This window comes from Amia ocellicauda, chromosome 17 (genome assembly GCF_036373705.1).
Source record: "Amia ocellicauda isolate fAmiCal2 chromosome 17, fAmiCal2.hap1, whole genome shotgun sequence".
NCBI classification, from domain to species: domain Eukaryota; kingdom Metazoa; phylum Chordata; class Actinopteri; order Amiiformes; family Amiidae; genus Amia; species Amia ocellicauda.
This window is the reverse complement of record NC_089866.1, coordinates 12,037,943-12,182,121: the sequence shown is the minus strand read 5'-3', so window position 1 is coordinate 12,182,121 and position 144,179 is coordinate 12,037,943. Positions and strand designations below refer to the sequence as shown.

At 42.1% G+C, this 144,179-nt stretch overlaps 6 protein-coding genes across 9 annotated transcripts; 4 read left to right on the top strand and 2 right to left on the bottom strand.

Moving 5' to 3' along the window:
* Positions 1-13,336: 13,336 nt before the first annotated feature.
* rbbp6 (retinoblastoma binding protein 6) lies at positions 13,337-31,319 on the bottom strand. Of its 4 annotated transcripts, none has more exons than XM_066689685.1 (17): positions 30,229-31,319; positions 28,829-28,928; positions 28,167-28,203; positions 25,107-25,151; positions 22,134-22,222; positions 21,939-22,038; positions 21,326-21,465; positions 20,851-21,023; positions 20,514-20,617; positions 19,854-20,254; positions 19,620-19,710; positions 19,452-19,512; positions 19,287-19,344; positions 18,633-19,001; positions 17,993-18,112; positions 15,880-17,778; positions 13,337-15,085 (listed from the first exon to the last, which is right to left on the bottom strand). In XM_066689685.1, exons 1-17 carry the CDS (start codon positions 30,392-30,394, stop codon positions 13,489-13,491), a joined length of 5,550 nt encoding a protein of 1,849 aa, XP_066545782.1. In that variant the 5' UTR covers positions 30,395-31,319; the 3' UTR covers positions 13,337-13,488. The 4 variants fall into 4 exon arrangements, with proteins under 4 accessions (XP_066545782.1, XP_066545784.1, XP_066545783.1 ...); XM_066689687.1 differs by having other exon boundaries at positions 17,993-18,088; XM_066689686.1 differs by having other exon boundaries at positions 21,939-22,035.
* Positions 31,320-45,678: 14,359 nt separating this feature from the next.
* LOC136713035 (probable helicase with zinc finger domain) lies at positions 45,679-47,690 on the top strand. Its single transcript, XM_066689926.1, has 4 exons — positions 45,679-45,687; positions 45,880-45,987; positions 46,592-46,889; positions 47,413-47,690. Exons 1-4 carry the CDS (start codon positions 45,679-45,681, stop codon positions 47,688-47,690), a joined length of 693 nt encoding a protein of 230 aa, XP_066546023.1.
* Positions 47,691-49,757: 2,067 nt separating this feature from the next.
* Positions 49,758-52,234, top strand: LOC136713034 (probable helicase with zinc finger domain). Its single transcript, XM_066689925.1, has 4 exons — positions 49,758-49,970; positions 50,763-50,890; positions 51,283-51,462; positions 52,132-52,234. Exons 1-4 carry the CDS (start codon positions 49,758-49,760, stop codon positions 52,232-52,234), a joined length of 624 nt encoding a protein of 207 aa, XP_066546022.1.
* Positions 52,235-55,049: 2,815 nt separating this feature from the next.
* On the top strand, positions 55,050-78,728 carry LOC136713033 (probable helicase with zinc finger domain). Its single transcript, XM_066689924.1, has 13 exons — positions 55,050-55,088; positions 55,181-55,326; positions 56,045-56,183; positions 56,832-57,015; positions 59,233-59,470; positions 59,820-60,003; positions 69,222-69,276; positions 70,349-70,521; positions 70,949-71,147; positions 73,271-73,338; positions 73,966-74,233; positions 74,504-74,672; positions 78,668-78,728. The coding sequence occupies exons 1-13, from the start codon at positions 55,050-55,052 to the stop codon at positions 78,726-78,728; spliced, it is 1,923 nt and encodes a 640-aa protein (XP_066546021.1).
* Positions 78,729-80,824: 2,096 nt separating this feature from the next.
* On the top strand, positions 80,825-92,612 carry LOC136712539 (uncharacterized). Its single transcript, XM_066689180.1, has 3 exons — positions 80,825-81,158; positions 89,591-89,762; positions 91,586-92,612. Exons 1-3 carry the CDS (start codon positions 80,847-80,849, stop codon positions 91,780-91,782), a joined length of 681 nt encoding a protein of 226 aa, XP_066545277.1. The 5' UTR covers positions 80,825-80,846; the 3' UTR covers positions 91,783-92,612.
* A 919-nt stretch (positions 92,613-93,531) lies between these two features.
* On the bottom strand, positions 93,532-142,444 carry LOC136712830 (voltage-dependent calcium channel gamma-3 subunit). The gene is made up of 4 exons (XM_066689623.1): positions 141,173-142,444; positions 108,674-108,757; positions 100,535-100,675; positions 93,532-98,837 (listed from the first exon to the last, which is right to left on the bottom strand). Exons 1-4 carry the CDS (start codon positions 141,381-141,383, stop codon positions 98,332-98,334), a joined length of 942 nt encoding a protein of 313 aa, XP_066545720.1. The 5' UTR covers positions 141,384-142,444; the 3' UTR covers positions 93,532-98,331.
* Positions 142,445-144,179: the final 1,735 nt, after the last annotated feature.

Here is a 144,179-nt window from a genome sequence, read left to right as displayed (position 1 = left end):
CACTCTGTGATGATGCACAAGTTTGTTCACAAATGGACTTTCCAGTACGAAAGCATTCTGAGGCAAATACCCACATTTACAAGCAATTGATTAAGGGAGAACACAATCAACACTCTTGACTGGCCATTATCATCTCCAGACCTCCGTCCAATATAGCATATATGAGGTATGATATGACATCACACAACCTGGGAGAGCTGCAGAGGTTTTACATTGAAGAGTGGAGTCCAATATCCAATAAGATGAGAAACCTTTTAAAAATACTAAAGGAATCACCTCCTCCAAACCCAATGGAGGATACATAAAATATCGATTGCCAGGGAATACACATATTTGAACATTGTTTAAATAGACATAATACTATTTTTGACAGATATGCTATTTATGAACACAATATTAATAGGCATTCAATTCTTTACATTTGTAGATCTTTGTATTGAAAAACATATCATGTAGACTGCATGTCTTTGCAAAAACAACTTTTAATTACACTTCATCAAATGTACATACAAACTCCCACACGTGCACGTTTTTGCAGTTTATATGATTTAGAAACACCAGTGAACACCAGCATTCACACAATTATACCAGAGTTAATACTTTTAAAAATTCAATCATTAACTCGTACCCTATAAGGAGGGTTATTACAGCTGAACCAAGAATTAACATCTGCAGAGACAAACCAACAATCCAACAAATAATCAAGGTGCACCGGGGATGGTTTAAATCCAGTGCAGATGACATCTGCCCAGGCCACGGTGTCTGTCCTGCCCAGTGGACAAACGGCAATGTTGCAAGGCTTTTCTCAAGGGTTCGTGAGAATCCTCTCCTCAGGCTGGCATGTCTGGACGGGTGCCAGCCTTTATACAGGGGTGCAGTGCATTTCTGCATGCAGACCCAAAAAGGGCTGTAAGGGGAACTGTGGGGTCAGAATCCCCCCTGCTGCCGCCTCTTGTTTTTGGCATGGTAACCACTGGGGGGCGGGGGTGGGGGGGGCGCCAAGCTTGGGCGACATGGGACGCATTTTGTTCCTCCGAGGCGCCAATACAACACACATCCCAAAAAGCCAGCTGGGAAAAACAAACAAATCGGACAAAACAAGCTGAAACTAAAACAACTGCACACAAAAAAACAATGACACAAAAACAAACCCGACTGTACGACTTTAGGGAACACCCCGCGGCTGTCGCAGTGCCCCCCCTCACCGCCTCCATGTCCGTACATTGAGAATAAAACCCTAACCACTGCCTCATGATGCCAAAAACACACTGTGCCTAACGCACGCACACCCCCACACAGGAGGGCGTTAGCTCAGCCGCCTTTGGCAAATAATCTTCTCCCTTTCTCCTCCTCCTCCTCTTGTCTCAAGGTAACAGAAGATGACAAAATAAAATGCATTTACAGCGGTCATGTCTCTATTAAAAACCCCGTACCGCAGCAAATAGAGAGCCAAAAAACACATACACACGCAAACACACTTGCACACACACGCACAAACACACACTCGCATACACCAGCCTGAGAAAGACCCGAATTCTCCCATGGCTATCCCCCTTCACCAATCAACAATCAGCAAGCATGACAAATAATTGTTTGCAGCTGTCATTAGCTGAAAACAAGGCAAATCTGCATATGCTTAATCTTAATTAGACAGACTTGGCACAAAGCCTCAGCGACAGTACCAAACAACATTCTCACAAAAGGGGACGAAGCTCAGACTGAGAGGAGAGAAAAAAGGAAAAAAAAGAACACCACCGAAACTCCGCCAGGCTCCAAACGAAGGGCAACAAAGGATACGTGAAAAAAAGGGGCAACGCTTTAAAGAAAAAAATAAATAACGAAAGCAATGCCAGAAAAGATGCCAAGGTTTCCTTACAGCAACATCCATTTGCACTCTCTCTGGCTCTCCCTTTGTGCCGTGTCCCAGCCCTCAGAGCTCCTCGGATAGCTGCCTGGGCCAGATGCAATGCCGCAACAGTGGAATTAATAGAAATTAAAAGCACAGGATTTTTTTTCTTTTTTTTCACCTCACATAATGCCTCCGATACTAATTAATCAACTCTTGTTTACCTCTCAAATGAGCAGGCACTGATCGACTTCTTTGAGAAATTTCCATTCAGGACGAAGAAGGACAAAAAGAAAGAGGAAAAAAGGGATGGCAAAAAAGGGAAATGAAAAGAGGAATAACTGTTTTATTCGTTTTTTGATTTTTTCCTATCTTTTTTAATAGCTGCAGCTTGTCACTGGTAAGCTGGTATGACTGTGATATGAATTAGGATTTATGATGTGAGGTAACAAAACAAACCCAAACAAGCTTTTCTGTTTCCTGCTGCACAGGGAGGGAAAAGAAAAAAAACAGGTCACAGGCTCTGCAGTAAATGCTCTGCAAAAAACTGCAAGCTGCAAAACGTGTTCGCTGCTGCCCCAGACGGCTGTGACGTCACCCAGCCAGCCAGTGCCACTTCACACGGTGCCCCCCGCTCATCGGCGCACTTTAGTGAAAGAACAACGACAACAACAAACAAAAGTCGAGGAGGAGGAGGAGGAGTAAGAGAAGGAGGACGAGGCGGGGGGGGAAGGGACACAAATGCCAATCTGCCCCCCATCCCCACCCCCCTCGAGTCTTTACCGACAGGTGGAGGTGAAGCTAAATGACGCTGGAGGGCTGAGGAGTGTTTGCCAGCCCTCCTTTGATTTCCTGGTTTTGCCTGTTGCTCCCAGGCTGTCACTAGGCACCTCTGACACAACGCAACGCGTCTCTATTTCCACACACACCACCATACAAAACAAAACAACTCACCACAAAAAAAAAACAACAACACGAGAGATGATGTTGGAACCCTGCCACCACGACGGCACCCTGAGCCAGCGCTTGGACAGCCTTCAAGGACTAGCACAGACTACGCAGCATCTGTACCTACTGGCACACTGGCATGCCTGCTTGTTTGTCTTGTTTTGTTTTTTTCCTCATACCCCCCCACCCCCTTGTCTACCACAGCGTCTGTCTACAGCCCTAAAACAGTGCCAACTGCACAACAATGAACCCTGACACGAGAAATCACAACCGCATAGATGCCCATGCCCGTTGTGTGTGTGTGTGTGGAAGGGTGCCGATCTCTTCCTTACCTGGCACGCAGCACAGAGGAATGCCAGACTGAAGCATGTGGCAGCAGCCTTTTGCACACCAGCACACTCAGCTCACGCAGGGAGAGAGGAACCAGACATGGCGGAAGGGGGAGATTGGAGGCGAATTAAAATGTCGGCACACAGATTGGGGGTAAACGTAGCTTCCGACGGGGAGCACGCCTCAATTTCCGAGGAACGCGAGCGATCTGAGCAGCCAGCTTGGCCAACCCTGGCAATGCATTCATTTTGCAGGATGTTCTTTCTTTCTTTATTTTTTTAATATATGTTATATTACATATATATATATATATATATATATTTGTAAGGGGAAAAATATAATAATAAAATAAGGATTTTTAAAAATAAATTTATGAATTAACATTGAAACTCAGTTTACTTTTGCACAATGGTTAAAATATTCCCCTTGGGTTTGTTTTCTTCTATAGTAATCAATATCTTCTAAGTTCTGGATTTCAAAACCATTTGCAAGGTAAATTGATATTCTGTATTGTAATATTTACAATCTATGCCCACAAGCGATGATGACCACGTTTTTAATTCAGCTTTAATCGCATCGGAAATGTTGCCTTCATTCATGGTTAAGTATGAGCACAATGTTTGTCGCTCTCCACTTTTAAGGTAGGAATTGTATTTATATTGTTTTATGATAGCTCTGCAGTGATAAAGCAAAGTGTTTTATGCATGTAAGAAAACATCTCACTATTTAAAGCTAAAAACGAAAAAGGAAAGCAGAAATAAAGTGCAAGCTGATATTGTTAGTCTTCCTTTAAATTAATAGCCTATATTATTAAGGTTACAATAGACTTTGCAGAGGACGTTTGTTACAATTTTATGACATGTAACAATTTGTATGCTAGATAATTGTGTCTTTAATATTTGATATGGTATACATAGATTTAATTTTATAATTTGTATTATAATTTATTAATTAAATCTTTAAATGCCATGGCACTCTTAATCCATTCAAATTATCAAGACAAATTTTTACACCTTCATGGATTATTGAAATTATATAGTTGATTTAAAATGTACGTCAATACTAAGAGTTATGTGGAACTCATGTTATTTTAAGCAAAACAAAAAATATTAATTATAAATACATTAACCAAAGTTTTCAGTTTTTATGGATGTCTTATACTTAATCAGGTTATTTTGAAACATGCTAGAACAAAATTATGTATTATACACATTTATCTGTAATATTGCAAAACAAATAACAAATAGAAGGCAAAGATATTAAAAAAATACAATTATATATTTAAGGTAGTGTGAAAATAATGTCTTTAGTCAAAGAAGCATTCTAGGGAAATATGTTGTTGATAATGGAACAATTTGAAAAACACAGTATATGGCTTTTTTATTCATGGAGTGAAATTTAACTATCTGTGCCAAGAGGGTTAAGGTTTGGGATATTTACAATTTTAAAGTTAAAATATTTCCACAAAGATCCATAACCTCTACAGTTGCACCTCTGTCTTTATATAGACTTGATCGCAAAACTACTGGGGTTACAAAATGCAACAGACAGTTGTGCACAATGCATTGAACTGCGTTTTCTATGGGACTGAGGTCAGGTTTCTGAGCAGACTGTGAAATCCTAAGCTATTCTCCACTCTGAGCCTCCCGCTCTGTGACACTGTGTCGGTGACAGTAGGAGCTCTTACTATAAACACACGATGAGAATGGCCAAAGAGTGTTTTCCAAAATGACACAACATTGAAATTTGGCCACGGTTCCCTTATAAACCCGCATAAAATAACAGAATATGACCTCTGGTAAAATCTATTACAGACTGATGGAAATCCAAATTCCTACATAGGACAGCATTTGCATAAACCAGTATATTCAGTTTGCTTTACTCTTCAAACACCAATATCTATTATGGAAGACTAACATAAACAGTTACCAATACTTAGGATAACATCCTTAGATATGGGATTGTGTATTTTCCAAAATGAGTGTTAATCTTGCTCAGGTCACAGATATGTGAACCGTCCTTGCGGCATTTGAGCAAGATGCCACGATTCCTTCAAAACAAATGCTTCAAAAAGTTATAGAGGCCAGAGTTTGAAAGATCAAGAGAGTGTCTTTAATGTCCTTTAGCAGAATGTCTTAAGTGTAATAACAAAAAGATGATGATCAAAGTTAGAACAACCTTCTTTATTTATTTTTAGCTTATTACAAATAACAGCTTTTCCCACTGAGGACTGTAGCAGTGCGTGCACTCATCTGGAGTATATTTAAATACCAATTAAATCAAACAGGCCTTTTACATCAATGGAAAAAAGAGAGAGGGAGAGGTGGCACTGACTATATTATCTTGTGATTAATGTAAGAGAATAGGCTTTTCAATGGGGGTCGGCTTCACAGACTGTCTGGAGGAAAACACTGGCTGAACAATAGGAAGGCTGAGCAGCCCTGAGTGAATAATGCACACTACGTGACATCAGTAGGGGGAATTTCCAAACACGCCACAAAATTGTGTAATTAAACAGCACCGGCATTAATTAAATCAGGCCGAACGAGGCGGGCCACTGTTTATATAGAGCGTCAGTAAAAGATGGAGAAAAAAACAAACAAACAAGCAAACAAACAAACAAACAAAAAACGTAACATGACTGCTGCACTGCGTGTCATTTGATTGGGATTATTTTTCCTATGTTTATTTTGTAATGGAGCCATTTCTTTTGAATTGGTGATGTTCCAAGTGAAGTCCCGGAGTTCAGTAAATACCCACGTCAAGGTAATGTAAAACAGTATCTATTTTTATGGTATGTGCAAAGAACGCAGCGGGATCACACAGAACACATTCAAAGTGTCCAGCGAGGAGCTCTGGGTAGTTATGCGTTAGAGACACAGCCGAACAGCTCCAACATTACCTCCAACGCTTGACTTTTTGAGGTGGTAGTCACAGGGTATTTAGTTCAGTCTGCTTGCCTTTGTAAACCCCAACTAAATATCCTGCTGATTAACCATACAGCACAATCTGGAGACTGAAGTTAGATCTCTTTACTCTGGTGTAATAAAACGATTCTGACAGAAAATAATTGGGCCAATGGGGTTTTCTGTTGTTTTTACGTATGCGACTTCACTGTTTTTACTAAACACATACATTTGGTAAAAAATGTTACTTTTCTTTTTCCATAAAATAAATATACAATAAAAAACACATACAGCATACATTGTTTTTGGAATGTGCAGGTCTAATACCACTATACAAAATGTAAATGCCTTTAACATATCCTAGAGCAGTACTTCTGTCATTAGGACATTTACTGAGGAGGTAGCCTATATACCACGAATTGTAAGATCCAAAAAATTATCAATTTATTTTGTTGTTTTCTTGAATCCTCTATTGCATATTCTACCACAACGGTAACAAGTGTTTTATGGGCTTTCGAGTATAGTAGCTTGGTCAAAAAGTGTTCAGAGGTGTGGCAATTGCGGTAAATGTGTTCATTTGGCCAAAATACCTATTCTGAGAAAATGTGATGTATTATAAATGTTTTAGCAATTACACAATGTTACCTCCAGGACACATACCTAGAACTGAGTTCCCAAAATATTTGTGGGAAAAAAATATATATATATTTTGCAGTATAGCAATAGACCTATTTAAATAAAAAAATAAAATATATGAAAACATTGTCTTCCATCGTGTTTTTTACCTACATATTACAAGGTCATCATTCCTCTCCAGATCTCTGTGCTGCCTTCTTGCCCACCATCCTCCACTTTAGACCCTGTGTGTGTGAGGAACAACATAGCAAAGTGAGTTCTCCAACATGGTCTATACAGGAAGTTGTGCAACTGGCCTACAATAAAATAATTGAAATGAATGCGTCTGTTTGTGCCCTGCAAAGAACCAGTTATGGGGTGTGCATTTGTGTTGGGTGAGTGTTCCCATGTGCCACTTGGGAAGAGACTTAACTTTAATGACGAAATTCCAAATATGTTCACTTCACTTGACTTGCATGTAGACTGTTTTGGGAAAAAAAGCTTTGAACAAACACACGAAGCATTCCTGCGTATCAAGTGATGGAAAAGGAGGGATATCCCAACTACTAAGAGTGCCGTCAGAGCTGGAAAAAGCCTCTCCCACAGGTTCCTCAGAAGTGTAACTAACCCACTCACAACAGGATTAGTGTTTGTGAAGAGGGGGCGAGGAGGGGGGCCCTCCCACCCTCACAAATAAGCTTGCCAATCAACAGCTGCTTCACACACAATACAGTCCTTTGCAGAGACAGAAGGCAATTTATTTAGACACAAATGGAAATTCCATCGAGGGCGATTAACCCAATTAGGCAGAGAGTTAAAAGGGGGGGGTATATCCCACACTCCCACACCTCAATGACCTAACAAAATTAAGTATGGATATCATCCAGCTTCCTGACAGACATTCCCAGGCCTCACAAAAAGCCACTCTCTCACCGAGACACCGGTACGAGCAAAGTGCGGAATACTAAGGGGAAAGTCGTCTGGTTAACAAAAAAACGCTTTTCTTCAAAATCATGCACATGCTTACAAACTTTACGTGCAATGCTCCCTTGATAAGTACAAAAGCCTATGAACACACTGGGAATGTCTCTTCCAAGGAGAGCGATGCCAAAATAAACAGAATTTAAGGTGGAACAATTGTTAAAGGTCATTATGTTGCCGTGATGCATGTACTGTGTGCTGTGGGCGTGGGGCGTGTGATCGGTAGGTAGCTTTAGACGGACAAAAGGTAATTGTTATGCGAGCGTATGATCGCAGCATGCCTCTGTGCTAGCAAAGCCAGCCACTATGCCATTCCTGTACCGATGCCAATGTCTTCGTTCCTTCGTCTTGCGTAAAGTGGGAATTTTAACCCACACTTCAGTGGGTTTTCTCCCTGAGAGGCAGTAAACTCCGCCATCTTGTGCCGAGCTCAGCAGCGACTCTGGCATGCAGTCAGTCTGAACAAAGGACGCTTTCTCAATACTGGCAATGAGCGCCTGACGTCATTCACTAAACAACATGGTGCACAAGCCCACAGGAATACGCCGTTTTTCGCAGTGTCAAACAATTTAAAATTATACATTTAATTTCATGTATAAATACTCAAGCACCTATGAAAGGAGCCTGCAGAGTCTCCTCTTCCACACTCACAGAAATTCTAAAAAGAAAATAGATAAATCAGCTGACACAAAGCTATATCTGCTTTCACTACATTGTAAATACAAGAAAGCTACATAACAGGTGACCCAGACCATAAGTTGTTAGTCTGACAATCTTTGTCACTGATTCAGGTACACCATATTTGGTTGAGCTGGTCTTTTGTTGGAAGTGTAGTGAGAAGCATACTGCAGTGTGTATACATACATCATATATACAGTTCATTTCAAGTCTTGCCTGTGTCACACAAAAGTGATTCCACACCATAAAAATAGGGTGGTCTAGAGGTCTAAGAGATAGATGTGGCATTGATGCAAAGAGCTGAGATTCCAGTGTAGGTTTTGTGCATGTATGTCTGTCAAGCCATGGAGGCTGTAGCTTTATAATCTGCTTCATGAATATAGATAAGAAAAGATACAGAATGGTGGATGGCGATGTCATCCAATTTAACTGCAAGGTTGAGGTAAATACATTAATAATATCCCTCCACCCTCTGGACTCCCACAGGTCAAATACAAAGTTGAGCATTTGCAAAAATAAACTTAAAAACAGTGACAATACAGTGACATGAAAAAATCTACTGGTAATTAACAAAAATACAGAGCTTGGATATGTCTCTTTGTCTCCTCTTTGTGAGACACTAACAAAGTTCTGCAATATTACAAAAATCCTATAACTTCCAGAGTGGCACATGGGTCGAGTGCGATGAGCATGTCACGCACTTTTCATCACCGGCGTCAGTTCATCACCATTTTGCATATTCATCAGCAATATGCATATTCAGTTACAAATTACACACAGTCTGTCTCTTTTGATTTAGATTGAAAATTCCTTAATGTCCTCGATTCCAAAACAGACTTTTAGACCGGCAGTTGTAGTCGTTTTTTCAAAGTACAGATTCAATTCATTAAATAAATACAGAGGGTAATTTGTGCAATCGTAAGTACATAAATAAATAACGAAATACATAGGCCTGCATGAATGAATAAATTAAAAATGAAATAAATACATAGATGATGTATATATTTTGATGTATTTCAGTTTTATTTAATCTATGTATTTTTTTATTTTGTTCTATATGGGACTACATAGATGAATACAATGTTGGATATAAGTGAGTGAACAAAAAAAACAAATATTCACCTGGTGTACTGCGCATTATGTATTCATGCTGGTTCATATGTAAGTATTCCTCCCAATATGTACTGTAATATTAGGTCAGACTGCAGAAAGTCTGTGTGATGTGAACACACCCGTGTAAACAAGCTGACTGAGTGATGCATTAATCCATAAAAAGGGGAGAATTCAAGTGTTGGAAAACATGAGAACTAAGAAGTGGGTGAAATGAAATAGTTGAAAAGCAGACTTCAACTGCTGTCACTGTAGGATTTGACAAGTCTGTTTTGAAATTGTAAGCCATTAAAGAATATTCAATCTACATCAAAAGATAGTTTTGTGTGTAGTTTGTAACTGAATATGCAAAGTGTTGATGAATATCCAAATTGGTGATGAACTGACGCTGGTGATTAAATGTACCCAGTGATGAAGTGTGCGTGATGAAAAGACGTAGACCTGTGTAGCGCAGATGTCCACAGGTCTGCGCAGATCTGCGGTACTCCACCAATGAGGTCGGTGCAGAACTGCGGAAATCTGCGCTACATGAACACAACCATGATTTCAATTTCGATTAGTTTGTTCAATTGGTGCCACTGTTTTTTCCTTGTTACTATAAATGAATGACTTTACATTGATATTTAACAGACTGATATGTGCATATATGTGTCTTTCATCAATTATTAAGTATGGAAAGATACTGAAATTAAATAACTGAAATATAATGAAATGACGAAGTGTTTTGCGCATTGTAGGGTACGCTTACCTTATGTCACGTGTTCCCATCCGCAGTTTATTTTAGTTCAATGACGTCACGATGCGCAAACTGACAATGTAAAAAAAAGGCTAAATTCATTAATACAAGGCATTACTTAAATAGTAGCTACAGTAAACGAAAGCGCTCATATTTAAAAAAAAAATACATTTTCGAGGGCATTATTTTAAACCTAACCGTGCACCGTAAACCATCCAATGCAAAAGCTCGCGTCAAGAGTAAACAGTTAAACGATGAACCCAGAATAATGTTAATGTTGCCGTATGCAGGAATAAAACCTCATTGTTTTTAACCATTTTAAATGGTATATAGTATAAGATCAATCATTCATCAGGTAAATTAACAAGGTAATGGCGTATATCAACCGCGCTGACCACAATAAGTGTGTGCGCAACGCCTGCGAGGTCCGTGCCAAGAATTAAACTACCAGAATTAAAGTTTATATATATATATATATATAATCTGAAATCATCCGGGTTTTTTCTCTCTCTCAAATTGCAGGTAGTACCGTAGGGAGAAAGAGCAGAGTATTCATCCGGGATAAGTGGCTCTGCGTGAACGCATCTGCTAAGACATAAGTAATACCTCATTGCAGGATGGCAGGAGTGCGGTAAACACAGGGGGTCGTAGTTGTGCAGAAAGCATGGAGTACCGGCTGCCTGGTCTCACCCTAACCTGACAGAAGTGTTTTAACTCTAGTCTGCTGCTGTAGTATTAGGCTACGACCGTCTGTCTGATTGGGGCATTTACCGCATAGCTAGATGTAGTTGTGTGGAAGTGAATGCCACTCCTGCTTCTTTACCTTTTCATCCCCTTCAGCATGTGACAGCAGACTAGGCAAATCTCCTCCGCAGTCACCGCTCCCTATCAGAAAACTGTGCCTGTCAATTTTACTTTTTTTTTTTCTCAATCCTGTAATTTTGGGGGGTGCAAAATAACCCTGCCACTCTCTGTGCTAAGTGCATGGACAAGTCAAATCTATGCAAATTAAAATGCCCCGATTAAATGTCTGCCATGTGCTGAGGCCTTTATTGATTCCCAGACAACTTAAGACACCAAATGCCAGGAATTAACCCGGGGTTATTTATCTATTTATTACGCAGTGTCAAAGAGCCTGCTGAGGATGAAAAACTCAAATTTTCCATGTGACTGCTTGTGGCTGGCAGCCATTGTTCACCCCCATAGTCCATGCAAATATGCCTGCATTGTGCAAAACCACAGGATGCTCCTGTCCTGGTGTGCCACAGAGCCTGTAACAGTAACTACTTCTGGCTGAAGGTGACCGATTAAAATTCTGTGCATGGTTGAAGTAATCAGTGTAATTCACCCAGTTGGGGAAATCAGAGACCTGTCCAAGGACATCTCAGCCTATTCAATACAGTAATGTGTCAGGATTTTACCTTTTAAGACTTCACACTGCTCAGGAGTGTGTGCTCCCTATCCATTAGGCACTAAATCTCACACTTACATTGAAAAGTGTGTGTGTGGGTGGAGGGGGGCAAGTGAAGGACTCCATTGCATTTTACTTTGCTTTAAAATCATTGTGACCACCTTTCATTTAAGGAGTAGTTTCCTGCAGGGTTACAAGCATTCAGTATTATAAATCATCCTGAAAGGGGGGTCTTGAGCTCCTCATAGGCAGCCATAGGGTTATCTGCTCTTCATTCTCACAGGATTAACTAATTGAAGCATTTGCCTTACATGACTAATTAAAGCATTAGCAGCGGCCTTATGGTGTTGACAAAACCTGCCCTTAAGGACTCCACATTCCTTTACTCTGAATAATGCCAAATCCCCCACCACAACTGATATCAATGCTTAAGGACAGGACTAGTTCTGCACTTCAAAAATATCACAGGATTGTTTCATTCTAAATAAACTGAATGATGTGGCGAAAAATGTCTTCAAATAGTATTAGCACAAGCTACCATTCTTTCCTGATCTCTCTCTCCTGACCAACTGAAGCTCATTTAAAAATTGCAGGACCATAGCAGCCGACTCTGTGATGCTATACTTTCAATGCAACAAGCAGGGAAAACACTCCTAGTATGCAACACTCTCTGTAAAGTTATAGGCACATAAACCCAACCTTATAAGTGATGGGTTTCCTCGTAGACAAAATTAACAAAGAATAAATGCAAAGAGGTGAAAACGAATTATAATCTTGGGCAATGTGAGGAAAATAAATCTATGAAACCATAGATGCTTGTACGTGTATATCTGAGTAGGATGGTGGCATCAAGTGGCAAAATTCAGCACTGCAGCCTACTGGCACAATTGTTTTAATCCCACCACCAAATTTTTTTTATATATACACACATTTTAAATAATGTCACAAAAAAGCATTACATTCTACACTGAGGAACAAAACACCAGAGTACAGCAGTGAAAACAGCAGAAACCACATGTTCTGAATTTTGTGCATGTGGATGTTGAAATTAGGAACAAAAGAGACAGGAGACATTCTTGATTTTGCTGAATTTTTTTTTTTTTATTACAATCAAAAATGACATAGAAAGGCTGTTTCTCTATATAATCCAGCTGATACAATTTAAATTCAAGCCCTTCTGCCAAGGCAATACAAAATAAAAGAAAAAGGGCTAAATGAACAAAAATTCACAGTACAGTAAATCCCACTTTGGTGTATCCTAGGGATGTTATACCAGTATTCTATTAAAACAAACAATTCCAGTCCTGCAAGCAAGATTATTGCCATAATTGTACAGGTATGACAATGCATTCAAAAACTCTGCAAGACATGAGGTACATAAATGCCTTAGTTCCATCAGGCTGCAAAATAACACCGTACTCCATGTCCATAAAGTGCTTCACTATGCTATGAATATTCATTGTTTAACTGGAGAACAAGTGTATACGGTGTTAAAAATAGAATTTAATTTTGGAGAAGAGACCTCTTTAAAGGGATTTTTTTTAAAAGGATTCACTTGTATATGACCAGAAATAGCTGGATTAACATTAAATTAAAAAAAATTAAAATAAAACAAAACCCCCCAAAAATGCATAACTCTCAGCTTTCAAGTGGGTAACCTCTCAAATACTACAGTTATTTATTAGTTTGTAACCTTTGCATTGTAGAACGAATGTTACTGTACAGTTATAATCCCCATTTTACAAAATAAAGATGAAAAACAAATAAAAATAGTCGGCTGAGCAGCAATATTTATTTGTTTATTTTACATGCAGAGCATTTATCCATCAGAATACTCTGTTCAATATACTGACATTGTTACAAAAATGACTTGAGTAAATTAAGTCAAATGCTCCCCCCCACTCCCACCATCCATGTCTGCCTGATCTCAAATAGTCACTTTAGGTTTTTGGTCATCCTTCTCTTTGTCCTTCTCCTTGTCCTTGCTCTTTTTGGACTTCTTTTTCTTATGCTTGTGTTTTTGTCCCTTCATCTCAGAGTCAGACTCATTGGCCGCATGCTTCTTGTGTTTCTTGTGTTTCTTATGCTTCTTGTGCTTCTTCTTATCCTTCTTATTCTTTTTCTTTTTCTTGCTGTCCTGGCTGCCACCCGAGCTGGCACTGCTGCTGCGCGCCTGGCTGCCGGAGGGGCTCTGGCTGCGGCTGTGGCTGGCGCTGGGGCTGCTGTCGGCTCCCTTCTCCCTGACCCGCTGCTCTGCCTTGCTGTTGGGCTCCGAGACATCGCTGTCGCTCTCGCTCTCACTGTAGTCCGGGACGAAGGCCGCCTCGTCCGTCTCCCGGGCCAGGTCTGAAGAGAGACGAGTAGAACGCACCAGGGGGGTCTTGCTCTTGTTGTGATCGCGCTCCCCTCGGCCTGCCACCCTCTCGCCCTCTTTCCTAACATCTGGGGATGCTGGCCTGTGGGGCGGCTTGTGAGTGTTGTGCTCACCCCGGTCCTTCGTGCCTCTCGTGTCCGGGCGGATCAAGTCCTTAGTGGACGGACGGTCGGTCCTGTGGTCCTCCAGTGCAGCTCTCTTGGGTTCGGAAGCACTCTTGTGCTCAGAGTGAGGGCGCTTGTCCCTGGCAGGACTATGCTCTGGCCTTTTGGGCTCAGACCCTCCTTTCTTCACCGTGTCGGGGTACACATCCCGGTCTCGGCTCTTTGGAGGCTGGGCGTGGTCCTTGGAAAGGCCCGGAGAGTCTCTCCTCTTGGAGTGGTCTCGGGACTTATCGTCCTTGCGTTTGGTGCCGGAATGGTCTCTGGACGTTGCTGGGTGCTCCGGCTTTCTGTCGGAAACTACCCCGCCATCCTTGCTGGCTGGCTTCCGAGCGACGGTGTCGGATTTGTCGGAAGTCCGGTCTTTCGTAGAGGCGTTCGAGGCAGAGGAAGTGCTCTTCTCGCTGCCGTGTTCACTGCTACGCTCCGGGATCCTCTCTTTCTCCGGATGGATGGCGGGAGGCTTCCTCTTCTCTACCGCCTCTCTGTCTGAAGCACTGCGCTCTTTCTCCTTTGCCCTCTCTCGATCCCTCTCTTTCTCTTTCTCCTTGTCCTTTTCCCGCTCCTTTTCCTTTTCTTTGTCAGACACGGTTGAGGTCTTTGCAGGTTTGTGCTCAGGCTGGGGCTCAGGGATTGCAGTCTCTTTAGTGGGCTGGGGGGCCTTGTCGAGCTGTGGCGAGTCCTTATCGGCCGGCTTCACAGTGGTGGGCGGCTTCACGGCCACGTCCTTCACAGTAACAGGAGCAGCAGGGCTGGCTTGAGCAGCAGACTCCGGCTCTGCAGTGGGCGCAGACGCCTTGGCCTCCTCGTCCTCCGATTCGTAGTCCTCCTTCTCCCACTTTGAGCGGGGGACCTGGATCATGACGATCTCATCCTCCGCGGGGGTCGAGCTGTCATTGGTGTACTCCTCCAGGGTCTTCACAACCGTCTTCTTCATATCGATCTTCTCGTCCAGCTTCTTAATGGGGCTGCCACCGGTGGAACTCGTGCTGAAATGCAGACACACAAACCATTGACAAGCATTAGAAAGACTGGTCTGCCCTGGCCTTTAAATAAGACCAATGTCATAGCCCTGAACACATGTAATATTTCTGGCTGGACTAGTGTATTACAGAAAAGTCATTTGGGGCTTGTCCTACTGTCTACACAACACCTCAATTATCAATGTAAGCAGGTGCATAGAGATTTCAATTCAGAAGTGCGTTTCATTTACAATATATTGTCTGCCGAAGACATTGGTGGTACAGCACTGTTGTATTGGAGTAGGTTATTAATGCAGGGGCAGATCAAGGCACATCAGTGAGTGATTCTTCATAACAATAGATATTTGTTTATGATATATTGAACAAAGCACCGACTTACTGTTATAGGTGGACAACAATTTCAAACTAAATCGTTCTGTATATAATATATATAAGGCCTAGTAACGTTACAGGATAATTTATTATTTTGTAATAAGAAGGAAAGTTACATATTTTACTGACTTTCTCATACACATATATTCCAGTAATGCATTTTCTACAAGTATGGAAAGGTTCCGTTTAACCTCAAAATGGTCTTACTGACTATGTAAGATCCTGGCAACCCATGACTAGAGGCCGATTGGATAAGTTGAATCCACTGTATAAGCAAGAAACCTACCAAACAGAATTATTTTTTTTCTTACATACTTTAAGAAACAAATATCCTAATGACATTCCTAATCAAAGAATACAATTTAAAAAAAATTCTAATAACAGGCTACTAGACTGTCTGAACAGGCAATTAAGGAGGCAAACTTCACCTGGTGTAATCCACCAACAGGGAGGCAGTTCCATCCGCTGACTGGACTTTCCTGCGGACCTTGGTTTTCACCCTCTCGGGCTTGGCCTTCCCCGCCGGCTCGGCAGGCTCCTCCACTGGCACCACGCCCTCGCCACTCACGATCTTCTTCCCCATCTCGCGGTTGATTTTGATCTTTCTGGAGGGGGCGGGCTTCTCCTCTTTCTCCATCAGGGGCCTGATGACGGGTTTCTCTTTCTCGGGCTGCTTCTCGGGCTCAGGCTCAGGCTTAGGCCTCGGAGACTGTTTCACCACCTCTGCCACATCCGCCCGGGGGGACTTTATCGAGAGCGCGCTCTGGTCTTTTTCAGCACTCTTCTCGTCTTTCCTTTTCCGCTTCTCGGGCTTGACCTCCGGGACCTTGCTGGGGGGTTTGTCCTCAGGCTTGGTAGTCTTCTCAGTGTCTCTCTTGGGCTTCTCCTCCTTGGCAGGGGCCTTGTCGTGCTTGGTAGTCTCCTTGACATACTCTTTTTTCTGCTTCACCTCCTCTTTTACAGCTTTGGTCTCCTGATGGTGTTTGGTTGGTTTTGGGGCCGGCCTGCGGGGGGCCTTGTCATCTCGCTGGGACGTGTGCTGTTTGGAGGGCTCTGCCTTCTGAGATGATTCCTCCTTAGCCTTTTTGGCTGCAGGCTCCAAACGGGGTGATTTTTCACGGTCGGTCTCTGCTGGCTTCTCTCTGGATGATTTAGTCACTTTAACTGAAGACTCTTTTTTAACGGTGGTAGTTTCCGGCTTACGCTTCAATTTCTCACTTTTTCCTTTGGCCTTCTCCCTCCTGTCCTTGTCAGAGGAGGACTTGTAAGAAAGAGAGGAGCTGTCCATGGGCTCATCTCTGACAGGCGTGGCGTCATCTCGACTTGGGGGCATCAGAATGGACTCTTTCCCATCATCCCCAGCCTTCCTGGTGCCCTCCAGGGGCTCCGAGTGGGAAAACAGGTCCCCCTCCTCACCTTTCCTCTTCTTCCTATGTTTTTTGTGTTTCAGGCCTTTGGAATCTGCTGCCAAGTTGACAGCGGTCTCTTTCTCCTTTGACGCTTTGCGAGGCTCTTTGCTACATCCTCTGCCAGGCCCTGCGTTGGCACCAATCAGGTTGTGCGCTTCTTTAAATGCGAACTTCTCTTGGTAAGTAAGGGGCATATTGCGGCCCCTCTGCAGGGGGCCGTGACTCTGACCAGGAGGGGGGTACTCCTCTCTACGACCACGGCTGTACGGCGAGTTGTCCCTGGGCCTGGGTGGGGCGAACCGTTCTGGTGTGAAGGGCTCTCGGTTGGGTTGGGGGGCACGCACCCTGGGTATGTTGCCTGGAGGGTTGTTGTAGTTCTTAAAGTATTTGTCATACCACTCACGGTACTCCCTCTCCCACTCCCGGTATCTATCCCTCTCGAAAGGGTCTCTCTGGTCCACAGGACGGCCATACACAGCCTTGGCATCATAGGCAGGGGGCTCTCTGTATCGACCCATGTATTTTCGATCTCCTTCAGCCTGTGGGGGTGGAGCTGGCTTCTTGCTGGGGGTGTGACCCCTGTAACCCCCAGGGGATCTGGAGCGGGACCGGTACCCACCACTGGCACCCCCCCCTCCACCACTTCCCCCAACCCTGTAGGCGGGAGAGCGTGTGCGGGACCGGTGGTAGCCGTGGGAGCGTGATCTAGACCGGTAGCTGCGACTGCGGCCCCGGGCCGGGCGGCGGGAGTACACGGGTGAGCGGGAGTAGGAGCGCGAGCGCGACCGGGACCGCGAGCGTGAGCGGGTGCGGGTCATGGAGCGGGAGTAGGAGCGGGAGGAGCGAGACCGAGACCGGGATTTGGAGTAGGAGTAGGAGCTTCCACTGTAGGATGAGCCACTGTATGGAGATTTGGATCTGAGAAACAGAAAAGACATGGAGTAAGACTGAAGCCATCAATCTGTGAAATTGACACTAGGTTAAAGGTTGTAACATCTGGAGAAAACTACATGTACAAAAACTCAGGTTTAGACATCTGGGAAAATGAGAAGTATCTTACCAATAGGCAAAGATCAAGAAACAAAGTGTGAAAATTCAAACTGATATCAGGTATGTCATTGCTGTTATTTACCTGGAGTATGATCGCCTCCTTTCCTTTTGCATCTTTCTGTACTCCAGTAGCTCTTTGGCAAAGTCATTAGTAAACTCCTCAAGCTTGGACTTCTCCCTGGCAACGAATCGACAGTGGGAACTATTTATTGAAAACAGGAAGGAGATAAAACTGAACGGTTAAAACATCTCATACAAGTGCATCATTTCAACATTCATAATTTCTATACCATACTGCTGACATATGCTAAACAATTACTGGACTAAGTGTGTGACAGGTAACAGAGGAAAACATGAAAAATATTGTGTGTGGGAAGCCTTGCAAATTAAGGATAACAAAAAAATGAGAGTCTATAATTGCAATTGTACGTGCTCTCATGCTTGACAGATATCGTATTTACATGCATGTTTTACAAAATACACAAAAAGCCTTAAACAAAACTTTTTGGGAAAAAACAACTGCATTGTGCCCCAGTGAAGTGGCAGCATGGCAATCATATGGGGCTAAACCAGGGGTGCATAACCAGTCTATATAACAGAATTTGGAACTCTGGTGAAAAGGTGGAACAAGAGCCTTGTAGATGGTGTGGCCCTCCAGGAAAAATGCAGCCCTGGATTAACCGAACAGATTTCGATTTTAAGAGCAATTAATTCAAACTCACTCCTCTTTCAGTCTGCGCTGCTGCCGGTAGAACTCCTCCTTAGAGAGGAAGGGCGTGGGTGTGAGGGAGGGGATGGTGCTGGTGATTGCCGTCGGGTTTCCAGGAGGCACCCAGGTGGCAGGCACCGTCGCAGGAACTGGGGGGTACACCGGCGGGGGCACAGGGTAGCCAGCCGGAGGTGGCTGCCCGGCGTTGTACTGCATTGAGAACTGCTGTGGGGCAACTCCAGGCGGCTGAGGCATCACGTGGGGTGGCGGGGGGAAGGGAGGTGGCACATACACCTGGGCTGCCGTAGGGAGTGTTGCAGTGGCAGCCACCGGCGGAACCCGGGGAGGACGGTCGTTGTGTGGCCTGCCTCTGCCAGGAGGCCTGGAAGAACCACAGACACAGGCCGGTCAATCTCAGCAGAAACCAGGAACCTTATGTTAGCCCAAAAGCAAGGTTGAAAATGTACTTTGAACAGTGAAAGTATCACTGCACAGTTTCTAGTTTACACTGCACTACACTAATGACGAAAGATTAAAAATATACAACTATAAAAACTACAGTTACAATGCTTTTAATAGGAACTCTGTGTACAAATACAGTTTATATATGTATAGAAATACATTTAAACGCTTTCCTATAACAACGGTATAACAATAGTGTACTCACGTATCCCAGACTGGTCTACTGCCTCCAGGTCGGGGTGGGTTGGATCGCAATGGTTGTCCTGGAGGAAACACAACGCACAGTGTTAGCACAAAAACATCTACTGCTTCCCAACTCTGTGTACAGGTCCAGAACATTTTAGTCATGGTGCAAGACATGGTACTTCACCTGTTGTGGGAATGGAGTGCCCAAGGGAGTGAGGCTGGCCAATCACAGGCACGTGATATCCCTGTTAAAGACATAAGGTAGAGAAGTCAACATACATACCATATATGGTGAGGAAAATTATAATGAAAACCACTTCTTTCTTTACATATAAATTTAATTAATCCTTACTTTAGGCATGAGAGGAGGAGGAGGCAGAGACGCATCCGATGAAGCCATAAGAGATGGTGGGGCAGAGGTGACGACCACCTTCTCTAGCTCTCTGAAAAAAAGAGTTCACACTGAATAAGAAACCTGAATCCAAACAAACTGCTTTATCATTTTTTTTCCTTTTGAAGATTTTAACCGAACATTAACATATGAAAGATGTCCACTGGGGAAAAGTGACCATGGCTTTCGACTTACTTAGGCACGATCACCTCTTCCTGCTTCATGAGGGGTTGAGGGGAGGGCATGGAGGTGGAGACCTCAGCTGGGACGGCCCCACTACTGACTTGGTTGACCTGAAGAGAGGGGGTGGCAGCAGTGCTGGCAGGGGCAGAAGAGGTGGTGGCTGAAGGCTGCTGGGTTACTGGAGGTGGTATCGGGGCTGGCACCACAGGAGGAGAGGAGGCAGCTGGAACCGGTCGAGCGACATTGGCCATAAGGGGGTCCTGCTGCCTGGAGGCAGGTGGGCGGAGCGGCAGCTGAACCGGGCGCTGCACCACCGGCCTTGGCTGGGTTGGCATGATCGGAGTAGCCACCTGGGCTTGACCCTTACGCAGCCGCTTGGTGTAGCCAGTCTCGTTCTTGAAGTTATTGACAGCCTGAAAGGAGAGCAAATGTTCAATTTCCTGATTCAGCAATTTAAAAAAATGGGTGCATGGTACTAAATGAGAAACCCAAAGTGATACTAAATTAATAAAACCTAAGCTTTAGGATTTGATTTAACTACAACAGACTTTAAAGAGCATTTTTAATAATAAAAACAAGTAACAATGAAAATGGCTTCCTCCTGTTAAAGGAATTGTATGTGTAAACTATTTTAAATACCCTGCTATAATTCTGACCCAAGAAGAGTCATACCTGGCGAAGGAACTTGTTTGCAATCAGGGCATCGGGGGAAACATCAGACTGATGGCAGGTAGGACACACGTGCTCGTCTGACTCCAGGAGAAATGTCCTAATACCTGTACAGGAAAAGTTTCCAGTATTACAAAAAGAAAGGCTATATAATATTAACTTATACATTTACTGGACTTGAAAATGCAGCTAAAGCACTCCTGTTGCAGATGATGATTAGGCATAAATACAAATTCACATGCAAAAATATTTTCTTCAGTTCAGGGAATCACAGATAATAGAAATCCTGAAAGAAACTGTTTTTGGATTACCATACTACTACTCTTCCAACTGCACTTACAATCATCACAGTAACTGTTCCCGCAGCAGGGGATGACCACGGCGTCCGTCATCAGGTCCTTACAGAGCAGACAGAGCAGCTCGTCTGGCACCGGGTCCTCCTCTTCAGATGACGAAGACTGCTCCTGCGGGAGGAATGGGGGCTTCTCCTTCTTCCCAATTGCATACGCCTCCCTGAGAAGACCACAAAACAAGGATAACCAATACACATGAGTTATTTTGGATTAAGTTACAACAGCCTGAATTTTGTCCTTTTAACTAATTAACCAAGTATTATGATGCTGGAAAGCTGCGAAATTGGAAATCCTAAACGTTTCATCTTCCACAACAAAAAACGTCTGTGCATGGCATAATTCAGTAGTGAGTCATTATAAAAGCTTAGTTTCCTCCAGTGCAACTTATGTCTAAAATTGTAACAAAATGTTAGAGACAGCTTAAAAAGACTTGGGTCAAATGATCTCTTGTAATGCACTTACGCATCAATGGTTGGAATGGCATATTTGCCTGTGTTGGTAAGCATGGCTCCTTTCATGCTGGGGTCGTCTACCTCCACCATGAAGCTGCGGGGAATGCCCGTGCTCTTCTTTATCCTTGGGGGTGCTTCGAAGCTTTTGTCCTGGAAACGCATCAAGAAGTTTGAGCGAGAGAGAAAATGGACACATTGATTACCTGGACCCTGAAGTCTTTTGATCGAGGTACTGAATACGAATAACGACCTGGACTAGACAACAAACAAGACTGTACTATGACCCCATCCCCCATATCACGGATTGTATCCACAAGACTGATACGTTCCCTAAACCGTTTAACCGGAAAACCGAGTAGCAGCCTGGGCAGAGATCAAGATAAATATATAGTGTTAGCAAGGGTACATTCCCAGGCTGGGTTTTTCATTACTTCGGAGAGCCGGTCAGAAGCCTCCTTCGTTTTGTTTTGCCCATGCGGCTGGACAAGCCTGACCAGTTTGTCCACCACTTTTACCCTGATCCCCCGAACAAGAAAAGCTCACAGCGCCACAAATCCAATACGTATGCTGACCCATTATTTAGCAAGAGATTCACAAATGCACAGTAAACAATTTCTACCTACCCCATTGGTTGGGCAGTTTTTAATGTAGTGTCCGTTCTTTCCACAGCGGAAGCACGTGTAGTTGGGTGGGGGAGGTCCTACGAGTTTCTTCATGTAACTGCTCAAAAACACAAAGTTTACAATAAGTCGACTACTTTGGCACAATTAAAATACTTTATTAAAAAAAAAAAAAATGTAAAGCTTTGAAATACTTACTGGATGGGATCGTATTCATGGTTAGACTGTGACATCATTGCTCTAATTTTATCTTCCTCTGATGCGTTTGCTTCAGCCAGATTGGCGGTCTGTGCAACAGGCAATAATTGTTTTGATATACAAATTAGGATTAGACTCTAAACAGATTCCACACAGCCAGAGACGAGTGCACGAGTGCATCCTGTAAAGAGCAGTGGACAGCCTGCATGTGTGTCCAATCTAAACAGATGGGTCAGTGCTGTGTGCTGGAATGGATATGAACTGGGGAGTCCCTTAAGCCATCAACTATGCATGCCTTGCAATGTGGTTTGGATTGGCACCAATGCCACCTGTGTGTTGAGTGGTTCCTGCTAAGAATCCATTAGGCCCTGTTCATACCTGATTGAACATAACAGTGTTGGGTATGCCATCTGAACTATCATTACAGATTTCTCTTCATTTCAAGCTTGAATCAAAGTACATTTATGGCTTCTACTGAACAGCAAACAACTAATATAAAATCAATTACCATTACCAACTTAGATCACTGTGAAGGTATCTATATCAAATAATAGTTTAAAAAGTTTTAGAAAATGGTTACAATTATTTTCAAGGTGAAAGTGGTTTCTTTCACCACAATTTTACATATATTTCCCTGTTGGCTTACTTAAAATATAAGGTAACAAGACAGGGATTGCTGAGCAGGTCAGAGAATTTTAGATTCATAAACAGGAAGTCATACAAACAGCTCTCATTCATCAGGGGCATTTTATAATGGAACAGGTTAACCCATTCGTTTTTTTAATGGTTAAAATGATACAAAGTGGGGTTTCAGATCAATTGCAGGAAGAAAAAAAAACGTAACTAAATTACATTAAGAACGGTGAGGACTGAGAAAAAAATGCATTTCACTAAAAATAGTTCAGTGAATGTAGGATCGGGATAATATCAACCGTTTTCTTAACAATTCAATAAACACTTTCAAAACACAAGCATTAGATGGTTATGCCCAGGGCCTAAAAGATGTGCAAAATGTTTCCAAACATGACCTACAACTGACATGCAGTCAATTAACACTTTTCTGGAACCAGAACCCAGTTAACCACTCATTCATAAACCAGGCAAACTGTTCAAACAGTTTATTAAGATAGACCTACAGACAACTTTGCTTTGATTACAAACTGTGATTAAAGCTAAAAACAGCTGTTAAAGTTAACACTGATAACAGCAATGTATTCATGGAGGTTTGTTTGAACAGACAATTCTTTAATACAATTTCCATTACAGCTACCAGTTACCTGCTGATCAATAGACCTGTTTTTTTGTTTAAGAGCTAACATCCCATTTTAGCAAGGACGTTAATGTACTATTTCTTATGAAGTCTTTCCAGTTGGTCCCTGATCAAACAAACCCTTGGCACACATTCAAAGACTTCTATTCAAGTACCATACAATGTACAAGTTTACATGGCAGAAAAAACAAAACAGATGCATAGAAGAGTCCTTAAATAAAAAATAAATAAAAAAAATGAACAAAAATTGTCATCACCAAAAACAAAAAGGGTCCACGGGTATGCGGCAGTGGTTCTTCATTCGTAAAAGTGTTGTGAAACAAAATAAAAATAATTAAAAGCGAACTGTCGAGTTACGGAAAACGAATGCACGGCTCTTCATGGAGCTGGTAACGATTTTCTTGAGGGTGTCTTGACAGGTGCGACCACACTGTATAATATCAGGCAACAGGCTCTTAAGGTACTCCCCCGACATCCCCACATCAGGACCCAACTAACTCTTTACAGGATGACATGCACACGGGCAGCTCACAAGCAAGCTGCTGACACATTTAATCCAACACCATTTACAAGGACTCTTATATGAGGAACTACACAGGATACTGATTAGCAAAAAGCTAACGCCAACAACAACAAAAAAATAATTAAGGGCAGCAGATTGGAAAGTAAGGGAATAAGAATATTTAAAAAGCAATTCATAATGAATGCCTACAATTCAGAGCCACTAAGGATGAATACAACCCTACTGAATTGTATGTTTTTCAGTTTGGCAGGACATGCGTTCACTCACATATCCATCTGTATGTCAGTGAAGTGCACAGATCCTCACACTTGCTCACAGTGCTCTGGAGGTGCAGCCATTCAGATTAGTGGAATTTAAACATCAAGCACCTCCCAAACGTACCACTACATAAACTTCTTTCCTTTCACAGACTACAGCGGCACGTCTCTGGTCATACTCATCTCATTGCTAGTCAGTACCCTTTTCAATATCACTATAGACATTACTTCAAAATGTTGAATACTTCATTAAGGAATGGCCTGAACATCTATTCTGCCATGTGTGAAACATTACCCAGTTTTTCTCAAGGTATTTTTTTTTTGTCTCCTCTTAAGAGACATCTCAATAAGGTACAGTGGCTTAAATTAAGGACTGCATTTCAAAGGCAGAGCAGCAGTCAAAGCACATCCAGTCTCCAATGATTTTAATTCATTTGGTGTACAGATCGAAGGTATTTGAGACTTATGCGATTGTAAATGTCCCCTAGTTCAAAAGAAAAGCTTGTCAAGGAAGTGTCAATTTGACCTCATTACATGGCAGAATACAGGTCAATACACCATGTGGGTAGGACTGTTGTATAGTTCACTTCTAATCAGAGCTGCCCAACCCTGGTAATGCAGAGCTGTAATAAAACTAACTGAGTCTAGGAGAGCACTGGAATTCTTCACAATGCCTATTCTATCCCGGTAAAGGAAGTCCAATTGTGATTCAATATATTTTTAAGTAAAGTCAGCTCTTGAGAACCTCTGCTGGACAAGCCTGATACAATTAATGACTGACAAATCTTTGAAATGACAAATTACCAGGAACAATTTCTGTGGATTGAAAATTGGATTTTTAGAAACACCACAATCAACATTCAAACATGTGCTACGTTAATCAAGAATAACAAACAAAATAAAAACAAAAAAAGATCATATACCTTGGAAAGCTGGGCCAGTGTAATAGAAGTTGCAGAATCATCAATCTGTTTGTGGAAAATTAAAAAGACATTCAGGTTTAATGCTATGATAAGAATTTAAAAACCCTGTGTAGTAGTAATCCTTAAAGACTTCATGTATAACACTACTGCATTAATAAACCAAGGCATATCATCAACATCTAAGTTTGAAAAAAACACTCATATTTAGGTATAATGACCACAAAGATGTTATAGGTTAGTGGGGAGAACATATTGTAAATGCAGGTTTTGAAAGGAAAAATAATAATTGGACAAATCTATATAAATCAATCTAGAGATTTATTTCAACTTCCAAGTAATATTTCTATTACTAGGTCTTCATCTAATCAAATAACCATCACAGGAAATATCCTTAAGAGGAAATACAACAGTACAGCTTAATAGCTTCTTGAACTTAGAACAGAAATTAAGATATAAATGAACAGCTGCAGAACAGGGATTTACACTATTCGGGATTCTTCTCAGCATTTTACTGCTCAATTCAGAAAACGAGAAACCATGCTCACTGTTTTCATTTATATATAAAAAAATAAATAAAAAAAAATTGAAGACATGGCAATATAGATTTTTTTTTCCAAGACTATAGTCTATATAAAGTGCTTTTAAAAGATGTTCAAGCTAAAAGGTATTGTTTTATTAGTTTTAGGTATGAACTTCAAAAATGCATTTAGGTTTTAACAAATCTCATTAAATACTTCCCCACTACATATATAATTATTAATGATTTCCAAGATTTTCCAATAATTAACAATTGCCCACAAGACATGTTCCTCCTGTTGCAGGTAAAAAAAAAAGTTTAATTTACTCTCAAGGCCACATCAATATATTAGCATTAATATATTAGCAATAATTGGCATTAGATGCAACATTGTATTCTTTTTTTTATAATTGAAAACTACTGTGTATATACATACATACATATACATATATATATATATATATATATATATAATTATAAAAAAAAAAATATCACTACAAGATCAATTACTTCTAATTAAGTCTTCTCAATGTCAACATTTCAACACAAGGAGGTGCATTGTAATTTCCACCGATGTTGTAGTGCTGGCTGAGCTTGGAAAGAATGCATAAACTGTTCAAAACCTTGAAGCATAACATTCCAAATTCTGAAAATTGTTCAGATTTAAACTTTTTGAAATGCAACTTATCAGAAGCCAGTTGAGACTCTTGTGATGAACCATGCTTTAAAAAACTAATAGAAACTGTAAAATATTATTTTTAACTATATATAATGCATAAATTACTGTGGTTTAAAATAAATAGGAATTCCCAGGTTTACTGCTCCCTGTGGGAACTAAATGATTAAGAAAAATTGAAAAATATATACTACAAATAAACAATCATGAATCTGCTGTGGTTTCAGAGTATCCTGTACAGTCATACAACTCTCACAGCTACTTGTCGCAATCTATTATCCAACAAAGGATAATGCGACCTTGAGAAACACATTAAGGACGCAGGACAGAGCAACACTGCTGCCGATTCCATCTTCAGATTCAGATGAATGCATTACTGCTCATACTCACCAGGCAGGTGACCTGAGAGAGAGACCGCATGCTTTCTATCTGACTTGTGTCATGAAAGTGAACACACAAGGCCATGTAAGAGGTGCTCAAAATGGACAGATATATTTTATTGACAAAGGATGTGTTCTGCATCATACAGGGTATTAAAGAGTTAGTCTGATGGTATAGTGTAAACAGTACACATCTGAATTACTCAGATACTTTACTAGAAAAGGACTAAAATCTTGCAGTCTGTAAAGTGTCAGTGTGCCCGGGGCTGCAGTGTGTCATATCCACTTCCAATATTGAAGAATAGTTACCCATGTATCAGTGATGAAATTAACCATTTTAAATGTGAAAGTACATTTTTCGTGTTGGTTTTACTAAATGCTCTACAGTCATAAAAATGTAACTATGTATTATTCTGATGATTTATAAACCACCCTTTATTTTAAACATCTGGTAAAAAAGGGGGGGAAGCTAAGGCTCAAACAATCAGGCATTACACATTTTTTTCAATTAACCAACAACAAAGCATTCCAGAACCAAATCTTTCAAACCCCTTTCACCTGCAAACAAAATTGTCCCCCTCATAGTAACACCTGTAAGGCTGTCACTGCACTGTAATCTTTGAGTTACAAAGAGGGAGATATAGTTAATATAGATAGTTAACTTACAATGCTGGAATTAGTCTAACTTATAAAGACCAATTTAATGTATTAGACCAATTAGTTTGCTTTTATAAAAGCACTGTGCTTTTCCATATAAGGGATTTGTTTGGATTTTGGTATTCTTAATATGAACATTCATAGACTGATTCATTCCCCACACATGAGGAATTGCCCCCTATTCAGAGGGGTCTGCTTAGTTGTTAGAGCCTTTGCCAATACGGATTACCCATTTTGCATTAAAAAAAAAAAAAAAAATACAGTACACAATTTTAATCCTTCTCATTTTAAAGACTTGTGCCTTATAATAGAGAGGTCCTTTAACAAGGACAATAGTCAGAAACCAAAGCTGTGTGATACAATGTCAAATGAAAGATATGACGCTTAAAACATTTTTATTAAAAACCAAAAGGAAAGAAATTAACACACAACAGCTTTTACACAGATTAAAAGACAGACAAGCTTTGAACATGCCGTCATGTTCACTTCATTGCCAACATGATCAAAATGATCATACATTCATCTGTACAACAGTTTTAAGGGGAAAACCTCACCCGGTTTTTCAATATGAAATACAGTGCATTATCTTGCACAAATACCAATTTACACAAGAGTAACAAATGTGCATTTTTTTGGTAAACCTTTCCACAAAATACATTGTTACAATGTACTACCACATGAAGTTGACCACTTCACAGCAAAGGGTGTTTAAAAATGTTATATACTGAATATATAAATATATATATTCCAAGAAAGCACATACGTGTGTGCTTAAGTTACTAAACTATACTTAATGAAAAGAAAAGATTGTGAGTGTTTGTTTTACATACTGCTTTTGAAGATCCACTTGAAGGTTCGGTACGATCACTGGAAAGCAAATTAAAAAGAAAAAAAAAAAAACATTAACTTCAGCTGCTTTCTACCAGAGACTACTACAGTATTACTAACAGTTTAAAAATGTACTAAAAGTGCATTTTGAAGATCTGATGAATGTTTCTTGAAGACTGATTTCAATCCTGGGGCAAAAGCAGAACAGGACTATTTGTGAAGGACTTATAGAAGATTGGAAGTATACAGAGTATTATTTCATTTTTAAGCCATTCAATTTAGACAAAGGTATTAGGAAACAAAACAAAAAAATAATCAGTGATCCTGTTCAACTAGTCTCACAGTAATACCCAGCTTAACCTAAGATCACCTCCACAAGATTCAGTAAATCAGTCTGAACTTAGACCTTTAATACATTTTCCACTTGTTTTGATAAATGTAATCCTTTTATCTTAGACTGTTTATCCCTTGCATATTCATAAATAAAAACACTAAAATGTACATACACCAAGCTATGCAGTAAAAACTTTGTTTTTCTTGTGAAAAAGATGTCCTGGGTAAAGGGGTCTAAGAAATAAGGAAACTTGGTAAGCTTTAATAAGAGGAATGTCTGACATGAATGCAACAGAAGATCATACAACCTTAAAAAGAGAATTATACTTACATGACATAGGTTTTGCTAGTAGTTTTGACTCCTCCAATGGGAATTCGTCTGATAATGACCGACGAATTTTTGGGAATAAGGGCGCCATCATCAGTGTACTCTGATAAAAGAAATTAAAGGATATGGTTAGTATTCTTTATGGTGCAGATGCATTCAGCATAGATTTACTAAGAAATGTGTGTGACAATGATAATCTTTGATTTGAGAGTGGTTTAATCAAATCACAAATAGTAGTTTAGGAGGGCCTATATTGTGTGGCTGTAGTAAATCTAAATGTACAAAATAGATACATGGCAGCAAATTTAGAAATTGAGTATTTTGTTTCACAGATTGCATTTGGATTTAAGTACCACACGTCTCAAAATATACTTTTAGTTGCAAATGTTTTCACTCAAACATTAACGGGGCAAGTTTTAAACCTAAAGCATGCAATGGGAACAGACCCTTCAGCGAATTAGACTTGACTAAAAACAATGCAACAAATGTGCCAACACTGCGTAACATTGTGACACTGTTCTTATATAGTTAATGTGCCATTTCAAATGTGAATAAGTAGATCATTCAACTTATGCTCAATATAGTGTTGATTGCACATTACAGCACGGAAGCGATTGTCAAATCCTGACTGGTTTCTTTAGGAAACATGCAATAAGAATTAAGGTTATTGGACGAGACTGGACAAACAAAATGGATGCCCAGTACAGACCAGGTGAAAATGACCAAGGCGGTCAGTGACTGAAGCACACACCCTGTCCAGCAAATGCAAAAATGATCGAGTATACATAAACAAATGTGTAATTCACCAAGCAAGCCGCCTTTCATTTTCACAGGCACATTAAGATAAATCACATGATCACTATATGGACGGATGCCTAGCTGCACAGCCATCAGCCCTAAAACACACCAATTTAAAAACGCTGAAAATAACATCGAATACAAGCAATCGAAAAAATACAAGAAAGTCCTACATTTTAGAAACAAACGTAACTACTCTGGCTACTAATACAGGGGTTCACTGCGCAAGTGCAAGACATCATGAAAACCGTGAGGCAGTGTGTGGTGGGGGTACTTTCAATATTGAACGAAGTGAGCCCTTGATACAGTATGTTTCAGTGCGGTGTGTGAATGAACATGGCTGTCTGGGTCACGTTACTGCCATTGATTTCTACACGTGCTGCCTACGGATAACACAGCCAATCGACACGGTCTCGTACTTTAAGATGCGTGTTCCCGACTGATCATTCATTACGACCATTTCAACGAGCGATCAGAAAATACGTGCCCAAACCCACATTACCCTGCAAGTTACATTTGTAAGCAACAATGTTTCGCAGTGCAGGTCTCGCAAAGCAGCACAGACATTCAAAGACCGGATCCATTACAAGATAATACAGTCTTACCTTCTTTAGTCTGAGCATTGGTGATCTGCAGGTCGCAGTCCGCCGCCTTGAGCTTTTCGCGACCCATGATCTGGCGCTTTAAATCGCTCAGCGTGATGTGCAGGCCATCAAACGTGACCGTGTCATAGTTCAGTTTGGAAGAGAATTTATAATGCACACAGGACATATTGAAATCAGGTTACACTATACGAGTCAGATAATTCAACAATCAGGCAAATGTACAATCAAGGATATGTGTTTTGATAGGCATCCTCTCTGTTAGCTAGCTAGGTATTGCATTGTTAAATGAAGGCTTAGTCTGACATCTAATGCCACAAAACCTAGCACAAAAAAATCAACTGAAATCAGAACGTTAGCAACACTACGTTAGAATAGGAACTTTAACCTGATTGTACAACAACAACCATAAGAAATAGCTCAAAGTACTTATAATACGGCATTATTCAAAGTCCACCATAGTTTAGAAGACCCCGTGTGCTTCCCGATCCTCAAAAGACAAAACGTCCAACCGTATTTTCTTTAGCGACGGATTCGCTTTAAAAAAATACCAAAAAATATTAAACCGTACGGCCAGTGTCCCGGCCTGCGTTGTGCTAGGCCTCGCCGTGTCGTGCTTTTTTCAATGTCCGGGCTGAGAGATCATCAACAACGCAAGTCTCTTCTTCTCCGAATTGATCCAGGAGGAAGTCCAGTCAGTGGCGAAAAGCAATGAACACTTGATCCAGGATAAATAACCGAACGAGGTCCTTTTGCCCGACAACGATCCCTCGAGTCCAACTCGGAAAAATAATGAAAACAATAGGGGGGGGAGAAAAACAAAGAGAGTGGGGCCTAAAATGGCCTCCCTCCTCTCCGCCAAAACAAAGACAGCTACCCAGAGTACCGACTCTGTGTGGCAATACAAACTCTACCTTAACCTCCGAAATGCCACCAAACCAAACGAACACCTATCACTACAAACAAATCCTCTTTCTCGTAGTTCACATCTGCCGTCCGTCTCTGTGCGAAGAAACGTCTTCCAGCTTTCCGCTCCTCTCTGTACCACTATGGCGGCGCCTCCGGCCACTCAGGGGTTTCCAGGAGTAAACGCAGGGGGCACGTACCGCGACGTTATGAACTGTCGTGCGTCGCGACGTGTTGGCTAGGTCACATGTTAGTAGCCTGTGAATAGACAAATAAACTATCTAGGAAACATTTGAACATTTAGTTAGTTGTAGTTAGCTTTAGATATAAAAATAATAATATAAAAAGTAGCATTAGCATTGCATTGTTACCATACCAGGAAGGCTCCCCTGCAGCTGCACTCTGCAACCTTTAAACTAATAGACCCCTATGCACACTGACAGATGATGACGAGAACTTGGGTACAACTAGGCATCATTTAATGCTTAGTTACATTTGAGTTGGTTTTACCGTTAACCGTTTTGCTTAACATATTTTGTATTGTGTTGCCGGTCACTAAGCCACTCCACATTGTGTAACTCTTGCACACTGTAAATGTAGCGTGATGTATTTTGTAATGTGCATCCCCTTGAATTGAGAAGGCAGTTCAGTGAATAAGCTTAGTTTAGCATCATCTAAGACTACAACATGTCAAATAAATAAATAACGAGGATTATCTAGTATTTGGCACCTCAGGACTAGACTAAATCGGATTAAACTGTACCAGGGTTACAACTGGGATTTCTTTGTTTGCCTAGTTTCTGCTTTTTGGTTTTATTTTATTCACTTTCATTTATGGCATGGTTTCTTTTGTGTTCAATGCTATTTCACGAGATGAACTCCTCAGTCTAGCAAACCTTTTAGTTGATAATCGGATAATTGGGAACAGTTTCTGCTCTGGTATAAAAGTATTTTAGTTTGTTGCAGGATGGCCATCCTGGAGTGATTGTGTCTGATGTAGTGCAGGGGTGCAGTTGTACAGAAAATAAAGAGATATACTATACTTTTACTGGTAGTTTTATGGAGAAAAATTGTATTTTAAAGAGAGCCTTTAGTTTTGTGTGTGCTAGTAGTTTTAGGTTTCTGCTCTTTCCTGCACTGCATGTGTAACTGTGAGTATAAGATTATTTTAAGTCTTTTTCTAATAACGGCTATCTTGGTACATTTCTATAAGGCCCTTTTTTAAAATTGTTTTAATATAAAGTGCTCTGAAATCCTTGCATGCTCCCATACATGATTGCATTATATTTAGCCCTGGGTGCAGTTGTGTGGGGGTGTGCTGTAGATGTGCTCTCTGTGCAGGTGAGCAGCAGTGTGGATGGGGTCAGAGTGAACTGTTCCCCTGCCCTGCACCAGACCATCACAGAGAAGGACTGCTCTCTCAGCTGGACGCTGCACCTGCACTGCAATGTGAGTCCCCAAGCGTCGTCCTCTCCCGTCTGAAATCAGTTCAGCAACCTCCAATAGAGTGCGGTGATGGATACAAGACTCCCACTGCACAGCGCTTTGATCAATCTGAGGCTGTTCAGCCTGCAAGCCCTGGTGCAAAGTGTATTAAAGAACCAGAAAAACAAATCAATTGCACTATTTGAACCAAGGCCTTATTTGTAAAAACACCAAGAGCAAGGAAGTCAGCAACTGAGTATTCACTTCCACCCCCTTTCTTTCAGTTTCATAGTTTCCAGTAAAGTTTTTCAGTTTTATCTCTTCTGCCCAATGGTGGTTTAAAATTTTTTAATAATAAAAAATATATCTACTTATATTTAAAGCCTACATTTTGATAGTTAGGATAGGAAATCCTTTGAAAGTACACATCTGTACACCCATGAGTACACCCCTCAGACAAATTGACGCTGGGTCAGACTTCATGACACTTTTACACCTGCTCTCCTCAGATTTTGAATCTTCAACAGCCTGCTTGGAGATCAATGTGCTGCTCAGACACGCAGCTTGTGAACAAGCAAGGCAGGCAACTGCCTGGGGCCCCAGGCCGTTAGGGGCCCCCCGAGGTTATTTATAACGCTGGTTGGAGGGGCCCCTTGGGAATTTTTGCCTAGGGCCCCAACAGACTCTAGAATCACCACTGGTGCTGCTGATGGTGGCATGAAGGTGTACGAGGCAAGGGTGGAGACCAGGAGCCCCGAGCACATGCTACTGCGGCTGTCGGAGTAGTGTTAAGAATCCATAGTTGGGGAACCTTTAACTTCCAACTTTGATCAACCTTAAAACCTGTTTGAGGAAAAACGTTCTTATATTGTGCATTGATCCTTTTCCATCACTTAGGATGCTGACAGACTTCCTCCTGATGTTATATACTGCAGCAGGTGTTGTGTGCTCTGTCTGCCACCAGGTGGAGCTGCAGTTCCAGCTCAACAGGATGCCCCTGTGTGAGATGCATTTTGCCCTGGACTCCTTGCAGGACTGCACCCTGCTCTTCCCAGAACCCCCTGCTGTTGGAGTCCCCCTGCCTCTCAACAGGTACAGCACTCCAAGGCTGGGGTTGCCTAGTTGAATGATCAGTTGACAGGACAGTTTAGTCTTTGTAATTGAGTTGTAAGGATTGCTTGTATCGGTTTGTGCAAAGCAAAGTAAAACTGCTAAACCAAATCATAAAAGAAAGTGGATAATTTCCTCTTAAAATACATTTATTAATGTATTTATTTGTATCCTTATCAGTCACAAAACTGTGAGATTCAAATAGTCCCTATCAACAGGTTTAATATCTAGGGCCCTGAGATTGAAGTGTGCTGCAATCTTAGACTGCTCTTCATTCCTCCCTCTGCATGGTGGTCATGATCGTAAATGGGTTGGGCTGGGGGGCACGCACCCTGGGTAGGTTGCCTGGAGGGTTGTTGTAGTTCGTAAAGTATTTGTCATACCACTCGCGGTACTTGAGAGTTAGTGAGGACGAAGGATTTTGCAATACACCAATGGTCCCTGATCAAACAAACCCTTGGCACACATTCAAAGTACCATACAATGTACAAGTTTACATGGCAGAAAAAACAAAACAGACACACACAGACCACACTGTATAATATCAGGCAACAGGCTCTTAAGGTACTCCCCCGACATCCCCACATCAGGACCCAACTAACTCTTTACAGGATGACATGCACACGGGCAGCTCACAAGCAAGCTGCTGACACATTTAATCCACCATTATAAGGACTTTCTTATATGAGGAATGACACAGGATACCGATGAACAAAATGATAACACTGACACAAATAAAAAAACTAAAAAGAAATAAATGCTAACCCCCCAAATGTAAGGTTGCAGATCTTGAACCTCAACTGGACAAGCCTGATACAATGAATAATTTCCAATCTTTGAAATTACAAACTACCAGGAACACTTTCTGTGGATTGAAAATAGATTTTTAGAAACGTCACAGTAAACATTAAAATATGTGCTCAAGAATAACAAACAAAATAAAAACAAAAAGATCGTATACCTTGGAAAGCTGGGCCAGTGTAATAGAAGTTGTAGAATCGTCATAATCCTTAAAGACTTTAACACTATTGCATTATTAAACCAAGGTGTGTTATCAACATCTTCTGTAAGAATAAAAAAACAATTTCACATGTAGGTACAATCACCACAAAGATGTTCTTGCTTAGAGAGGAGAGCAGTTTGAAAAAGCAGGATTTGAAAGGAGAAAAAAAATTGACCAAAATCTAAATCTCAATCTAGAGGTTTATTTCAGCTTTCAAGAACAAAGTAATATTTTGATTACTAGGTCTTCATCTAATCAAATAACCATCACAAGATATCCTTAAGAGGAATGCATACAACAGTATTGGCATTTAATGGTTTATTAGACTTAAAGCAGAAATGAATAAGATATAAATGAACAGCTGCAGAACAGGGTTTCACACACTTATTCAGGATAACTTTCTTAACACGTTACTGCTCACATCACAAATAAAGGTATTTGGAATACAAACAAAAGCTGCTCAAATCAGACATTACCTGTGGGAAGATATGGCAGTATAGACAAACTTTTAAAGCTAAAGTTATAATTAGGGGGCCAAGCAACAAAGTGGCTGGATCACCTTTTGTAATTGTTCGTATTATTATTATTATTATTATTATTATTATTATTATTATTATTATTACACCATATATTTCAAATGGCCATAAAATGAAAACTACTGGACAGAAACTCACCACACTTGGTATGCTGGTAGATACATATATGACGTTGTTCCTCAAGGAATGTGGTCATATGTCATATGGTGTGGTGCCAATATTGGATTAAGTGACAATTATAAGACAATAATCTAACCTCTTCTCCTTCCAAACCGCTAATGGGACAGATGTGAAACTTGGTGCATGACACTTCATGTATTGACCTATATTCAGATTTGTAAATGTAAATTCATAAAAAGATTGATAAAACCACATATATTTTTATAATCTTTATGTAATCCAATTACATCCTACCAGACTGAATGTACAGCTACTCCTGAGACAGAACACATGCTCTATCAATCACAGACAATGCCACTACTTGCAGGGGACTTCCAGTACAGACCACATACGCTGAAACTCAACCATCATGCCACACATGCAGGGAGATTCCATCACAGGAACTCAGACACATGAAGGTGTTGACATACAAGACACGAGAATATTTCTTAGTTTTGTATTTCATGCCTTTACCCACTGCACCACTGGGGAGCTATACATTCATGTGGAGCTGAAAAAGAGAGGGAACGGTACTACCAATACAAATTTAACTAATAGTAATCTTTACACATATTGAAATAGTTAACAATTGTATATTGTCTATGTATTCATTGTAAGAATACAAAACACTTTAGTTAATGTATATTGCAGTGTACAAAAATATCTTGTAATATATATGAATAACATATCACACTCATAATATACATAGTGACTCATATTACAAATGATGATGTTATGTTCTAATCATTCCATTCTCACAGGCATAGGATAGTTTGGTGACACATTGATAAAGCTGGATATGGCACAGATGTTAAGGTCATTGCACCATAATATAGGAGACCTAGGTTTGAGTCCTGCCATGGCCAGATCTGAAAAGTATGTGAAATATCCCTACAAATATGTTTGGCAGCTTATAACGTTATTAGTTTCAATATTCATGTACTAGAATTATCAGATTGTAGCAGTTCTGAAGGCACAATTTGAGGGCTGGGCCATTTAGTGTTGTGGTTAGATCACTGTACTGTGGTGTGTAACACCTGGGTTTGAGTCTCATCATGGCTGAAACCCTAAAGTATCTTAAGAATGCCATATGCTTACCCCCCTACATTGCTGCTTGCAACTATATTTACTACTATTATTTCTAACTTAGTTAAGAGGTATGAACCTCAGATTTGAAACAATCTCTTGAACAAATCTAAATAGTGCCCCGCTAACAAACACACACCAGCCTCAAACCAAAAACATCAACCTATATATATATATATATATATATAAAATAAAGATATCCAAGATTTTCCAATAAGTAAACCAAATATTTTCTTCTTGTTTAAGGGAAATGGTGTATTTACAGGCCACACCAATATGCACAGAGATCATTAGCATTCGACATCAGTTCTGTGACCACTCAGATGTGCGTCCTTTTTTTTTTGAAATCTTGAGGTTTGTTTTATCTTTCCCTTCGCTGAGTTTTTACCTGTCCCCCCTCCCCCCAGTATATCCCCAAACAGGTGCTCCTCGCTCTGTGACGTCACCCAGAATGGAGATTTGTGTGAACTCGACCTCTCCCCGATTCCAAGATGGCGTTGCCGAGAGCTGAGGTGGGTTGCGCTTGCAAAGTTTCGCTGTGTATTTATGGCTTTTCGGATGCAACTGAAAGCCCGTCTCCCGAGGGCTGCTGTCCGGGGTGAGCTGGGGAGGGCTTGGGGGGCGATTAGCTGGCGGTATGGAGCATGCACGGCTCGCTGTTCGCGCTAGTAAACGGCAAAAAAAAAAAATAATAAAAATAAAAAAATAAATCCCAGTCTGTGCACGCGCCTCAACATCCATCCCCCTGCTAGCCAGGCGCGTGCCAGTGAAGCACAGTTCTGTCCTGGAGGCAAAAACTACAGCAGACCAGCATCAGCACCAGACCGGCCTCACTCCCAGCCAGGCCAGGCTAATGCTACGAGTCTTTTGCGTCAAAATGAAGACTTGGCATGAAAAGTTAGCATCCTCACCCCCCAGGCTAACTTAGAATGGAAGTCTATCTTTCCCTAGAAACTGCTTGCCTGAGACTACGGCGACACGACACAAAACGACAGTTGTTTCTGTCGTGGAAAGCAGTTGTTTTATGTCGTCTTCGTTTGAGCATCTATACATGCATTTCTTTAAAGGCAGCGTGGCAGCTCAGACTTCATAGACCCAGGCTGGTTAAGATGCTCCCGTCTCTGTTGCAGGTGCATCTCGGATTTATTCTGTTTGTTGGCATTTCCTGTTTGTAGGTCCCGTTATTAGGGTATTGTTTCTCCGTGCAGCTGTGAATCGTGTTGCATATATTTGTAGCAAAGACTTGTCATTTAAAATACAGGGGATTGATAGTCTGCGAAAGGGGGGGGGGGTGATTGTTACCTGGTAATATTATGAAGTCCACTCCTACTGCTGTGCACACGATATGTGTTATTAAGTAAAATAACTATATTGTTCAGATGCTGTGTGGGTATTGCTGGGAATTGGCAGCATCCAAACACGCCTGTATAGTGAGAAACAAATGCTATTTCATAACATTGAATTGTCAAACAAGTTTTTGACTGATGAAAAATGTCTACATCCTTGCATGCCAACCAGGAAGCTTGAAACTCCCCAACTAGTGACATGTTATTGGTTGCTAAATAAATTTCCCATATATTAACTAGCAGGAGATTATGTATAAACTGGCAAGCTTTTACTGCAGTAGTTGAGTCTTTCTGATGAAGCGCTGTGCAGTTATTTTGACATTTTAAATTATGTTCTTTAGATAGTGTCAGCAGGTTTCATTAAACATTCAAGCATTGCAGATTCATTCTCTGATAGTTAATATTTTATAACAATGAAATGATGTGTAATACACTGTAAAACTATTATTTTAAAAGTAGGCTATGCAAAATTCACATTTCCTTATTTAAAGGGTTCAATTGGATTAGCCTACATTTAGCCATGGCCAATGGGTGATATGCTACAAAAATATTAAAACAAAAATCACTATTTGTATGTTGTTTTGACATATGGTGAATATCACAATCTTTTAACATGTTGATTTATTTTTGTTGCAATTGTGTAGATAGTGGAGAGGATATCAACTGCTCATGACATGGGGATTTTGTGCTATTTTACTGGGGACAGCACGATATATAGTTTAAACTGTGTTACAAATGTACCATGCCTGTTTAAATACTTGACAAAGTGCATGCTGTATAAACTGAGTATATCAGTTATTTAAAGCTTAAATTACATAATGTAGCCTAATAAACAATGCCAGGCCAACCTGAAGTTCAGAACAGTTACTATAATGGGGACAGGACTTGAATGTTTGGAATTATGAGGGGAGTGAAAAAATTTAAGCCTTAGAAACAATCACAATCACAATCTATTTTCCCACCCTTGATAATTTTATTGTGGACACAAAATACTGATAGCAGCCATCATACCAGTATATTTTGCCTTTGTTGTAAACTGAGTGCAAGTCTCGTATCATGTAACAGACCTACAGGGGATCTTCTTCTTCTTCTTGTGGGCTGCCAGTTTTAGTCCCATGTTGAGCTGCTTTGTGCCCTAACTCTGCATCTGTGTGCCAGTGCTGAGGTATGGGTGAGCGAAGGCCTGATTCCCTGTGTGCCCAAGCCTGTGAGCACCTCAGCCGGCGGGAGTACCAGCTGGTGCTGCGCTGCTGCGATGAAGTGCTGGCTTTGTCACAAGGCCCTTCATCCTCCTCCTCCTCTTCGCTGCCGGGCCCACCCCTGCACCAAGCTGTCCGCCTGCAGGCATTGCTGTACCGTGTCTCTGCTCTCATTCAGCTGGTAATTCCATTGCCTCTGTCCCCGTCTCTGACCTCTTACCCTTGTTCACTTTGTTTACATACGACCCCTGCTGGCTGGATTGACACTCAAATGAATTTGTAAAAAGGACAGTGGTTCTCAACCCCAGTCCTGGAGGACCACCTACCCTGCTGTTTTTTGTTCCAACCCTTCTCTCGATTGCTTAATGCACTCTTAATTTAACCAATTAACTAAATCAAAGCCTTTTAATTATTTTAAACAGTAGGGGGTCTAAGTTAAATATAAAATTGTATTAGGAACTGTATCTTAAAGGACCCAATTTTTGATCAGTTATACAATTTTAAAAGTCAAATGTAATCAAATTATTACTTCAATTAAGGGTTCAATTAAGTAACTGAGAGCTTGGTTGGAACAAAAACCAGTCCTCCAGGGTAGGGGGTCAACCGGGACCAGGGTTGAGAACCACTGATATAGGACAAACGGTTCTAACATCTCCAGAATTGTATTTTTGATTTAAAAAAAAAAAAAAAAAAAAAACCTTGATACTATCCATAATGAAATTCAGCATGAATGTCAGCATTTTTTTCAATGTTTTAATCATAATTTAGCGTCCAGTTCTATATATATTAATTGGCTTCTTCTCAAACACAATTTCTGTGGGGAAGAAAAAAAAATAAACGTATTTAATGTGTTATGTTTAAATGAAAAGCAGATGTTTTGTTTGTGAAGACTGTTAATATGAATAATTACTTTTACGTTAAAGCGTATTGCCCAACAAAGTGAGCAAGAATACATTTCTGATCATTAGATGTTCAAATGGTTTGCTGGTGTTCTTGATTTCAGAAAGTGCGGACTTTGTGTTAAAACCTCTTGCTGTATCTATCTGGGATTTTTCTCTTTATAACATGTGAAAGGTTACAAACAGAAAGGTCACTTGTGTTTCAGCACCTTAAAGCAGAATTTTATACTGCCACTTCTTGAAGGAAAATAGTGCTACAAATACATAGCTGTGAAGCTTGTTTTTGACCTCCTTAATCTTTTGGAGAAAGATATTCACCTTTAATTAATACTTGTTTCTGCTGGTACTTGCTCACCTTGTAGTCTCGTAGGTTTTGGTATACCTCAACACAGTGAATATAGAAATATAATTAGAATTTATATAATAGCATTGAAATCCTTATGGCTGGAAATGCAAATTAACAAAAATAATTATCCCTCGATGCTGGTGGCTACTGAAGAAAATAGTGTTGTTTTTTCTGTTGTGAAGAATACAGCACTTCACAATAAAAACAACAACAAAAACAACTGTGAGTCTAGTATTGACATCATGTACTATATAAGAATAATATATAAACAAAAATGGTACCTCGCTTAAATATTTGATCAAATCTGCAGTGTAGGGTATGGTTTCTAATTCCAGTGTTCTGAGGAAAATAGAGAAATCTGTTCCTAAAAACGTTTTGTTTCTTGATTACAGAAGAAATTCACTGAGGCTGAAGAAGACTGTGAGAGTGGTATGTAACAAATCTTTATTTAAATGTCCATAAAAAGATCTTGTAATTATTTTCTTAATCACTTGCATACTACAAATTGTAAGATCATGGTGGGGTTGTGACGGATCGGAATTCCCCCAAATTCCTGCAATAGGTTGGGTGGACTTGGCCTAAAAATTGGCTAGTGTTTCCTGTGGGTGTCTGGGTGTCTGTGAGCTTTCGGTGTTTACAGTGAGAGCTGTGTCCAGCCTCCTTACAATTGTCTGCTCTCTGGACTTGGAGTGTGGAAGGAAGTAAATGGCCTGACATTTTGTAGGAACTGTGAATGTTGTCTTCATCTTTCTTCATACCACATAGAGGGATGAACTATGTTATTTTTTTAATTCGGGGTAAAAGATCATGGCAATTTTAGAAACCTATATCCTATACCGAATCTGTAACCTGCTCTCCTTCATCTGTACTGACCTACCTGATCTGGCTGTGAATGGCATTGACCCCCTCCGCCCTCCCACTGTTGTCCTCCTCTTTTCCCTGTCTAGTCATGTGTCTGCAGGAAGTGCTGGGTGGCAGGGCAGTGCGAGACCTGCTTGTCTCAATGTTGTTAGAGGGGAGGCTGAAGGAGTTGTGCCAGGTGCTGTTCAACTGTGAAGCCATCGACTGGGCGGTGAGTCAGCACTGCTCGGGGCGTATCATCCTGAGAAATAAGGAAGAAAACCGATTTCGCTAGTTTCGCAGATGTGAAGAGAGATGCTCTGCGCAAACAGTAGTAGTACAGGAAAAAGGGACTTGTGCAGTGCCATGCTGTATGGTGCTTTTCCACTTCCAAACCTCATCAGCATCGAGGAGGGTGAAGATGGGAGAAAATGTAATTTTACACAACCAAGATAAATCAACAAAGAGAACCTTTACTCTGGCCCTCTCAAACTGCACTCTACCAAGTGTAAAAGCACACAAGCTTGTTCAGATTGCGTAGTTCAGGATCACAAATCTGCTTATTTGATATGAGAATTTGCCTTTAAAGTGGTCTAGTATCTCAATACTGCCACACAGCGTGAGTGTGTCTTTATTAGTGTTTACTACTTACACACAATTGTCAAAGGTCTGTTCCCTCATATTAACCTCCGTTAACCTTTCTCCCTTCCAGAATGAAGACTCCATGAAATCATTCAGACAGCTGCTGCTACTGTTAACTGAATCGGAGGTAAGTGATGCACCTTGCTTGCTTGTTCTTCCCACATGATCACTCCACACAGTGTGATAATTGTTTCATTATCACTGGAGTTCTTTTTTTATGTATAGTATGGAGTATCGTATCTTATGGAGTTTCAGGAGGACAATCCCAATCTTCGTCCTGACTTCCGCTTTCCCAAGCATAAGTATCTGGTAACACACATTCCCAGCATTCTTTGCCCTGCATCCCTTTTCCACCCCTAACATCGCTTTTGCAGCAGGAGTTCCTTGGCTCATTCCTCCTACTGAGTAGATTCCGATGACCTCATTGTTCCATAATTATCTGTCTCTTGCTGTATATACATCTATTGGGGTTGTCCAAACTCTTGAAAGGCAACTTACAAGAGTAAGCGCCTGTATTCAAGAAATGACAACATGCCTCTCTGTATTGTTTTGAAGATTTTCTCAGAGAAAGACTATTTTTTGTTTTGTTGGCATTTTATTTACTTTGGGTTTTGCTGGCATTTGTTTTGTATCGTCGAGTTATACTTGTTGACAGTATAACGGGATTTTATTCCCCATGTTTTGTAACATATGCTGTGTGATCAGCACTGTATCCTCTTCAACAAAAGCACTAGTTCTTCATATTTGACTGCCACAAGCTTGAATGAATCGCCACTCCATGAGCAGGTTTTATAATTGAATGCCTTTGTTTTGCTACTTGTATTTTAGCAACATACCTATCGTTTTTCTTCCCATAGTTTCTATCCTGACAGTTTTTGCACCTGCACTCTTGTGGAAGAAAACTTAGAAATAAATAAAGCAACTGCTTTCATGCCATCTATGACTTATTATTGCTCACCACTTCCAGGATTTGAGGAGAAATTATTTGCCATTATTTGCCATTATTTGCATTTTTCTTCCTAATAGATCAAAGGACACACCCTAGCCGGATGCTACAATCCACCCCATGTTCCCATATATAAAGTATTATTAATGTAAAATGTAAAAAATCTGACAGAATACTGATACATGTAGGAAAGTATAACACATTTAGATCTTGCTCTTCAAGTGGAAGCTCCAGACGGGACTTCTGAATTAATTCATAAAGTGGATGTACCTTGAAGAATACATCTGTGTTTCCACCTGTCCTCTCATGGTTATTGACCACATGCAAATTCGTGTGAAGCCAAACAAATCTGTAACAGGGCAGGGTTTCCTTGAAAAGTCTGATATTCATACAAATTTCCTGCTGCCAGAAGTTCCAGGATATCTAAAGCTGTATATTGTATTGTAATGGACACCAGGTCTGAAAGTGTTAAGGACCTTTGCCAGGGCAGAGGCCTTGTGTTTTATAAGTGGCATGCATTGTTTGATTAATTGCTGCTAAAATTAAAAGCATTGCATTTTCTGCTTCCCTGTGAATACTAGCAGAGTGTGATCTGTATTTGAGGGCGTGGAGCTCTGTGTGGTTTTCTGGAGCAATTCATTGTTTCTCTTGCTGAGGTCTGCACTGCGACTTAGAGGCACACTGCTGCTCTCCTCTGATTGATAATGAAACGGGCCTGTTGCTCTGTGGCTGCTGAAGGAAAGCCCGCCCTTTTACGTTGCCTTGGCCAATCGCAGGTGGCTAATGAGGAACTATTCGCGTTGAGCCCAATCTTTTTTTTAAGCAATCGCTCCTGACCTCCTATTATTCAAGTCCATTTCTGGTTCCTTTTCACCGCCTTTGTCAATGTCGAATATTGAACCATGGAATGACATGAGTAGCGTACTGAAAATGAATAGGATTGGTGATTTTTAGATTTTCAACACTTTCTAAAACTCGTCTGTCCCCTCCAATCATCCCCTGCCACTCCTTCTCTGATGATGAATGTTAATTAGGTTCATGAAATGAGCCTGATCATAGAGGTTCAAGGCATTGTCCACTGCTTTGTCCTAAACCCTGCAGGACTGTCTGGTGTGAAGTGCGTTACAGCTTCACTGTCTCTCTCGCTCTGTGTGCTGTATTGATCGGTGGAGGCTTTCTCTCTGAGATGTCGAAGTTAATCATTAAACAATCTCCTTTAGGTTTCCAGTAGTGCTGCTAGAGTTTCACATGAAGATGATGGGGAAGGTTTGTGGCTGTTTTTTTACCAGTGCCCCTGTTTTTCAGCATGTTTCACTCCTGGCTGCTTTTCAGTTACGTGGGGAAAGGGGGCTTCTTGTATTGATTTGAGCAGGGGCTTTTCATCCCAGTTAGCATCCACCTCGGAAGTGGAAGTACACTGCAGACAACATACACTTCTGTGGCACCTTTCACCTCCAGGGTTGTCAGTTGCTGGAAACGTTCTAAAAAAGCAACCTGCTCATTTTTCTATCCACCCCCTCCCCCAGTCATTTGGGAGCACCTTATCATTTGAGTTTGCCTGCCTCCATTCTTGTCGCTTCACTGTAGCTGCGACAGTTTGCTGTGCTTTATGTGGTTGTGAACTCTTGCCATTGTTTTCCTATTGGTGAAGGGATACTGATGGACCATCGTTGGAAGTACAGAGCTCCACCACGTGGTATCCTCGGAATCGATGAATACACAATATGCTACAGGTGGGTGCAGGACAGTGGCTGGGGTATCAAGTTTTTTTAGCCTTCAAAGCAGTTTGATTTTCACCCATCAAAGTCTGATTTTTATTACCAAGTTGACATATGGAATGGAGCCCAGCTGAGTAGGTGTCAAAGAGGGGGCTTGCAAAGCAACCAAATACAGGGAGGCAAATAATACCTTCACACAAAATGTATTCAATTATTTCAAAGGAAGACACATTTTACAGTGCATAATGTATCAACAATAGGAAAACATTCAGGCTTGCCTGCTGTTTTGTGTTTTAGTACCTCATCGATCCAGGACTTTCTTGAACGGAATCCATTCGGCTTTAAGTGTCAGAGTTGGCAATTTGTTCCACCCTCCTAAAACTCTTTGTATAAAGTGCTTCCTGTTCGCAGTCCAAAACATCCTTACTCCTAATTACCACTTGCAAGCTCTTGTCTTTTTCACTGTGGAGGGATTGGATTTGCTTACTTAAAGTATTACAATGCTGTTATTCAAATGGCTATTTATATTGTTGATTTTTAGGATGTTTTATATTTGTTGATTGGCTGACATATTTTTCCTGTGCGACTGACATAGTGCTCAGTTGACACAATATATGGTGGTTTAACAAACAAAACAAAAGAAAACAGTGCGATAAGTTACAGAGTAGAAAAAAGGTCCGTTGAACACAGTGAACCTGTAGAAAAGATAATTGTGGCCAGATCTTCCTCAGCGGGTGATGTTGTGGTGTACTGCTAAGGAAGGAAAAGTCTTAATAGTGCCCTCTCTCTCCCCTGCAGGTTCCTGCAGAGCAGGGTGTGTGCTCTGGGGGAGCTGTGTGTTTCAGCCCACTCTCATGATGAGCTGCTGGAGTGGCGGGAGAGACATGTGTTCAGGAGGCTGAAGAGCCAGCAGGCCCGCGCCACCCAGCCGCACGCAGACAGCTATGGAGAGAGCCTCATTGAGAAGTGGATCAGCAACCCTCTTCCACATGCAGTGGTCAGACCCTTCTCACACCCCCTTCTCCTTATTTCTCTGCATGCCTTTTCAAACACAGTATTAGATCAATCTGATGTATTCCAATACTGTCCTACTAAACCAGGGGTGTGCAAGTCAGTGCTTTTTGAGGGGGCTACAATCTCTTCTGGTTTTCTTTCCAATTGCAGTACCCGGATGCTTATATATATATATATGTGTGTTTTTGCAGCTGATGTCTTAATTTTTAGTTGACTCCAGATACAGTCAAGAGCTGTCAAACTGTCTGCCCAATGCTACCAGGGTGGGGAGTGGCTGAATGTTAGATGTGTGTGCCTTGTCACTTCCCTTGTAGATAGTCATAGCGACATTTCGGTGAAAAAAGGGAGAAAATCTATTGTAGATTCCAAAATAAAGAAATTAGTGTTTTTTTTAATAGTAGACATCTTGGTAAAGTGCTCGTGCTTTAGCCCTGGGTGCAGTTGTGTGGGGGTGTGCTGTAGATGTGCTCTCTGTGCAGGTGAGCAGCAGTGTGGATGGGGTCAGAGTGAACTGTTCCCCTGCCCTGCACCAGACCATCACAGAGAAGGACTGCTCTCTCAGCTGGACGCTGCACCTGCACTGCAATGTGAGTCCCCAAGCGTCGTCCTCTCCCGTCTGAAATCAGTTCAGCAACCTCCAATAGGGTGCGGTGCCCCCCCATTAGGTGGCATGAGCCAAGGAGCTACTGGAAAGGTGGTGGTTGGGGTGGAGGAGGGATCCAAATTGATGAATGCTGGGAAAGTGTAGGTGTGGGTTGTTGTCTGGTACTCATGCTTGAGAAGGCGTAAGGCAGGTGTTTTTCACCTTATGTGTCTGCCAGTGCAAACTCTGTTTAAAACATGAAACATCAGACACCTTGTACTGGCTTACATACCAGATACCCTTCAGGTAGTAAAAAAAAACCCCTAAAAAACCTGGGCTAGTCAATATGAAAGAGATAAGTTCAAAAATAATATTGATGTCCCTGGTATGTGCTGAGGGGAGGGGTAGGCATAGAAGAAGTTACAGTAAAAGTGTTAAAGATATATCGTAATCAGGAGCATGAGGAAGCACATTTTAATACAAAAGTGTATAAGAGCAAGAGTGCAGAGCTTTCAGGAGATTAGGCTGTTATATCTCTGGGCTGCATTCAACTTGTCATCTCCTACTTATATCCCCTCTTACCCCCTGCCTGTATCCCTGGCCTTCAGCCCCCGCGGTTGCTGTACCGCGTGGCTTTGCTCAGCGCCCTTCACCGCTCGCGCTTCTGGATCACGGGGGTGGCGGCGGGCTGTGCGGACAGCCTGCACCCATACCCACTGAGCCAGCCCTGCCGGGAGTGGAGCCACCACCGCAGCGGGCAGAACCGCGTGGCCGAGCACGTGTACCAGGTGACCCTGCTGTTCTCCACGCACTGCTATGGCAGCTTCCAGCAGACGGTGGTCTTCGACTTCGGCACAGAGCCGGTCCTGCTGCAGACCGTCTCCACCGAGGTGGCCCCTCCACAAGGTGGGTGCTTCTAGGGGTGGGTCTGTAGAGTGCGGCTCTGCTTTTGACCTGACCTCACTCTGGCAGCCAATTTTAGTAGGTGATTGATTTAGTAGTTGCCCCACACTGCAGCCTGCGCCCTGTAGCCTGTACAGCACTGTTTGCAGTCTGGACTGTGTCATCGCCAACTGACCAGGTTTCCCCACAATATAGGGCGCCACTGTCTTGAGTGCTGCTCGGGGCTGGTTGGACTTGGAAGTCAGCCAGGGTGTGCTCAGCTGCCCAACTGTGTGCCCTTTGGCTTACTAGGTGTACCAAAGATCCTCTGTCTAAACAAGATTGCTAAGTTATGTTACTGTTTTGTGTTGTCTCACCGAGAGTGTGTTAAACGTATAGTGGTGGACCAAGCTTTACCAATGTGATCCTGAGTGAGAGCTGGGTTTCAGTGTCCACTCTCTGCGAACCATGTTGTCCTCTGTGCTCTCGGTGATGTGAGAGAGACTGCTGATTTGTCAATGTGATCGTGTATTCCCCTCTCCCTCAGACCCCGAGCGGGCCTGGCAGCAGCAGTGTGGCAGTGTGGTATCATCGGTGCGCTGGGACGCTGGCTGTAAGCAGGTGAGCGTGGTGGGCTTCCTGCCCCAGGAGGCCTGCCAGCTGGACCAGTCCCTGCTGCTGTCCTACCGCATCCCCGCTGCCGCTGACCAGCTCTTCACGCGTTCCGTGCTGGACAGGAGCCTGGCGCCCTACAACTACCACCCCCGCCTGCACGACCTTCTCTATATAGAGGAGAACGCTCAGAGCAAGGAAGTCAGCAAGTGAGCTCTTGCTTCCACACCCTTTCTTTCTTTTTTAGTTCTCCCTCCTGCCTGCTGGTGGTTTTAATTTTTTAAATAAAAAAATATATATATACACTACCGGTCAAAAGTTTTAGAACACCCCAATTTTTCCAGTTTTTATTGACATTTAAGCAGCTAAATTCCAGTGAATAACCTGAAATGGTACAAAAGTAAGCGATTAACTGCCAGAGGTTTTAAAAAAATATATATAATTCAGAATTATTATTAAAAGGCCTTTTTCATGGAACAAGTAATGGGTTAACAACTTACAACAGTTACTACAGGTGTCCCAACTTTGGCTGACTACTTAAAAAACCCTCTGTCTGTATAAAAAGTGTTGGAACAGACTGTTACTACACCCTCTTAAGCATTATGTGGACAGTTTTGTATTGCATGAAGTAGTATATTGCTGTCATAATGGCAAGACAAAGGCAATTAACAAAGGAAAACAGACAGACCATTATAACCTTAAAACTGTAGGTCTTTCCTGTATAGAAATTGCAAAGAAAGCCAGGTTGTCAGTGAGTACAGTTTCCTACAGCATCAAAAGGCACTTGGAAACTGGAGGAAACTCTGACAGGAAGAGGTCTGGCAGACCCGAATCCACAACAGAATCAGCAGACAAGTTTGAGAGTCAACAGCTTGCGTGAGAGGCGGCTCACAGGCTTCAAGCACAGCTTAATACTGGTCAATGTAAGCAAGTCTCAGTTTCAGCTGTGAAGAGAAGACTTCAAGCTGCAGGTTTTACGGGTTGAGTGGCAGTAAGAAAGCCATTGCGAAGATGGCAAAATAGTGAGGCTTGCCTGGTCCGTGAAGCTCCGCCAGTGGACTACTGAAGGACAGGAAGACGGTCTTATGGACCGATGAAACAAAATTTGAAATCTTCAGTTCATCACGCAGGGTTTTTGTACACCGTCGAGTAGACAAAATGACGGTTCCTCAGTGTGTGAGGCAAACTGTCAAACATGGAGGAGGAAGTGTCATGGTTTGGGGCTATTTTGCTGAATCCAGAGTCGGTGACCTGCAGAGTGAGTGGCACCCTGAACCAAAATGGCTAACAGCATTTTGTAACGCCATGCAATACCCTCTGGTTTATGCCTAGTTGGTCAGGGGTTCATCCTACAGCAAGATAATGACCCAAAACATACCTCCAGCCTATGTCAGAACTACCTTAGAAGTAAAGAACAAGACAGTAGGCTTCAAATCATGGAATGGCCAGTACAATCTCCAGACTTAAACCCCATCGAGCTTGTTTGTGATTAACTGGACAAAAGGGTGAAAGCAAAGCAACCTACAAGTGCAACACATTTGTGGGAATTTCTGCAACGGTGTTGGGAAGAAGTTTCCGAACAATATTTGATTTCCATTGTAGAAAGAATGCCACGAGTGTGTTCTGCTGTTATATCTGCAAAAGGTGGTTACTTTGAGTCAAAAAATTATTAAATTGTTAAAACTATTCCATGATTTTTTTTATCTCCAATTGTTTTTGTTCTATGCTTTAATTTCAGAGTACATTGAGGCATTAAACTGTGTACATTTCAATAAAACCTGGATAAATACAAGTATTCTAAAATGTTTGACCAGTAGTGTATATATTTAAAGCCTTTCTTTGGTGTGATTAAGTTGTTAAAATATACTATATTGGAAATCCTTTGAAAGATGCGTCTTGGACCCCTCAGACACTTGGATGCTGGGTCAGACATGAAGACACTTTTTCACCTGTCCTCAGATTTTGATTTTGATTCTTAGAGATTAGGATTCTGATGTGAGTTAACACCGGTAGAGCCCCAGTTTGAGGATTTGGGTGCATTTAAAGGTGTCCCCCAGACACCAGCATTTAAACGCTCCTTTGATATGCTGTCATTCCAGTTTCATCTCTCTCGTTAGTTCGTTTATTGTTTCTTTCTGTTGCTGCAGGTTTAACATCCAGACTAGCCTACACCTGCTGACTGTGCCTTCTGTGCCAGGGCTCTTGAGCAGTGCCAGGCCTCTACAGCCCGGCCAGCTGTTTGCCCAGCTGTGTCGGACTGGGACTGGAGTGTGCCGGGACATGGCGCATGGGCGGCTGGTCTGGGACGGGGCGAGCAGCGTGTTGCTGATGGCGGCATGCAGCTCACGGCGCAGGGGGCCCAGTCCAGGGATGGGCGGCCGGGAGAAGGTGTACGAGGCAAGAGTGGAGACTAGGAGCCCCGAGCACATGCTACTGCGGCTGTCGGAGGAGTGCTGCCAGGACCTCCGGCTGAGGCCAGACAGAGAGCTGCAGGTCAGGCTTCAAAACACACTTTCCAAAATTGGCAGCAAATGCAGATTCAATCTAATTCTTCTTTTTTTCCAATGTCCATGTTTAGGTTCACCTCAGCCTGTCTGTTTGAGTCCAGTGGGACTTTACTGTGCCCTAACTAGTTTTATGAGGCACAATTTTGTATATTGCACCCGCTGAGTCCCAAACTGGTCTTAGTGGACGTACGTAGCCAGATGTCACTGCATTTTTAAATTGTAACTACAGTAATGCTGGCTGCTATTGAAACCTTTCCCAAAAAATGTGTGTATACTTTTGGAAGACGATGAAATTAGAGCACTTGTTAATGTGTGCTTGGAAAAGGGCCATACAGGATCAATTGCTTGGAGCAGTAAGACATTTTACATTAAATTTTTAAAAGATTAAGAAAATCCTGCTGGAGAAAGGACTGCATTGAACTGCAATACAGTGCCGTGACAAAATACATTCACCTTTTTCTGGTATAAATACATGCAAACATGGAAAAACTGTAAGACAATCTGTTAGATATCACAGCATTATTTCAGTCCAAAGTTGTAATGTTTTAATGTTTAAATTATTAATAGTTTTCAGCCCCCGGAGTTTGAACCATAAATCCCAGTTTAAACCCCAGAATATTGCTGGTCATCACAAACAGTATATTTAAAAGCAATCTAAAATAAACATTGTGGAATTCCTGTACTGTCCATTGATCCTTTTCCATCACTTAGGATGCTGACAGACTTCCTCCTGATGTTATATACTGCAGCAGGTGTTGTGTGCTCTGTCTGCCACCAGGTGGAGCTGCAGTTCCAGCTCAACAGGATGCCCCTGTGTGAGATGCATTTTGCCCTGGACTCCTTGCAGGACTGCACCCTGCTCTTCCCAGAACCCCCTGCTGTTGGAGTCCCCCTGCCTCTCAACAGGTACAGCACTCCTCTCAGGTCATTTACAGCGGCAGGAAATCATGGCTGGGGTGCCTGGTTGAATGATCATTTGACAGGGCTGTTAACCCTTGTAATTTGATTGTGATCAATCTCAAAACATACTGATCATGTGCATCTATAACTTGTCGGTACTTAGGTACACTGTCAGACTGTAGGAATTGTACCCACATTTATCACGTTTGTTAGCAGTTGCACAAAACTCGGGGCCCTATTAATAATGGGTCATTCAATACACATGAGACTGTCCCACAGCTGGCAATTTATGAAGTCCCTGTGTATTGGATTTGGATCTTTGAAACATGCTTGTCTACTACAGCCCCTCCTGCGCTGACTGGGCATTGCTTCACCCACACTGAGTGTACTGTGTTCAGTTGCAGCACTGAGGACTTGGACGCCAGGCTGAACGCACGGCAGAGGGAGGCGGTCAGGGCCATTGCTGCCCCGTTCTCCCTGCAGCTGCCCCCCCTTCTCCTGTGTGGCCCCCCAGGCTCCGGCAAGACCTTCACCCTGAGCCTGGCGGTGGGCATGCTACTCCGGGATGACACTCACAGGTAGGCCCACGGTCTACAACCATACAGTGGCTTTAGCAAAGGGTGTGTCCAGTCCTCCACACACAGGGCCCTCTTTCCTTTCTGATGGCTTCATCAAGCAAGTTATGTGCTTCAACCTGGATGCAGCTTCAATGGTTTAAAATCCCTAACATTGCATACACACAACATTTCAAGGGTGACAACATCACAGTTAAGAAAGACCTCACTTCTTGTTTTGGAAGAACTTGCTAGAGAATTTGATTTTTGTATGGCTTCAGGCCGGACTGCCATATTCATAGTCCTAGCATCTGAAACAAAAGACCCACTTGTAACATAAGGCACTACACAGAGCAGACCCTTGTAGGACTGGTATTACATAGTGCACACTTCATTGGGTACCTGACAGTCAATCTCCAACAGCTCCTGGGCAGAAAGGCCAGTTCCACCAGTGACTGGGAATAGAGTAAGCCTATACAATCTTTTGATTGTATTTTATTTTTTATTTTTTTTGTTTAGTTGCAATGTAAATTGTTTAACAGATGTACGCTCTGTAATTAATGGACAGGGGGAATAGCACGCACAGGTAAGGGAATCTTGTGAGATTCAGCAGTGGTAAATGTCTGTTGGGTCTCTGTGTGTGTGCTGCCTGGTTCAGAGGAGGTTGTGTGTGTGTGTGTCTTGTGCTCCCAGGGTCCTACTGTGCGCACACACAGAGGAAGCGGCTGACACTCTGGTGAATGACCTCCTGACCCTGACGGATCCCCCCCTTGCCCAGGGAAGCCTCCTCAGGTAATGTCTGCGACAGCCCCCCCACCCACCCCATTTTCAAATAAGTTAATCATAAACCACAGGGATATCCTCTCTGGATTGTGTGTCGTAGACCAAACAATACAATTGGCACGTCTCAAACTCTTTGTTTATGAATTCATTTGGAAAGGATGTGATGAGTATTTCTGTGTAAGTTTGCCTAAAGTGAGGTCTAAACCAAATAAAAATATCGTCCTGCCCTGTGAATTACAAACTCTTTAACCCAATCAGGTTTAAACTTATTGCCGCTTTCTACTACTTCAACTTAAAAACCCAGTAGGGTACAAGTTTGTGAATTCTGACTCGCAAGTAGGTTCAAGTTTCGGTTTGGTCCGGGCCTGAGTGTGACTTCCCTCTCTGTGCTCAGGGTGCAGGACCCTGGGCGGCCGGTGAAGATGGTCTCTGCCGCAGTGCAGCGCAGCAGCCTAATTGGCCAGAGCCCCACTGAGTTCCTGTTGCCGGGGCGAGAGGAGGTGCAGCGCAGCCGTGTGGTGCTTACCTCCCTGCGACAGGCCAAGCACCTCACTCCACTGCAGCTGGGCACAGGTACACCCGGGGAAGGGGCCGGGTGGATGAGTGCGGGCTAGAATACCTCTGTTGGCCTAATGCAAGTGATCTTCAACCACAGGTTAATGAACTATTTGTGACTAGGTGGTCCAGTGCTTAAGGAATATGGTTTGTTGGCAGGAAGTCTTAGTCCAGGTGAGACATCAAATGAATTGCCCTGCGTTGGTTTAAGACTTGCAGTGGAAGGCAATGGATGTGCTTCACGAGCCACATTCAGACACCTTTATTTGCTCCCTATGTCTAAAAAATGACTCCCTGCGTTTCAGGATTGAAATCGACTTGTGAATTATTAGCTGTTCACAAACATTGTTGCGAGTCTGATTTGTGGGGGGTGGTGGGGATGCTTGGAGGAAATGCATTAGCTGCCCATTCAGCCGTGTCTGGAGCCCTCACCAATTTCTAGGTTTCATTTCCAGCCCAACCTTTTAAATCGCTTAGCTGATCTAATTATTTACTTAATTGTCCTTGATAACTCTTTTACTTTGGACTTAATTTCCCAATTTGTCTTAATCTGTGGTTCATTCAAAGATCCTTGTAAAACCTGCAGGCCCTTTTAAGCCCAGGGGTGCAAACTCCATCTGCTGTCTCCAGTCTCTTCTGGTTTTTGGTGTATTATTCAAATAATTTTTTCTATTTGAGCTTTCGGAATTTTTCACATTTTATTTTTATAGTTCATAATGCAGTATATTGCTTACTCTAGAGATCCACAAAACGTTTTGGATTCTGGGGAGATGTTAAATTCATCCATTTAACTGTTTAATTAGACCAATTAAGATTTTAGCTGAATTGGAGCAAGAAGCAGAAGACTCTATAGCCCTCTGGGACCAGAGTTTGACACCCCTGCTTTAATCAAAGTCTTAAACAACCAGACATGAAACATGTACACATTGCAGCTGTATTATAGATTGTTTTATATACTTGGCACTTTTCTCTGTAACGTTTACGTCTGATACAATGTCACACTGCAACTGGCGTTTTCCTGCTGAGATTCCATCCTGCAGAAGTTTTCTGTAGATAAAAATGTTTTCAGCCGAAACAGTCTGTTTTTTTTGCGTTTAGTCCTATGCATGGCTAATGTTAATGCCAGCCCCCATCCCTTTTGATTATCTTGCACAACGCTGTGAGGAAAATGGGTCTTTTAGACAGAAGCCCACATGAAATCAAAACCAGTCCTCTCTGCAATGGCAAAAGCCAATCCCAGTAGCTGATTGGTTCCATTAGGCAAAAGCACATATGCTCTAGTAATGAAAAAGCCAGCAGCAAGCCGTGGGCGTTTAATCTGTGGTCAGTGGGTTGGTGGCTGATCTGATTTTAATCTGTAGGCCTGGAAGCTCACCTCTGCTTATCAGCAGATGTATTTGCTTTTGTATGTTGTGTGTTTAAGGCCAGTGCATCCTTATAGTTTTAAAAGTAGTGTATTTTTATGTACAGTTTGTAGAATTCTTATCCAGGCAGTTTGGCTTGCAGTCCTTGTAAAAAGACAGTTATGCTGCATCTGGAATTTGTCACTAGGTGGCAGACGAGCACTATCTGTAAAACACACAGCCAGAACCCTTGGACACTTTACTTTCATAGTTTGTTCCAATTACCCTTAGTGGGGTGTGGGGCAGTATAGTCTCCTGTACCAGCTTTGTGCAGTTCTTTTCCACTGGAGTTTCCTAGTATTAATGAACAGTTATTACTCAATTACCAACTAAACATCCTATTCTGAGTTTAGCATCTGCAATCCCTTGCTTCTGCTTCTATTCCCAATACAGGCAGCACCATTTCCACTGTGCTCTCTGCTGCAGCCTTCAGTTTTTCAAACTCTCCGTATCAGTCTCCTGTTCCCAGTTGAGTTTCTACATCCCTAGAAGATCCCCAGGATGACAGGACCATTGCAATGAAATCTGCCCAAAACTGGTTTGGAACCTAGGATGAGCTCAGTTTAACTTGTTGTCTTCTAGGTTATTTCACGCACATCCTGGTGGACGAAGCTGGGTGCTCTCCAGAGTGCGAGACCCTGTTGGCCCTGTGCCTAGCTGACCGCTCTACTCGTATTGTGCTCGCGGGGGACCCTGCACAGGTGAGGGGCTGCTAGCCAGGGCCTGAGTGATTTCTTTACAGTAACCTGACCCTTACCTTGAGCAAATGGGGTAGGGAGATTTATATATCCCCCCCCCCATCCCTCTCTCTCTCGCTGCCCCAGCCAGTAAGACCACACTTAGTCTATGTTTAATGTCCATGCACTCTTAATGGGTCATTCAGACATAGGCAGGACTCCAGGCTTATTTGTCTGAGAGCAAGCTGCACCTTGTCCGAGTCACGCTCTCTCTTCCTCTACTCTTTTCAAATGCTGTCGTCTCCTGGCCCCTGCCCTCTCTAGCTCCCCCCACTGGTGCACAGTGAGTTTGCCCGGGAGCGTGGCCTGCAGCGTCCCCTGCTGGAGAGGCTGTGCGCTCTGTACCCTGAGCCCTGCTGCTGCCGGCTGGAGCTGAATGAGCAGTACCGCACCCAACAGCACATCGTCAGGTGAGCCACTGGCACCACACATGCTTACGCTTGAGACTTTGTCCACACACTGCCCACTGAACTTTTCTCACATCTAGGTACAGCATTTACAGCCATATTTTCCCCTGAGTTTTTGTATTTCATTATACACCACCATAGAGGTACTTATTCTGTATATGATTTATGTACTAGCATTGTAAAGCCTAATTAATATATCTCATACTAGGCTCCCAAGTGACACATCTAGTGAGAGTCTCCACTCCCAAGTAAAGGATATAGCCTGCATGTAGTTGGTCTCCAGTCCTGCTTGAGCTGGGAGTTCCCAGGGTACGGTGTATAATTGGCGGAGGGTGTCTGCATTTTGGGGGGAAGAACTTCTTTGTTCTTTGCTCACCAACACCTCACTCTGGTGTCCCAGGCACCTCCCTGGTTCAAAGGTTTAGCAGTGGTTCCAGCTGCATTAAATCCTCGGATGGCTGTGATGGCTAGGCTGTGGCTATTCTGGGTATCAGTGCGGAAAATATGTAGTCTTCACAATGTACATTTTCGTTTGGTGTGTTGCTTTGTGTTCTCTCTCCTGCAGAAGTTGCAGTGGTGGGTTGAGCTGACTAATTTGCAGTTTTCAAATTGTGTTGTGGGGGAATAAACTATCTAATTGCATATATAAAAAAAAAATGTATGTGTATACATCAATATGTTGTAGGTGACTGGTTGCTGGTGTGTGTTGGTTTTCTGGCAGCCTGGTCTCTGAGCTGTTCTATGGTGGCGAGCTGCGGGCTGCCAGTAAACAGCCAGCTCACAAAGACTTCTTCCCAGTGTCGTTCTTCGTGGCGTGGGGGGCGGAAAAGAGCTGCTGCGGCTATTACAACTACGCCGAGGTGAGGGAACGATCTGCCCACTTTGAGCAATACAAATGCTCCTTCTAACAACAGATAGTCTTTCTGGTGTATTAATCTCCCTCAGTATCACGGTCTGTTTCCACAGGGGTGTAGCTGAGCTGGGGGACGGTTTAGTATAGAGAGCTGGGGCTGTTCTAATGGAAGTCACCCAGTGATAGTGTGTGTGTGTGTGTGTATATATATATATATATATATAATTTCAGATCCAACTTTGACAGAGGATCTAGGTTGAACAAAGCTGTTCACTTTATTTAATGACTGGCACAATATGACCATTCAGTTCCTGGAGATTTTTTTAACTGTAATCTTAAAAGGATTAAAATGAGCTCAGAATATTGCTGTCTCACCGTATCGTCATTTCAAAGATTTTCTCATAGGAAATGTTCCAGAGAATAGTGTCCACTGTGAAGAATGCTATGTTTCACCACTGATTGTCTACTTCTGTCTGCAGTTTACAGATGTATGATGCTAAGCTGCTGGTTATGTATAGTATCTTGCTGTAAGAAAGTTTATTGAGGACTTCTTGACATTTTGGTTGGGACATTACTGGTGCACGCTTGATCTGACGATGTGCATTATGGTTGTTTTGGCTCTGTCTGTCCTGGGCTGGGCCTCTGTGCTGTGCAGGTGCTGGAGGTGGTGGAGCAGGTGGAGAGCCTATGTAAGCGCTGGCCCGTGTCTTGGGGGAAGTTGGAGGAGGGCAGCCTGGGTGTGGTGACGACCTCGCCTGGCCAGGCCCGCTTCCTGCGCGCAGAGCTGCTGCAGCGAAGTCTGCACTGCGTCACTGTGGAGAGTGCCTTCACTGGACCAGGTATGTGTGTGTGTGTGTGTGTGTGTGTATGTATGTATGTGTATATATATATATATATAATATATATATATACACACGTGCACACACAGGGGCTTGTAGGCCATGGTGATCTCTCTTTCTCTGTCATTTTCATGTGTCTATTCCTTCCTCTCTGGCTCTGTCAGTCTCTCTGCGTCTGAAAAACTGGCTCTTTTGGGATGATGAAATTGTTGTCAACGCACTTAAATGGCTTTAATCTACACCAATAACATAACACTCGTACAAAAATAAGGTATTATAACCCTCAATTATAGTGTATCAACCACCCTCCTTGTGTTTGCTCTGTCAGTATCTCTCTTGCTGTACTTGTGCAGTGTTTCATCCGTCAATTTGAGCAAAATATTTCACACATCTTCCAAGTGTTTACTCGCTCTTACTCGCGTTCCTTGGAAAATGTTCTTGCAACAGAATGCATAATCAGCCTCCATAAAGACTAATTAACACAGGCGTTCTAATAATCGTCAGTGATAGATGTGCGAACCTGACACCTGTGTGTGTGTGTGTGTGCGTGCGTGCGTGCGTAAGTGTGTGCGCAGCGCGTGTTAACTGGGTAACAATTACACAGCGGCTCAGCGCACTGCCTAGGGAGAGCTTGTGTTAATTAAATAAACTTTTTAAAATTTCCAATTTGAGAGTGCGCCCTTCAGCACAAGACTGGGTTCTCTGTCGCAGGCCTTTATGAAATGTATATTTATTTTGTGTTTGGATTTTATGTATCCCTGTTTAATGAATGCTTAATTGGAAAAAACACAAAACAAGAACTGCAGCAATTAATTAGTTTTTTCAAATTGAATAGATCTCTGGTGGCTCATTTTATTTATTTATAATACATATGGAGAGAGTGAGAGAGAATATAATATGCCTTTGTTATCTTCAGATCACAAGTTGATTTTAAATGTCTTTCTCCCCCTGAAAAGTGCATTCGTTATGTTTGAACATACGGGTCTATTTCATGGTGAAAATATTAATATTACAAAATACATGGAATCTCTCTATATATACAGTACGGTGCAAAAGTTTTAGGCAGGTGTGAAAAAATGCTGTAAAGTATGCTTTCAAAAATAGACAAGTTAATAGATTTATCAATTAATTAAATGCAAAGTGAGTGAAAAGAAAAATCTACATCAAATCAATATTGGGTGTGACCACCCTTTGCCTTCAAAACAGCATCAATTCTTTTTTTTTTTTTTTCTACTTGCATGGCCTAAATGAGCCACCATAGTTCTTCAAAACTAGACTGGCCCTGGAAATGGAAAGAAACAAAATGATAAATGTATACACCCAATGGATTTCATAGGGACCTGTATGTTGTTCTTGTGCTGTGTGGGACTCAGGTAGGGTAGCCAGTGAAATCAATCGCTCTCAGGTGCCTTTTAACCTCCGGGCCCATGTATCCAGTACCCGGCAGCCTCAACCAGTTTTCCTTTGTGCCTCTGTAATTTGAAAACAAAAATAATAATAATGGGATCAAATAGCATCAATGCAGGGTCAGTGGGAAAATAAATTGGAAAGTTGGAGCAGTCACATCTCATTATAATGAGCTCGACGGCGCTCTGTATGGGGGCTGACACCCGGCCCCCCGGCCTGCAGGCCTGCTGTCTGTTGTCTTCTGTCTTCTGCTTTCTTTTATCTTTTATCTTTCTTCCCGTTTTGGATTTTACATTCCGTCATAGGTCACACTTTAAAGTCTTCCTCTCCTGTTTCACTCCTCTTGTAACAGTTTCTCAAACTCTCACACCCGCACTATTGTTGACGTGTTTTGTTTTGACTTTTGTTGTTGGTGCCGACTTGCCGTGCCAAAGAGAAGGTGAAACCTGTAGTAACCAGGTGTCTAATATTAGACCAGATGTTCAGTTGGCTGGACTGGTGGAACTGTACTCTCTGTGCCAGGATCACTGCCTCTTCATAGGGCCATTTTGCCTCCATCTCCAGTTCTCCCTCTTGAACAGTTTTTTAGTGTTTTTAAATGTCTGTCTTTATACCCCTCCACCTTTTATAATGATAACCCTGCTTACAGACAGTTTCAAGTCCTGTTTCAGACATAAGATGGACTATAATAAAAAACGTGATTCTTTCAATTCCAGATACTGTCTCCGTCCGTCACTCTCAATCTCCATCTCTGTCTCTATCTCTCTCTTTCCATCTCTATGCCTCTTTCTCACCGTCTCTTGACCCTAGGCCGTTATTTCCGGGTGCTGTTTGTGAGCGTGGTGAGGACGAGGCACACCTACAAGGAGCCGGTCCCTGGGGTGGGGGGTCGACGCAGAGAGCTCCCCCAGGAGGAGGATAGCGTGGAGGACCGGGAGCTGGGTTTCCTGTCCAGTCCCCGGATGCTGCGCTCTGTGATGCTGCGTGCCCAGTCCCTGTTGGCTGTGGTGGGAGACCCCGTAGCCCTCTGCACCATGGGAAAATGCCGGTGGGTTTGCATGCGCCTCCTCGTCTCTCGCTGATCTCGCGTTGTCAGCGGACGATAGCTTTTGCATTCATTTCTCATGTATCCCAGCACAAACTGAAGAGGAAGGAATATATATTAAGAGATGAATAAATACCTGTGGGAACAGCTCTTTCTCTCTCTGCCCCCTGATGCCCACCTTTTTTCTGTCACCTTTCTTTTCCGCTCAATTAGTCTTAAAATTTGTATTCCCTCCACTCATTGAACAATATAATCCTCTTCTTCCTGTCCCCATTATGAAGTCTGTCTCTGTCTGTGTCTCTGCTTAGTGTGTTTAACCCCCCTTTCACGTGTGTGTGTGCGCGTTCCTCAGGAGGGTGTGGGAGCGATACCTGGCTCTGTGCCACAAGAGGGACAGCCTCCATGGGGCCACGCTGCCCGAGATCCTGGCACAGATCGACAGCCTGGAGACCAGCCGTAGCTGTATGCTCAACCCCTTGGCCCCCGAGTTTGTGCCCCTCTCCCGCCGCCTGCCCGCCCCGCTGCCCTGCCTCACGGTGCGTCGCCCTGAGCCCACCTCTTCTGCACTGGTGCAGCAGCTCCACACACACGCACTAGTCAGACTTCTGTATATACCTCCGTTCTAATGACTGAAAGACTTATTTTTATAGATCCATCCATATATTATAATTAATCAAACAAAGCAGGCAAGACTACCTGACTCAAACCATCTCGGTGCACAGTTTTTCTGATCTTATATGAATCACTTTCTTCACTGTAGTGTGTGTGTGTGTGTGTGTGTGTGTGTGTGTGTGTGTGTGTGTGTGTGTGTGTGTATGTGTTTGTGTGTCCTCTTAGATTTTATCCTTCCACTTATTGCCGTCTTCCGGCTCCCCCCTCCTTCCGAATGTCTTTATTTGCTCATAATCAGTATCATTTTCTTCCGCACGCCAGCCTTCCCCCATGTGTCATTGTGTAATGTAAGCTCAAGCCAAAATATCTAAATGAGTTCATTAGACGTGTGATTCCACTCTCGGTGTGGCTTCCTCCTGCTCCAGTCTTGGCAGCGCTGTTTACGCCATCTCGGTTTTGGAGAGCTACAGTAACTCTGAGGCAAACAAATTAAATGAAAAGCTCCAAAGTTTTGTTTTTGAACTGAATTTAAAGTAATTTTGAGTATGTATTCATCCCACAAGTCCAATTTAAAATCAGTTCTACTAAGCTTTTACAGCCGAGGGTGTGGTGGCCATAAGCTGTACCACCACAGGTGTGGGACAACCGACCAATCCCGAAAGATTGGATGTTCATTGTGTTTCATAGCTTGTAGTACAGGCTTTTGATTTCTCCCTCAGTCTCCTCTCTCTCTCTCTCTCTCTCTCTCTCTCTCTCTTTCTCTCTACCTCATCGTCTTTGTCTTTCATTTTCTCGTCAGCCTTAATGCAGAGTCATCAGTTTAGGATTGGTACAATCTTTCTCGGGGTTAAAGCTATATTTTGTTTTAAAGGCAGATAGAAGATTATAAGCACTGACAAAAAAGGACAAAAACTAATTCACTTTCCTGATCTCTCCCATCCTGGGATGAAGGACTTGTCTAAATGTTTGTTCCCTGTCTGTTATAACAGAAGTGTGGTGTAAATTATAATTTAGTTTCCTAGAAAGAATTATAAAAGGATTCTTGGGGGTGTGTGTGCCTCAGATTAATTATCCCCCCACCCCATCCCCATGCATTAGATATTACATTTACTGAATCGTGTAGCTACCTAAAAATGTTTTTTAAGCTCCACAGTCTTTCAAGCTATCAAAGCCTCTGTTTACTTGAGCCCTTTAGCCCACTTACTGTGTCCCTTTGACCTGTGCAATGTTTTCAGTGAGAGCTGCACCAGGCCCCCCAACAGTGCTTTGTTTCAGCTGTTTGGGAAGAGGGGGAAGTGGATGGCCTGAACGTGCATGTCTTAGAAAGGACTTCTTAGGTGTTGTCTTCATTTGTAGCAGTGAACCAAGCTGCTGAACAGTTGGGTGAATTGGGAGGGTAAACAAAAGAATAAATAATTCAGTTTGAAATTCACACCGAGTCAGTACCGCTGTGCTCTGTGTCTGTGTCCCCCTAAGGATGACCTACACCAGGGGTAGTCGATCATTTTTTGTTTCCAAAACCTCTCTTCCCTGATTGGTTCATTTACTTCTGCTTGAAGGTGGGACTAAGCAGAGTGACAGTCCAGAGGGCCATTGACAGGTTAGGATTATTGTAATGAAATCGCCAGGAAGTAATATTGCAGTTTGGAAACATCATGGAAGCAGTGATCGGCTGTAAGATCTTCATTGTGAAACTGTGTAATATAAGTAAAATACAATTTTTATTTTATATAGTTATTTACATTTGCGTAGAATAAATACTTTTTTTAATCCTAATATTTAATGCATTTCCATTTTCGTGGCTAACACATCAGAGTAAAACAAGATAAAGGCAAGATCACAGAAGAAAACGCTGAAATGTTAAAAGTAATAAGCCCTACAGTAGGCATATTCTTGGTTTTTGTTATTGTTATATTTGAAGAAACTGACTATCTAAAATATTAACGGTAATCTGTATCGGAGATTGCATTGTGAGAAAACTGGTTTTGTATGCACTTATATATTTTGGAGGCGAGGTTGCAATATGTCCCCACGACAAATGATCCATAGTTTAGCTGTTTATTTATTGAAATCAGGATAACAAACCTAATACCTGTACAAAGTGATGCTCTTTCCCCAGTCCAGAACGTGTACAGAAACATGTGAACTGGGAACCTGTGAGAAATCAACTAACGGAGGAACACTAGCTCTATATAGCATATCCCATATTATGGCAAATATGTACGTAACACCCTATTGGCAAATAACCAGGAAGAGCTGCTACTAGGTTCCACACAAAAACAACCACTGAGGGCAACAAACCCTGTAACAATACATAAAAAAAAAAAAAAAAAAAAAAAACTGATTTGAGTTCCATTCAAAAGTGTCTAGTGGTCTGCATTTGGCCTGCGGTCTGCCTATTGACTACACCTGACCTACACCAATAAGCCTTTGTGGATTTTGATGGCTGGCAAATGCTTTATACCAGACAGCATGCATTGCGCTCCCTCAAAAGACCAGTCTCTGACACGTAATATTGGAGGAAAGGGGCTACATTTTTTTCCTTAACGGATAGATAATGTCCCATTTTCCAGAGTTTTTTTGTTGCAGGCAATGGCTCCTCTCTTATCGGTCTGATCTGGGTTGTAAATGTGTGCTGTCGCAAGCTGTTCGATCTGCGGGAGCCGGTCTCCTCACCCTAACTGAAATTCAATTGGACATCGTAGGAGGGCCAGAGCTTTTCCTCCCAGAGCTGTGCGTTTATGCACTGCGCTCCCTCACTGTCTTGGAGAGGACTCAAGAGAGGCATGTGTTTTGTTTAGTTTTTTCCCCTTTCTCAAGCACTCATCTAAAACAGCTGCTCATTTAGGCTTTGAATTGGATAGCGTCTTGGGGGTGGGTGGTCTCCAAATAAGGAAATTCAGGAATCTGTTTGATACTATAAACCCTTACCAGAGGTATTGCAATACCTTAAGATGGGTGTTTAGTGTATTTCCTACTGTGCATGCACTTCCTTGGTCTTAAAGACTGCTACAATCCTTTTCATGGAGGAATACTGTGCCCTTTCTCCTTGCAGTGCAGTTTCTAAGTGTAGTGAGGGGTGGTGTCATGATTACCCATTCCAGTTCATCCCAGAGGTGGTCTGTGGGTTTGAGTTGAGGATTTTAAACCTTCCCCCCTGTCCAACCAGAACCCCATGTTAGATTTCTATTATATAGTATTCATATATTGGGTGTAGATGAACAGGGCCCTCAATGAAACCTTCCATCAGTCCTGACACTGCTGATAAGTGTGGTGACATTTTACAGTTATGGTACCTTGCAATCTCGACATCGGCATCAAGAGCGTCATGTGTGATGCAATCCTTGGCTACCAGAGGGGAGCTTGTCCCATTAGTTTTTTGCAGTGCAGTGTAGAGCAACATTGATAAGAGCAAGACTTGTGAGCTGGAAGTCCTGGTTCAATCTGATACAGCTAAAGGAAGGAAAAATAAGGCCGTTGATAGCCTTCTGGTTTACTGGACAGGGCAGGTATAGAGTCTGCGTCTGCTTTTGTTGCTTAACAGCATCTTGAGAGGCTCACTGTATATTTAGAATTATTCTACAAAAGTTCAGACTTTTTCCCCTGGTGGCACTGGTTCTACTAATATTTTCAGTTGGTGACACCAGCACATGATTTGATCACACCAATTTATCACCACTGGGTGAGTATAATGAACTGTACCATGTCCCATTATGTCCCTGCATCCCATACAGAACCAAGATAATGACATGACATCTTTTATACATTGAATTTGAAAGACTGGTAAAAGAGTGCCACATTTATTTGTTGTGGATTTCAAAGTGTAAGTGTGGCATGTGTTCCTGAAATGGGCTGACATGGCTGTTCTACTGAACTCTAACTCCTAAAATAAATGTAATCCATAAATTATATGAAATCATAGATTATCGGCAGCAATTGGTTGAGATAGTAAAACAAAATGCATTCAAAAATCAGTCAAATTGAATAAAAAGGAAACCAAACAACAATGATGATGTTCACAACACTCACTGTTGCAAAGTAATTATTCATGCTAACTAAACTGCTAGGGTTACTCCAATCAGTGAGGGATGAGGGAAGAGTCAATGTGATCTACCGGTAGCCTATTGAGAAGGTGAAGTCAGTCATATCCCATCCCATCATAAGCAAATTGTCGCACTGCCAAGGGAAAGGGTTACAAATGTAAGTGTTTTAGTCACAGTTTAGAACCCTGATTTTGCAAACCCCTTCAGCACTCATGTGGGTTTGTATGCATGGTAGCTGATGAAGACGGAATAGATGCCATTTCCAGGGATGGTCGTAAAGGAAAACATGGTTTGTTTGTTTGTTTTTTGCGGTGTGTTTCCCAGCAGCCTGCAACGTGCCACAATCTGGAACTCTGACCGTCTTGCTTTCCTTCATTGGCGCTGTAGCGTGGGTTGCAACAGACTTTTTGTGGCATATGTTTGCGTTGGGACTTCTTCTGTCTGTCGTGTAGTCATCATGGCTCATTACTAGGCCTCAGACTGTTTATCGTCTCCTTTTCGCATTTCTCAGCTCTAGGCGTGACCTGTTATTCAACTTGTTTTCTTAACACAAAGACTGTTTATTCGCCAATTTTCCCTGCTCCAAGCCTGCCAATATTATTCATCTTGATTTAGCTGTCTTTTTCTAATGTCTATTGGACAAAGCCGCCTGTGCAGGAAATCCTTGTTTTCGGTTTAACCGAGAACCAGCCCTGGAGTTGAAAAGATGCGTTGCAAGCTGGTATAGATCTAAAATAATCAGGGCTGTATGCAGGTAACTGATACTTAATTGTCTGTAAGCTGCAAGAAAACCAGTGACAAAAGGGGAATAGGAAACAATTTAAAAAAGGGAGCATGGATCTTGAGCACAGCTCTGTTGTGAGCTCTCTTGGTGATGCATTTAGCCTTTTCACGAGGATGAGGTACAATTGGGGACATAATTCGCTCCCTGATGATCAAATGCATTCTAAACCAAGACTCTTTATACTGAAATGTATACGTTATAGTCTTAGAAACATAGATGCACTATATACAGAGAGGTATATACAATCTATATTAAAATACAAGCACTCCGAACTGAGATGCATTCATGCTTTGCTCGAGACGCATGTGCTCTATAATGAAAATGCACCTTTCTATATGGAGATCAGTCATCGGTCACAATCCTGGTATCTCCACCCACCTTTTAGAATTCTGGGGAAAGCACCTTGGTGTGCGCCCATTGGCATCATTCAAGCAAATGCCTTTGAATTGAGGGCTGATGTTATTTTAGCAAAAATGTTACACTTTTTTTATTTTTTATTTGGCTTGTATTGAGGGGTTTGATGCAAGCCTCTCTGTTTCGGGGCTCAGTTGAATCCCAACAGTAATTAAAAACAAAATTGTGCCTGATTTTCTTCCTCTGGTTTCATGGGCTCCCCTCTGCTCTGTGCTGAAGTAATAAACACCTGATCGAGTATTTCAGAGTCTCTTCATCACTCCTTATAAATCGTTCTGAAAGCTTGCTCGCTTAATCTTGAGCTCTGCATGGAATTAAGTGTTCTCACTGTACTGTGTGTATATGGTGTATGTACAGTGACTATAGGTCGTATTCATCCTCCTTTTACACATTTTGTTCAGTTACAACCTGATTGCTGCAAAAGGTGGTTCTACCAGGTATTGACAAGTGAATACTTCTCTAACCAAGACATTTCAGTTTTTGACAATTCACAATAAAAAAATCTTTGTATTCATAGTGTTAAGTAGGTTGTGTAAATCAAAGGGGGGACAAAAACATTGAAATGCATTACAATTTCAGGTTGTAACACAACAAAATGTGAAAAAGGCCAAGAGGGGTGAATACTCTCTATAGCCACTGTAAATGGTCAAATCAGCTCTTGCATAATATTATGGTGTTTCTGTGTCTTTGTTCTGCCCAGGTCATAATTAAAGGATGTTCATTAATCAGCGCTTTCTTTAATGCTGAGAATTGAGTGTTGGTAGGTAGTGTTCAAATAAGGCCTGGTCTCTGAGCGAGAGTTTGATTATTTGAAAATGTAAATGCAAAATGTGCTTAAGGGGGTGGTGAAGGTGATTGCAGGGGTTCTATTTGTTTGTTCTGAAGGCTCTTTGGTTGAGTTCTGGGTCACGATTAAGAAATTAAGTGTTTCAAGCCGTCCTTGAGCATGTTCAAAATAAATAAACAAAGAAATAAATAAGTAAAACGAGCAAAATCATTAGGAGTGCGATAGGTCACCAGCAGCCGAGAGAGGAACGGGCTGTTCTCACGGGTGGTGGAGGAGAAATCGATGCTGAGAGATGGGGAGATGGAGGGAGCTCTGTGAGAGGGACAGGAACAGAGAGAGAGACGGGGAGGGAAAGATGCAGAGATGGAGGAAGAGTGAGAGCTGCATTTCTGCAAATCCGTGATGAGTGTGCCCCAGAGCCGTTTCCCTTCCCACATGGTCATTGTCAGTCTGGCAGATCTCTCAGCTGGACTCTCACTTTCTACAGTGATTTATTTTTTAACCATTTCAGATACTTGTAAAATGAAAATAATTGGCACATATCTCACTTTATTTCCTAGAAGTACCTACCTATGGGACATGCAGTCCTCAATGCGATACGTGTTCCTCCTCCTTGAACATGACATTGCATCATACAACACCGAGGCCAAATGCACCTCTTGCATGATTTTTGCATTCCTTCAAACAGTCAATTGTCTGAGACTGCAGGGGTTAGACTGAAATGGTTTTCTAGATTAAAAAGCTTGATCCCTTTCCTCTATTGAGGAACCAGGCTGAGGCCGGGAGCTCGCTCCCTCGATCGGGATGGTGCACTGATGTTTTAGGAGTGTGGGTGAGTGTTGGCTAAATCTTTGAGAGTACTGGATAATCACAGTGTTTTGGTATTGAAGGTGGCAGTGCCCATGGCTGTGTGTGGGTGGATGATCAGAGCGTTTGTTCCCTGTGTCCGTTAATTCCTTCAGGGAAGTGTCTCCCCTCTGGCTTTGGGAGACATTCAGACCAGGCCAGCTCCATATTCCTTGAGATTCAATGGCTAAATATGGTAGAACGGAAAGCAAATCTGGATTGTGTCTAAAGGCTCCATCTTAATCCATTTTATATTGCCAAGCTGTTGGTTTATTTAAGGATGATGGGAATGTTTTACGGTCATTTCTAGAAAAATGTTTCTCCCTGCCAACTTGGCTCTGCATTGTCGGTTATTTATATGCCCTTAAATACACCAACTGGCCTGTATCCGTGTGTCTGATATACATACCGTATGTATTTTGACAACTGATACTAACATAAACGTCCACTAGTGATTAGTTATTCACTTTACAAGGACACGGCTAAATATGGTTAAGAAGGCATCGTTTTAAATTGTCTGTTTGACCTGTACCTGTAACAGTGAGTGAAATATCTAGCTGTCCCAACTTGGCCAAACAAGTTCAATATAGAAGTCAAATAAAAACCTCTGTGGTCTAAATGGATTCATAGGAGAGAGAGAAACCCCAGATAACAGGTGGAGACAGTCAGAGGAGGGAGTAATGTTCATGAATGGAGCACGCTCTTTCTCTCTCCCCCCCTTCTCTGGTGCTTATCCTTCTCAGGCTAATCCCATTCCAAATCGATTGGACGGCTACTTGAAAAGGGGTTTTTCCAAGAAGCGGGTCAATAGAACCGCTTCTGAAAAGACAAAGCTGCTCTCCTGAGGTAAATCCATTCTCGGCGGAGCAGTATTGAACCAGGAGCTGTCCAAACTCCACACTACTGTTGACTTTTCCCCCCTCTCCCCTCTGTAAATGTCTAATTTCCGAGCCGGGCCATGGTGCTGTCCTAGTGCAACAGAGGCAGCTCCTGTGTGTGGTAATGTGAATGACGAGGCCGGCTCCACGGAGCTCTGAGCTCCCCGCTCTGCTTCACTCCTGCGGCTCACCGGCCCTGATGTGTGTTTTGAGTCACACTGGTTTGTATTTTTCCAGGAAACAGTGTAAATGTGTGGTCCTCTGGCCACGGCGGTGATGTAGTTTTCCTGCTTAACTGACTGAAAGAGGGCACGCTGTCGGGGAGCAGGGAGTGCACCACTCCCAAGGAGAATCCGCTCTCTCCATTTGTAACCAGTGCTGCCTTCCCTCGAGTAGTCCTCATGGTCACTGGAGCCATTGGAAGTACCTCGGCATAATCGGATTGTGTGCTTTACATTCCAACTTTGCTTCCCGTTGCTTCAAAGTTAATGGCAAACCATTCAAAGAATTTGTATATATTTTGGGATATAATGTCATGCAGAAAAAGCACATCAAAAATGATTACAATTGCATCCATTTTTATTTTTTCCCCATGTAAATTCCGTGGAGATATGCTTGCGATTTGTAGATGTTTGGGGACACTACAACATTTATTTGTATTTCCAGGAAGTGTCATTTTACCGGCATGCAACGTCATCAGGGCTATTCCTAATGATTACCAAGCAGAATACTTTTCATCCACTACTTGACTTTAGCACATGTTCCAAACAATGTGACATGATGTTTTTGCTGGTTTATGTTGTTTTACTAATTCAATTTTGGGACATTTCTTAAAGGAAAAAGGAGAGACATATTTAATTATGTGCCTGAGTAGCTTACTCCCCCCACCTCTCTGTGTAAAGTGCCTCCTGTCTTGCAGACTTATGATCCATGCATTGCTGAGACTGAAGAACTCCTTGGTGTTAACTTTCCACCTTGTATGGTGTTTTGAAACACCTGAATCAAATCTCCTTTCACACCAGCCCTGTGTTTCTCACGCCCAGTTGGCTTTTATATCCAGTGTATGTGTGGAAGTGAAGTTCGGCAATTAAAAAATACAAATGAAAATTGCCTTTCTGATACATTGGCTCATATTATAGAAGCTCATGAACCCTGAACTGCATCAATCAGCTGTACAATGGGAGTCTTATTTCTGTGGTTTAAAAAATAATAATTTAGAAGCAACTGTTGGTTAAACGTACCAAGAAAGAATTGTGTGGCAGGAACCAGAGACTCACAGTTGAGAAAACATGTCAGTGCTCTATAAGTACGTGATGTTAAGCCTGAATGACTTTGGCTGTTTCCTGATTTTATGATTATTAATCTGATGCTTCTTCTTATTTCTTTCCAGAATAAAAAGATCCAGTTTCAGCGCTTCAAACACCCGGCACAGAGAGACCTCTATGGTAAGCCAACTGCCCTGCCTATCACTCTATAAGCTTTTTTTTTTTTTTTTTTAACTCCCATTTGTTCCCGTGGATCTTTCAGAACAATACAGTTTGATGTGACTAGTTGAGGCCCTTCTTCAAAAAAGCACAGGAAGCTGGCAGAGCTGGTGCCTGCTCACTCGGCCTGAATCATACACTGTCAGCCCCCTTTGGAGACGAGCCCGCGAGCGCAGTGAAAGGCAATCACCGGGTTTCAAAGTGTGCGTCAGGCTTTCGTTAGGGACTGTGATTGGGGTATTCATCACCGCACAATACCTACAGATATGCAAGCCCTGCCATTCAAATGGAAATCCTTATTATGGCTTTGAAAACTGTGGGGTGGGGTGTGTGTGGGGGGGGGGATGAGAATAGGCAGGCACTCTTTTGAGTTACATACAGATATGCTTTGTATGCCAGATAGAAATGTTGCATTATGTTTTTGTTTTTTTTTCCTCCCCTCTCTCTTTGTATTGGGGCTCAGTTGTGACTCCCAGTGAAAGCCTCTTTGAGATGATGCACCGAGTCGCGCAGCGTACTAGGTGCCTCTGGGCACCGTGCTGAGATCTCTAAGAGCGGTGTCACTGGGTTTGTGACGCCCTAGTGCTGGGCTTTCTGTTCTGGCACTCAGTGTGGCAGGGGGCTTGACAGACCAAGCCCATTTTGGAGAAACTGTGCTGTCTATATCTCTCTCGTGTTGCTGAACCTGAGCTTGCCATATATTAAAGTTGGAGAGTATAAAAGAAAAAATGATTCTCAAAATAATAACACATGCATGCTGCACCAAGAGTGATTGAAATACTGTAATGTGTGAACCGATTACTATGACAAAGAACATTTGATTTGTTTTTTAATTTTTGTTAAATGTTTTTTTTTTTTTTTTTTTTTTTAATCACTGATCTCCAATTAGCCAAGCTCACGTATCCTGTCAAAATCAGCAGATATTTTCCACAAGGTCCACAGCCTGCATGCATTGTCTGGGATCACATTAGATGCATTCCTAAATTCATGTTCTGTGCCTGTGTGTCATGAAACCCTCTGCTCTTTCTTACAGGACACGCATTTCCCCTCGGGGGGCCGCCTTGCCCCCTGCCTCTCCCCGTGGGTCGCCATTCTGTGTACGGGAGGTCCCCCAGCCCCCTGCCACGCCCAGACCCCTCGACCAGGAGCAACCTGCTGTGCGGCTCCCCCTACCGCAGCCGCCTGCTCATGCCTCTCCCTATGTCTGTGAGTAATAGCAAGAGTGCCCCTTCACTTGGACGCCCACAACCTGCTGTCTGGATCCACAGCAGCCTGTAGATTTGGAGGCCTGTGTGTATAGATTAATATTTAAGCAGTCACTCTTGTCTAGCTTAATGTGACTTTTGATAGAAAAAAAAAAAAAATACATACTTTTGCCTTTAGAAGGAATGTCATATACTAACAAATAAGGTGAAATGTACAGTGTTGAGTAAATATGATCACTGCACGGACGGTGAGTCACCAGAGCCAGATCTGGTGTAAGCTGGAAAAAGAAAAGCAGCTTTTCCTTTAACTAGCATGTTCAGTTCGATGTGTTACTTCTGTGTGCATGTACGTGCACAACCCTTAAACTCAATGGAAAACTTTACTTGTCAGACTTACTTTGTGACTGGGCTGCTCTCTGGTGCTCTAGGTGCCCTCCTCTGGGTACGGGAACTGTGTACCAATGGACCCACGGATGATGGCCTGCCAGGCGGCCATGGCCTACAACCTGAGCCTGTTGCAGAACGCAGGCGGGGGGCTCTCACCGACCGTCCTCAGCTCACGGTCCCCTTCCCCTCTATCGCCCTTCAGGAGCCCCCCGGATGGCAGCATGGAGCTGGGGAAACCAGGTGAGCTGGCAGGACAATCAGAGCTTGGGACAACAGTCCCCGTCTAGCTGTCTGTATTACTGTAAATGTGCGCTTATCTGACAGTCTTGTTCTCCACATTCGGAACGATCTGGCACTTGTTGATGACATCATTGTTGTGCTCGTGTTAAAGTTACATTAATATCTTGAGCATTTTATTTTGTAGATATCTTCTACAGAAGTGTTCAGCTTCTGTCATGTTAGAGGATAACCCAGTCAAGTCTGTGAAATAATAAGGCTTTATTGTAATAATAAAAATGAAACCAGAAGTCTATCTGTGCTGATAATGTTATAGACAGCCGGAACGCCGTACGTATTGACCAACTAAACTATGACTTGGACATTTCCCCCCTGAACCAGCCTATCAACTTCAATGTCATGCAATACCTTATGTTGCACCCTCCAGAAACCCTTCGGGGGGAACACTTAAGAGCAAAGTTCATTTTAGTCATTCTGGGCAGCTGGCCACCGATGATTCTGGTATTGCACTGTGTTGCATGACATTTCAGTTTGCACCTCTGGGTTATTAAAGGGTCAGGTTATAGGGCGGTTGGCAAGAGTGGGGGATCAGGGAATTGGATTATTAGGATCCTCATTCGCTGCATTTCAGCAGATGTCCTGAATTTTCTAAACGTTAGCTTCACTTCCTTCCTCTAAAACTCCTCACCCACTGACCTTTCCTTCTAGACAGCATCTACATCTCGCAGTAACGTGTCATTTAAATATATGATTTATTTAATTTTAACATTAACGTCCCGCCCCCCCCCCCCACCGATTGTGCATGTCACCACAGTGTTATGCAGGACAGTTTAATTTGCAGAGGGTCACTTTCTGAAAGGTTATTATACTTGTATGAACAGCCGCTGCACTTTGGTAAACATTAAATTTAGATGAATGAATTTCAATTTGGCTTTGTATTGCTTTTCAAAGCTCTATTTTTAGCATCCCTTACCCAATATCCAATGAATCTTCTTCTGACGGTAATGTTATAGACTGAGAGAGGCTAATGTACTTGACCAGGGAGAGCTAAACGTCGGCCTGACAGCCGTCTGGGATGTCTATTCCGTACCGCAGAGATATTGCTCTTGTATAATTAGCTCTCCTAATATCCATAATGTCTTGTTGTTTTTTGCTCAGACCTTTCTCATCTCAGCTGAGTCCTTGACCAATGCGATTCTTCATCTGCTTTGAGGTTTTAAGCGCACAGAGCCGAGTTGGAAACCAGACTGTCTTTGCAAGCTATTAATCAAGTATGAATAGGATTGGTTGTGCTGGCGGAGGGAGATGCTTGGCTAGGTATTGGACTGTGTTGGTGAAATATACAATGCTTCCCCGTATCACCTTTCAGATTCAGATTAATGGATTTCAAAAGCAGTTTTATACATATACACTGAGTGGCAACTTTATTAGGTACACCGACTTAATATCGAGTTGCTCCTCCTTTTGCCCTCTAAAGAGCCCAATTATGTCTGGGTATGCAGTATATTTCACAGAAAGGGCAATCCAGGAATCCAGCCTCTTGCTGGGAATTCTCAAAATACTTGCTTGGCTCAAGCAAAGCTTCCTATTGAAGCACAGGCCAGACTTCATTTCAAACTGCGCTGTCACAAGCCACTCTGACTGGGATTCTCCCCAGAAAGTGGCAGACAACTGGTTGACTGGGATGTTAGGCTTAAAATCGGCCAAAGATTCCCTGTCTTGCTCCAAAGTGTTGAGCCCTGACTCCTCAGTGAGCGCTGTATCCGTCCTCCCTGTGGATCTGAACAATTTGCCATTCCAAATCGGAGAGGCTATGAAAAGAGAGGGGTGATTGCTCTGCTTTAATTCACAGGCAAAAGTATGGAGGATTTGGAAAGCTCCATTTTCCATCTGAAAAACAAAAACCTCCCCTCATCCTACAGGGATTGTTGGGAATGCTGCTGTTTCTCAACCCTAGTTTAGAGGAGCATTTAAAGATAAAAAGGTATCCAGTGACTGAAACCCCCACATGAGGAGTACTCATCTCCCCAGTGGAGAGTTTTTTCATTTTTAGGATCTATGATAAAAATGCCTGCCTGCAATTGTGTTTTAAGTATCAGTTTTATTTTTAATTTTTCTCTCTTCAGGAAGAGAAGATATGAGGCCAAGTTTTGGAGCACTGCAGTTGTGGGAAGAGGGAGGAGGACATGACCGGGTAGGTTGGGCTGTGGGCTTGGGGTGGGGGTGATTTAATTTACACCATTGGACACAAGGAAATAATTTGATTTTACAATTTATCTTGGCAATTCCAATTTATTTTGTTTCCCAAAGATATTTGACTAGGATGTGGAGAAAGACCAGTTGACTGACTTATTTTCTAAAGTCTCCAAACTTGGATTAAAATAATACATTAAAATTGTTTTGTGTATCCAAGGTCAAGTCGCCATTGCTGATGTAATAGCATGAATGTGACACTTGTACACCCAGATAAACGCTAATTTATAGTTAGTTGACACTTTCTATTACAGGGTGTAAGCCAGCGGGATTATTCGTAATGCAGTGATTCTTTATTGTCTAAAACCCTGCTTTTGGACCAGCTAACCGTGGCTGAATTGCACATTGAGTTGGACTGAGAGAGAGGAGTGCCCCAAATTCCATTGGAAAGCATGAAGCCCTTGGTGATGGATTTATTTTTTGCCTGGCTTCTGTGCTCCAGCTCCCACTCTCCCTTGCTGCACACGGCTCAACTCCCCCTCTCTCTTGCTCTCTCTCTCTCTCTGTGTGTGTGTGTGTGTGTGTGTGTGTGTGTGTGTGTGTGTGTGTGTGTGTGTGTGTGTGTCAGATTTCAGGATCACTGGACTTGCTGGGTGGAGGAGGCGCCCCCTGGTTGTCAGAAGGTCATATGGACAGGTGCTCCACCCCCAAACACCACAATGCCAGACCCTTCCCCAGCCCCACCAGCCTTGGCCTAGACAGCCCCCCGCTGCATTTCAGACCCCACCCGAATTCCTGCCGCCCTCCGCTGCTGTCTCACTTCGACGTCTTCGGCAGGAGCCCCTCCCCAGGACCGCACGGGGCATCACACCCTGCCACTCACAACGGCGGACATGGTAAACCTCCCCCTTTCACCCAGTTAGTGAATGTGTGTTTAATCATTCAATAACACTTTACAAATGACCATGTGTTCATGTTTGTTAATAGTAATACTAATAATATGAATAGTTTTAACAGATGGCAAGCATCTTTATGATTTTTTTTCTCTGTAAATATCAGACAAGTTTACTGCTTGCTCTTAAGATGTCATACTTTTCAAAGAACTTAATATTGTTATGATATTAAAAATATTGTGACTGACTGTGTGCGTTTGCTTCCTCTCACAGTGAGTTGTGCCCCTCGGAACAGCCTGCAAGGGGGAGACGGGGTAGGCTCCCGGATGAGCCCGTGGATGGAGCAGGGCAGTGACCTGGGCAGCGCACTCCCCTCCCGGCCCCCATTCTACCTGTCCCGCCCCTACAGCCAGAACAGAGAAGATGGCTGGATGCGTGATAGGTATGGCTGCCTGGATGCCTGTGTACTGTTTTCAGGAGATGCACTTTCAAGTCCTGTTTTCTGCTTTTGCCCCACTGCCTATTCGGTTAATTAACCGTGGTTTGGGCCATTTAGCACCAGTCTAAGTACCAATCCGTTTCATTCTCCACCTCCTCCATTCAAATTCCCCGCACGCGTCTCCCCTTCACTTCTTCTGTGCATCAAGTAGCCCTTAAACGGCGCTCCCTCCAAAACACCACTTCAGTGTCAAGTGATTATATAATCTCCGTGTTTAGCGGTCGCCACTCTCGCGCCGGGCCAATCCACATTCGGGAAACACGCACTGCAGTGGGATCTCATACAGGAGGTCAGAAGTGTCCTTTTATGTTGGCTCCATAGGACTGGGACCCAACTGAAACAGAGATGATGAGTTTAATAAGGCTCTACCAGAAGGCCAGAGGGAGAAATTGAGCCAGCTTTCGATAAAATGCATCTCTGGCCTCTCTGCCAGCAGCTTCTCCTGTCCTGCTTTTCTCGATTGCTCGATTGGTCTGGATCTGTGTGTTGGTTTTGTTGGCTGCATTACTAATGTTTTGTTGCATGAGTCAGATAGAGAAAGCTTTTCCATGTATTTAGGTTTGAGAAGCAGAATTTACTTGATCTAAAATCTTCACATATTTCTAATGAAAATAATAGTGTAGCAAAGAGAAGGGTCTATTTTACTGCACTTAAATATTGTCATTACTTGGTTTTAATAACAAACACAAAGTAATGCGTAACACTTTCATGTAATCCTGTCAATGCCGCAGATGCTTTTAAGATGAGTTTTGCTTAGGATCATAATTTGTTGTATTTTGCTTTTCATTAGGTGTTACCTGCTTGTGGCTTCCTAGTGTTTTATAGGGGTTATATGATTAATTTTGTATACATGAATTGCAATACTTCTCGGTACGATGCAAAAGACGCTTCATATAAAATTGGTTTAATATATATTTTTTTAATCTGTCAATCATATCATATTTATGAATTTTGAAAAATTGAAACATGACTGAACTTACTTTTAATGTAGGCTACTTTTTTTAAAATGTATCTTAATGCTAGATATTCCAACTTAATGCTGAACACAATTATAGTTTGGTTGGTACTTCTGTGCTTTTCTTTAAATCGGTGAACATTTTTTTTGATCAAGCTAAAACTGATATCCAATGAACTGTAGGTTACATGGTGCTTTGACTTCAAAGTGCAGTATACCACTGTGATAAAGGATTTATTTTGAACTAAATGCCAGTTTTTATAATTTTTAAGTCCATAAATTAGTTTTTCATTAGTATCGCAATATGTATCGTATTGTGGATGGTGTATTGCAGGGTACGTCAATTAGGTTTGGCCTCGTGCCATTTTTTTCCCCGAGCTAATTGTCAGCGGGCCAGTAGGGGGGAGGGGGGCCAGGTGCTGATGGTGTTAATTAATTTGGGGGGTTTTGGGGAGCCAAATAACATTGATGGCGGGCCAAATGGGAGGAAATGGGAGCCCCGGTGTATTGTGATGCATATCGTATCATGATTTTGGTGCGTCATCTCATCCCTCGTGTTTTATGGTGTGCTTTGCTTCACCGTCACATGTAATTCCTCCCTTGTGTCAACAAGTCAACACCCATCCTGGATTTGGACTAAAAAAAAAATATGGCTTTTTCCACTGCTGTGGCACAATCCAGATACTACTACTAAAAGATAAGACATGCCACACGTGACCTGTAGGTCAGCTTCCTCCCTGTACCTGCAGTCGTTTTGAATTGTGGGACCCTCAGCCAATCATCCATCACTAAGCCAGAGCCTGCTGGAGGTGAATGAAATGGGAACTCACATCTAAAAATGCTTGGCAATTTTAAAGAGCAATCGACAACCAATGTTGAATACATTGTGACCCCATAGTGTGTCATAATAAATTACATAATAAATAATAAATAATAAATTACATTGCAGGAGATGTGCAATGTGGAACAGCATCCAGACACAGGACAACACTTAGGAACAGACCATATTTTGAATTACCAGTGCTTCTCGCCACCCTGCTCAGTAACTCCAGAACTCCATTCCCCCGTGGTCTAATCATTTCCCGTTTTGAATCTCTGATCCCTGTAAGCAATGGCCTGTACACACAGACTACAAATGTGCTGACTTAGTTTGAACCAAATCTTATATGATATAGATAGTAATGCATCACACCTATGGATCAGTTTCTTCCCTTCATTGGAATTACCCTCTCAAAGAAAACTCTTTTTTTCATGCTGGGAAGCTTGGGAAGAGAGGGAAATGTGATGAGAGAATCTTAGCTGGTAGCAGAGCCATTCTCCCTCATAATGCAGCAGAGCTTTTGAAGTATTAATTTATAATTAGATAGGCTTAAAACACCCATAATTTTGTTTGTATTGGGGTCCAAGTGGAATTCACAGGAATTTGTTTAACCTCTAAAAATACTGGACTAATAAAATATTGGGACTATATCACAAAGAGTAGCTGTTGTCAGTGTATTTAATAGTGTAGGCCCACCCTTGTTGTTAATAATAAATAGTGCCATTCTCATGATTGATCGCTACAGAAATACTGCACCCGTTTCTAGGGCACTGAGAGCGGAATTCAGTGGTAAGTAATTCCAGAAGTTTTTTATTTAGATGAAGATCAGGACCCACAATTGGCACTGAAATATTTGAAACGATTCTCCTTAAAAGCAGTGAAACACTCCCAGCCAGCTTTGTGATGGTGCGCTAGTGTGTTGGTTGATGTACAGGCCTTCACCACATGTGTCCACTAGTTGGCGGCTGGCAACACACTGGAATTTTGAATGGCTCAATGCAGTGGCAATACTGGGGCCATTTGCCAAAAATTCAATCCTCTGACCTCTGATGTAAACTGTTAATGGCACAGGGAGGCTTGTCCAGTTACTCCTGGTCATGTTGGTTGAGTGCAGGCTGTCCCAGAAAGCACCTTCAGTTGCCAGGTTTCCCATCGCAGAGTTCAGATTGTACTGACTGTGGAAATCCCGAGGGCATGTTTCAGTCCCAGCTGCTGAACAGGCGCAGGTGTGTTTGATTTTAAACGAAACACAGCAAAAAGAAATGGCAGGATTGGTTATGTAATGCATTTAAATTGGTGCTGTTATTTCCAGCTCTTCTAAACGTAATTTCATAGTCATTGAAAGAGGATGGTAAAAAAATTGGAAAAAGAGAGAACAGCCAACTGCTTCTATTGGAAAGCAGAGCGCAGGTGTTTCTAGAGATAAGTCCCGAACTTCCCCCCGCTGCACCGGAGTCACAAACGAGGCTCTCGCCTCGGGGGTGATTAAGGGAAGCGCTGTCATTATGGTGCTCTCTGTAGAGCTGGGATGTACTTGAGCAGGACCTGGGGAGAGGCGAGAATGAATCAGCTGGTGGCGTATATAGTGACTTCTCAGAATCTTTCACTGCAAAGTGTAGTATTGACACACACACATGAAGACCGATACAGACACCCAGACGGATGGAGGGACAGACAGACAGACAGACAGACGGAGGGACACAGACAGACAGAAGCACACACACAGACGGACCGCTCTTGCACAACTACTGACATACAGCTACAGTGACCAGGAGTGGGTGGTGGAGTATTGAGTGAGGAGCGTGGGGGGTGGGGGGTGGGGGGAATTTCAACAAAACAAAGCAATCCAGCCCAGCTATTGCATCAGTTGATGCATCATCACTAACAGATCCTAACCTGCAGACAGGAAAGCGTGAAGGCACAGGAGTTCGTGGTGTGCGATGAATGGTGGATTGAGACGAAAGTAGAGCCAGTTTTGGAGCCTAACTTGATCCAGGCTCTCTGACGCATATGACCGCATGTTAAGGAAGATGATTGGAGGACTGTGTGGGAGTATGGGTTGGGAGACTGCTGGGGTTGTCCTTCGTCTTGGTCCTCCTGACCTGCACTATGAGTCAAATGGTCTCTCACGCTATGCTGCGGCTCTTGGTGTTTCCCATCCAGGATGCTGCCAGACGGCCTTCTCTCTGTGTTCTCGGTTGGCGCTCCATATGGGAGAGAATGAGGGGTGCTGGAGGGCAGCGCCTGGGTAGCCTACCTCTGTGGGCGCTGCGAGCTGGCAGCTGAGTCCGTGCCCTGACCGAAGTAGTGCTCTCAGCTGTGCGGAAGCTGGCACCTGGGCTCCCAGCCCCCAGCAGCATAACCCCCAGGCTATCGGGTTCCATAAGACATAGCCTCGCCTTTATTATGAAAAGGCCCAGTGGAAGAATCCCTTTAGTCCTGGGTAGAAGAGGCAAGGAGGGTTTCAAAATGTTGTATTTAGACCCATCGATAATAGCCATCTCACAAGAAACAAAACTGGACCTTGGAATTTGATGTTTCTTCCAGCATCGCTGCAGTAATTGTGTGAAATTGTCATCTCACACACAAAATGGACTACTCCAAAGAGTTAAACTCCATCACAGTTGAATTCTTTATCTCACCTCCTAGCTGAAAGTCAGCCAGTACAATCAGTGCGGATTGTAGTGATACATAGGAGATCGGCCTGAGGGGAAAATACTCCATCCAAGTTAACGGCTGTCCCCTACCCAGGGCTTCATGCCTGCTCTGCCCCCCCCAGGCAGAACATAATACCTCATGCTTCTCCAGCTGCTGCATCAGAACCTCCCAAATACTCAGAGCATGTTGCAGAGATGTCTGCCTTGTGGAGAGGGTTGCTGAAAAAGGACAGAGATTGAGAGATTTGAACCTATTTATATTGTCCTCCGTTATTCTGAATCTCTGCTTGCCTTTCTCTGAGTTGGATTGTTTCTGTACCATGTAATTTTGCACCTTGCTCTTTGTTGTATTTGAACATAAAAACAAACAAACATTCTCACAGAACAAGAACAAATGCTGGGTTCTCATTAAAACTGTCCCCCCTCCCCCATTTCCTTCTATCAACTGATTTATAATCATAAATCACTCAATCAGAGAAGTTGGGTTTATCCAATGTGACTTAAACTTTAGATCGGGGGTGTCCAATGCATCAAAAACGGCTGCATCAGGGTCACTTACAATAGACCTTGGTTTACATCCAAAGTATTGAGGTTAAGTGAATTGCTCAGGGTGACAAACAGTGAGTCCATGTCAGAGACAGGATTGGTGCCCAGAACCTCCTGGTATTAAGTTCTGTACCTTAACCACTCAACATAGTATAGTGCATTTGATGATTTGACTTGGGGCCAGATTCTCCAATACTGAAAATCGTTCATTATGGGGAGGCCTCATCTACAGGGGACCGTGACACCATTTGTATTACGCCTGATTTTATTGTAAAATCCATTTGCCGGAAATGTTAACGGTCGCATACACATTCTAAATATTCATGATCCTGAATGCTAATTCTGATCTGAAATGCGCGTCCACGTCAGAAGTCTATAAGTGCTGACTGCCAGGCCATTCCCTGCTTGACAGTCCGGGTGTGAGTGTCATTCCCGGAACAGAGCTGAGGAAAGGAAGGGGTGTATTTTTTTAGTCATTGTAGTCAGTCACAGTTTTTTTGCTTAGGTACCCAGAGTGCATAATCCTTTTCAAATGCAGAGTAAATAAATACAACATTTCAGTCCCATGACATGGTAATGGAAAGAAAAACAAACGAGGAAACCTATCTGGAGATTCTCTTTCACAGTACCACTGATCATCATAGTACCAACTTTAAACATTTGTGTGTGGTTATACAGCTCTGTGTACCTTGGCTGTATAATTAAATAAAAGGCTCATCTTTATTTGTTCATGGTGTTCATGTGGCTTCAGGCAGGGCTTTAACGGGCTTGTAGATTTTTTAAGTAAATCAAAATGTTTGAATAAATCAATTCGGTTTGGACTCTCTCCAATTATTTTGTTACCACTTGGTTAAATGAGAATATATTTTCTGGTGACAGTTCAAAGCGTCACATTTGAACTGGTTTGGTTAGTGTTTCCGGAGAAGCAAAGCAATGGCCTATTACTAATATTAATATTTAACATCTAGTGTGCAGGCCAACTGTGGCTTTGGTAAACTGGAGTGTTGGTGTAACTGTACAGACCAGGGTCAGGCCCATGTGTTTGCAGGGCTTTGGTGGAAATTTAAACCTGCACTGCAACTGAAAATCTGTCGCGTTTTGTGTTTTCCAGCTATGAGCCACCGCCGGTGTGGGTGGACATGAGGAGTCCCCCTCGGGAGAGGCTGTTCCAGTACAGGGTGCCACCCCCACCCCCTCCCTCGCTGGGCTTCGAGAGACCCAATAAGCCCTTCTCCCATTTCCCCCGGGCCGAGTCCTGCCCCTCGCCCCCTCCGCAGCTCCTTCCCCCGCCCTGCTCCCCACTCACTGACCACAGCTCCCCTGGAAACCTCAACCACACCCCCAGGAGCCTGGACCCTACCCAGACGTACCAACCCACAGCCCAGGACCAGCCCAGCAACAGTGGGGGAGACCTTTACTCCAGCCCCAGGCCCTGTCCACTGGAATGCACAGTAAGGCTTTTTTTTTTTTTTGTCTTAAGAAAACACTCGCTTAAAATGCTTAGGGGATTAATTAGTGATTTTATCCTACCTCACAGAGGGAAGTTTACAGCTCAGGTAAGTGACCCGAAATGCTCTCTTCCCCAGTCACTGTGGAGACGAATAGTGACAGACGCCGGTTCGTTAGAGTAGTTTGAGGGTTAGGACAGTTGAAAACAGGAACAGCAGCACAGTCAAATGAGGATTTTCAGAGGGCGATACAGGGTGAACACAGATTGTTACCATTTTGTGATATGGTAATAGTGTTTGTTTCTATATTTCTGTGTTTTGTTGAATGGATATCGTGGGTGGCGTGGCAGTGGCTGTCCTGGGACACACCAGGCTGAGGTATTGTGGCCTTGTCAGCTGCACAGAGGGAGAGGTGGCAGGAAGCGGTTGGCCACCTAGGGTTTAAGATGGGGTTGTTGGGTGGGGGGGAGGTTGGGTAGCAGGGCCTCTGCTGGTCAGGGATCCTATTGCTTATACCTTAGTAATTTAGGATTGCTATTACAAGGCGGTGGACACTTATCCAACCAAGGTATTTCAGTTTTTAATACAGTTTCTAGAATTCCTAGAATAGTTTTTCCACTTGTAAGTCGTGAGGTAGGATGTACATGGGTAAATGGGGGAAAAAAAAAAAAAAAAAAAAAGAGTGCATTTTAATTCCAGGCAACAAAAGGTGAAAATCTAGAAAGGGGGTGTAGACTTACTATAGGCACTGTATATGTATATTGATCAAACATGGACAAAATATGTAAATCAAAGATAGCCAAAGAAGCTATTGAATGCATCCCTAGAGATTAAAGAAGCCCTGAATACCTCATTAAACAGGTGAAGATAAACTTTGCAGACATCTCATGGAAAAGGGAAGCTATAGATAGAAGTGAATGGAAACCTCTTCATCCAGCAGTGAATCTATTATAGGCTGATAAGATGTATCTGTGTGTGCCTGTATGTGTATAAATGTTTATATTCAACTTACTAATACAGAGGAGAAACGGTAAAGTACCTTTTCCTTTTTTTAATTTTTAATTCTACACTGTTCCAAACTAGAGTCTGTGCTTGGTTTCTGATGGGGCAGTAGCCGTCTGCAGCTCCTTCCCGCTCTCCCCTCGGCTGCAGGGAGATTCGGTCTCTCCTGCCTACATTTTACTCCTGCAGCTCCTGTCCATCCGTCTTGCCCCACCAGGCAGCAGCGGTGACAGCAGCAGCTCCTGGGGCCGCGCAGCAGGCAGTATATTACAGGGAGGGAAGTCCGCTCAATCATTTTTATCTTAAAGGGGGAACCATTAAGGGGAAGAATAATTTACGGTGATTAAATGTTTAGCCTCGTAGATCGTTAACTAAGCGATTTAAGTTATGATGCCGAATTAGGGATGTTGTGTCCCGTGCCAGGCTGGGACTGAGGAAGAGCGAGTGCTGGACTGTGTCAGAGGGGAGACGGCAGGATGAGGTTTGAAACGGTGTTGTATTCCTTTTGCTCCCAAGAGAGGTGTGCTCCTCCTTTTAAACTTTGACCCGTCTCTTTGGAAAATGCCAGATGAGATTAATTGATTGTTTCCCCATTGGTCCTCATTCAATGAAAAGGCCCCCCAATTCCACTACATTAAAACATGCAAGTGTGTTCTAATTATGGAATTGACACAGTGATGGGTAGTTTCACAGACAATGTGTAAATGTATCCTGGAGTAGGCTTAGTTTTGGACTAGTTAATCAGGAGCTAAATATTTGGAAACCCCAGATCATCTTAGATTAAATAATTATGGATTCAAAAGTCTGTGACTAAAATAGTATAGAATTAATCAAAGCATGTCTGCAATCAAAGCACAGGTGAGTCCGGTACAACTTTTGAACGGTAGTGTACATCCATAAATGATTGCAGAAGTTGCCGTGATCATCGTAGTTTATTGTATCACTTCTTCTCTCCGGTCTTACTGGAACATGCATATGATCATACATTGTCCAAGTAATAAAACATTTGCAGGTGCTGTGGAAGAACTGCCATTATTGGAAAATAAACCTACCCCCTTGCAAAGTGAAGTTAGGCATCCACATAGTTCTGAACTTCACCTGATCTTCAGCTGCCATACTCAAGGGGTATTTTCAACCTTTGAAATTAATTTTCATTAATCTAGATCAAATGAGTATTTAGACGAGGAATAGATATCACCATAGACATCAAGTAAACCTAATTATTTTTATAGTTTTTTTGTTTTGTTTTTTAAATAGAGAAACTCTTCATCCGGGCCAGACGAATAATACATTTAAGAGATGTTAGAGTTGGATTCGGATAAAATAATTTGCTTTTAAAGGCATGATATGATATGCAGATTTTTGTTGTCCTTCGTATTTTTTTAATAAGCTTTAGAATGTAACCTGCTTATCCTTAGTTGTTTTAGTTTGTAGACCCAGTATGTGGCCATTAAAAGGCCTGGGACATGTTTCTGTATATGAATTGCTTAAGTTTCACTGAAAGAGTGTTCATCTCCAATGATGATGATGATTATTATTATATATTTTTCTTCATTTTTTTCTTCATTTGGATGCATTGAGAATTTAGGATTGTGGTGCCAAACTGCTTATAGAGGATAAGTTTCTTAGGTGATGTCACAGAAATCCTCTAACATCTGGTCTTGACATCTACCACCAAACTGCATTATAGCCAAAGGCTGTCTTCTTTTGGTTTTCTTCACAATTGACCCTGACCATGCCCCTCATAACCCTTCCTTGGCACTGCTTTTTTGCCAGCACGGGCCCTCTGTGAGCCGTGTACTGTGCCTGGTCAACAGCCAGCACAGATCAGGTCATTACTCGGGTTACTAACATCACTGCTAATATTACATGGGGAAAACTGTTGGTCCCGGCCCTTTTACAGAGCTTGTCGCACAGTAACCTTGTGGCATCTGCTGTGCGCTCAGTGAGTTGACATCACCGTGTGTTCCCATTGGGCTGTGTGGGGAACTATTTAATCTCCATCAGTGTTTTTTTTTGTTTTTTCCTCTCTTCCCCCAGTGTATGTAAGATGACTGTTTGTGTGTGTATGTCTGTGACTGCAGCTTGCTGATATTAAAGTGTGTGTTTGTGTGTGTGTTGTATTGCGATTTGTCCTTTCCAGCCCGGTTGAGTTGCTGCATGCCATCCTCTTTGTTCCCATGTTATTTAATATAATTCCTGTAAGTGTGCTTTTAGTGCATGCGCTACACTGCTCCCTGGCTGTATTTTAAGCAGCTCTCAAGCCAGTGGCTCGGTCATTATCTGTTTACACCAATTGACTCTGCCGTTTCGTCAGCCCCTTATCTCTCTCTCTAAAGCAATTCAAGGCAAGCGTGCATGAAATTATTTCTGTGGTTATGAATAGCTGCTTGAAATCTTAACGCTTACCAGAGGTCGCCAATTTAAATGAAATCATGTTCAGCAGTTTCTTCTTGCATGGCTATCGGGTTGTAAAAAAAAAAAAATTAAAAAAAAAAAAAAAAAAATATATATATATATATATATATATATATATATATATATATATATATATAAGGATTTGTTAAGCGTTGCTTGAAGCGAAGACGTGGGGGTGACGCACAGCCTCGGAGGGTGGTGGGGGTGGGGGTGGAAATGCAGAGGAAGCAGCTGGCCAGATGTGTCACCACATTATATAAATTTTCTGTGGAAAAGGTACAATTTCATCCTTTTCCTGTGCTGCTGTGAAGCAAATGAAGATCATTTTTATCTTTTCACACACATCCTCGTAGCTTCTCTTGTTTTGCAAAAAAAACTAAAACAAAACAAAAAAAAAAGTTTGGCAAAATGCTTAGTCATTCTGACAGGAATTTTAATAAATGGCATACAGTGTGTACAACCCTCCCCCCAAATGTGAATCCACCTGTTAGAATTTGATTTAGATTTTGGTTTATTTTTCATAATTTTTGTTTAGAATTGCCAATTTATTTTGTGAATGTGCCCTTCCAATTTGGGAATTGGCAATTAGCGTGCTTCACTACGGCCCTGGTGTCCAAAGCAGGAGGGATGCAGGTACCTCACACACAAACAAGGTCCCAGAAGCATGTACTGTCTACCCATCACTTACTGTTCATACTGTACATCCGCAGAGCAATAGTTTCATGGGGGGGACAGATGATCGTGCTACGGAGCTCACAGGCCCACAGCTCACCACCAGGGGAAAGCCTGGCTCAGTCCAGCAGCGGTTGAGTGATTTCGTGTCCCACCCCGTTGGGAATGCCGTGTTAGTCTGCAATGACATGGTCAGGATGCATACCTCTCCAGACAATAGAGCCAGCCTGGCCTTGGGTGGGATGTGTTGGCTAGAGTTTCTGGTGCTGGCTGTTCCCCTACCTGTAGTCTTGGATCTCTATGTTGTGGTGGTGGTGGTTGTAGTAGCAGCATCAGTCTTTTGTTGTTTTTGATTTGTAGTTGTAGTTATCGTTGGCCTAATTTCTTACCAGACACTGAATTCAAGATGACTTGTTCCAAAATATACACATTTCCCAAAGCATTTAAGTAAGTGTGATTTCAGTAAATTGACTAATAGGAAGTACACAATTATAGTGTGTAAATCAGAAATGTAATCATTAGATCAGGGCAATGTGCAGTGTGGTTGAAGCAGGCCTAGGAGAGGTAAAAGGAAGGCAGTTTAATAGTACCTGATTAAGTACAGCTATAATAGGGTGCGTACAGAAACCAAGGGAGTAACTCAGTGGGAAGCAGGTACAGTGGGGGAAAAAAGTATTTGATCCCCTGCTGATTTTGTACGTTTGCCCACTGACAAAGAAATGATCAGTCTATAATTTTAATGGTAGGTGTATTTTAACAGTGAGAGACAGAACAACAACAAACAAATCCAGAAAAATGCATTTCAAAAAAGTTATCAATTGATTTGCATGTTAATGAGGGAAATAAGTATTTGATCCCCTATCAATCAGCAAGATTTCTGGCTCCCAGGTGTCTTTTATACAGGTAACGAGCTGAGATTAGGAGCAATCTCTTGAAGGGAGCGCTCCTAATCTCAGCTCGTTACCTGTATAAAAGACCCTTGTCCACAGAAGCAATCAATCAATCAGATTCCAAACTCTCCACCATGGCCAAGACCAAAGAGCTGTCCAAGGATGTCAGGGACAAGATTGTAGATCTACACAAGGCTGGAATGGGCTACAAGACCATCGCCAAGCAGCTTGGTGAGAAGGTGACAACAGTTGGTGCGATTATTCGCAAATGCAAGAAACACAAAATAACTATCAGTCTCCCTCGGTCTGGGGCTCCATGCAAGATCTCACTTCGTGGAATTTCAATGATCATGAAAACAGTGAGGAATCAGCCCAGAACTACACGGAAGGATCTTGTTAATGATCTCAAGGCAGCTGGGACCATAGTCACCAAGAAAACAATTGGTAACACACTACGCCGTGAAGGACTGAAATCCTGCAGCGCCCGCAAGGTCCCCCTGCTCAAGAAAGCACATGTAGAGGCCCGTCTGAAGTTTGCCAATGAACATCTGAATGATTCAGAGGAGAACTGGGTGAAAGTGTTGTGGTCAGATGAGACCAAAATCGAGCTCTTTGGCATCAACTCAACTCGCCGTGTTTGGAGGAGGAGAAATGACCCCAAGAACACCATCCCCACCGTCAAACATGGAGGTGGAAACATTATGCTTTGGGGGTGTTTTTCTGCTAAGGGGACAGGACAACTGCACCGCATCAAAGGGACGATGGACGGGACCATGTACCGTCAAATCTTGGGTGAGAACCTCCTTCCCTCAGCCAGGGCATTGAAAATGGGTCGTGGATGGGTATTCCAGCATGACAATGACCCAAAACACACAGCCAAAGCAACAAAGGAGTGGCTCAAGAAGAAGCACATTGAGGTCCTGGAGTGGCCTAGCCAGTCTCCAGACCTTAATCCCATAGCAAATCTGTGGAGGGAGCTGAAGGTTCGAGTTGCCAAACGTCAGCCTCGAAACCTTAATGACTTGGAGAGGATCTGCAAAGAGGAGTGGGACAAAATCCCTCCTGAGATGTGTGCAAACCTGGTGGCCAACTACAAGAAACGTCTGACCTCTGTGATTGCCACCAAGGGTTTTCCCACCAAGTACTAAGTCGAAGGGGTCAAATACTTATTTCCCTCATTAACATGCAAATCAATTTATAACTTTTTTGAAATGCGTTTTTCCGGATTTGTTTGTTGTTATTCTGTCTCTCACTGTTAAAATACACCTACCATTAAAATTATAAACTGATCATTTCTTTGTCAGTGGGCAAACATACAAAATCAGCAGGGGATCAAATACTTTTTTCCCTCACTGTAAGTGCAATTTTAATGAAAGGTCTGAGTATTTCACAATTTGCTCAGTTACTGGGATTTTCACGCACAACCATTTCTAGGGTTTACAAAGAATGGTGTGAAAAGGGAAAAACATCCAGTATGCGGCAGTCCTGTGGGCGAAAATGCCTTGTTGATGCTAGAGGTCAGAGGAGAATGGGCCGACTGATTCAAGCTGATAGAAGAGCAACTTTGACTGAAATAACCCCTCTTTACAACCGAGGTATGCAGCAAAGCATTTGTGAAGCCACAACATGTACAACCTTGAGGCGGATGGGCTACAACAGCAGAAGACCCCACCGGGTACCACTCATCTCCACTACAAATAGGAAAAAGAGGCTACAATTTGCACAAGCTCACCAAAATTGGACAGTTGAAGACTGGAAAAATGTTGCCTGGTCTGATGAGTCTCGATTTCTGTTGAGACATTCAGATGGTAGAGTCAGAATTTGGCGTAAACAGAATGAGAACATGGATCCATCATGCCTTGTTACCACTGTGCAGGCTGGTGGTGGTGGTGTAATGGTGTGGGGGATGTTTTCTTGGCACACTTTAGGCCCCTTAGTGCCAATTGGGCATCGTTTAAATGCCACGGCCTACCTGAGCATAGTTTCTGACCATGTCCATCCCTTTATGACCACCATGTACCCATCCTCTGATGGCTACTTCCAGCAGGATAATACACCATGTCACAAAGGTCGAATCATTTCAAATTGGTTTCTTGAACATGACAATGAGTTCACTGTACTAAACTGGCCCCCACAGTCACCAGATCTCAACCCAATAGAGCATCTTTGGGATGTGGTGGAACGGGAGCTTCGTGCCCTGGATGTGCATCCCACAAATCTCCATCAACTGCAAGATGCTATCCTATCAATATGGGACAACATTTCTAAAGAATGCTTTCAGCACCTTGTTGAATCAATGCCACGTAGAATTAAGGCAGTTCTGAAGGCGAAAGGGGGTCAAACACAGTATTAGTATGGTGTTCCTAATAATCCTTTAGGTGTGTGTGTGTGTGTGTGTGTATATATATATATATATATATATATATATATATATATATATATATATATATATACACACACACAAACACCAGTGCACTGATTCTGTCCACTCCACTCATTTTAACAGGCGGAGAGAAACACCTGGAGAGCGAGGAGAGAGGGGAGAGGAAAATTGAGAGCAGCAGGCTTTATTTATTTCTTCTTTGACATTAATTATTTTATTTATTTATTTTTAATTTGTTGTCTTTGTTTGAAGGCAATTAGAGAGTGGGTCTTTTGTGTGAGGAGGGCAATAGTAAAACGTTGATGCAGCAGATTAAAATCTGCGTGAACAGAGGCTGGGGCCCGTGCTGTCTCTGGCGGGTGATTATAGTGGGCTAATTTGTTTTGATAAAGTGCAGCAGATAGCAGGACTATATATAGGCTCCTCTGACACCGCCTCTGGGGGGTGGAGAAACGATGGTGAAGGGTTTGGGCTCGATCTTTTAAGATGTGTAGCTTCCAGGGTTTCGTGTTTTAACCTTCCTCTGTCAGTTTTGGAGATGTGGGTTTTGAAGCCTCCCTCTCCAATGTATTTTTCCAGATTTATCTACATTGCATTTTATAGTTGGAATGGACCACATGGAGTATATCTGGGATGAACTTTAATAACATTGAATAGGAAAGCGGTTTGAGGAGTGGCATGGTATCCCTCTGGCTGCCAAGAGTCGTAATACAGTTTAAGGCTGAGGGTGGACCTACACCTCAATAAACAGGGAATTTATGCACGTATCCTTTGTCCCGATACCTTCAGTGTTGTATATACAGCCGTCTGTGGGCGGGGCTTGGCTTGCCTGGTGACAGTGACTGTCGGCTGTATTTCTTGCCACACTGTGTCAGTGTCTCTGATATGAGAGAAGTGCTGAGTGGCCTGTTTGTGTGGCAGGTTGTTTTGTGAGCACAGCAGAGGGACAGATCCTCCTGCAGGTCTATCAACCACACACCCCCTTCTACTGCACAGGCCCGGGGGGGTGGCATCGGACTCCTGGGATGTGGCCGAGTGTAACGCACATTCACTCTCTCTCTCTCTCTCAGGTGGATGAGTGGATTGGGGGGCGGCGTCTGTACGAGCGGGGCTCCCCCTCTCTCTACCCCCCAGCTGAGTCGCCCCCGTCCCAGGCCGGCCGGGACCCCAGCTCCGTGTGGGGACAGGACACCGAGAGACGGGAAGGGCACAGTGAAGGGGAGGCGCAGGACAGAGATCAGGGTAAGCCAGGGGAGGTTGTCTTAAAACCATTGACTTTATAATATACACACACACACTCGCGCACACTGGTGGGAAATGGGCAGAGATCAGATGGAGAAGAGACGGAAAAGTCCCTCGAGGGGAAAGGGTGGCTTGGGGAAGGTGGCAGAAAGGTGTTGGGGAGCCGAGTCTTTAGAGCAACGTGCCTGACACAACAGCAGTCATCGGTACGGCCTTGCAGGGGTTAAGCAGCTGTTAGTTGGGGGATGTCTGTACACCGTCTCTACAGGGCCGCTCTGGAGCTCATGCATTCAGTGCAGATAACTCACAGGATGAATCACCAAAGGCTGTTGAAAAAGCAAAATTTAAACATGCCTGTATTTATCCTTCTGGGCTCTTTTAATTTCCGCACTTCAGTCATGACTAATGCACCAGTCTGAAGAGAGCCTATATATAAATTTTATATATATATATATAAAAAATATCAAATATAATATAGTATATGGTGTGTGTGTGTGTGTTGGCTGCCGCAATGGAACATGTAGAGATGCAGTTGATTAGAAAGCTGGAGTGAGTCGGGGGGGCAACAGGCTGGAAATGGTGACCTTTCGGTGATTGCTGACTTGCTGCAGCTTGGTGGGAGTGTGGAAGAGAAGGGGCCTGAAGGAATAGCAATGGTTTAATTAGTAATCGCTGCATGATCTCTGACCCTACACTCCTGTGATAAAGGTATATGTGGCTCAGATCTGTTTTTGTTTCGGATTTTTTTTTAGTTTTTCCATTTTGAATCACCCAATTATTTTTGCAGTTATTATTTGGAATAGTCAGTAATTTTGGCCCATCACTCGGGCTCGGCGATGAGACCAGGTGCACGTCATCCAAGCCGTCTACAGCTTCTCTCTCGCTGGCTGGGCCCAGCTGCTGCCACCATAGGATTTGAGACAGCTGCAACTGCTAACCTGAGCAATTTTGGTTTGATTTGTATAGTGCCAGGCAGATGTCTGCATATTCCTGGCTGGCTTTTGGGTTGCCCCTGCATTTTAGTTCTCGGAAATTCAGCCACTGTTTCCCTCTGTGATTAAATGCCAGTTGCTCTTCCTCCCTTCGTCTCAGGACTGGGTTTCTGCCCTCGTGATGCCCTCTCATGTCTGGCCTTCCTTCTGGAGGGCCGGGTCTCTGGGTCACTCATCCCGATTCCTTACAGACAACCCCCCGTGCCCTGCCCGCCCTGCCGAGACTCCCCCAAAGCACAGCAATCAGCCTTGACATCTCCGAAATCCAATATTGCTCCATTATTGAGAGAAACGCAATACCTGTAACTCATACATTAGACACAGAACATGTATTGATTTTATTGCACAAGCTGCCGGTAAGCGGTGTTCTCTCCAGCATACTAAATTCACAGCTTTTCCAGGGGCCTGATGAACAGTCGAGATTGCTCTCACTCATCCCTCTTGTCAGAGCCCATTACACCCAGCAAATTAGATGAATGTCTTTCTCGTGGAGCCGCAGCCCCACACCCTGCTCTGTATTTTCGCCGTGTGTTGTTGGATCGTGGTGAGATGAGGTTCTCGTCTCTGCGAAATTAAACCAGGTCCTGAGCTGGGCGTGCTGATCTGAGCAGAAAGGGGATGTGCATCGGCCTTGCCCGGGCTTCTAATTTGTTGTTGTTGTTTTTTGTTTGTTTTTTGCTCAAATTAAATTCATTGCAAACAAGCAATTATACTCCTTAAATTGCACCTGTTCATTGATTTAATAGATTAATTTATTTTCTGCAGTTGGCATGATCTTAGCGGTACAGATTAGAGCATTTTGATTTCACTAGTTCTCATTTCTTTCCACAGGCCAGCCGGACAGTGAGGACTCCAGTGGTCCCCTCAGCCTGGATCAGGACCTCACAGCTGCTTCATACTCCAGTGTACTGCAGACTCCGCCCCCCTCGGACTCCAGCTGCACCCCCAGCGACCCCCTGACCTTACTGCAGGACCTGGGCCGGCGGGGGGTGGAGGACGACAGTGCCTACTACTCCTACTTTCACTGAGCGCTGGGGGGGGACAGGTTCTTTTTCATTTTTTTTATATATAAATCAAATAGTTTTTGTTTTTATTTTTTTTCTTAATGATGACTTTTGATGTCTTGTTTTTGAAGACAAAAAGATGCAGAAGATTTTTTTTTTTGGCCTTAAAACAATGCATTTACCTTTTTTATTTTTTTGCGAACCATTGATGTTTTTTTTTTTTCTTCAGAGGGTGGGTTTTTTTTCCCAGAGTTGGGGTGGGAGGGATTTAATGCGATGGATTTTTGTTGTTGTTGTTTTTTGATTTTTTTGGAAAGAGGAGCGAATTTACGCAGTGGGATACGCCAGTGCAGAGGTTTATTTATTTTATTTTTATTTTATTTCCCAAATCCAAACCACTTATAAACATCACTCTTGATCAGAGGAAGCCACTCAATACTACGGTCTTCTACCACCGACTTTAACCCATGCCACCGCTATACCTTCATGTATGATAGTTATGCATTTACTTACCTAGAAGATGAACTGTCTGACCAAGTAATCTTTAAACTGTGGACCATTCATATGACCAAAAAACTGCTTTCCTTATTTTGTAAATTTTTCCTTCTTTTCATATGTATTAAATTGGATTATTTAGTTTAAAAAAAGGTTTATGGTTTCTGTAGGTTCATATGTGAATTTGAATCACTGCTTTTATGTAATCCTCTTGTTCCGTTACCAGATTTCTAACCCTATCGGTACTTCGCTGCTCTCCTCTGTGGTTGGAATCAAATTTAGAATTATTTTTCTTAATGTATGTATTAATTTTTCCTTTGAGACATGTAGTGATTTAAAATTAAAATGTTTTGATGTTTTTTTTTTGGGGGGGGGGGTGGGGGGGGTATTTTGATTTACTCTTTTATTTTGGCTACAGTATGTTATTTTTGTTATTTAATGGAAACCTAAAGAAAAAAGTAAATATTTTGGTGAACAGACTTTGGGTTGGATGGTTTTTTCTTAGAGAGGGAGACGGACAGACACACACACACACACACACACACACACACACACACACAAGTGCCCTAATGGTTAAAGATCATGTTAACCTTGACTAATCGTCTATAATTTGATCTATTCCGTTTTTGAGAGCTTCTGAAAAGGCACAAGCAGCTCCGCAGCTCTCAACTAGACTTGGAGAACCTGCTGTAGAGAATCTCTTTGGTATCAAGATTATGTGGGTGAGAAATGAGTAGAATAGACGTATCTGACCCTGGTCTTCGGGAGCCCCAGTCTAGCAGGGTGTATTAGGTTTTTATAATTTAATCAGCATCTCGGCATCTTCTACTCAATGTCTGGCCAATGTCTGTGTGATTGACCAATACTTCACAGTAGCTGTAAAGATTGATTTATCGGCTATGCAAGTTCCATTGGTCCATCCTTTATTTTTCAATTAGTTGAGCTAGTATATGAAAACAATGCACAAGTAACACAAGATATGAAAAAAATTTATATTTACTCAAATTATTTTAATTTTGTTTGGTTTCAGCTGGTGTTGATGTTTATATGGGAGGAGCAGGTAGAGGCAGACAGGCTTATCATTAGCCAATATTTGGGAGTGCTCAGTGGAGCCTATTTCAGGGTCTGTGGGGTTCCAGAAAAGGGGAAGGAAGCAGTTTGTGCTTTGTGTTTGCTAGTGTCGTTGCATCTTGAGAGAATGTGAAGCATTACTTACCCACCAACACACACACACACACACACACATCAAAACGTGCCACAGTTGGTTGGTTTATTCTTAATTTTATTTTCCTTTTCATACAAGTCAGTTTTTATAAATGAAAAAAGTGTGCTTTTGATCTTAGTTTTTTTCTACTGTTTATCAAATTGTTTTTTTTTTCCTCTCACAGCTGTAGTTAAACAGTCTGGCCTATGATGGACTCTGCAGTCTCTCTATGAGGAAGTTTGTGTTTTTCACTGAGTTATCCATCAGTAACAGTCCTTTTCCAACACGACAAAGGCAGTTTTTTTTTTTTTTTTCTTTTTTTAATATATATAACTGAAATGGCAAAACCCCTTATTTTGAAGTGGAAAAAGCAGGAAGATGAGCTGACAGTTGGCAGACACTCCCCTTCAAATTCACAGTAAAGACAAGACTTCTAATGCACTCTGTTCACCTCTTTAGGTCTCTACTGGTGCAACATGTTCTTCATGTCCATTAAAATAAAGACCACGAGTCCTTTGCAAAACAAAATCAACATCAAAGGTAATTACAGCATCTCCTCTCCACAGCCTTCCTGTATTTCTGATTTCTTTGAAACCCTCCAATCACTATCATTGTGCACAGTGAGCTGGAGCTCCCATCGCAGACCCTCGAGAGGATGCAACGGACGAAGACGGGAGACTCCAGTTGTTTCGTACGTAGCGCACCTCGCTTAAGGAACTCTCCTGGATTCACTAGAGACTGCACAGCCTGATGTGAGTGGGGAATGCTCAGTGGGCAGTTGCTAATAAAGCTGAGAGACTGGACGTTTTTGACACCAGGATGGATGCGATTTAGTGGGGGAAATGAAGGGCCTAAAACTGCTGGGTAAATTGACACTTCCGTGGAAGCCATCATTGCCTCAAAGGAGGAATGTGTGGCCCAATGAGAGAGAGAGAGAGACAGAGGAAAATTATTTGTTCTTTATGGCATTGAACAGTTTTTCCTTCTAAAATATAATGGGTTGACATGGAGAAAGCAACTGCTGTATGAGAGTGTGAATACCTTGGGTGACTGCATGACATGTATAAGGTACTCTATGTTCTGTTAGTCATTTCCTCACACTGTAGCCTTCTGGATTGCAGTGGAGAGCCACTTGGCATGGGACAGTGGATAGTCATTGGTTATATTAATGGCGCAACAGTCCGAAGGTGGTGGATGGTGGTTGTCAAGTGGCCTGCTCTGGGACCTGGCAGAGTGGAATCCAGACCACACAGGCCCTTGCTTATAACAGACAGGGCCTGGCAGGCTGAAAAGTGCTGAAGAGACGGCTAGCATCTTACAGCTAGGAGATCCAGCAACTGTGTGTCTGCAGGTGTACAAGTACAAGGATGTGATGACTTTTGTTAACATACCAGGGTTATCTAGCAGGGAATCCCCTTTCAAACCAACATTTCCCACCTGGGAATGTCTACTGATGGCTATAGAAGTCCCCAGATCAAGAGAGGTAGGTGTGAAGGAAGAGAAATCGCCTCGCTGACACTGGGATATGCAACCGTGAGAATACATCCTTTAGACTAGAGAGTGGTCAGGCCAGTTTGATTGGCTCTGAGGGGCGAGTCTGGGTTGGGTGGCTGGTGGCTGTTCAGGTAGGAGGTTGGATTGTGGCTATTTTTTCAGTGGTGTAGACTAGGGCTGTTTTCTTGTGAAGGTCACAGGGATGGTGGTGTATTATGATACTATGGTCAATAAGTTTTCCTGCCAGCATTTATGGAGTCTAATGCCAAGGACCGATTTTGTAATTCAGTCTTGCTTTATGCTCTTGCTGAGCGTGCAGAGGCTGGGAACGCTAGGCCCAGAGAAGGTGGAAGTCTTGGCGTTGAGAATGGATTCTCCCTGAATTCCTACGAAGACTCCTCCACCCATTATTGATGCAACACACAAAGCGACCATTCACAGTCTTCAGGAAACACGGTAATTCCTTCAGCTTTTCCCACAGATGCCAGACTGCTCGAGGTGAGAAAAGAAGGTGGTGTGCTCTGGGCGCCATGTCCTAACTTGAATGTAGCCAGGCCTGGACTGTATTTGTAGACTGGCTGAGATATCTGAATCCTAGCTTCTGCATTTACAGTGATGGCTGTGTGTAACGCTGGGACTATAGACCCATTAAATCATAGCTTGCCACTGATGGGCAATAATTACACTGGGCTGCATCAAGCCTCAACACCTGGACTAAAGTGCTGGGTGAGATGAGAATTGAGAATAAACAGAAGAACGTTAACTATAATAAAACATGTTAAGAAGAGTGTGGAGATAAAAATAAAAACTCCTTTTTTCACAGTGTAGGGTACTGTATATTGGGTTGACTGGAGTGCAGCAGTATAAATGTCGTGACATTCTGTAGAGGAGTTCAGATGGCATGGTTTCTCACAGTATACAGCTCAGTCTCGGGAGGGAGTTTTCAGGTTTGGACGATTCAGATGCACAAGCTCTGTCTATTGCAGTGAATTCATAGACAATATTTTGCTCTGTTTTGTTTGTTTAAATTTATTTTTTATTTTTTATTACATGTTTCTAAACCTTCCCGGCCCTGCACTGAGTCTAGATGCCTACAGCTCCTGCCTATGATGTGCAAAACCATTGTATTCAGGACACGATCGGGCAAACTGTGTAAGTAAAACCCTGCACAGAGCAGCCAGTCAGTTTGCATCACCAGCCTGTTGAGTTGACGGCTGTCTCGGGATGGGACTGGCCGCTGCACTGCGATGCAATCAGACACTTGGAGCGGCCGAGCAGACTGCGATGCACTGAGGGGGACAGGCTGTGCACAGGGAGCGGGAGGGGGTGAAGGGCAGGGGTGAACTGGGGCGAGGAGATCGCAGCTGTAGCTCTGTGTAGACATGCCATCTCAGACCCTGGTGTTGGATGGTGGGGTTGGGGGTGGGTGGTTTTGGGGGAGTGAAGAAAGTGTTTTTTGAGGGGAGGGGCCGGCAGGGGATTCATGCTCGAGATGACATTGCTGCCCTGTTGTAGAATTCGATTTGCTGTAGTTTGTGATGCTGTATTCTCTGGCTCCTTTACAGGAAAGGTCACAGAGCTGCAGTAGGGACGTGGCATTTTGAGATTCAAAGGGGGGGGGGGGAGAAAATAAAGAATAGCCTCATCATTTTTTTCTTGTGTGTGTTTTTTAGTCGGCCCGTGTGCACAATACAATCTCAGATGTCATTTGCGCTGGACTGCTCCCCCCGTTGGTTGGCGCTGGTACCTACGCGTGGTCTCCATCCAAATCCATAGTCCCGCCTTGCACATGGGGGAGGGAAACTGGGTCAATCCGAGACGTTTCTAAGGGTGAGTGGATACAACTGACGAATCCCGTTCAGCAACAGCAGCAAAAATAAAAATGGAGGCTTGGGATTTTTGCCGGGTTTTCTTTTAATGAATTCCTGGGCGAGTCATACTGGTTTTAAGGGTATGCTCCATCCACGGCAGAACAAACCACTCACTGTGCAGCAGCTGTGGGAGGCCAGGTCACTCTCCTGAGAAGGGAAGAGTGCATAACACATCCACTGCACAGCAAACCGTGGAGTCTGCAGTATTTCTCAATGCTGCCTCGGAGATCCACTAGTGTTTTACTGCAGCACACTGGTGGTTAGAACAGGCCCACTTTCCACCAGCCCCAATCTCCAATACAGATCCACACATGGAGGTTGTAAAAGGCTCTCTCATATAGCTCTAATGTCCGAACACCTTGGGAGTGTCAGCTTGTATAAACCAATCTCTTTTGTCATGACAGACAACAGTGTTTCTCATTGTGTTTTAGAAACGCTAACTTTTATTTATTTTTATATATTTTTTTCTGCTCAAATGTACAATTTCTATCATTGTTGCACTGTAATACTACCGACTGAAATAATAAAAGTAGCTACCCGATGAATTACACTAGCCTGGCAGCGCTGGGCCTATGGGAGGAACCTGGCATTTATTTTCTTTTATATATTTTTTTGTGAATTTGAAAACATTCAACACTGACAAAACAAACTAAAAATACATTTTTTTTTTTCTTTTTAAAAAGCACTACTGAAAGAAATTGGAACATAGAAAAGGAAATGTACGATCCTTCCTCCTTGTGTGGTGGGAGTGGGATGTGACGTGTATATGTGTATGTATGTATGTATGTATGTGTGCGTGTGTCTGTGTGTGTGTGGAATGTACTGTGCTCAGGGGGGGCATGCAGAGATGAGAAGAGGGGTCACAGAGCTGAGGGACGGGAACTGGGGCCCTCTGAGCTGAGCCCTAGCACAAGATCTCAGTGACGGGTTTTACAATCATCTTGACACAGAATGTGAGGCCTTGGTCATCAGCAGGACACCTGACTGGCACACAAGTTACGAGAAACGATAACTCAAAAAGGCAATAAAACAGTGATTTAAATACATGGACAATCCTGGGCAAACGTTCATTCTTTGTGCATTTTTTTTGATGTTTAGATTTTTGTCTGTAAATGTCCACTCTACCTGGGCTCACAAGCCTAGTAGGGTTATTTCATTTCTTTTCAGGTTTACAATTGTGAGTCTATATAAAGTTTTGTTTCCTCCCAGTAGCCCTTGGGAGATCTGTGGACAGGAGGGGGGAAGGACAAAAATAAAAAGGAAGCACCAATGATCTAACCATTATTCTTTTTTTTTTTGTCTTTTTTTTTTATATATATATATATATATATATATATACGTTTATATAAAGCAGTTTGTCTCCATCATAATCCTATACTTCCCTGCTGGGGTTTTGGTAATGTCTGTTTATATTTCTTGGCCTTTTGCAATGCTTGTGGGACCCACCCAACCGCCCTGCCCCCTTTTCTCTCTCTCTCTCTCTCTCTCTCTCCCTCCCCCTCCCCCCCCTCAGACAGGGGTGGTCCTACGGTTGGCAGGGTTACTGTGCAGGCTGTCCTTGAAGTCCTTGGGGACGGAGTTGTGCACTTGCAGGAACTCCCTCTCAGAGTTGAGCAGGGTGCCCATGGTGGCCTTGGAGGGGTCCCGGGACAGGGTGTACATGGAGATGTCGGTGGAGGCCGGGCCAGTGAACACCTTGCCCATGGGCGAGGCCTCCCGGGAGCGCGGCTCGGTGGAGCGGGAGCTGGAGCGCCGGCGGAAGCGGTACCGGTAGCTGGGAATGCGGCTGAAGGCGGACTTCTTGAGCAGCTCGGTGCGGGACTTGGCGCGCAGCTGCCGGTGTTTCTCGATGAACATGTGCACGGCGATGACGCCCACCATCTCGGCGATGATGAAGGACAGCGCCCCGAAGTAGAAGGACCAGCCGTATGAGTAGCTCTTCTTGGAGTCGCTCTGGCCCGGGTCGCCCGCGTTGGCCGATATGTACACGATGATTCCGATTATATTGCTGAGGCCTGGGGGGACACACACAGCTTACCCTGCGCCGCTCTTCACAAATGATGAGTATGTAATGCATAACTAGACTTCTTTTGTATTGTGCTTATATTTTGTAAGTCATCCTGGACAAGGGTGTCTGCTAATAAATAATAATAATAATTGAATGCATTGATTGATTACACCTATCTCCATTTCAGGACTCAGGTGGTCTAAATATGGAGTGTCCAAACCTTATCCTGGCCAGCCAGGTTGCACACGTTAATCAATTTATAAAGATTTTGATGCATTTCATTCTAACCTCTGAAGCAGTTTTCTGTAAATGCAGTCATGTGGGACAAAAAGCCGACTTGCTTAATTAGTAACACATTTTTAGAAACTGATTTAGGGGTGAGCTGTGCAGCTAACTGGATCTGGGCTCTATATGACTAGCACCCCGATCTAATTGTTTGTGTTATCATTTTTATCTTTCAACTACATGACTATAAGCCTAAAAGATATGGCGTTGTGTTCACAAGGTACAAGGTAGAATGCTGTGATTTGGCATCGTTGTGAAAACAACTTGGAAGGAGAAATGACGGTAAGGTACAAGAAGGGTCTGAAAACAGAAGGAAGCCATTCTGAATTCATTCAGGCAGGGGAATGTATAACCACACTTACAACAGGAACATAACATGTCTGTGTAAAGTAAAACTATTGTGCAGAGACCAATATACAAAAAACAAAGTAAAGTAACAAGTAAACAAAAAAAAATCACAACTGAGAAACCTAGATTTTCTGCAGCCCTTCAGTGTGTGAGGCGAGTGTGTAAACTCTAAAGCTCTGTTGGAATTCAGTGTGTGTGTATGCATCTATACAAACATGACCCCCCCATGGTAGCTTTAGAGGAAGGTACGTCTTCGCGGATATCTATGTTGCAAGACTTACGATTAATAATGTCCCAATTTCACACACAGGCATTTTGAACTCGCAAGCTCACTGATGGAGTTGCCTGATGCTACGTATCGCTGTCATGGATTTTCAATTAAGCAAAAGTCAGTGTTCCAGAGTGCTTAATGAGATCTATTGCAAATATTTAAGCTGCAGTGAGGGCTGCCGATAAGCTTCCTGCTGCCAGCGCCGGGGCCAGAACTCAACAAATATGTAAACACGATTTGGGTGTTTGACATGGAGCATCCATTCGCTGTTCCTCTAAGCTAATGTACTTTAGATTAGAAGCCGGGACAATCTGCTGCTTGTGTACAACACAGTGTAGTTAGAGACAGGTATGTACACACTTAGATGCCATAATATTGGGGTGTGGGCATGGCACTGGATATAAAACTCGCCACCGTCATTAATAAACCTTTGTCCCCTTGCAGAGGAGAAAAGGATGTATGTGTGATGCAGTCAGCAGGAGCTCTTTGTACTTTTTATTGATGCTGATCTTCTCCAGCACACTTATGAGAGGATATTTATGTTTTACTATGTCTGATGTAACTTGAAATCTGCCCCTGTGTAAGACCTGATGATAATTTAAAAGTCCTATTAGGCAAATTATCTCAATTAAGGGTTTAATGAAGTAACTGGAAGCTCAGTAGAATCTGAGCAGTAGATAATAATGAGTAATAGATTTAGGAACCCATGGTTTTAGGATTTGAAAAAAGGTGTTATAATAAATAAATGTAAATGACTAAAAAAAAAAAGACTAAATGCAACCCCCCACCCCAGACCTTACCAGCAGAGACAAAGAAAATCCCGGCGCTGAGAATGACGTTGTGTCTGCTCTTGTAGAACTCGCTGGCCGCCACGCACAGGCCGCCCATGAACAGCAGCCCGACACTGAGGATAGGGAAGATACTGGACGCCCTCACAGCCCCTGCAGGACACACACCGTGAGAAAACAAGCTGCGGTGAGCTCTTTAAAGAACAGGAGAGAATAAATACTATAGTTGTATTGTGGCTAGATGCTGAACACAGATTTTGAGCTGCTGCTTTATTGTTGTTGTATCTGCAAATGCCTCAGTAAAAAGCGACTCCAACTATAGAAGATGATCATCAAATAATACTGTGTAATCAGGCTGGCTCCATCTGAAAGTTGACTTTTGAGAATGGGAGACATGAATGTGACAAAGCACTCTCCTTTAATATGGAAATCTATGTATTGAAGCTGGTTCAGAAGCCTGTTAATGGTGGTGTTAGTCTGACTGGGGACAGAGTTTTATCTATTAAATGTGACAAACACCCAATTAATGAGATCTTCTAAATGGTGCCAGTCTGACACACACCACAGACTCCCATCATTGTAAGAAAGGGAATTGGGAGGTTTTATTATCAGGCATAAAGAATAAAATGCTCATAAGAGTATGTCACTCAGGTACCCATGAGGCCTAAATTATACATTACATTGTAGATCATTAAAATACAAAATTAAATCTGAACAGTTGTCTTTAGGGTGTGTGTATATGTATGTGTATATAATATAGTGTGTGTGTCATATATTTATTCTGCTTTTTCTTTACTTAATCAAATGCTATATATACATTCTGTTCAACATCCAGTCAATTGATAATATGGAGGATGGTTATTATTTTGAGTAAGGGGATGAACTATTTGACTTTACTATTTTATTGGAGGAATTAGGTAGTTTATTCTGTGCTTCCTATGCAGCATTTTTAAAAGTATTTTACAAATCTGGCTTTCCAAGGTGGGACTGTAGCATTGGGAACCTCCAGTTAGATTATACTTTGCTTTTAATGCAAGAATTGCAACATACATTTTATTCTCCATCAGCCTATTAATTTAAAGGAGTCGGGGGTGGATTAAGTATTTGTGAACATGAATATGCATCGCTTAATTTCTTAATTAGGATTAACATCACACGTCTTATTTGTCCCCTCACATTCTGGAGTTTAAGATTGAAAACAACATGAATAGGTCTGATGCTAGGAGACTGTTGTCATTCTGTGTTGTGTGATAGCACTCTCTGCTGTTACAAAACCTGTGAGATGTACTTGTGGAGGCAAATAATAATGTTTACATATTTACTATTTGTATTGTTTAGCTGTTCATTTAGGGATCTTATTACTGGAAGCTCAACACAGGAAAAATGTGAAATATGGGCCTTCCACTGCTGTTTTGATTACTCTCTCTGCCCCAGATATTTCCAATTTCTTTACCTGGTTTTATATTGCCACCTCAGGCTGTACTGACAGTACTGCATTACCTTTTAAACGCGGCCTTCAGCACAAATGAATAGGAACCAGAGAAAGGTTAACAGTATTTTGTACGCATTTCATATCTGCGTTGGGGCATGACTTTGTTACTGCTTAATCTTACTTTTCAAAGAAGACTGGAAATGGGTTTAAAAAAAATAAAAATAAAAATCGATAAGACACATTGGTCCTAGAAAGAAAACAATTAGAACCACCCGTTTTATCATTAAGTATTACTTCATTTTGAACAGAAGCTAGGGGAAGCGTTTTAAACCCTGCACGTAAATAAAAACACAAATAAATAACCAACCTACGACCGATTACAATGCTTTTACTTTGCATTTAAATGGCCTGCAAAGTCATTTATCATTTTGGCCACAAGGGACCCTGAGTGTCAAATGCAAGCTTTTTTTTTTTTTTTTTTTCTAATGCTTCATTGTGACAAAACATTGGTGTTTGCAGTGAAATTTCCAAATGAGACTATCCTTAAATTAATAGATTTGAACAACTTTTCTTAATGTAACAAAATGCACAGTGTAATCTAAATGTAGCCCTCCTAAACCTCCATCACAGCTTAGAAAGGCAAATAAATTGTACAAATAAAACAGTTATTGCCAGTTGTTAAAAACAACATGACAATCCTACAGTGTAACTTAATCATTTTGGTCACAGGTTCTTAAGTGTTGTTCTGTTTTGCTACTGTCAATATTAAATAAAACATAAAAAATATTGACAGTAATAAATTAACCAACTAAGTTGAGAGGAATTTATTCTTTTTGGATCGGTGTCCCACAGATATAAACAGGTAAACAATTTCTACATTACACACAATTTCTTGGACAATTAATTACTGGAAAAATACCTACTGTGTTTAATATATATATATATATATATATATATATATATATATATATATATATATATATATATATATATATATATTGGCTTATTCCTTACATTTACTATTGATATGGAAAACTGGTCCTTTTTCCAAGCATTTTACACATTGGAAACCCATTTTCCATGTTCAAGCGCATGTACAATACAGTACCCTGCTGTTCGCTGTGTTCAAATGCCTTTCTTCTCTCTCAAGATGGAAATGCATGCAACACATTCCTTCAGCTCCTGGTATCTGCTCTTTCCTCCAGGGAATCCAAGTCGTGTGTTTTTTTTGTTGTTGTTGTTGCTGTTCATTCATTTAAATTTTCTGTTTTTGGAGGATCAGCAATCTCCCATAGTGCACCTCATTAATATATGGAAGCCCGAGGGAAAAATGCACTGTTCTCCCATTTTCCCTTTTTCTTGGTATCCTTGAAAAATGTATCGCTGCCCAAACAGCCCTTAATTACATATTGAAATTGCAAATCGCCATGGCCAGGACATGTGTAAAAGCGGAGTGCTACAAGGAGGGGGATTAGAGCTTCAAAGCTGAGGCCTGGGCTGACCAAAGACAGGAGGCCTGCAATGTCATGTCTCTGTCTGGCATAATGTTCACCCTAAATATCACCAATGACTGGGAGTCCCTTTTAACTGAGAAGTAATTAAGAGTAAATGCTCTTGTCTATGAGGGCTGAAGCGTGTTGGGGAGTGCTGGGGTATGCAGGTGTGCCCCCCTTCCAAGATTCTCTTAATTTTTTTTGTTTAATAGGTTAATTTATCAGCACTAGTTATTTCCAAATCTTTCTAAAGTGGCAATTTAAAAGGGACTTATAAATCTCTGTGGGGGGGTGGAACAGGGGGAAGCAAATTGGTTTCTAGATGAATCCGGAATACCCTTTAAGTTTGAATTGAGGTAAATCAAGCTCATATATCAAATGTGGTAAATGTTGTTTGGGTCAGTTAGAGTCATAAGATTGTAGCAAATTGTGTCTGTGGGAATTGGAGGAAAAAAAATAATCTTCCAATTCTTCCTTTCAACTACCCATAATCCCCTGGATGCCTGCGCCGGTTGGGCCCCCAGTGTTTCTTCAGGGCAGCCTGGATTTCAGTAACTTGATTGTACCCTTCATTGGGCCGATCATTTCCTTAATTAAACTGTCAGTGGCTACAAATGTGCCCATTTCAAGTGCTGTAATTTATAAGCCTCCATAGTTAATATGTAAGCCGCAGCCTAGGGTGAGGTGCTAAACACTATTTACCTAATTAAGCTAATTATTAGTCCAGTTAAGGGGTCAATCATGGAACAGAGGACAGCCCAAATGGAAACCAGAAGGAAATGGACTCACCTATCTATGTATGTATGTATGCATGTACTGTACATATTATTTATTAAATACCTTTATACATGTACTTAGAAATGCATTTTGAACGAGAGACATTAAGACAGAATCCTTCTTGTGAAATAGACAAACATGGGTCTCTCCTGGTCTAAAGGCAGCAGCTATGCCTCATCTTCATGGTTGCCACAGTATCATTCCCAAACATCAGATTCTAAAATCATTGACTCCAGGAACCTTAAATAAATTAAATGTAGGAAGAAAAACAACAACAACATTATTCTAACTATCACTGTGGGTAACACTGGCTTAGTTTTTTCATCTTTTCATCAGCTTCGGCAGTCCCAACACAAGGCTTAAATCATCAGCAACAAGAACTACACTTCTTATACTTTATCCCATTAAATATGGTATCTATAGTAATTGATAATGTGCTTTTTAAAATAAAAAAGGGAAGCAAAAAACACTCTCTCCTTTTTATGAACTGAGAAAATAAAAACAAACCAGTAAATACATGTATCCAAAACAAGGAAGGAGATTTCCTCTTGCGAGCTTTTAGAAAAAACAAAATCTATATTTAGCTGTACATTCATTTGTATAAAGTCACACTGTTAAACTGACTCAATATTCCTAGGTATTTGCTATTACCGATCGGTGTTCTGCTCACAGCCCAGTGCAGCGGCTCAGTGGAGTCCACATGTCAGTGGGAAGCTTGTGAGTATTTATGTTATGCACGTTGAAACACAATATGATGCCTGCAGGGCCCTCCTTCAGATTCAATAACGGCTGCCCCCATCCACCGGACAGAATGGAATCATGCCAGTCAGCTCCAGACCGCACTCTCACACTCACACGTGCACACACACACACACACGCCTGCTCCCAGACCACAGAGGAGGCAAGATACACAACCAGGGTTAAAAAAAATTACTTCAAATTTGAAAGCTTTGACTGATGCCAGAGAAAATTCTATCAAAATCTCCCCCAAACACAATTATAAAGATTAATGATTACTGATGATACTTTTTTGGTCAATTTCAAGTATATTTGGATTGTATTTGTATAACGAGAAGAAGCAGGGTCATATTTTTGTAGGATTCTTAACTATTCACATATTTTTAAATAGTCTCTACAGCAATCTGTAGAGTCGCTGCTTTCAGAGATCTTTCACTGCAGTTTGACACCTGCATTTCACCACAGTCTTGACTTTGTGGTAATTGACCATACTAGGTTGGCTGCTTCAGAAGGGATGAAGCCAGGCATGCGTCCATCCATAATCACATCATCAAAAACCTCTATTTTTCACACTGAAAACACAGAAGGCCTACAGGACAGTACTCTCACACCAAGTGCAGCATACAGAACATTCCCAAACTCACTGCACCCCAGTACAGCCACAGGGGGCGCTCTTGAATGGAGAACTAAGTTCCCCCCCCACCCCCCACCCCCCACTGAGCTTCTAACTTTGAACGCACGGTGAGAAAAGCTATACTGTAACACACAAGTGCTGGTTATTAAAAAGCATAAAACAAGGAGAGATTACTTACAATTTTCTATTTAAAATCCCTTAATTGACACTGAGGGTATATAACATTATTCTCTGTTGAAGTGGTATCCTTCAGTACAGTCCCCCAAATCGTTTTAAACAGTGGCGTGCTAGGCAGCAGGGACTTGAGACCATCCACTCAAAACAATCTGTACATTCTGAATTTTTGTGAATGGCAAACACTCACAAACACAGCTAGGGATTGGACTCCTGTTGAGGTTTTATTTATTTTATGGTTACTTTTTTGAAATGTATGGATTTATTGAAAATCAGTGACATCTGAACTCAGAAGACTGTGCCCCTCACAGATGATACACTGTGCCACGCCCTTCTGAAACTCAAGACAAGATGTGCACAAAAAGGGTCCCGTTCCTCCAACTTAAGCAGCAGCACTTGTGTGCTCCTTGCAAAATCAACGCTGTCTCTACTGAACGACAGCTGGCATCCTCTGACAAGAGCTTGAGGATGGTTAGTCAATGACTATCTTTTCAAGTGAGACCAATTGTGGGTAATTTTAGAAAAAGGTTCGCAGTTTTACAAATTGAGATTTCACAGTCCTTTTCACTCTACCTACGGACTGATTTTACAGTTTTCTTTACGGTTTTAAAGGCGGGATGTGAACGCTTTCGACTACAGCTGGATATTTTCTGACAAATTAATTTTGCTTGGTTCTCTCGTGAAAAAAAAAAAAAGTGCCCACACCCTTCCACACCGCTTCAGTTCACAGCCAATCAAGTGACAACAGTGGAAACAAATCAAGTCTAAAACTGAAAGGTTTTCAAAGATTTTCACCAGGACTGTCCTCTGCTGTAGCATTCTGTGCATCCAACAACTAATGGTGCACAACCAGCGGCGAATTTAGGTACAGGAGACATGGGCAGCTGCCCAGGGCAGCATCTTGCCAGGGGCGGCACGGGGTGACCTCACAAAAAAATTCGGAATGGTGACATTTGAGCGATTGGTTTTCTATCACTCATTTGCACGTCACGTCAATGATATCATGTCACCGTGTGGGACTGTGGGTCAGTTAACCTTGTTGGTGTGGGCACCCTGATTCTAGTTTGTGAGCTAGGCAGGCTACTGCCTGGGAAGGTCTCCCACTCAGAAGTACGAGATGGGGAGGGGAGCGGGGTAGGTTGACCTCAGGTCTCCGCACTGGAAGCCTGAAGCAGGGGGAGCAGGGGAATCTATCAATATCTATATATATTTATATAGTTTTAAATGTTATGATTATTTATATTTTGTTCCAAATGTCTGAATGGTGCTTTTTATTTAAATTTTTGTTGGCGGAGGGGTTCGCCCAGGGAGCCATACAAGCTAGAACCGCCACTGCGTACAACCTATGTATTCTCATATACATTAAATGAGTGCAGACCTCATGAGCACTGTGGTCATTCTTGACCACTTTAAAGAACACTTGTGTCCTTCTAGAAAGTGTAATTCTGCCGGTGTTGGATGCCAGGACATCATTTGGCCTCATCAACTCGTGATTCCCAGTCACTGGAAGGACTGATGCAGCTCTCACTAATAATACCGAGAACGTAACAGGTGTCGAGAATGCACAAGGGTTGCTGTTCTAACCTGAGGAAAACCAGACTAACTCTAACCCACCCAACACTAGGCTTCAATGTTGGGGGTCCCAGTCACAGTTGATTATGAGTGCTTTCTGGATTACAGAACCCAGCATTACTGTTTTACTGTCCCATTGCCATCAAACAGATCAATGTTACTGAACCACTTTGGAGGGGGGGGATGGGGGAGGGGGGACAAAACAAAAAAACACTGGAACGGATGTATGCAAGACTGCCAAAGCCGCCATTGCCAATTCCAAATCAAATGTTCAGACCGGAGGTGAAATAAACCCCTTGGCCCACTTCTCGTCATCTTGCAGAGCGAGGTGTCACTAACCCTGACATTTCCATGAACAATGATTCCACAGGCAGCGCAGTGACAGACAGCGCAGCACAAAGCCAGGCAGGAGCCCTACAGGGGATGGCACAGAACCCGGCCCTCATATCGCACACAAACATCTGCTTCACCATCCCAGTGCCCTCCTTGTCACAGGAGAAGGGTTTGTTTCACAGAGCTGATTAAAGAGCACTTCAGCTCCATTATGCTGAAGAATAAACTTTACTTCATCACCGTGTGGCACCTCAAGAGCGGCCGCCTCTAGTCGAGAGGATTGTTGAAGGACCTCTTCTGTTTGTTCAAATCTGGGCCCCAGCAGTCCTATCCTTTCCAACCACCACCAAATCCCCTACAAATACACGCCGAGCTCCTGCCCTTTTAAAGGCGAGAGCATCCGTCAGAGGAGGGAGTTCGACAAATAATTCTCAATTTCTCCTCCCATCCCTACCCCTGGGGTCTCCATTAACTACCGAAATGAATCACATGACTTGATCAGGTCCTTGTTTTTACAGCTGATTTAAAAACAGGCAGTAAATCAAGCAGAGAGAAAACAGAGATGATTGTCCCACGAGATCAGTTGGCAGTGCGCACAAACTCGTGAGGCAGATCAAGAGTCCACTGTGAGTAAAAAGGGTGGGGAGTCAGAATTGGATGCACTAAAGGCACTAATTAGAACAGTTATCTTAGGTTTATTTGGTATTTTTTTACCTTTATCCTTTGGATGGGACCGTGATGAGCTCAGGCACTGACTGCTGAGGTGAAACCCCTCCCCCCAGCCCCAAGCCCCACGTGAGAAGCAGGACAGTCTGTGACTCTGTGGTTTGAGTAGGTTCATGACCAGTGTATGGAGCAAACCTGCAACCTGTCAAGACCGCTGCTGCACATTTGTGCCCCAGGCAGCACCAGGACAGTGAGGGGGGAGGTGTCCATGTCCGTGTGTCCATGTGTATGTGTGTGTTGTGCGTGTGTACAGCACAGAAACACAGACTCACGCAGTAGGTACTCCGCCGCGTCCTGCTCGTAGTCGGCGTCCTCTGGGAAGTGGTCGATTTTCTTACACACGCCTCTGAACGTCCCTGCAGATACGAGAGACCGGAGGAGACAGCATTACTGTTAGGCCTTGCTCCAGGAGGGCAGCTGTGGTAGTTCCCTGTGTGGAGTGACCCCGTGTCCATGATCCACAGGGACTCGGGACACCTGGAAAAAGGATGGGATTTGGAAGTCGCCCTGACACTGAAAGATATTAACATGTAGGAGAGGTCACACCTTCACTCAGACGCATATTGACACTTCATTAGCGTGGCAAACTGGGAACACTGATCAGAACATTGAAGTGCACATCTGATCAACAGTACTGATCCGACTGGAAGTGTAACCGCACGTCTGGCATTATATAATTGTGTGTATATATATATATATACACACACATACATACATACATATATACACACACACACATCTCTTATTAATTCACAGAAAAAAAACGTGACAGCATTTATAATTACAATTAGAAAAACATTATATATATCAAGCTATACTGAACCAAGTCTGTGCCTGGCATTTTATATGCGAGTACAAAGATTAAACTTTCCAGCAAGGTAAGGTACTGTAGTTCATATGAAATATATTACATTTTAGTACAGTTCAATACCGGTTGTTGAAAATAATTTAGCAGGGAATCTGTAAAATATAAAAACTAGGGTATTTTTTCCCCTCAGAGGTCATCACAGCAAACAGTAAAAACATTTATAATAAGTTTCGTATGGTATTATTTTGTATGGTATTTCAAACCATTTACTTTGTAGTAAATGCCTCAAATGCAAATCTAAATTGTCCACCAACACAGCATTTATCCAATATAGAATTTTAATCCTGCTTGGTGTATTTGCATGATTCATATGTATTATTGTATTTGTATGTGTGTGCGTATGTCAGTTTGTGCGTGTGTGTTAGGCACGCTTTTGAATGAGAAACGAAAGTTTGGAACCGTGCATTCGTGTGTGCATGTGTTCGAATTGTCAAGGAAAAAATGCTCGATCGAAGTCAAATTTAATCTGTGACACTTGTACAGAGTAACGATGACAAATTAACAAAACTAACATTGGCGCTCTCTGGCTTAGCATGTGCCGCATTAATGAATTAGCTCATCTATATAAACTGTACGGGGTGTACATGGTTTTTTCATTACCCTCCTGACAGTTTTATTAATAATTATTTTCGATTTATGACAACCAATCAAGTCTGTATTACTAGACCATTCTTGGGCCTTACAGTACACCAATTGTCATGTTAAAGAACCATATCTCCCTGTGATTTTTCTACCTATTGAATCATGACAGGGGGGTAATGAAGTAGCTATAGAGTACATCAAAGGAATTAAGAAATACCGGGTAAGGCCTTTTGCCCATGAAATATATATGTATCTCAGAGGGAAGCATGTTAAAGTAATTTTAGAAGAATGGCACCGAAGTCAAATATTTTACTTTCACTGCTGCTTCACACTGCATGTTCGCAGTGTAGGGGAAGCCAAGCAGCGAAGGAAGCAAGAATACATGCTTAAAAATTCATACTTAAACCTACAATTATTGTTTCTCCCTCCCCCGCAGAAGTGTCTAGTTCAAAATGCCCCTTTTTTTGTCAGGAGGAAAACAGACTGCTACTCACGCATCTCTGCTGACCCAAAACTAAATAGTGTTTACAGCTTCACCAAGGGCTCCCATAACTGTGCATTCGGGTCTGTTTACCCTCAGCATCCTCACAGATACTCCCTGCTGATACAAGCCTAAGAACATGCAAGTGGGCTAATGAAGAACATTTCAATATTCTCTGAAGCAAGATCCTGCAGTGCTGCAGACAAGGAGCCTGAGCTGAAGGCTTTGCAGCCTCAGGATTAAGTCGGGGAATTAATAAATATCATTTTCAAACCAGATGTGCCCCAAACATGGTGGAACTGCCCACTTAAAACAAAGGAAATCAAACAAGCACACAGATCTAGCCGTGTCCTCCAGGAGCCCATTAGTATTTTCAATGGCATTCCAAGAGCTGAACACTGATGTGAGTGACATCATTGTAACAAACACAGAACGCAGCCTGTGCCTAGCAGAATGTTGTGCTTTGGTACGATTACTGATGGCATGCGGTGCATAGGTAATCCCATTGTTATCTGCCAGGGCTTTGAGGGGAATCCTTGAAAAGGCTTGCTGATTTTGAGGAGGGGAGGCACAAGGAACTGAAATCAAGATTTTTTATTTTGCTGGAGCACCCAGGTGCATTGTTGGGCAGCAGTAATATCAAACCACCAACCGTTTCAGTAATTATTCTGTCCGTAATGCTATAAATCATGTCAGGATACATTTTACAATGACTGAAAGAAGGTTGACTAAACTACTGACTAAACTACACAGCTCCCAGGCAAAGCAGTAACCCACAAGGACTGCCCTTGTGTGACAAATCGCGGAAACCCTTGCTTACATCAAGCATCGTTTGGCAGAATTTGGCCCTGTCCTCCGATGGGAATTCTGGTCAGAGTGGCATATGACATGGCCCCTGGGAACAGGTTTTATGTGCAACTGCTCCCAGCAATGCCTGGAGGCTGCTGGAGGCTCATAGTCTTCCAGACCCTCTCTACTGAGAAACTGCCAGGGCGCCCTATGTCTACACCTCACTGCCTCCTCTGCCTGGCTCCAGGGGAAAAGGCTACAGAACCTACAGGCTACAGTGCCCCTGGGACCACCATATTATCTGGGATGAGACAACCATCAGCATAACAACCTGATGAGGGAAGGAGAGAAGGAGAGAAAGAGAGGAGAGATGGACAGCTGTCATATATATATATACACTCACCTAAAGGATTATTAGGAACACCATACTAATAGTGTGTTTGACCCCCTTTCGCCTTCAGAACTGCCTTAATTCTACGTGGCATTGATTCAACAAGGTGCTGAAAGCATTCTTTAGAAATGTTGTCCCATATTGATAGGATAGCATCTTGCAGTTGATGGAGATTTATGGGATGCACATCCAGGGCACGAAGCTCCCGTTCCACCACATCCCAAAGATGCTCTATTGGGTTGAGATCTGGTGACTGTGGGGGCCAGTTTAGTACAGTGAACTCATTGTCATGTTCAAGAAACCAATTTGAAATGATTCGACCTTTGTGACATGGTGCATTATCCTGCTGGAAGTAGCCATCAGAGGATGGGTACATGGTGGTCATAAAGGGATGGACATGGTCAGATACAATGCTCAGGTAGGCCGTGGCATTTAAACGATGCCCAATTGGCACTAAGGGGCCTAAAGTGTGCCAAGAAAACATCCCCCACACCATTACACCACCACCACCAGCCTGCACAGTGGTAACAAGGCATGATGGATCCATGTTCTCATTCTGTTTACGCCAAATTCTGACTCTACCATCTGAATGTCTCAACAGAAATCGAGACTCATCAGAGCAGGCAACATTTTTCCAGTCTTCAACTGTCCAATTTTGCTGAGCTTGTGCAAATTGTAGCCTCTTTTTCCTATTTGTAGTGGAGATGAGTGGTACCCGGTGGGGTCTTCTGCTGTTGTAGCCCATCCGCCTCAAGGTTATACGTGTTGTGGCTTCACAAATGCTTTGCTGCATACCTCGGTTGTAAAGAGTGGTTATTTCAGTCAAAGTTGCTCTTCTATCAGCTTGAATCAGTCGGCCCATTCTCCTCTGACCTCTAGCATCAACAAGGCATTTTCGCCCACAGGACTGCCACATACTGGATGTTTTTCCCTTTTCACACCATTCTTTGTAAACCCTAGAAATGGTTGTGCATGAAAATCCCAGTAACTGAGCAGATTGTGAAATACTCAGACCGGCCCGTCTGGCACCAACAACCATGCCACGCTCAAAACTGCTTAAATCACCTTTCTTTCCCATTCAGACATTCAGTTTGGAGTTCAGGAGATTGTGTTGACCAGGACCACACCCCTAAATGCATTGAAGCAACTGCCATGTGATTGGTTGGTTAGATAATTGCATTAATGAGAAATTGAACAGGTGTTCCTAATAATCCTTTAGGTGAGTGTATATATATAATATTAAAAAAAAAAAAAAAAAAAAAAAAAAAAAAAAAAAAATTGGGCCTGTCATTCTTGACCAGATATGAAACTACTAGGCTGACTGTCTCAACAGATAAATGCAAAGCGTTGATGGTGCAGGGGTGTATTGCATTGCCACACAACTGCAGTAGCTCTGGTAGATAAGCAAAACCACTGTAAACTGAATTTATACCGCGACACAAAACAACAAACCCAAAACACAGTGCTGTCTAAATGAACAGCCAGCAACAATGGTTTCAATACCATCCTTCCTTGCGTATGATGTTTCAGTGACTGACTATCTTCCAAGTGCCTTTATCATACATTGTAAAGCAAGTCAGTGTCTAGGACTGATTATTCTTTCCTGATTTCTGGATTATGCAATCCTGTTGGCTCCGTTAGGTAATTCTTAATTTCCCCCCTCCCCCAGAGTGTAGCCATGCAATGATTCTGTGTTGGAACCCTTTAAACTGAAAGGGCTCTGGTTTGTGAAAAAAGCGGAGGAGCAGGGGGGTTATAACAGCTGAGACCAGTGCTCCGAGCCTGCAGTGCAATGCAGACAGACCGCAAACAGCACGCTGATGTTCAGTTCATGTGTCACAGTGGGAGAGGGCGGTTTGTGGGTGAAGCGAAGATAGCATTGGAGGGCACGTGGCCACCCACCCCCTGGAAGCTGGAGCCTTCGGTTCACATGAGCGGAAAGCATGTCAGCCTGAGCAGTGAGTCAGGCCTGAGTCACCAGCCTCCATAGTAATCCAAGCCCGCCCCGGTTTGTTTCTGTGAGGTGAACCGTGTTGGGGAAATGTGTGACAGACTGGGGGAACGCCATTTTCCCAATCCCAGTGATTCATCAGATACATAATAATAATAATAATAATAATAATAATAATAATAATAATAATAATAATAATAATAATGTTTCCCAGGACATTATGCAAATCCAGGTCTATGCTCTTGAAGACAATTGTATGTGATTTGATTTGTTCCCCTAAACTGTAGACTGGTTTTGTCGTTGCTGTACAGTGGCCCAGCAGAATAATATGAGCACTTGTGACACACACACATACACACACACACAGACCCCTGACCAATTCTCTCATATTACCGAATTACAAATGATACATTAATAAAATTTTGCTCCGTTTGATATTTTATGTTAAACACTGAAACTCAAAATCAGTTCTTGTAAGGTGACATTGTTTTTTGGGGGGAAATATTTGTAAGAAAAATAAAAAAACTGAAATATGTTCCTTGAATAAGTATTCACCCCTGTCCTGTGGAAGCTCCCGGTTTACTCAAATGAATGAAATTGCCCTAATGAGGAAACAATTACCTTACCATTGGCCTCCATCTCTGAACCTTTAAAGTTGCTGTCACATTTTCTGGATAAAAACCCCACTGTTGAAGGATCATTGGCGAGGCTGTGAAGCTGAAGGAAAATGAAGACCACTGAGTAGTCTATGGAAGATAAGGGTAAAGTAATACAAATTCATAGATTAGGAAAAGGGTACAAAATAATATTAAATAATAAAATAATATAAGTGTTTGGATATCCCAGTGAGCACAGCTGGATCAATAATCAGGAAGTGGAATCTGAGCTGCGTCACCCAAGTACTGCCAAGATAAGGCCGTCCCTCAAAACTCAGCGCTCAAACAAGAAGAAGCCACAGAGAGGTCAACAATTACTTTGAAGGAGCTACAGAGTTCAGTGGCTGGGAGTGGAGTTATGGTGCACCAGTCAACCATATGAAGAGCTGTGGTGGCAAGAAAGAAGCTGTCTTGTCTTGAGTTTTCCAGAAACCATGAGTGTGACCCAGCTGCGATGTGGGAAAAGGTTTTGTGGTCAGATGAGCCCAAGATAGACCTTTCTGGCCAAAGTTCAAAGCGCTGTGTGTGGCGCAAACATAATACTGCCCATGCCTCAAGACACACCATCCCTACAGTGAAGTATGGTGGTGGCAGCATCATGCTGTGGGGATGCTTCTAGGTCACTACATTTGGTGTCAGAATAAGAGATACTTAACTAACAGAGAATTGAATAAGGGGTTGAATACTTATGCAAACATAATTGAACAGATTTCAGTTTTAAATTTTTCTTACAAATTCAGTACTGTGCAAAAGTTTTAGGCAGGTGTGGAAAAAATGCTGTAAAGTAAGAATGCTTTCAAAAATAGACATGTTAATATATTATATTTATCAATTAACTAAATGCAAAGTGAGTGAACAGAAGAAAAATCTACATCAAATCCATATTTGGTGTGACCACCCATTGCCTTGGCAGGTAGGTTGGCCCAAACATCTTGGAGAACTAACCACAGTCCTTCTGTGGATTTAGGCAGCCTCAGTTGCTTCTCTCTCTTCATGTAATCCCAGACAGACTCGATGATGTTGAGATCAGGGCTCTGTGGGGGCCATACCATCACTTCCAGGACTCCTTGTTCTTCCTGACGCTGAAGATAGTTCTTAATGACTGTCAATGTATGTTTGGGGTCGTTGTCATGCTGCAGAATACATTTGGGGCCAATCAGATGCCTCTCTGATGGTATTGCATGATGCATAATTTCTGCCTGTACTTCTCAGCATTGAGGAGACCATTAATTCTGACCAAATCCCCAACTCCATTTTCAGAAATGGAGCCCCAAACTTGCAAGGAACCTCCACCATGCTTCACTGTTGCCTGCAGACACTCATTCGTGTACCGCTCTCCAGCCCTTCGGCGAACAAACTGCCTTCTGCTACAGCCAAATATTTCAAATTTTGAATCATCAGTCCAGAGCACCTGCTGTCATTTTTCTGTAGCCCAGTTCCTGTGTTTTCATGCATAGTTGAGTCGCTTGGCATTGTTGCCTTCCTCAATGTTGCCTGTTTCTTTGTGCTTCTTCAAAAGAGCTTGGACAGCACATCTGGAAACCCCTGTCTGCCTTGACATGTCTGCCTGGGAGAGACCTTGCTGATGCAGTATAACTACCTTGTGTGTTGTTGCTGTGCTCAGTCTTGCCATGGCGTATGACTTTTGACAGTAAACTGTCTTCAGCAACCTCACCTTGTTAGCGGAGTTTGGTTGTTCCTCACCCAGTTTTATTCCTCCTACACAGCTGTTTCTGTTTCAGTTAATGATTGTGTTTCAACCTACATATTGAATTGATGATCATTAGCACCTGTTTGGTATAATTGTTTAATCATACATCTGACTATATGCCTACAAAATCCCTGACTTTGTGCAAGTGTATCTAGAAGAATTGATGCTGTTTTGAAGGCAAAGGGTGGTCACACCAAATATGGATTTGATTTTGATTTTTCTTCTGTTCACTCACTTTGAATTTAGTTAATTAATAAATATAATCTATAAACCTATATTTTTGAAAGCATTCTTACTTTTCACACCTGCCTAAAACTTTTGCACAGTACTGTATTTCCCAACATAAAACCAATGGGAGCCGCTCCACAGAGTGGAGAGACCAATTAATCGGTTGATTTGGCGGGTAAGCAAATCGTTACTCAACCATACCCTGCTGTATGGTCAGAAATTCTGTTTGAGGAGTTCATAAATAAAATCTCTTGGCTAATTGCTTCAGGTGGTAAACTTGGGTGCACAGTATATCATGACATTTCCAAATTTGAAGCTACATTTCAAGCCGTGGCTAAACTCTGCTTAATTTCAATGCTAAAAGTGACGGCTTTTGAAACTACTGCTGTCTTCCGTAAAGCTTACTATAAGGCCCAAAACAAAATTGACCACTCAGCAACTACGAGAGCCTCGTTGACCTGCAGCCAATCAACTAAATTGAAAGGGGATGCTTGCTGCATAGTAGAACAACTTGTGTAGACATAATTAATCATATATCCACTGAAATGAAAAAAACAAAAATCTATGAAATTATCGATCATAAGTTAAAAATAACTGTGCTTGTCATTGAATCAATTTCTCACGATTGATACTTGAATCTCTTCATTTTTTTTGAAAGCCAGTATAGTTGGACATTTTAAGGTCAGTTATGTTTCTTCAGGACTTGATTGAGCTGCAAAGCATCACAGCAGATACAATTAAAGGGGGAATTTTAAAATGCTTGCTGTGTTTTGGATTCACTAATGAACTATTATTTGAAGTGTTAATAGTTTTTTTTTTTGTGACAGCACTTTATTGAAAGCCAGTGAGGGAAAACTATTACAAATGGACATTCCTAACCTGATATTATGGCATGGCCTCAACCATAGACTAGAACTTGCAGTTGATAAACTTTAGAAACATCCGGAGCTACAGATGACTTTTTGGATGCATTATATTAGTTATACAGTAAATCTCCTAAAACCTCTTGTGCTCATGCCAAATAATTAAACATTGTTCTTCAAAAGAATTGACAAAGTATTCAGTCTGAGGTGGGTGGCAGTGTCAATGTGGAGAGTAGTCAATGCTCTCTGGCAAATATACCCTGCATTGGCAAAGCACTTTGAGGAGGCCTCACAAGACAAGTCAAGAGTCATAAATGAATGTGTTAAATTCAGAGCTATCAGTTTTATCAGACACATTTCTTTAATGCTGGATCTGCTGAGAGAAGTGAGTAATACAAGGTTGAGAAATTACTATTCCAAAAGCAGACAAACTACTGAAAATATACATCAAGAGGATCGAAAGTTTAAAAAAAGACCCTGGAGTCTTCTCTGAACAAGCCCAGAAGGCTGAACAATCTATGAGGTTCAAAAACCACAAACTAAACTTGCCTGGAAAAAGCCCCAGAATCCACTAGTCTCAATTCATTCGCAGTTGTTGACAACATGTGCACCATCGCCTCAAACAAAGCTGATCAAAGGAGCACACACGCAGAAAGGGCTTCTGATTATGAGAACTTAAATTAACAATTTATTGGTTTTGAATCCTAACAAATGGCAAGAGGATCCCAAGAATCCCCCCTGTGGAGAAAAGGAAATTAGAATATTGGCTGACCAACTGAGAATCAATCAACAGGAAACACACTTGGGATTCTTAAAATTCACGGCATCTGGAGGAAAAAAAAATCCAGAAAAACTGAAAAAACTCGTCCTTGCAGGAGACAGCCTTGTCGCAAGTCACACTGACTGACTGCGAAAGGGGGATTCAGTGTGACATCATTACAGGGAAACGGACTGCCCTTACAACTTGTGATGCGTCAGACTTGCTGTTTATTTCATGTGTAGGACCTTTGTACACTCAAAGGACTCTGTTGCCATACGAGAAACCGTGGCTTAGAAAGGGCTGATGTGCAGCACATTCATCACAAGGCATTGCACGACAAGAACAGGGTGAACAGCTACATCAGTCTGTAAGGAGTGTGAGAGTACCAGACAGAGAGAACAGATCAATGTAAAAGAGAGAGAGAACCTACAGCTTACCCAGTGCCTAAACTAACAGGGAGCACATCTGGAATTAAAACACTAAAATGCTGAAATTGCATGGCACCGTTTTGCTTTGAATAACAAAATAAATAAGCAGATAAATATATAAAGATCAATATAAAAAAAGTGAATACTGTTTGCTTTCATTTTTATCAGTCTCTGATCAGAAACAAGACAAGTGGAGAAAAGCTGTGTTTTTCCCTTTTTGCTTCCCCCCCCCCCTCTCTCTCAATATCTTAAATGCAAGATCAAACAGCAGAGATTTTGGCTCTAATTAAAGTGGCTCTGTGGAAGCGTGTAGCACCATCACAAAAGGGCAGCGAGCAGCCTTCCCCTGAATCTCTAAGAAGAGTATCTACCTAATAAGCAATTAAGTAGAAGTTCCCCAGCGCTTTGCGAGAGGGTGGGCGGCAGCCGATTCCCTGGGAGTCAGTAAGAGAGGGCGGGTGGGGGCGGTTTGCAGGTCTGAGCACATCTGGGTAGAGTTACTGCTGTTGCTGTCAGTGACATGCAAGACACTCCTGGAGGGTGGAGGCAAGGGTGGGAGGTCAGCAGTCAGGGGTTCAGAAGTTGCCAACATGATCAGGGGTACAGGATATGCTCCACTGTTCTTTAGCTACACACACCTAGGCTCATGACATAGCACACAGGAATCACTCATATGAGCCAATGAGAATTTGTTTTATAAACGTAGATTATTACACTCGGTCACTGCAACACTCACTGCCAAGCCATGCATCTTCCTTTCCCACTGCAAGACTGCAGTGCCAACAACACAGCTCCAGACTTCCTGAGAAAGACTGATTGATAACACTATGGAGCTTACAGGCCCAGTAAGGCATGGTAGTTGGTTTTGGAAAACAAGGAAACCCTGACAAACCCACCCCAATCCAGCAGTCCTGTGTCAACCTTGTGCCAACCCATGGTCTAACGCCAGCAATGGTCACCTATGACACAGCCCAAAATAGAGCCAGGGCTGTCTGGACTATAGTGCCCAACCTTACTGCTTTAATATTTGGGCACTGAATATGTTGGGAGATTAAATATTTAACAGAATGTGATCCTTGCTCTGATAACAATTCTATCCATCAAGACAACACCACCACCACAATAAATATACAACACACACATTTCCTTTATGAAGATGTACAGGAGTCAAGTCATGTTTCTCAAGACCAAGTGTACAGTACATAGAAACTGTAGAAACTGTGTGTACTAAAACACACAAGTCTGTCGTAAGGGCAGTCCTTGGTAAAGAGTGGAGACACAGAAACATAAACATGTTACATCTCTACAATCTGGATGACTGGCAACCAATCCCAGCTGCCTCTGCTCTGTAACAGACACAACATGTTCAGAGCAAGAAAATAAAACAAGACAAGGCACAAAAACAACAGAACAAACCACTGACCTCAGCTGCACCAAGACACAGATATCTTCTACTTAAGGATGGCAGTTTTTTCTTGTTAAGAAGTCCATGCATAACGTATTTTCTTGTTTATTCAGGCAAAGTAAAAGCAGACGACTATCTAACCACAGGCGTGGAAATAAACCTATCAATGATATCGCTATATGTTTTACACACTACAGTTCCAAAAGTCTTTGGACATCAGACAAAATACAAAAGACAGAGGTTCGCAAAGTATTTCTGGCGGTGGAAGCCCACCCTTATTCTTTTGAGCCGCTTTTCATGTTGGTACATTTAAGGAACTCCCACCATAAAAAGCTTCAATCTCAATAGTAAAGTGCAGTCGTAATATCAAATACATACTGGCAGTCATGGCACCCTTAAAAAAACATACACAAAAAAAAAAAAATCCTCTACATTGAACATGCCCTCTTTCCAAGGAAAACCTATTGCCTATAGGCCTATTACTATTCGTAATGTGTATGTGTATCTATACATGGCCATTAACCACATTTCATGGAAGCTTCATTACAGTAAAAAAAAAAAAAAAAAAAAAGATTTTTGTTGGGGAGACCAAATGAATAAGATGTCAATACAGCAGATCCACAATCCACACTAATTGTCAACTCTAAAATACCAAAATAAAGCTGTCAGGAATGCTGAGGCCAATGCAGGCTAAGCTGTGGTAACTGTGGCTCCACACACACAGCACTTCAGCCAAAACACTCTCCACGGGGACGCGGGTCTGCCAGCAGGATGTGTACTGATGAATCGCCACACATCACCCAGCGCCGCTGCTCAGCTCAGCACGGTTCTGCATTGAACAGCTTTAGCTGGAACACATTTGAGAAGGTCTCTTAATGTCTTTACAGAGGTACAAAATAATTCAACTATGCACAAGGAGGTGCAAGATGTGTTATATAAGTCGAGTTGTTCAAAAGAAAGGTCATCCAAGAGAGGACACCATTTGGCTCACCTTGCACGGTTGGTTGCTAGAAGTTTAATGATCTGATGTCATCTAGCCTTTTTTTATTAAGGATCCCAGGAAGCTGGGTAATGTTTTTCCACACACTCCACCGCCTTTGTGAGGCTGGCTGTAAATAAATGTTCTGTGTGAAATGCACTACCTCTTAATCTCCCACTTGTGTCCGCAGGTCCTTGTCTCACTGTTTATCCTGAAGTATTCCTCTGGGTTTGTGAACCCCTTTCAGGATTTTGAATATTTGCATCAAGTCTCTCTCAAGTCTGTTACAGACTAAAAGATTCAGTTCTTAAAATCCCTCTGAGTAACAAACCCCTTTAATGCAGAGAATGATCCTAGCTGTTCTTCACGCTAAGCAGCCATGTCTCTGTGGTATTGCATTGACCAGAGATTTAGATCTAATCAAGCCACTGTATCATATTAACAAGATGTCCCTTCAATTTAAAGTCTATACATCATTATTTTTTCAATGTCTCCTCGCATTGTCTAGAGGTAGACCATGACGTGTCACAATCCCTCTTATAAGACCACTTTTACCCATCTTATGTCTTCTGTTACCTATAACACCATTCTGCCTTAGACAAGGGCTCGGTGATGCAAAATAAAATTCTGAAGGTCGTAATCACAGAAGGGGGGATGACACTCACTGTTTAAACACATTATAGTTTGGAGTCAGAAACTTGCTACCACTTTGAAAGCTTAATGAAGTTTGAATGGATCTTTCCACCTTCCCACAGAAGACCATTCTATATACCTCGCTAAAGAACTCAGGCTTGGAGATCTTGGCTGAAATGCACACAGAAAAATATTTCATTAGCTTTTATCTGTCCACTCCGCCACTATCATTTAAAAAAACCCTTTCAGTAAATAACTGCCTTTTTTTCCCCCATTTAAAAGGATACGTGATTATCCTCTTAACAGAAAAGCTAATGCTATTATCTCATTAGTCCTTCTGCAAAAGGAACACAGTGATCTGTATGAAGTCATTTATTATGCAATTAAAAGCCACTTTATTCATCTGCTAAATGAACTTTTAATGCCTTTCATAGCCAAATGAGTGTATCTTGGACTTGTGTTGTCCTAGATTTAACAGTGGCTATATTCCCTCAGAAAGAGCCATATACCGTTCGAGTAGAAAGGACTCCCAGCCTTCATTTGAAACTGCTGGCTATCTGGCCATTAGTTTTAGTTATTTTCTCAGAGTTTACTTCTAATGAAGTGGCTGTCCAAAGTTCATGCTCAGCTGGAATGGTTACAGGTTTTCCTAGGCTGAACAGATTCTGCAAATATAGCCTTGAAAAATAAGTCAAGCTGAAGATTCTCTCCTTTTTGACAATACTGTAATGCTGCCGGGGGGGTGGGTTTGACACAGGCTCTGGATAAAGGTGGGGTCTCAGGGGAACAGGCACCTGATAAGCTACAAGTGGAAGTGTTTGGCCATGAACAGTGATGCATTTGAAAAGAAAGAAAACCAAACCAAACTCTAGCTTCCTGCAGGACCTACTTTTACTTTTCTCCCTTGACTCTGTTGAAACCAGGCAACTAAGGTGTTTTACGATACAAAACAACAAACGAAACACACAACCAAGACAACCATGCCAAAGTCAAGTCCGTAAGCCAAACGATTGTTTACCTTGTCATGATCTCTTTTATTATTTTTCTCTCTCTCTCCTTAAGTTATTTAATCTGTTACTCTTACACCAACTCCTATTTCTCATCTCCCAGGAGGTTTCTACTACCTGCCTTGACTTGGTCTTTTGACCAATCACCGGATCCCTTTTGGTCAGCTGACAGCAGACCATTATATGAAGTCAAGATCAGACTTATTTAACACCTCTCCTACCACTACACAATTATATATATATATGACACACATACATAGATACATAAACACAATTAAGCAGCTAATGACCTAAATATGATTCACTATTTATTGTGCGTAATCTTTTTTTAAAAGGTCACTCAGTAAGTGGTGTTATTTTACTATATAGTAATGTTATGTAAATCAATGAATGATGACATATATTCAGCTATTTTTTTCCATTATTAAATTCACTGCGGGGAAAGTGTAAAAAAAGCATGTAACCTGCCTTTAAAAGATTATCTTGCTTTATGAGCTATACAACATCCAATAGGGGAGAAAAAGAATGTGGGAGCAGGGGTTTAAAACTGGCATCCTGATACCTCATCTGTGAGGACACTAGTGTCAGACATTATCTTAAAAACAACAACAAATCAATGAACAGCTAAAAAAAAAAACTTGGGTATTACCACTGGAAAAAGCAGGAGGGACCATTGCTATTTATAGGTTCAATGTTGTCTGGGACCTTCCCATTCTGCAAATTCATAGGCAACAACTCTCTACATAAAGCTGAAAGTCTATATCCAAACTCACTTTCAGACAACACAGTGCAGTTCTCCATCACACCTTATGAGTGAGGGTGGTAATTAGGTTTCTTACACAGGTGCTTACACATTTAGAACTTTATAGGTTTGGACACTGTAAAAAAGGACTATAGCGCACAAAATGGATCCGCCACCCATCCAAGCTCAATATCCCCTTCACCCAGTACAGGGTGTGTCTGGTCCATCGGAGGGCAGCACAAACACACGCGACTAAAGAGCAATTTAAAGTGAGCAGTTTTGAATGTAATTAGATGCCAATGAGGAAACAGTGCTCAGCTGAAGTTGAAAAGAGGATAAGAAAGTTTGGACAAACACTAAAACCCAGAAACCCCAGACTAAAATTAAGCATGAGAAGGTTTTTTTGGCTCTATATTACATATGTGCATATATTTACATTATATATATAATATTTTTATGGAAGCAATTGTCTTTGTAGTGGAGGGATGTAAGCACCTCCTATTTCCTGTTTTGATTTTACTTTAACTGATTCAGACAACAGACAAAAAAATGCTTTTAGCTGAATACATTCATACTCCCATGCTTCATTGCTGGTAATTTTAGACAAGGGTTCACATGTTATTCAAAAGGTGGAGCACAGAGATCCACCTCACTGGTAATGGATTCTAAATGCAATTTATTTATTTTTGAATGCTAAACAATGGCTTCAGTATTTTCTGTCACTACTGTGACATCATAAAGTCATTTGGGCCATGCCCCACTCAGCAATATTGGCATTTATTCAGAAAAATGTATAAAAGGTCATTATTGCACCCCTTTTTGAAGAACAGTCATTAAAAATGATGCTACAACTAGTGTTAATTTTGTTATTTCAAGGAATCCATTAATGAGTATGCCTTATATTGATAAAACTAAATAAAGAAATTGAATAACACAGATTCAAAAAAGAGTATCAACACTTTTGACTACTAATTGGGGGTACACAGAAGGCTAGTTCCATATGCAGTATGTTATAGCCATTTCCTGCCAGTATTGGACCAGCGACCAAGAGAAGAACTTGCTGCATCTTCACTAAATGTATACTGAACACAAATATAAATGCAACATGTAAAGTGTTGGTCCCATTTTGTGCACAATTTTGGTTTACATCCCTGTTAGTGAGTATTTCTCCTTTGCGAAGGTAATCCATCCACCTGAAAGGGGTGGCATATCAAGGAGCTGATTAAACAGCATCATCATTACAAAGGTGCACCTTGTGCTGGGGACAGTAAAAGGCCACTCTAAAATGTGCAGTTTTGTCACACAACACAATGCCACAGATGTCTCAAGTTTTGAGGGTGCGTGCAATTGCCATGCTGACTGCAGGAATAGCCACCAGAGCTGTTGCCAGATAACTGAATGTTAATTTCTCTAAGCTGCCTCCAATGTCATTTTAGAGAATTTGGCAGTACGTTCAACCCGCCTCGTGTAATAACACCAGCCCATGACCTTCACATCTGGCATCTTCACATCTGGCAGGATCATCTGAGACCAGCCAAGAGCTGTGAATGACTTCTTCCAGGGACCGATTATGAACTCCTAACAAAAGTTTACAGTTTTTTTCCTGATCATTTGAGGTTCCCTGTAGAACCTGCTGGGTGGTGGTGGTGGCTTCCCCGGGACCAGGCATTGCAGACCCCCATTCTGAATTCATGGCAGGCATTTTAAATCCAATCAGGAATGGGGAAATTAAATCTGCCCATGATATTCGCCCCAGAGCGCCTTGGAATATTCATAAACACTCGCTTCCTACTCAGATCTTTCTTTCATCATGACTCACACAATTAGATCTCTTTCTTGGAAGCCCGGACTGATTGAAAAAGTGCCCTGGACAGGGAGGGGTGGAGGGGGTGGAAGTGGAGCGGTGGGAGGAGGGTAAAATCCCTGTCCTATTTCTTCTGGCTTTAGGGCTGTAGCGCATCCCTGTTTCTATAGCTTTCATTCCTCACAGTAAGCAAAGGGCAGACTCTGAGCTTCCGGGCTCCAGACCTTTATGCTGAAAGAACAGGCAGTGCAACAAAAGCCACTGAAGTGAATAATTCAACAGAGATGTCTTTAAAAGACGACAGCTTTGTTAGAGGAGACTTTAGATGAACCAGATATTCTGTGCCAGTAAGCAGAAGCCCCCCACCACCCTCAACACACACACATTCATCTTTCTCCTCCTCACTTCGAGTGTCCAACCACTGGGGCTGACACGCTGAGACACTGGGCACACTAACTGTGCTGTAGGTCTATTTATAAATTGAGAATGAATTACATAAAAATAAAAATTATTAAGGCAGGTGAGGTTGGTTACTTTTTTCTACTGCAGTGTGCTATGGATTATTATTATTATTATTAATAATAATAATAATAATAACAACAATAATTTGCCTAATGTCTTTATCCAAGGCAACTACCAACTTCTGAACTGAATGAACAGTCCTAGAATGAAAAGGTTACATACTACAGAGGGGTGCAATAACAAACTGAGAATACAACACAATGTAATTCAATAAGGGGACAGTGAAGCAAATCAACATGCGAGATGAAGCAAATAAGGTGCAGGAATATTGTATACATGTGGAAATACAAATCAAGCAAAGGTGATGTGATCTTCTGTAGTCATATGTGGCAAGTTGCCCTTCATTGTATTGGTGTTTAGAGGAAGCAAAAATTGAGAGATTGATCGGAGAGTCTATAAGCCTGTGTTATACAGTATACTCGTATTATGTCAACATTATGGGCTAATAATTAATAGCTCTCTAGCCAAGAAATATGAAACCCAAGGATTTCAGTGCTTGACTTCAGTGAGAATTTATCCTCCACTTTTGCTTTTGTACCCCAATGTAAAATGCAATTTGCTGCTATCTGATAATAAACATAATATATACATATTTTAAAAATCACTGTTAAAATGTGTTTTTCAGGGCAAAGCTAAGTTTGCAGTCTGTCTCTCTAGATTTACATATTTCCAGGAGCAAATTCAAAGCATGGCTCATTATCTGCTGGTGTTTCTGCTTCAGACTGGGAGCTGCCCATCAGTCATCGGGACCAAACTCATTCACAATCGTATTCCTGCTAAACTGGCACAGATAACTTCAGGGCAAGCTATGAGCTGAAAGCAAAGAAACCTCATCTTATTCTTCAGTTTTTTGTGCCAGTGTGTTTTCAGACTCTAACAGTATGGTGGATGCTGAAATGATTCTTTCCAAGATCGGGTCAGTTTTATCCACCAATCCTTTAGGTTTTAAAGACCATCCGTCGTGTTGTATTAGTAATCTTTATTTTTCTTGCAGAAATGCATTTGCATTTAAAAGATGATTGTTAATTCTTTTGGACCAGTGCATTGCTTGCTCCACTTTCCCCCAGCTTTAAAATGCTAATTACAATTGAAAGGAGTAATACTGAACCTGAAATTACTGTACTGCTCATAGAGGCTGGTGCAAATTGGGAAAAAGGAACCACCTTTAATTTCCACAGATTCAGTAAAAAATTAAAGAGCACAAAGTTATGAAAAAAAAAAAAGCTTATTTTTATTTTTGGCTAAGCACAGGTAATGCACAGGGAATGCACATGGAATAGGAGGTTGTGTCTTAATGATCTGACAGCTTTTCATTAAACCTTCAATGAGATATTAACACCTCCTAGGGTTTTTCTTTGGCCATAGGCACAAATGACCCTCTCCTCTTTAATTTAATGAAGCACAACAAAAAGTAGGGTGCAGGAGTCTCGGGATGCCTGCCAAGTGAGTGGCACACATGTCTAAGGGCTCATAGTGGCAAAGACAAAGGGCTGCAGAAACTACAGATGGCGTGTAAAGCAATTTTACCTCACCTATGACACGTGACAGTTTTCCATGCCGAGTAAAATGTCACCAAGCAAAACAGAGAGAGAGATTGTGTCTTGTGAGTAAAATCTTCCTAAAAGAGGAGCTGAACCGATTTTTCATTAGGGTTGTATCTAGGGTACATTTTCACCATCAAAATGGTTGAGCAGGATTCTTAATACTGAAGTAATGGGCATTAAACAAATGAGAAGTTCAACCTTGGAAATTCCCAACATGAGTGACTGAAATCTGACAGTGATGTCCTGTGGTTTGAACAACAAACAAAAACTTGGTGAATACCATGGTATGGACCTTCGAGGCCGTGAAAACTCTTGAACCTTCGATGATAACCCTATTTTCCATGGTATTACTTGTTTTTTTGTTTGCATTGCATTGTTTGCTGAAAAGTTGGAGGGAAAATGGGTTTTATCACAAAGTGTCAAAGCAGTATGAAAACAAAGACTACAATAAAAAACAGAGAGCTTTGATCAAAATTATTTAATATTGCACCTCCGCAAAAACCCTTTCTCCCACCTCATGATTCAGTCTCCGCTCTCCAGCGTCTTGGGCTTATTGTTACTTTTTGTCACATGCACTTTAGAAAAGAGTAAAGAAAAACATTCTTAATAAAATAAATCAAATTATTGCCGAACACAAGGTTGTGTAAAAGAAATCTACTGTCGAGCTTCGAAGTTCAAAGAATGAGATGTCCTGTTACAAAGGCTTAATAAATGGAGTGGATAGTTACCAAAATGGAGCAAATTAATATTAGACTGCAATAAATAACTTACTCTAACACTACAATAATATACTACAACACTACAATAATATAATTTCATTCTAACCTTGTTTGAAATAACCACAGGCTACAAAATAAAACATGCACAGCCACTGCAAAAAAGCCAGCACACAGTATTGTTGACTAGCAATCAGAACTGACTGGAGTCGTTCTGCTTTTTAGTTTGAACATAATAAGAAGAGCAACTTAGGTTGCATTTTCAAGAGTGTTTTAGTTGTGTCAAACGCCATGATAAACTGCATACACAAATCCTTCCCATTTTTGTCCAGATGGGCTTGCCGTAGTGTGCTGAGGATGGCTCATGTTTGAGGGCAAACTGAAGTCTAAGGTGTTTTGGAAACGACTTCTACAATAATCATATTTGAAAAGATGGAAGAAAAACATCATGCTACTATATATGATGAGTTGAAGAAATTCTTCTGTCATTTCCTTTGCGGTTTCCTTTTCCTTTTCCTTTGACTTACCCCTTTAAATGTGTCACTTGAAGCTCACTTGACTGAATGACTCAGTATGACTGAAACTCACATGAAAACATAGCCTAAAACTTGCATTCAAGATTTGCCCCTAATGATGGCGCAATTTGCTTTTTCAGAGGGGATGGTTCGAATAGCACCCCCATCTCCCACCCTGTCTTTCTGTCTTTTAGTACAGCGGAGCAGGATAAGCCCTCTAGGTCCAATCTTACTGGTCATACGCACTGAATGATCATCGTCAAATCAATGTCTTTTAACACAGGTGGCACGCTTCATTTAACTTTCCATTAAAACACTTTGATGCAGAGCTGTGCAGGGGCCTTCAATATAGGTCACCCAAAGCCGAGCTGCAGCCCTGACACAGCATGGCATGCTTTCTTGACAAGCTACGGAGGGACCCGCAAACTATGTTAAAGAAAACCTTCCGTTCAGTGTTGCCTTATTTCATTTGGCTGTCACCTCTGCCAAAATCCTGTTGGGTTCTATAGCTCTACTGCCCTTCAACCCACGCCAAAATGATGCAGTTATACAGTGAGATCATTTCAGAAGGGCAAAGGTTAGCAACTGTTAAATATGTGACTGCAGTTTGATCTTTAAACCGAATATGCCTAGAAACAGAACATTATTCCAAATTGATGGTTCTCAAGAATAAATAGGCACACACATTTATTTAATGCATGTATTATTATAAGCAGTAGTAGTATAATTATGTTTTCATGACTAATACATCATACATATAATTAAATATGTATTTATTCAGTACATACAGGTTCTGTACAAATTATTTTTTTATTTTAAATTGGACACTTTCCAATTTTCCAACACTTTCTATTTACTGGGATTGCTGGACTGTATTAACATTTTTGCATTTTTTCAATTCCACTCACATTGGATTGGAACGTTAAACAGTCAAACAACTCGTCTATAGACTTGTAGAATCCCACATGTGTTTGGAAGGCACGTCTGCACATATTTGTCTAAGCTTCTGTACATGTACTGTGTAAACAGAACTTAATCTTTCATGTTGTGTGGGGTGTCACTAGTTTTCAGGTCTCACTATGTATTTCGATAAAGTGAAACAGTTTAGCATTTAGTTCTGTTGCCATAATTTCCTTCAAACACGCCAACTTTAATTCTTCCAACATTATGCAAAAGCTACAGGTTGCAGGTATTAAGAAATAACCTATTGTTTTTTATGTTTTGTGCTTAAAGTAGCCAGTAAGTTCAGTGAACCCACAGTGTGTAGGCTGTGACCCACTGAACTGGGGCAAAGGTTTCAAGCCCCCCAAGCAGACATACCCTAGAGAGGTGTTTTTAAACTTCTTCTAACTCCCCTCGACAATGCTATTGACACAGCTATGGATGTTGGATATTCGCCGGCCTCTGTAAACACTATACAGAAGCAGTGACTGGAGTATGTTTGATTGTACAATCACTTTGAAAACTATGAAATTGTTAATATTTAACTCCCAAGGTCATGCCCGATCAATGCTTGTTTAAAGAGAGTGAAAGTTCATTGGCACAGAGGGGTGGAAATATTTAAATGGATGCACGGGGAATTGACGGCCTCTCTGCCACCATGTCAGTAAACCATAAATTGAAAATCTCCAAAGTCATGGCTGCAACAGAAACAAGACACTTGTCTGATGTTTTGGGAAAACATTTTTAAGAATGAAAGAGAAAAAATATGCCCTTAACGATTTTAATTATTTTATATTGGGAGAGCTGTTCTTGATTTGTTTTGTTTTTAGTAGAAGACTTGACTTCACATCAGTCTGGTGTTTTTTTTTACTGGCTGCAGTCTCAAGTCCGTAAAAACAGCGTATACAAGCAGCCAGTTAGCATCATCCTGGACCTGAGAAGGCAGCAGTGGTTACATTAGCGATAGCGCTGCTGAGTGACAGCTCGAAACACAGCCCTGTGAACCTGCCATAAGCATTTAGCCTTTGAACACGGGCAGGTGCTTCCCTCCGAATAATCACGGTGTTTGGCAGGTTTACCGGTTCAGAAGTGTCAAATCTTGAGCAGCACTTTAACAGCAATAATCAGTCCTTTTGATCTAAACATGAATCTTGGTATTTGTCTGAAAGCAAGTGAAAACACAAACACAGCCCCATTGGGGTTTAATTACTGGACAGAGATACAGTTTCATCTTTTAGGTGCATTTACATTAGTTCTGTTTAACATGGAGAAATAACTGTTTTTGAACAAAATTAAAACAGATTTTTCACAGCAATAGACCGAAGGGCATTGAATACACCAGGCACCTGCATGGGATCGAAAAATATGTCAAAATGTACTGTTGCTCAGTAAAAGTTTGTTTTATCTTCAATTAAGCAAGTACTAAAAACAATCAGACATACAGTTGTAGAAGAAAGTGTTGTTGGCAGCTCTCATCTGAAGCAATGTGGTTTGGCAAATAATTTAGTCTAATCATTATTGTTCATTAAACTATATCTTGTCTGAGTTGTGGAGTACTCAATCCAATCAACTGGAATATTTGCAGTTTTATACAGTTATCTAAGCCTGTTGATGTTGGAATTATGAGAGCAAATACATAAATTGTAAAATGTGAAGTGGTCCGTGACAATTTCTGGAAAAATTATGATCTTTTAAATCCATTTAATAAAAAAATAAAAAAAATAAAAAGGTAACTTTGATCCTGTCACACTTCCTGCCTGAGGTTCCTGGACCCTGATCTCTGCAGAGTTGTGCTCACAGCTGTAAATACAGAACCAAAGGGAAATCCTAGACTGACAGCACTGCTCAGATCTGAGCCCGAGACGGGGTGCACTGGGGTCATTCAGGCAAAGTCCCAACACGCTGGAAGACAGCTGTGCAGTGCAATAATAAATACAGTACGACTTCCTGTCAACTGTTTCACCCATATTCTACACAGGTGCCACTCAATCTCAGTCTCACATGCACACACGCACAGGTGCACCTGTCTTTAATCTCAAGTTGGTTAGTGCGGCCATATAGCACTTTAAGGTGATTGATATTTAGTGGATTATATAAGCAAGTGTGTATTTATATACAAGTGAACCACAGACGGCAAACCTCTGGCACAGGTTAGAATTGAAATAACAGTGAACTCACTCTTTGTTTGGCCAATAATGTCCCAGTCCCTTTGTGTGGAGCACTGAATACAGACCTCCATATATCTGAAAGTCAAATAACTCTGCGTTTCTCACTGTACCTTCACCTTCATCTGATGGGGAGGGGGGAAAATCAAAATGCTCAGCAGTTACTATGATCTACACTCCAGGAACACAAGTGTAATGTTTTGGTGTATGCAGGTACACTGCTCTGAGCTCACGGGCTGAGACGACAAGCTAGAGAAAAGCTTGCCTGGTAAAAGGTCAAGCCTCGTTGTGATGGGCTGGCCCCTGGCCATATGGTGTCCGACCAACAATAACTACCTGGATGCAAAAGAACTGAAAGCGTATTTACCGAGTGGTTTTCAAAACTTTGTTGGCTGGAAAGTTAGTTCTAAAACCTCATTAAGGTCACTAATTAAACTCCATTTGAAGGGCTTCAATCCATCAGGTGTCCAGTTTTCTAGGTCTACTCGGTTACATAAATCAGGCTTTTAAAATAAATTGGTGACCCAACTCTTATTTTGTCCCTTTGGAAAATCATGCTGTACAAGAACACTTATAAGAATGGCAATCATAATGAAGATTATTATTATTTCTTTCCAAAGAATGTTTCCTTCAAATAATTGCAAACACCACCCCACTCCACTGCAAAGTATAAATATTAATACTCTCCAAGTCCATGATTGTCTGTCAAATGCCTTCTTATTTATTTATCCTCTTATTTATTTATTAGCTTCTTAATTGATTGACATTTATTTTAGTGGACTTGCACACACTTCTGGGCATTAATATTTGAAGCCAGAAACCCCCATGTACTACATGGAAGGAGGTGGGCCATCAAGGCCCATTTCTTCCCCTGAGTTTTAATGGCGAATGCCGGGGGAGAGTTTCTTACACCATGCACAAGAAAATGGCAACTCTGCTTCATTAGTAGATATTGCTCTTTATGTAATTCACAGCTCACAAATCAAAACTGGGGAGATGAAACTAAAGAAGACGACGACAAAGATGAAAAAGAAAAACAGATTCAACAACACTCTCTGTGCACGGCCCACTGCTGGGGGTGTGGCTTGTTTCAATATGTCCAAAATGAGCTCCTCAGCTGTGCAGCCATTGTAGTTTTGACAGAATGGACTGCTTTATGAGGTGCTGGTTTTACAACACTGTCAACAAATACAGGTGCACACACATTCAATCTGATTATACTAGCTTGGGACTGGTGACCACCCCCCCACCAAAACCCAAGCCAATCTGCTTGCAGGAATCAAGTTCATTCCTTACTACGTCGTTAGTCCCTTAGGCATTGTATTTGCATTTTTTGTTTTAGTAACACATGAAATATAATATATTGTAGATTTACACTACATGAAGTCAATCTGCCTGGGTCTGAGTAGAAGCAGCATTTCAGATTTTACAAGTGTCCTCTGTGACATGGGTCAGTAGACACACACACGCACACGCACAGAAAGAACCTGACCCACTTTCTCCCTCACACAAACACAGTGAACCTCGCACTGACACACTTGAGCAGAGACCGGCAGACCCACATACAGACAATCTGCTTCAGCTAACACTGCCCTCTCGCAGAATTCTCACACAACGGTGCTATTTACATGCAAGAGTCATGACCCCTTTTCTCACAATGTTCTGGCCGCACATCTTCAGGAAACGCATTGCTACGCCGCTCTAATGTAGGAAAAGAAACTGATTACAAATTACTCCATTTCACATGCAATAAACGAAAGAGGATAATTAAATGCCCACACTGCTAATTAATTTACTAAAACATATTGCAAGGATGCTTCTTGCCAGGAAGATTCCTGCAATTGTGTTTTGTGTGTGGGATTTGTTATAACTTTGGTGCTGGGGAGTAATTTGAAATGACATCAATTAAATGGCGCCTTGACTGCTGAAATCTAATGAGACCCAAGTACAATTCCTGCTCCTGTTTACAAGGCATTTTAAATCTGGGCTAAACAACGGACCCTTTCCCTAAAGAGGGTGTTGCCCCTGTGCGATGTAATCTGGCTGTCATTTGTGAGGAATGAGTTTGGTATGCGTGTGTTATGTGGCTAAGTCTGAATGGTGATGGGGAAATTTTCACGTCCTTGTAAACTCAGCCAATTTTGGACACTGAATCTCTGGGAATGCACACGTCAACATCGATGGGTACTTTAAGAATTATTTACTCTTATAGACCACAACGACAAAAAAAATGACCTTAGCAGAGCACTCTTCACAGTGAAAAAAAGTCCTGTGTGTATCCCTGTACAGTACTGGTTTCCCAGAATGTATTTATTTTTCACTCTTCGCAGACCTTTCCTATATGGCGTGTCCTCTTTTGACTGGAGGCACAGAAGAAGTCAAGGATGAGAAAGAAAGGCCTCTGTGTTTCACCAGGGCTGCTGGTTGCCTAGGAGCCAGATGATGAGAGCTTAAAAGACAGGTTATGCCTGGCTACACACAAAGGTAGAGTCCTGCTACCCTTCATCAGTCACCCGTTTGCTTCACTCTTCCTTTGCCTCACCCGGGTCCCAGTTCAGCACAAACACATCAGTTAGAAACTCACATGCATCTTCTCTTTGCTACCGCACACCTGGAGTCAACCACATGTACAATACCGTTACTGGAGCCCTGCAAGACATTTTATCATCATATGCTCGCCTAGCACTGAAGGCACTGGACACCAATTGTCTTAGATCTGACTATATTTATTTATTTATTTATTTTTATTAATATTCTGAAAAAAATTCAGAAACCCATAAAACACGTAACAGTGCACCAAAAGTCACCAAACGACAGTTGTAGAAACCTATGTAAAGTTTGTTCCCATGTTTTGTCTGCAATGTTGCATTTTACACAAATTTTAAACAATTCAGAAACTTCACATAAGAGTACAAGTCCACTGTTTGAACCTGCAACAAGAGAATGAAGCTGGTGGCATATATAGTTTAGCCTTCATACTGAATTATTACTTTATATGCAATAGCATGTTAATAAAACTACTTAAAAAACCATAGTAGCCACCTGGTAGGGATATCTATTAAACTAGTACAAATCGAGTGGCAAGAAAAACACGGTCCCCGCAGTCAATCAAATTTCATGTTATGTGTGCATACTTTCCATGCTAAATGTTTAAACTTAAAACCTTAAAAGTTGATCTCTGTTATTAACAAAAACCTCAATTAAATTGTTTTTAAAATAAAGTGCTTCTGTTTGAAAATGTATTTGTTTGCAACTGTTATCACTGAAATGCTTTATTTTAAAAGCTTTATCAGTGTATATAATTTTGCTTAGTTAATAGAGCAGTTAATGCTTTGTTTTTGTGGTGTGGCTTCCCTCTGCCATGCAGTAATTCTGGTCATTTACCACTGTTTAGTGAATGAGTTTATTTCTACACTGTTGTGTGTGTGTGTGTGTTATTCATTCTTCTTGAATAATCTTTGACACTCCCACCAATCACAGATTACAGTGCCCCCCCACTTCACGGTGGCTTGTTGTTAGACAGATTTGCAAGACAGTCCATTTATTTCCCATGGAGTGGCCGTCAAAAGGTCACATGAATCCCTGCCCTAACTCAGTCAGTTGGAATTGCTACAGTTTTCTCTTTGGCTGAATCAGTTTTCCACAACTCTGAAAATGTATGATAAGGTAGAAGGCTGATTTACCGGGTGTAAAAAAATAAATAAGTATGGTTTAAGGGGGCCATCAGATGCTCGGGCTTTCGAAAGTCTGTTGGCCAAACAAACGGATTTGTCTAAATGGAAGCCAGCACCCCTCAATGCTCTCCACTGCTCTGGGATTAGAGAGTTGCAGAGGAGATTAAACAAACTCTGCAGGTCCGCTGACAGCTTTTAATTAGCCTGGGAGTCTGCCATCCCAACGAAGATCTTCATTAAACTGCTATCGTCCTTTTTTCCCCTCTTACAATCTTCCTTTCTCTGTCTCTCTCATTTCTTCTCTTCGTAGCGTGTTATTTTTTTCACATTTGCATTTTTAGCAAATGCAATACTTTCAAACGCAGTTCTATCAAACTTGGTGATGACTAGCCTACTTGGGGAGTGGAGTTAAGTAAGGTGATGCACAAGACAAGCATATGTCACAGAAGAGCATATTGTCCTACAGCCCTGCTTCCGTTCCCAGTTTCAACAGCTAGGGTTTCCGAAAGCCAGGCGGGTGCAATGTCATTCCCTCTTCAGGTCATACAGTCAGCCTTAGCTCACTGCTGGCAGCAATGCACAGTTTCTGGAATCACATTCTGATCAAGGTGCGTAGCTACATATTTTTGTGTAATATAGATGTAAATGAGGTTTGGTTTTCCTGTTCATGCACAAATGTCACAGATTATGGCACAGAGTGGTAAAATAAACTCCCCTGTCCCAGTGCATTACCAATTGTTCTGTAACACAACAGGGCTCTAAAGCAGAACCTGATCTTTTGTAAATTAAAATGCACTTTGCTGAGAGGATCTGCACTCACTGTTACCACAAGTAACACAATTTACTACATTTCTTTCTCTGCAGTTGGGTAAGTATGGGTAAACTCCCATGTCTTTTTCATTTTGCTGCAGACCCTGCATTCACTTTGTAGTCCGATACCCTGCCTGTATATATGTGAACACATTTTTATTTGTTTTTATTTTATATTTTTTATTTCATTTAACTCATATAAAAGGATTTGCACCATTTCACATTTGTGCTAATGTAGACATTCTGCTGACTCCATTCAAAGCACTAGTCATTTGTTTTTAGTGTAACAAGTTGTTTTTGGTAAAACAAATTCTGCCATTGTTTTTATTTTTCCGGGGTTTATATAACAAAAGCGGCATTGTGGGCAAGTACTGTAAGAACTATGTAATCCCATCTGAGGAAACTGCATCTATAGGTAACAAAGACGTCTGCGGGTTTGTGATCATATCATATATATCTATACATACACTCACCTAAAGGATTATTAGGAATACCATACTAATACTGTGTTTGACCCCCTTTCACCTTCAGAACTGCCTTAATTCTACGTGGCATTGATTCAACAAGGTGCTGAAAGCATTCTTTAGAAATGTTGGCCCATATTGATAGGATAGCATCTTGCAGTTGATGGAGATTTGTGGGATGCACATCCAGGGCACGAAGCTCCCGTTCCACCACATCCCAAAGATGCTCTATTGGGTTGAGATCTGGTGACTGTGGGGGCCAGTTTAGTACAGTGAACTCATTGTCATGTTCAAGAAACCAATTTGAAATGATTCGACCTTTGTGACATGGTGCATTATCCTGCTGGAAGTAGCCATCAGAGGATGGGTACATGGTGGTCATAAAGGGATGGACATGGTCAGAAACAATGCTCAGGTAGGCCGTGGCATTTAAACGATGCCCAATTGGCACTAAGGGGCCTAAAGTGTGCCAAGAAAACATCCCCCACACCATTACACCACCACCACCAGCCTGCACAGTGGTAACAAGGCATGATGGATCCATGTTCTCATTCTGTTTACGCCAAATTCTGACTCTACCATCTGAATGTCTCAACAGAAATCGAGACTCATCAGACCAGGCAACATTTTTCCAGTCTTCAACTGTCCAATTTTGCTGAGCTTGTGCAAATTGTAGCCTCTTTTTCCTATTTGTAGTGGAGATGAGTGGTACCCGGTGGGGTCTTCTGCTATTGTAGCCCATCCGCCTCAAGGTTGTACGTGTTGTGGCTTCACAAATGCTTTGCTGCATACCTCGGTTGTAACGAGTAGTTATTTCAGTCAAAGTTGCTCTTCTATCAGCTTGAATCAGTCGGCCCATTCTCCTCTGACCTCTAGCATCAACAAGGCATTTTCGCCCACAGGACTGCCGCATACTGGATGTTTTTCCCTTTTCACACCATTCTTTGTAAACCCTAGAAATGGTTGTGCATGAAAATCCCAGTAACTGAGCAGATTGTGAAATACTCAGACCAGCCCGTCTGGCACCAACAACCATGCCACGCTCAAAATTGCTTAAATCACCTTTCTTTCCCATTCAGACATTCAGTTTGGAGTTCAGGAGATTGTGTTGACCAGGACCACACCCCTAAATGCATTGAAGCAACTGCCATGTGATTGGTTGGTTAGATAATTGCATTAATGAGAAATTGAACAGGTGTTCCTAATAATCCTTTAGGTGAGTGTATATATATATATATATATATATATATATATCTGGATGGATGATGTTACAAGATTCAAATACATATGTCAGTTAAGTAAGTCACATCTGCTTTTCAGTCAGTTCTGTGACCCATAATGAAGTCAGTGGCCTCCAAGTTGGATACACTAAAGCCACAAGAGACACTACAGCATTGTAGGGCTTTAAAAAGACAAAAACAAAACCCATTCTACTCACCAACTCACAGCAGCCTCCAACAATGACAGAAACAGTGGCTGATATGGGCTTACCTGTCCCAAGGTAACTACTAAGCATAGGCTGACTGACACTGCATTGACACTCCTGTGCTGGCTAGCATTCCCCTCTCTCAGTCCTACTGCAAACCTCCAGGAAGGAGAAATGGGAAAGACCTTGTGTCAACCAGAAGACACGACCAACACGGCCATTTTCCAGGTTCTGTGGGATGTTTTGATTTGAGCACCCCAAGGTATCTAGCCATATCAAATTTGTGTGACAAGAGGATATCAATTAGAGCACAAGGAGGACAGTATGGCAGCCACTATAGATATACATGTCCAAAGGTGTCTACACTCTGTGCTTGAGGAATAAACATCCAAGATACAGCTGAGTGAGGTATTCAGAGGAAACAACACATGCACACAAATGCATTGATGTTTATACAGTGTGCTAAATAGTCTGATATTATACAAACACAGCACTCCAAACAAAAAAAACAACAACCGCAAAACCTAAGCAGCTTGTATATATATATAAAAAAAAATCACATTCATTTCTTGACAGTCTATGAAATGTGACCAGGGAAGGGCACGCCACAAGAACCTTTGCTTAATTCTTGGTTTTACAAAAGCACTCAAGTGCTATGTGTCTCTATCTCTCTCTCTCTGAATGTTTTCATTGTTTGTTCAGTAGCCTTGCACAAGATCATGTAATAATAATAAAAACAATAAGACACTGAATCTACACTCGCAATGCATTGTTCATTTTCACAGGGGAAATCGCTGGAGACTGGGGTGCACTGTCATACCAGAGCAGACACTCTACAAGCACAGTGACGCTCCACGCTGTCACTGTTGTGTCTTCAGCTCCCTTGACTGCAGCTGCTCTGGATCCTGTGTGCTGGGAGTATATTGGAGAGGGTATTGGCTACCAAGCTCTTAGTGTCTAAGACAAGCCTTGAGAACTGGACTTCCCATCCTAGGCACCACATGCATTACATATGTGATCAGCGGTGTACTTTTCGAAAAGCCATATCTTATTCTACTAGAGAGTCCCTTTACATAAACTCAGACCACACCTTCCTTTTACATACAAGCGCTATTATTACTATTATCATTATTCCTACTATTATCACGTAATCCAAGACAACATACAGTACATTAATTGTTTTAATAGGAAAATGCTAAGCAACATTATCAGATTTATTAAGACCCTATGGTCATTTACAATCTACTTGTGAGTTATTAGTGCAAAATAGATTAATAACTTCAAATTGTGCTTGGTCCAGCTTCTGGGTGTGCAGCGCCTTCTGCATCTCTCTTCCCGAACACAGTGCTGGTGCATTGGGTTCTGTCAACGCCTGTGAGTGCAGCCACTACAATCCCAGTAATCACACAGACACTGTCACTACTGGGAACTGCAGGGGTTTTTTTTAATCAAAAGGAACATCACTGGGTGACTGCTGGAGTTTTGCTTTTGTACCGGAGTGTAGCGCTTGATGGTAAGCGATGACATGTCAACTGCGTGACAGCTGGGGAGAGCCGATCTGACATCTGCATTTTAGTGAATTTATTTCAGATTACGTAGAAGGAGGAGGGGCACACAAGACAATGAATTAAAGGGGAAAAAAGAAAGAAAAGAAAGAATGAAAGAAGCCCCCAATAATCATATATCACCGGATGAACAAATATACATATTTATTCTTTTTCTTTTTAAAAACAGATCTAGACTAGAAATGTAACAACAGACTGTTCAAATACAAGCCGCCAGCTATGATCGTTTCATATATACCAGTAAAGAGCTATGAAGGGTTTTGAATTACTACGAGGATGATATTATGCCTTTTCCCCTCAATCACACCCACTGATGTTGACCTACATATTAATTAAGTTAATTAAAAAGCCCTTCCACATTGCCATTCCAATCAGATGTTTATAAAGGATTTGGAAATCTAAAACTTCTTTTAAGAATAAAATAGAGTATTTTATACAGTACAATGATGTATACTAAATCCCCTTCTTATGATTCCATGGACTAATTTATCTAACCAGAACCGAAACCACAAAATAAGAAGGCCTCATAGATCAAAGGCCAAGGTCACAAGTCAAGGTGAAAATGGGAGCAAGGGACTTCTATTTCTGAGCTGATACATTTGTGTATAAACTCATGTATAGGGCAGTTTTCTTTAATAAAGCAAGTAAATAAGACATTCAGAAATTATGCAAATACAAGACTATATTTGAGTCCTGATTATTGACTTGGAAAAATGCACCACTGACATTTTGGTGCTGGCATGCAACTAATTGGATTCCATTAAGATTCAGTAATGCAGTCACAATGGAGAATGCAAAGGCATCCAAACTGAGTAAGTTCTGTTAAAACCCCTTTATTTTTGCCCAATGATATTAAAAAAAAGACTCTACTGAGCTACATCCACCACACTGAGATAAACATCAGCACAACTTTCATATAAGGAAATTATTGTAGCAGATTCCTTTAAGAAAGAAAAAAAAACTTCTATACACATTAAAGATAAAACAATTTAATTCACCACATAGCCTACACTTTCAATGCTTAGAAATATACTTCCATTATATATATATAAAAAAGATTAAATAGAAATATACTTCCATTATATCTTTATATATACGTGTGTGTGTGTAATTATATTCAAATACTGAAGATATACAAATCGAATTAAGATCAATTGTCCTTAAAGTTTAACCTATATTAAAGCTGAAGTGTTTATGTCTTTACTGCAATATCCGAAATTTTTATTTTTATAACGAATCCATTTATATTATGCGTGTAATTGAAAATGTCACTGTGCAATTGTTAATATGTAGTGTCAGAGACAGCGGCTATGCATCCCATCGGGATTTGCTACAGAACAGAATCATATCCAATTCAAACGAGGTATTCAAGACTAGGTGCAACAGTTCTGTCATTTACAGGTCTTTAATAACTAAACAACACGTTATTTTGAATGACATGCACGCTACCTTAGCAAGAAAACTCGGTGATTTGATTGCCGAGTCCCTGCAGCTTCGGTATTAAAAGCTAGCGGGGCAGCCTCGCCGACAAAGCCTGTATTGAACTGAGCTGATGTGACTCCTCGGTATTTAGCTCTATGTAGAGAGGAACTTGGATGAAGTTGAAATTCCACAGGTTATCACAATGATCTAGGAATTCACAATATTCAGGAGGATAGGGGTATGAGAAGAAGTCGCGTAGACAAGACTCTTACAATAATAAAGGATAACGGAAAGAATCGTCGTGTTCTCTTAAAGCAGGGGTTCTTAACCAGGGGTGCACACACACCCTGGGGGGCGGACGCCCTTTCTGGGGGTGCCAGACATGGACGATTTTTATAGAACAGTGTTTCAGTGTTTTTAGAACAAGGTGTCCGCCCTGGGGATGCGAGAAAGCAGTCGTCGTCCTCCCGTTTGGAAAATCAACCCCCCCCCCCAGCCCCTCGACAACACAGCAAGACCCCCAACCCCCTGACCTGACGGGGGTGCAGGGTTACCGTGTATTGTTGCATGAGGTGTGAGCCTGCAAAAAGGTTAAGAACCACTGGCTTAAATGAAACAATACACGTGCATAAACAATCATACCAATTCCAAATCAGCCAGCTAGTTAAACGAGGCTGGCTCGTAAATATATGCATATCCACACATACACATACACAGTGGCACTGTACCTTCAAGACAGCAGGTCCTCCACAGTCCAGAGTGGGTCATCACTTCTTCGTTCTTCCTACTGGTCTCGTTATCGTTGGCCGATTTAGTCCTACACATGCCCCGGGAATACAACCAGTAGTCCGTCCCGACCGCTATGGTCATCAAGCTGAAAGCGGCGAAAGCCCCCACCGTGGTGATTAACATCTGGACGCCTCTATCACACATCCTCATCGTGCTTCATTGTAGGGTGGAGGAAACACTCGAGCAAAGGGCGATTCACAGGTCTCCGGGCCCGCTTGCTCCGATGCCTCTCGGCTGAAGACTGGTGTTGACTTCAATATGAATGAACATGATCTTCAACTTTTCACGGGTAATATTATTGGTATATTACCGGCGCTGCTGCGGTTTATCTTCTTCCAGCCGACCGATACTTCGCTGTTCCCATATCACACTGTGTCCAAACCCTTGCATAGACTCCCCCTCTCCCAGCCGGATGAGCCAACGTCAAGCAAAGAAACACAAAATAAGATGCGTCTTTCTAGGACTGGGGAGTAAGAAGCTATTTAGCGTTTGATACCGACGTTCCCGTCAGGAAGAAAAACAGAAAATAAGAATAAATCCTTAGAGTTCAATAATTTTCTGCATGTTTTTCTTTGGGAGAAGCTTCCCCCTCAAATAAAAGATTTTAACGGCCAACACCATTGAACCGCTTGGCACTTACGCACAGCATTTCTGATGCACATACCGACTGTGCTGAATAAAACGCGCCTGTATGTTAACAGGTAAAGCCTAAAAGTCTACAATAAAAAATAAAATAATAAAAGTGTTAAATTAAAAGCATATACGTATATAGATAATATTCTTCTTTGTTATTCCAAATAAATCCGTGTTCGTCTCCCTTTTTTATGATAGCATCGCCTTTCCCCAACGATGCCAAAGATAAATAATAACCACAATAATAATAATAATAATAATAATAATAATAATAAATATTAATCCAACTCGGAGGGGGAGTTTGTTTTGCCGCCGTTGAAATAGATCTTCTCTTGCTCAGATCTTGAAGGAAAATAAAAAGGTATACCAACAGCTGATTAAAAAGGCACCTAAACTGAGAATCAATGGATCTAATAGCAATAATAATATAACTAATAGTTCTAAGTAGTTCGAACAGCAGTAGTTGTAGTATCGATGCTGGCTCTCGCAAATGTGGTGGTGAGATGACAGCTCCCACGTCCCTCCCGAAATTGCCTTCTCTCCAACAACGCCCACAGCGCGACCGGGGGGAGACGACGCTGTCGCCAGTATAACGCGGGGCTGCTGTCCGCGGTGCTGAATGGACGCGGCAGCTCCTAATCTCCGTATTCTCTGCTCTCCGCCGCCTGCGCAGCGCCCCTGGCTTCTCCAATGTGCTACTTAGGCCTTCATTATGCAAAAATATTGACAAGTGATGCATAAAGAATCGGACCCCGGAGAACAGCGGCATACTTAAAGAGCTACAAACGTTTTTTTTTTTGTCGTTTCCCCCCCCCTTTTCTTTGCTACGGACACTCGTGCACACTAATTCACGTTGGACGATGTATTGTGTAGGGACGTGTGTTTGGACATGTAGATGAAGGGAATATGTAAAAATGCACGGCATGATTATGGTCTCTGGGAATTGCGAGTGGGATCGATCGTGCACTTCCCCATTGAAAAGCTTACAGCGCGAAGCTTTGAGGTGGCTTGTAAGTAATGCAGTCGCAAAGTCTATGAGGTCATTCGGTTTTGTTGTTTAAAGCTGCGATGGTGGTGGTGGTGGGGGAGGGTGTTTCAGTGCAACGCGTTTTCACTTAAAAACACTTCTTGTATCAACACAAGTCTATTATTAAGCATTTCACTGGAGAAAAACATTAAATTGCTTCCCTTAACAGCGACAAGGCAAGTGTGTAAACTGAACAAAGTCGCACACACACAAATGCCACACTGACATACACACACATTCCTACTTAATGCTCTCGTTTATGCAGTTTACTTATCAGATCGAGTTTATCTGTACACAAACAGGTAAGGCATTAATTATTTACATATAGATGCTGCCCCAACAGTTCAATATCAGTTTTTTTTGTCATCAGCATGTCAACTGAAGCCTCAGAACAATCAAACCACACACAGACTGACCACAGGGCCTATCCATTGGAAATACACCCATCTTAGGCTTGTGCTCACACACTTTATGGCTGGCCTTGGAACACAGACATATTGTTCTGTTCGCAGTGAAAGGTTTAATTTGGTTTCTAATAGTTAACTGAGATGACAGCTAAAGTTTAGAATAGAAGACAACCCCCATCTAGCACCCAGCTGACACCCACTTACATAAATCCAAGTTACAAATGTCCTTTCCAAGTGCCAATTACATCACATTCTTCATCCACCCCAATCATGTACCGAAGTGGGGGGCAGGGGTCAATACCATCATCCTTATGGACAGACTATCTCCCCCTCAGCCAAACAGGTTTAAGCCAAATCTTTATTGTTGATCCACTAAAACCTATGACTACAATAGACTATGACTGAAAGACACAGATTATAAATGGGGTTGTCTCAAGCTCCTGAACTTTTCTTTAAAAAAATAAAGACAGGACCAGACAGGCAATGTAGGCCTTACAATAATAAAGTGCAGTATTTGATATTTAAGGTTTAGTCTGGCTTCTGTGCATTCAGTACATACAGTAGCCTCCAAAATTCATTCAGATTCTTTATGAAGTTTAACTACAAGCTGACCTAGCAAACAAATGCAGGTGTGCCTTCAGTATGAAAGAAAAGAAAAGACTCCTCAGATCATCAATATTTTATGCATCAATCGCATATCAGTCAAAAATGGTTGCATCTATTTCTGAAGACAAAATGTAAACATTTATTTCAGAATCTATCAAACAGTGTTCCGTTAATGTGGCAAATATACAGTTGGTTTGCCTGTTAAAAAATAACACATTTTGTTTAATTGGATCATGAATCACTCATGGTAGATAATTCAGGTGCTTATTGGTA

Bases quoted from the DNA above. Each gene is read 5' to 3' on its own strand.
- LOC136713034 (XM_066689925.1), top strand. From the start codon at position 49,758: ATGGCGCATGGGCGGCTGGTCTGGGACGGGGCGAGCAGCGTGTTGCTG. The intron at 50,891-51,282 runs GTACAGCACTCC...TACTGTGTTCAG, and splicing joins GTCCCCCTGCCTCTCAACAG to TTGCAGCACTGAGGACTTGG. The intron at 51,463-52,131 runs GTAGGCCCACGG...TTGTGCTCCCAG, and splicing joins CTCCGGGATGACACTCACAG to GGTCCTACTGTGCGCACACA.
- LOC136713035 (XM_066689926.1), top strand. The intron at 45,988-46,591 runs GTGAGTCCCCAA...CCTGGCCTTCAG, and splicing joins CGCTGCACCTGCACTGCAAT to CCCCCGCGGTTGCTGTACCG. The intron at 46,890-47,412 runs GTGGGTGCTTCT...CCTCTCCCTCAG, and splicing joins CGAGGTGGCCCCTCCACAAG to ACCCCGAGCGGGCCTGGCAG.
- LOC136713033 (XM_066689924.1), top strand. From the start codon at position 55,050: ATGGGTCATTCAGACATAGGCAGGACTCCAGGCTTATTT. The intron at 70,522-70,948 runs GTGAGTAATAGC...CTGGTGCTCTAG, and splicing joins TCATGCCTCTCCCTATGTCT to GTGCCCTCCTCTGGGTACGG. The intron at 74,673-78,667 runs GTATGGCTGCCT...TTTCCCATCCAG, and splicing joins GATGGCTGGATGCGTGATAG to GATGCTGCCAGACGGCCTTC.
- rbbp6 (XM_066689685.1), bottom strand. From the start codon at position 30,394: ATGTCCTGTGTGCATTATAAATTCTCTTCCAAACTGAACTATGACACG. The intron at 22,039-22,133 runs GTAAGTATTTCA...TGTGTTTTTGAG, and splicing joins CATGAATACGATCCCATCCA to CAGTTACATGAAGAAACTCG. The intron at 19,002-19,286 runs GTGAGTACACTA...TGGTTCTTCCAG, and splicing joins AGTAGACCAGTCTGGGATAC to GCCTCCTGGCAGAGGCAGGC.
- LOC136712830 (XM_066689623.1), bottom strand. From the start codon at position 141,383: ATGAGGATGTGTGATAGAGGCGTCCAGATGTTAATCACCACGGTGGGG. The intron at 108,758-141,172 runs GTACAGTGCCAC...TCGTATCTGCAG, and splicing joins GAGGACCTGCTGTCTTGAAG to GGACGTTCAGAGGCGTGTGT. The intron at 98,838-100,534 runs GTAAGGTCTGGG...GTGTCCCCCCAG, and splicing joins GATTTTCTTTGTCTCTGCTG to GCCTCAGCAATATAATCGGA.
- LOC136712539 (XM_066689180.1), top strand. From the start codon at position 80,847: ATGAGGAGTCCCCCTCGGGAGAGGCTGTTCCAGTACAGGGTGCCACCC. The intron at 81,159-89,590 runs GTAAGGCTTTTT...TCTCTCTCTCAG, and splicing joins CCTGTCCACTGGAATGCACA to GTGGATGAGTGGATTGGGGG. The intron at 89,763-91,585 runs GTAAGCCAGGGG...TTCTTTCCACAG, and splicing joins GGCGCAGGACAGAGATCAGG to GCCAGCCGGACAGTGAGGAC.